The following is a 128,754-nucleotide window of genomic DNA, read 5'->3' as shown; positions in this document are numbered from 1 at the left end:
AATGCCATTGCTGTGGGAAGGGATTTGTATAGTCCTCATGATAATTGTCAAAAGCAATCACCTAGTTTCAAAGAAGTTCTTGTGGGCTCTAATGAGAATAAGGAAGTTGGTACTAAGAAAGTTACAACTTCTGTTGATAAACAACCAACTATTCTTGGAGCTATGTAGTCCTCTAAAGAGGTTTTTAATAAAGCTCACAATCAGATGTATATTCCTAAAGTTAATGGAGTTTGGTTGGATAAGAGTGCTGTTGGTTTCTTCATGAAGGTTTCTCTTTATGCAATGTAATGAATTTGTTGGAAGGGAAGGGGATAAAGGTTGAAATCAGAGGAGCTGGTTAGTTACGTGTCATTGTAACTTTTCATAGTAAGGAGGAGAGGGATGTGTTGTTGACGGATTATTTTGAATACTTTCAAGAGTGGTTTTCTAGTCTTATTCTGTATGAATCTACTATGAACAAAATAGAGATTATAAGTTAGGTAAAGGTTAAGGAGGTGCCAATGTTAGAATGAGCCCTGCAGCCAATTGGGATTAATTAAAGCTTGGCTTTAATTATGCAATCACATCATTCAAATTGAATGATAAAAGGCTTTCCTTCATCAATATGCCTTAGAAAAGAACTGTAATGAGTTGCAATTATAATATCTCTATACATCAAAGCATAATTTGAAAATGTTCTTAATTGATGTATCATTGAGACTAGACATCAATGAAGCTTAAAGACTGGTACATTTTATGTTCTTTATTTTAAAAGTAAGCAATTGATCTCATAGATTGAAATATAAAGATACTTGGAATTAGAATGTTGGTGTTTGCCTAGAAGAGCAAGTTCACTGAACTTGACCCATTATAAGAGTTCCATTTGGTATTTCACTCAAGTGTTTATGGAAATACTCTCATGTGTCAATAATGTAAATAATCCTTAGACTTGTGATCCCAGGTTATCTTGTATGTGAATTGTCATGCTTTGATTTCATCTCTATGAGTCTAGAGGTGACCAGATGTCTAAATAAGGTACATTTGGGTATGGCATGAAGCATGCGAAGATGAATGAGTAGTCCAACAAGGATTCATATCCCAAGTGATTTGAAAGGGACATATCTCATTTGCTTCTCACTTATATTGACTGAAACTCCTTAGCTAAGGCAATCTTGATAGGTATATATGAAAGTTGCAGGACTAGTATCGATAAGTTTGAAAGTAAACACCAAGCTAGGCTTTCTATTTATCTGGAATATATAATGAAAAGATTGAATTACATTGAGATACTATGCATTGAAAGGTTAGTTAAAGAACCTTTTGACTCTCCTAACAATTGGGTGACCATGATGCATTGCTAGATGTCAATCTTGGTCTATAGAATTGAATCATCAATAAATTCCATTGCCAACATGTTAGGAACGTAATGGGTCACACTCAAAGATTGCATCATGAATTAAATTAGAAGTGTGATGATTTAAGTTGGACTTAAATCACATACTAGGCATTTAACTTCTATAAACTTAATTAAAAGAGTTTAATTAAGTTTTAGGCATAATTATAAATAGTTTAAATTATAAGGTCTTGATTACAAAATATAAAGGAAATTAAATTTGATTTTAATTTCCAAGGACTTAATTAAAAGAGTTTAATTAAGTGATGGGCCCAATATTATAATGTGTTATAATATTGAGCTTCATTGCAAAATTGAAGTTATTTTGGCCTAATTATATAAGTTACATTTTAACTATTTTCTATAAGAGAGACTTTCACAATTGAAGCAAAACCTAATTTTTCAGAAAAAGAAAAAGGTATTTTCTTTTTTTGCCACCACTCCTTTTGTGTGAAAGAGGAAATTGCTTACAAAGCAATTTTCAAGAGAGGTTTGACCAAGCTTGTGAAAAAAAAGAAAACGACAATTGTTCTTTTGTAATACCCCGTACCCTCGTTGGACACAAATAAGACCTTATTGATCAAACAAATGATCGTTTGATGTGAATTGGTATGCTAAAGAGCGACAAAGGATGAAAGGAACGTTCAAGAATAAAATGCTTCGCGCGTGCATAAATAATAATTAAATAATAATATTTTCATTGGAGAGGAATTAGTAAGCTAAAGGATGATTTGGAAGTAAACCGAGATGTAATGATGTGTTTCAGGACCAAAGAAGGCAAGTGAAAATTTTTGAAATAAAATAATATTTTATTCAATAAAATAATATTAAAATATTAATATTTTATATGTTGTCGGAATTAGTCATGAAAAATGGAATATGAATAATTTAAGTGGGGGAGAAGAAGTAAAGAAGAATTTTGAAGGAAAACGACGATAATTGTGTCAATGTGATTTTATTAAATCGAGCTAACGCAGGTAAGTAAATATTTAAATATTATGATGACACCGTATTGAAATGCGATCTCGATATTTTGATTATACACGTATAAGAAAAGGAAGATAGAAGGAAATTGAAATTTTTACATGTGTTGGAAGAATTAATTTTAAAATATGAAAATTTGAGGGAGGTGTGTTAAATAAAATGAAGTTAAGGCATAATATGTAAATTTTATTGTTTTGAAGAAATAAAAATAAAATGGATAATAAAATAATGAAGAAAAGATGTTGAAAACTCAAACAATATTGTTATATGTACATGAGTGGCCACATGAGTCAAGAATGGAATGAGGACAAAAACATAAGAAAGGAATAAAGATGGAATGGGGGGCTGTCCACAAGAATAAAAGAAAGAAAGGAAGAAAGACAAAAAAAAAAGCAAAAAAAACAAAAGAGAAGAATGTAGAAATGATGGTGGGGCCGGCCATGTGAGATGAAAGAAATGAAAAAGAGATAAAAGAGAAAAAGGAGAGGAAGTCGGTTGAGAGTGGGAGAAGAAAAATAAAGGAAAGAACCAAAAGCCGAGCAAAAGAAATGAAAGAAGAACCGTGGGAGAGGAAGGAAATAGAGAGCTTTTGCAGTAATTTTTGGAGGAAGAAGAAAGCTGAAAATTTGTTAGGTAAGAAGCTGATTTTTGCTGCACTTTGAGAGAGAAAATTTGGTGCTTTTTGGAGGGATTTTGGTGCTGAAAATTCAAGGTTTTTGCTGCTGAATTTTGAGGTTATGTTGCTGAAAATTTTTGGAGATTTTTGCTGCCATTGAAGGATAACTTTGGCTGCTGAAAATTTGAGCTGTTTGCTGCCAATTTGTGTAGAAAAAAAATTTGAGCTGTTTGCTGGTAGTTTGTACAAGAAAATTGGATAGCTTTATGCTGCCAAAATTGAGAAGTTTTGTTGTTGGAAATTTGAGCTGAAAATCTGCTGATTTCAGAGTAGAAAATGGCAGCAAAAAGGGTGAGAAAACGAGGCTTTTGGTGACCGATTTTAAGAGGAAAGGAATAGAGGAAGCCACGGTGGTGAAGGGAGTGACGGGCTGGAGAGAAAAAAAAAAGAAACGTGGAAGAGAGAAAAAGAAAGAAAAAGACAAGAAAAAAAATAGAAAATAAGTGGGCATGGCCCAATAGGAAATAAAAATAAATGGGCTTAGCCCAAATAGGAAAAATGGAGAAGCCCATGAAGAGGGCCCAATGGTAAGTTAATGTTATATTTTAAGGTTTATGGGTAGTTTAATATTGTGCATATTTTGGATGAAAAATATGCAACTTGCTTAAGAAATTTTTAATTAAGTTGCTACCCATACAAATGTGTGATTAAGTATACTGAGTTTAAATTGTTGTTAGGAAAGTTTGTCGTGGAGGCGTGCCGAACAAAGTATGTGACCGATAAATAGGAATAATTATATACGCGTACGAATCAATAGTGAAGTAATATCCCACTATTATGAGGTGAGTAGGGGGTGTCAATTTTAAAAATTTCATATACATATACATGTACTTATATTTTAAGTGAAGTGTAAAATTTATGGAAAGCATACGTTGATAGAATTTTAAGGAGTCGTGGGTGTAAGTTTTTTAGAAATCATTTGGAATATATATATATATATATATATATATATATATATATATATATATATATATATATATTATATGTAAAGTGTTTTAAACCGGGAAACAAGCTTTTCGAAAAGATTTACATCAAAGGAAATTGTGCCTTATTGTTTGTGTGGTGTGCATTCATGAAATTTATTACATATTCACCATGCTATTTTGATACAAAATATCATGCAAATATTTACAATGAACATTTACGAAAAGAGAGTTTTAATGTGATGTGGGGATCGATATCTTGAGAAAGATTTAAAATATCTCCTTGAAGATCAAATTTGAATTCTTTTAAAAGGTGATTTCATTTTAACCAAGAAATTCAAGAGTAATTGGAGACTGCTACTTGTTGTGTTATAAATTGTATTTTGAATCGAATGGCTTATGATAATGTGGGCATAATTGGCTGGATTGGTAAATGTGTTGAAAATGTATGAATTGTTGATTTGCCTTGAGAGGCTGTAAAATAAAATAATTGTCATGTCATGCTATTGCAAATTTATTGTATAGTGGGTTTAGCTTGCTGCAGTGGGCGGGTTCATGGACTAGCCTTTTTGAGGGGCACAGAATCCAGGTATATTCTTACCTCGGTATGAGAGGCGTGTAGGGTAACTCATGAGGTACAACTTTAGAGTTCACTTCACGCCAAACCACCACGTGAGGGTGAACTCAGCTAACGCCAAGGAACAGTTGTATTTTTCAAACTAAAAATATGTTTACATGTATACGAAATTTTTAACAACCTTGGCGGACTCAGTTGGGATAGCCCCAGGCCAAGGTATCCTTGATAACCGAGTATGAGAATGATTTTGGCACAAGTCAAGTTTTTAAGAAAGTCATAAGCCATGTTGTTTATTTTTGACAAAAATGTAATAGTTTTATATGAGTTGAAATAAGTTTTAATATTATGAATTATATTTCTCTGCATGGTGAAAATGGAATTAAACGGTTTTTCGCAACTCTCCTATTTGTTTATCTGTGAAATGAATCTGTAATTCCTCGCATATGGGACGAGTTATGATTTGTGCATGATTTTAAATATTATTTGGTTTCGTGAAAGCTTGCTAAATTTTATTGATTTGATTCGAAAATGATTATTAATATATTTTGATGCGAAAAATTTTATTACCTCAATTATTTATACTTTATAAGAAATTCTCGATTTCTATATAAGGTACAAATCCTCGTTTGAAATGAATTGCTTTTACAATATTGCATTTTTATATTCAACTGATCTGTCATTTGCTTGTTTTCCCATCTACGCCCTACTCGCTAAGTCGATGATTATCACTAAGTCTATGAGACTCACACCCCTTTATTTCCCTTTTTGCAGATAGGGATCAGCCTCGCGTGTAGTCAGTGATGCGTTCGGTCCACCGTGAATAGGTAAAGGTATCTCCTAGCATTTTATTCCGAGTCGCTCCACTGTTAGAGGTCAAGTCGTAGCATTTTATTTATTAAGTTGTAAACGAATTCTAAATTTTTATATAAGCATTAATTTGGAGATTATAGATTTTAATGCATATACTTACGAATAAAAAGAAAAAGTTTGTATTGATTTTTATATTTATGGTTCAATTTAGTATATAAAAGTATCAATATTATATGGTGATTGAATGTAGTGGATTAACGAGCAAATTCGAGACAGGCTTGTTCGAGACTTGGCAGGCCTTTTTCGGAAGTCTTGGATGCCGACAGCGACCAGGGAGAGGTCGTTGCATCTTTTCTTTCCTAGTACAAAGTATAGTTAAACAAACTCCCTCATTTACTAAAAGATTGTGTGCAATTATGTGTACTACCGTTGAAAGCCAATCACTTAATTGGCTAGGGTTCTTGCTTCTTGTAATGTTCGTGGGATTGCTTTAAGAAGTGCCATTGTGATTATAAGATCACTTGGCACGGTAACCTTCCAAATTTTAATTAATTTTGTGCTTTTATGTGTTAAATATCACCAATGTTATCCATGGGTGAAAGCATGTTTTGGTTGTTTAATTTGAATTTTAATTCTTGTTTCATTGTGCGTATTTTGATCATGTCGTCCATACACAAAATCTATCAGCCAATTCAATAATGGCATGTGAATTTGTTTAAAGCCTTAGGTGATGCTTAGGATCAATTTATTGAAATTAATCAATCTACCATGAATTTGAGTTGTTTTGATCATGGCATGTTGTTGGTAAAAGTGGATAACTTGCACAAAATTTCTTTGCACACTTGGCTTATGATAGGGAAAGAAATTGTGTTTATTAGAGCTTGTGACAAAGGTGGTGCAACTCGTCCAAGTTGGTAACACAGCAACTCCGGCTACTGTGAGTGAGGGTGGTCCGGCAACTATGATGACCTTAGTTTCAAATGGGAATAGGGGTCAGGCAATGATTAAGGAAGGAATGTTTAGGTACAAGCTGGCTGATATGGTAGATTTGAAATTCAAATCAAACACATTTATGGAAGGCTCATAGGGCAATTCAAGAAAAAGAGAAATTGCCTCTAATTTTAATTATATATCTATTAATCATATTTTTTCAAAAATGAAAAAAGAATTGAATGGAGCTGATTTGAAATTCCAATATTTAGTTATTATAAAAGATGTGGTCAAGGGTGAATCAAGTAAATCATGTTGGTTGACGGGTTGCAATCTTGGAAATTCTTATTGTCATATTAAGGGTGAGGTTAGTAATAAAGGATAAGCTAAAATCCAGGCTTGTTCCATGCAGATGTGTAATCAGCATAGCTTTGCAACTATGGGTCAAGAACATATTTTTGGTATGTGTATCTCGCCAAGGTTTATAGCTGGGCAATTATTGGAGAGTGCTGGATTAAGTGGTGATGGGACATAGTAGCTAACTTGAATGTTGATATCATCAAGGGTGAATTAAACAATTCATGCTATTCAATAGGGTGGAGAGGTTGAAAATCCTGATGGTATAATAAAGGTGAGGATAAAATTAAGGCTTGTCCCACGCAGCAACGAAATGAGCTAATTTTCTTGGGAGATATTGGAAGGAGGGACACTGTGATGCCTTTCGATGCAACCACGGGTCAACAACATATTTTTGGCCCATGTTTACTTCTAAAGACTGCAGTTGGGAAAGTATTAACAAGTGTTGGGAAAATTAATGTTACGGACAACCTAAATGTCATGACCTGGAACTCCCATCGAGCCCGTGACAATCGCCGCGACGTCCCGATTGGCACTCATTACCTCGAATGCCGATCGAAACCCCGCAAGGCTTAGCATCAGTTTCTGCATCTCCCCAGTGAGCGACAGTTATTAAATCTCACATTTTAAAAAAAATCATAAGTCATTTCCAAATCAAAACAATAAAATATTACTTTCTGGCTCACAGGGGCATTTTTGTCATTTTTCTTCGAAAATACCGAAACTCGCCAAAAACATGGTGTAAAAGCTAAATATATTCATACATATTTTAAATTAAATAACTGAAGAATAAAATTACTTTTACAGTGACACGTGGGCCCCTAACTAACTAAGAAAATGTAGGGTTACGAACCCTTACTTTCTAAGATGCAACTTCGAGATTAATTCTCGTCTTAATCAACTATCAACAAATTGTCCTGAGCCTGAAAAATGGATAGGAAGAAGGGGTGAGATTATAAAATGCCAGTGAGTAGACAGACATCATCAAAATAATCTAAAGTCGAGTAATAAGAGATAATTAAAACAATTCATCCAAACCCATATAAATAATTGGATTTCATCCAATTACTCAACATGGCTTATGCACTTTTCAAAAACTTAGCCCATCCCAAAAATCCATTCTCGGGGATACTGTAAAACCCGACCCTATAAATACATGTCATGACATACATGCATTGAGTAGCATGTTATTACGCTAGAAAAGCACCTAAGAATAAACGAAACCTGATATTGTACCTAACGGTACACTTAAATTGATTTAACCTCGAACTAGTTCAAATAGGAATTGTAGGATGAAATTTAATATTTTATAGTCCAGGAATGACTAAAAATGATTGTTCGGAGTTCGAGGGTTCATTTGGGGTAAAATTAGAAATTTTGATATTCAAGGGCAAAATCGTCATTTTGCCACCTAAGATAATAATTTGATCATGGAGTGAAATTTTTTACCAAGATTAACTATTTGGAGTATAATTTAATGATAGGAAGTGAAAAAGTTTAATTCTGGTGATTTTTGGAGTGTAGGGGCAAAATCATAATGTTGCCATCCACGGACAAAATTTGAGATTTTGAGAGAATTTAGATCAAATTTGACAAATTGGAGAATGGTATGAGTATAAGGGGTGAAAAATATGTCTATGGGCAATTTTTCAATTTTTGGGGCAAAAATGTAATTTTTGACTTTTATGGGGGCAAAAGTGTAAATTGTAAAAATTACTCCACCGAGACTTTGGATGAGTCTGAGAATTTTATCTAAGTTATGAATATATGAGACAAGTGTATGGTGAAAATTTGGAAACAAATGGATGAAATTTTAAAAATAGACCAATGGGAAAGTGACACGTGGCATTTTTAAAATGAAATAATATTATTTTAATGAAAAGTCAGCCATTTAAACCCAAATTTTGAGTGCTGGCTGGCCATAAGGAAGAAAAAGAGAGGAAATAGAGAGGAAAGGAAGAAAAAAAGAAAAACCAAAGAGAAATAAGAAAATTCAAAGAGAAATTCGCGGTTTTCGACAGTTTACGCGTCTAACGGTAAGATTTTTCGATTTTAGCTTGATTACTACCTTTCCTATGCCTTTATTTCCATTTAGCATGCTTGAGGAGAGATATCAAAAAGTGATATCAAGGGCTGGACGAAATTCTAGGGGAGAGAAATTGAAATTTTTAGGTTTTGATTTTTAGTTAAATTGATAGTTTTAGTTAGTTAAATGTGTTTAGAAATTAAATTGGGCAAGAAATCAGTAAATTTTCACAATACCCACTCTTGGCTGGATGCTCAATGCTGTACAATGATGATGAATTGATTTTATTCTAAGGGAAATGAAGAGAAAATGATGAAAAACGATTAAACGTGATAGAAAAACAAAGTAGAAAATTTACCGAGTTAATGTCCCATTTTTGGCCGAATTTTCCAAGGAAGGGAGTGAGCTGATTTTGTTGTTTTTAGAAGGTTATTGGCTGATATTTAATGGTTAGAAATGTTGGAGAGAGAATGGGATGATTGAGAGCTAAAATGGAGCGCGTTAGCAATTTATCGGGCAAAGTGCCAAAAATAGGTTAATACCGCATTTAAGCCGTTTTAGGCTATTGCATTTCATACCATGCATTAGTATAGGATTTAAGTTAATTATATAGTGATTTAGCATCAATGTGATGAATTGTGTAAATTTTTGTAATGTGTCTAGAAGGAGAGCCTTCCGGAAAAGGCAAAGAAGTCGTACCCGACGAGTAGTGATCGGGGTGCTTAGAAAGATTGTAGTTTGTACAAACGGTGAGTAAACTTATTATTATTGTAAATTATCTAGAGTTTATTTTTAAATGCCCTTTATGTATTTTATGAAATGAAAACGAGATTTTTGATGTTTTAGGAATAAATGTGACAAATAAAAATATATTGTATTGATTATGAAATTGAGTAATTGGAGGCTGTAAATTGACTTGAAAAATATATATTTTCCTAGGAATGGCTTATGAGAAATGAGTATATGTGGCTATATTTTGTGAATACATTGGGAAATTTATGTAAGTTGTTTTACTATGCAGGCTGGATAAATAAATAAAAGCCACGTTATACTGTCAAAATTTTATTAAAATTGGTGGGTTAGTCACTGCAGTGACGGGTTTTCGTGGACTGCCTATTAGAGGGGCACGATAAACCCAGTTAAATAGTTACTCCAGTTGTAGAGGCGAGGAGGGTAACTCCCGGGGTAGTATTAGAGCTCACTTCACGTCGAACCCCCACGTGGATGTGTAGCTCGGCCAACGCCAAGGAACGGCTGGTTTTAAAAATAAAAATGTGTTTCACGTGTGAATATTTTAACACCCTTGGCGGACTCGGTTAGATGCCTCGGCCATGGTATCCCCGAGGATTAGTTTTGGCTTGAGCCTTGTTTTAATAAAAGACATAAGCCTTAACAATTGTTTTGGTAAATTACAAATATTTTATGGTTTAAGAAATAAATTGAAAACATTATGAAATGGGTTGAAATTTATTGTTTAAACTTGCCTCCATTTTACTCGCCTTTAGATATTTATGATAATGTCTGTTTACTCATTGGGATTTTATAATCTCACCACCCTCTTTTCCACCCATTTCAGGTTCAGTATAGACTGTAGATAGCTGATCTCATCGAGGACTACCATTGGATTTGCATTTTCCAAACTGTAGGTTCACAGTCCTCTTTACTTTTGTTTATTCGGGGGCCCTCTTGTTATTGTAAATTAAATTAAATATTTTGGCTTACTGTATTTCAGTATGTATAAATTTATTTAGCTTTTACGCTATAAAAATTATTTACGTATAACTCTATAAATATTGTTTTATAAGAAAATAGAATATTTTCCTTAATATTTCTTTTATTTTCTTATTATATTCAAATAACCGTAATTTCGTTTTAAATGAAGATTTTAGACTTTTAAACTCATTTTGAATATGAATTATGTGTTTTGTACTTGTATATTACGTTTTAGCCAGTTTCAAAATTTTTGAGAAAAAAATGACCAAAATACCCCTGTGTGGCGAAAATTTTATTTTGATTGTTTTTGATCTAAAATAGTATATATTCTCTAAAAACTCGATATTTAACAATGATTGCTCATAGGAAAGGAAAAAAACTGATATGTAAGCCTTGCGGGGTTCCTGTTGGCATTCCGGATAATGAGTGTCAATCGGGACGTCGCGGCGATTGTCATGGGCTCGAGGGGAGTACCGGGTCGTGACAATTCGATTGGTATCAGAGCTTTTGGTTTTAAAGATAAGAGTTTTTGGTTTTAAAGATAAGAGTTTTTGGTTTTAAAGTGGTTTTAAAAAATTACAATATCAGTGTGGCCCCGGATTAAGTTAAGTTAGGTTGAATAGAATGCATGCATTTTCATATAGAGCCTAAGGTTCCCTAAGCTTGCTCGTTTTCTCTTATAGATTATTATGCCTCCTCGACGTGGACGTCCACCTCTCACTAGATCGGTTGGGAGGGGAAGAGGTCGTTCCCAACGTCATCAGCCAAATACAGTAGAGGAGGAATCAGCTGCATCTACCCTTCGGGCAGCACCTGTTGCTGAGCAGGCCAATAGTCCTCCACATCCTCCATCTCCTCAGCCACCTACGGGTATTCCCGCCATGCCTACTGAGGTAGCACAAGCATTGACAGCTTTCTTTGCAGCAATGGCTGGTCAAGCTCAGACTGGTCAAGTTCCACCTGTAGTGCCTCCAACTACTCCTTTAGTTCCACCACCAGTACAGGATGTATCCATTTCCAAGAAGCTGAAGGAGGCTAGGCAATTGGGTTGTGGATCTTTCACGGGTGAGTTGGATGCCACGGTGGCAAAGGACTGGATTAATCAGGTTTCAGAGACTCTTTCTGATATGAGATTAGACGACGACATGAAGCTGATGGTGGCTACGAGATTATTAGAGAAGAAGGCTCGTATTTGGTGGAATTCGGTGAAGTCCCGTTCCGCTACTCCTCAGACATGGTCTGATTTTCTCAGGGAATTCGATGGTCAGTGTTTCACTTATTTCCATCAGAAAGAAAAGAAGAGAGAATTTCTGAGTTTGAAACGGGGAAATCTAACTGTAGAGGAGTACGAGACTCGTTTTAACGAGTTAATGTTATATGTGCCGGATCTGGTGAAATCTGAGCAGAATCAGGCCAGTTATTTCGAGGAAGGGCTCCGTAATGAGATTAGAGAGCGGATGACAGTGACTGGTAGGGAGCCGCATAAGGAGGTGGTACAGATGGCTTTACGAGCTGAGAAGCTCGCGACTGAGAATAGGAGGATTCGGACTGAGTTTGCAAAAAGGAAGAATCCTGGTATGTCTTCTAGTCAGTCAGTAAAAAGAGGCAAGGACTCAGCGATTTCAGGGAGTACTACTTCTGTTTCCGTGACATCTCTTCGACCTCCATTTCCACCATCACAACAGAGACCTTCGAGGTTTAGCAGATCTGCTGTGACTGGTTTTGGGAAGAGTTTCGGAGGTTCTGACAGATGCAGAAATTGTGGGAATTATCATAGTGGGCTATGTAGAGAGCCAACAAGATGTTTCCAATGTGGATAGACGGGTCATATTAAGAGTAATTGCCCACGGTTAGGACGAGCCACAGTAGTTGCATCATCTTCACCAGCTCGCACTGATATACAGAGGAGAGATTCTTTTGGGTTGCCACCGAGACAGGGAGTGGCCATACGGTTCGGTGTGGAGAGTAATACCCCGTCACATCCACCTTCGAGACCACAGACTCGTACCTCGACAAGAGTTTTCGCTGTGACGGAAGATGAGGCACAAGTTCGACTTGGAGCAGTGACAGGTACTATGTCTTTATTTGATAAAGATGCTTATGTTTTGATAGATTCTGGCTCAGATAGGTCTTATGTGAGCACCACATTTGCATCAATTGCTGATAGAAACTTGTCACAATTAGAGGAAGAAATTGTAATTCACACCCCTTTAGGAGAAAAGCTAGTTAGAAACAGTTGTTATAGAGACTGTGGGGTAAGGGTAGGCGAGGAAGAATTTAGGGGTGACTTAATTCCTCTAGAGATCCTGGATTTTGATCTAATATTGGGTATGGACTGGTTAATTGCACATCGAGCGAACGTGGATTGTTTCCGAAAGGAAGTTGTTCTTCGAAATTCGGAGGGAGCAGAGATTGTGTTTGTAGGGAAACGCCGAGTATTACCGTCCTGTGTAATCTCGGCCATCAAAGCTTCGAAATTAGTGCAGAAAGGGTATTCAACTTATTTGGCATACGTGATTGATACTTCAAAGGGGGAACCTAAGTTAGAGGATGTCCCGATAGTAAGTGAGTTTCCTGATGTATTTCCTGATGATTTACCGGGACTGCCTCCTGATCGAGAGCTTGAGTTCCCTATTGATTTACTTTCAGGTACCGCACCTATTTCTATCCCTCCATATAGAATGGCTCCGGCAGAGTTGAAGGAGTTGAAAGTACAATTGCAAGAGTTGGTGGACAAGGGTTTTATACGCCCTAGTATATCTCCATGGGGAGCACCGGTTTTATTTGTGAAAAAAAAAGACGGTACACTTCGGTTATGTATCGATTACCGACAGCTTAACAGAATGACCATTAAGAACAAGTATCCGTTACCGAGGATTGATGATCTTTTCGATCAATTACAGGGAGCTACAGTGTTTTCCAAGGTTGATATAAGGTTTGGGTATCATCAGTTGAGGATTAAAGAACAGGATGTACCCAAGACAGCATTCAGGACTCGGTACGGTCATTATGAGTTCTTGGTCATGCCTTTCGGGTTAACTAACGCACCGGCAGCTTTTATGGATCTCATGAATAGGGTGTTCCACCCTTACTTGGACAAGTTTGTTATTGTGTTCATTGATGACATACTGATTTACTCGAGAGATAATGATGAGCACGCTGCCCACTTGCGTATAGTATTACAAACTTTGCGGGAAAGACAGTTGTATGCAAAGTTTTCAAAGTGTGAGTTTTGGTTACAGGAAGTGGTATTCTTGGGACACGTAGTATCGAGAACTGGAATATATGTTGATCCCAAGAAGATAGAGGCAATTTTACAATGGGAGCAACCTAAGACAGTGACGGAGATTCGTAGTTTCCTCGGATTAACCGGTTATTATCGGAGGTTTGTTCAGGGGTTTTCCTTAATAGCAGCTCCTTTGACCCGTCTAACTCGTAAGGGAGTTAAGTTTGTGTGGGATGATGTTTGTGAGAATCGATTTCAGGAGCTAAAGAACCGGTTAACCTCCGCTCCCGTTTTAACACTTCCTGTTAATGGTAAGGGATTTGTAGTATATAGTGATGCCTCAAAGTTGGGGTTGGGGTGCGTATTGATGCAGGATGAAAAAGTTGTGGCTTATGCTTCTAGACAGCTAAAGAGGCATGAAGCAAATTACCCTACCCATGATTTAGAGTTAGCAGCAGTGGTGTTTGCTTTAAAAATCTGGAGGCATTACTTGTATGGTGAGCATTGTCGGATATTTACGGATCATAAGAGTTTAAAATATTTGCTCACCCAAAAGGAGCTTAATTTGAGGCAAAGGCGATGGTTGGAGTTGATAAAAGATTATGACTTGGTGATAGACTATCATCCGGGAAAGGCGAACGTTGTAGCTGATGCCTTAAGTCGTAAGTCTTCATCGTCTTTAGCAGCACTTCAGAGTTGTTATTTTCCAGCATTAATAGAGATGAAATCTCTTGGGGTCCAGTTGAGAAATGGTGAGGATGGATCCTTATTGGAAAACTTCATTGTGCGACCTTCGTTACTTAATCAGATCAAGGACATTCAGAGGTCTGATGATGAGTTAAGAAAAAAAATTCAAAAACTGACTGATGAGGGAGTCAGTGAGTTCAGATTTGGAGAGGATAACGTCTTGATGTTTAGAGATCGAGTTTGTGTTCCTGAGGGAAACCAGTTAAGACAGGCGATCATGGAAGAAGCCCATTCATCTGCCTATGCATTACATCCTGGAAGCACCAAGATGTATAGGACTATCAGGGAGAATTATTGGTGGCTGGGTATGAAGCGAGACGTAACAGAATTCGTAGCAAAGTGTCTCGTATGTCAGCAAGTTAAGGCGGAGCATCAGAGGCCAGCAGGTACACTTCAGTCTTTACCTGTTCCCGAGTGGAAATGGAAACATGTAACTATGGATTTTGTTTTGGGATTGCCGCGGACACAGAGGGGAAAGGTTGCGATTTGGGTGATCGTAGATCGGTTGACTAAGTCCGCTCACTTTTTAGCTGTCCATAGTACATACTCTATTGAGAAGCTGGCTCAGCTCTATATAGATGAGATTGTGAGGCTACATGGAGTTCCTGTTTCTATAGTGTCAGACCGAGATCCTCGATTCACTTCTCCATTCTGGCCGAAATTTCAAGAAGCTCTTGGAACCAAATTGAAATTTAGCACTGCTTTTCACCCACAGACGGATGGTCAGTTAGAAAGGACTATCCAGACCTTGGAGGATATGTTACGGGCTTGTGTCATTGACTTTATTAGGAGTTGGGACAGACATTTGCCATTGGTGGAGTTCGCGTATAATAACAATTTTCAGTCTAGTATTGGGATGGCACCATACGAGGCTTTGTATGGAAGGAAGTGCCGAACTCCGCTCTGTTGGGATGAAGTAGGTGAAAGGAAGTTAGTGAGTGTGGAATTGATCGAGCTAACTAATGACAAGATTAAGGTTATACGAGAGAGACTAAAGGTAGCCCAGGATAGGCAAAAGAGCTATGCAGATAAACGGAGAAAAGACTTGGAGTTTGAGATCGATGATAAAGTTTTTCTTAAGGTTTCTCCTTGGAAAGGTAATAATTTGAATACTTTGAAGTATTAAATCTTATTGATTATACTATCATGATAAATTATGGTGTTTTATTGGATAATGAAAGGTGTGATTCGATTTGCGAAGAGGGGAAAGCTCAACCCCGAGATATATTGGACCATTCCGAATCATTGAAAGGATTGGACCAGTGGCTTATCAGTTAGAATTACCTCCGGAGTTAGATCGGATCCACAACGTTTTCCATGTCTCCATGCTTAAGAAATATGTACCAGATCCCTCTCACGTCCTCAAAGCACCTCCGATCGAGTTGCATGACGATTTGAAGTTCGAGGTACAACCTGTGAGTATCTTGGATCGAAAGGATCGAGTACTGAGAAACAAGAGTATTTCAATGGTCAAAGTGTTGTGGAAAAGTGCTCGAATGGAGGAAATGACATGGGAAGTAGAGCATCAGATGAGGAACCAATACCCGTATCTATTTGTCGAATCTGGTAAGTGAAATTTTGAGGTCAAAATTTTATTTTAAGGGGGGTAGAATTGTAAAACCCGACCCTATAAATACATGTCATGACATACATGCATTGAGTAGCATGTTATTACGCTAGAAAAGCACCTAAGAATAAACGAAACCTGATATTGTACCTAACGGTACACTTAAATTGATTTAACCTCGAACTAGTTCAAATAGGAATTGTAGGATGAAATTTAATATTTTATAGTCCAGGAATGACTAAAAATGATTGTTCGGAGTTCGAGGGTTCATTTGGGGTAAAATTAGAAATTTTGATATTCAAGGGCAAAATCGTCATTTTGCCACCTAAGATAATAATTTGATCATGGAGTGAAATTTTTTACCAAGATTAACTATTTGGAGTATAATTTAATGATAAAAAGTGAAAAAGTTTAATTCTGGTGATTTTTGGAGTGTAGGGGCAAAATCGTAATGTTGCCACCCACGGACAAAATTTGAGATTTTGAGAGAATTTAGATCAAATTTGACAAATTGGAGAATGGTATGAGTATAAGGGGTGAAAAATATGTCTATGGGCAATTTTTCAATTTTTGGGGCAAAAATGTAATTTTTGACTTTTACGGGGGCAAAAGTGTAAATTGCAAAAATTACTCCACCGAGACTTTGGATGAGTCTGAGAATTTTATCTAAGCTATGAATATATGAGACAAGTGTATGGTGAAAATTTGGAAACAAATGGATGAAATTTTAAAAATGGGCCAATGGGAAAGTGACACGTGACATTTTTTTAATGAAATAATATTATTTTAATGAAAAGTCAGCCATTTAAACCCAAATTTTGAGTGCTGGCCGGCCATAAGGAAGAAAAAGAGAGGAAATAGAGAGGAAAGGAAGAAAAAAAGAAAAACCAAAGAGAAACAAGAAAATTCAAAGAGAAATTCACGGTTTTCGACCGTTTACACGTCTAACGGTAAGATTTTTCGATTTTAGCTTGATTTCTACCTTTCCTATGCCTTTATTTCCATTTAGCATGCTTGAGGAGAGAGATCAAAAAGTGATATCAAGGGCTGGACGAAATTCTAGGGGAGAGAAATTGAAATTTTTAGGTTTTGATTTTTAGTTAAATTGATAGTTTTAGTTAGTTAAATGTGTTTAGAAATTAAATTGGGCAAGAAATCAGTAAATTTTCACAATACCCACTCTTGGCTAGATGCTCAATGCTGTACAATGATGATGAATTGATTTTATTCTAAGGGAAATGAAGAGAAAATGATGAAAAACGATTAAACGTGATAGAAAAACAAAGTAGAAAATTTACCGAGTTAATGTCCCATTTTTGGCCGAATTTTCCAAGGAAGGGAGTGAGCTGATTTTGTTGTTTTTAGAAGGTTATTGGCTGATATTTAATGGTTAGAAATGTTGGAGAGAGAATGGGATGATTGAGAGCTAAAATGGAGCGCGTTAGCAATTTATCGGGCAAAGTGCCAAAAATAGGTTAATACCGCATTTAAGCCGTTTTAGGCTATTGCATTTCATACCATGCATTAGTATAGGATTTAAGTTAATTATATAGTGATTTAGCATCAATGTGATGAATTGTGTAAATTTTTGTAATGTGTCTAGAAGGAGAGCCTTCCGGAAAAGGCAAAGAAGTCGTACCCGACGAGTAGTGATCGGGGTGCTTAGAAAGATTTTAGTTTGTACAAACGGTGAGTAAACTTATTATTATTGTAAATTATCTAGAGTTTATTTTTAAATGCTCTTTATGTATTTTATGAAATGAAAACGGGATTTTTGATGTTTTAGGAATAAATGTGACAAATAAAAATATATTGTATTGATTATGAAATTGAGTAATTGGAGGCTGTAAATTGACTTGAAAAATATATATTTTCCTAGGAATGGCTTATGAGAAATGAGTATATGTGGCTATATTTTGTGAATGCATTGGGAAATTTATGTAAGTTGTTTTACTATACAGGCTGGATAAATAAATAAAAGCCACGTTATACTGTCGAAATTTTATTAAAATTGGTGGGTTAGTCACTACAGTGACGGGTTTTCGTGGACTGCCTATTAGAGGGGCACGGTAAACCCAGTTATATAGTTACTCCGGTTGTAGAGGTGAGGAGGGTAACTCCCGGGGTAGTATTAGAGCTCACTTCACGTCGAACCCCCACGTGAATGTGTAACTCGGCCAACGCCAAGGAACGGCTGGTTTTAAAAATAAAAATGTGTTTCACGGGTGAATATTTTAACACCCTTGACGGACTCGGTTAGATGCCTCGACCAAGGTATCCTCGAGGATTAGTTTTGGCTTGAGCCTTGTTTTAATAAAAGACATAAGCCTTAACAATTGTTTTGGTAAATTACAAATATTTTATGGTTTAAGAAATAAATTGAAAACATTATGAAATGGGTTGAAATTTATTGTTTAAACTTGCCTCCATTTTACTCGCCTTTAGATATTTATGATAATGTCTGTTTACTCATTGGGATTTTATAATCTCACCACCCTCATTTCCACCCATTTCAGGTTCAGTATAGACTGTAGATAGCTGATATCATCGAGGACTACCACTGGATCTGCATTTTCCAAACTGTAGGTTCACAGTCCTCTTTACTTTTGTTTATTCGGGGGCCCTCTTGTTATTGTAAATTAAATTAAATATTTTGGCTTACTGTATTTCAGTATGTATAAATTTATTTAGCTTTTACGCTATAAAAATTATTTACGTATAACTCTATAAATATTGTTTTATAAGAAAATAGAATATTTTCCTTAATATTTCTTTTATTTTCTTATTATATTCAAATAGCCGTAATTTCGTTTTAAATGAAGATTTTAGACTTTTAAACTCATTTTGAATATGAATTATGTGTTTTGTACTTGTATATTACGTTTTTGCCAGTTTCAAAATTTTTGAGAAAAAAATGACCAAAATACCCCTGTGTGGCGAAAATTTTATTTTGATTGTTTTTGATCTAAAATAGTATATATTCTCTAAAAACTCGATATTTAACAATGATTGCTCGCAGGAAAGGAAAGAAACTGATATGTAAGCCTTGCGGGATTCCGGTTGGCATTCCGGATAATGAGTGTCAATCGGGACGTCGCGGCGATTGTCATGGGCTCGAGGGGAGTACCGGGTCGTGACAGATACCTTGCGAAGGGATCTTACCGAGATCGCCAAGGCTGTTTATTGTCACACACACAAACACATTTCACCTCGACAACACAGCTATTCCTTGGCGTTAGCTGAGTTCCAATTTCACGTGGTGGCCAGCGTGAAGTGTACTCAAATCCTACCTCGGGAGTTATCCTACGCCCTCTCCAATCGAGGTAAGCTCAATAATTGAGAACCGTGCCCCTCTAATTAAGCTGACCCACGGAACCCCCGTCACTGCAGTGCCCACTTTATAATCCACCAACCAATAAAATCACAATAGTATGACATGGCTCACTTAATACATTCAAGGCAAATCAAAGCAGTTCATATATTCTTTAAATCATAAAAATAACCAGTCATACCCACATTTATCATAAGCCATTTAATGTAAAATCATGGATAAACAACACAATCATAGTATAGGTCTCCAATTACTCTATTTTTGAAATCATTATTAAATTTTCAAAAATTTTATAAAATTATTTTATAAAATCTCATTTTTTCATAAAACACAATCATTTTCCAATTAAACCATTTTTCCATAAAATCACACAATTAAATAAATCTACTCTAGATAATTAAGACGATAGTAAGTTTAGTCACTGTTTTAGGAGTCGATATACTCTTATTTTCAGTCCGCGGGTACAGTCCTTTACCCGTATCTAATGGGTCACCACCTAGCCATAATCCATGGCACATATTTCAATTAAATTGTGTCTAACAGTCATAAGCTATTTCAGGCTCGATATATATGCATGATATGAATTGTAAAATGCACAAGTAGCCATCTAGACCCGGTATTGACCTAAGTCGATTTTTCATCCAATAAATTGGCCAATGCGTCCAATTTCACTCCAACTTTCTCCATTTCTTTTCCAATCCCTCAATTCACCAAGCACAACTAATTAACACACAATTAGGTAAATTTATCTTCACTTTTCTTCTTGAAACTTTCGACCATTGAAGGTTCATGGGGAAAATGGATTCTTTTCTTGTTGTTTTGTTTCTAAACATGTTTAACTAACTCTAAACACCAACATAACTCAAAATCAAACAATTCCAACATCTTTCTCTCTCCATACCCATTTTGACCAGCCATAATTTCATCATGAAAACATGTAATTTAATCATGAAAATTAAGGAAAAATGCATGGGTAAGGTAAATCACTAGCAAAATCAAAGAAATTTTACCTTTGCTTGATCAAATCCTTGAATTCCAACACTTTCTCTTTGATTTTTCCCATCTAGGGTTTGTTCTTCCTTGGTTTCTCTTCTCTTCTGGTTTGGCTGATCACTATGGGAGAAATGGGCTGATTTTTTACCTTTTTATAAAGAAATAATAAAATAATAAAAACATGACACATGACATTTCCTTATTGGCTCAAATTTTAAATATTTGACTTTTAATTCTTTAATTCTCCATCACACATTTCTCATATTTATCCATTTCCATAATGAATAAAATCCCTTGGTCTTGACAAGTGTCGGGGTGAAAATTTACCGATTTACCCCTAGGATGACAAAATTACCATTTCACCCTTATACTCCAAATTATACCGAAATTAAAATTTTTCACTTCTAAACTTCAAATCATACTCCAATACTTAAATCATACTCCAATAAGTCAAATGGACCAAAAAAATCTTTTCCAAAAATTCCCATTTTATCCCCAAGTGGCAAATGGCCATTTTGCCCCTAGATAGTGAAAATTTTGGTTTGAATCCAAATTGATCCTCGAACTCCGAATTACCATTTTGAGTGATCCATGAACTGTGAAACTCTTAATTTCACCTTAAAATTCCTATTTGAACTAGTTCAAGGCTTAATCGACTTAATGATACCATTAGGGGCAATATCGTCTTTTAATGATTTCTCAAACTTCCTAAATATGTAACCATTCTATTGAGCATGTAAATGACGTCGTAATTATTTTATAGAACAGGGTTTGACACTAAATGTTGATAACATCAACCACTCATTAAATGAAGCTGGTATGAAAGGAACTAGTATAAATGAAATGGCCTTATCTTTTACCAAGCAATAGGTAGGTGGGGGTTTTAAATTGAATGAAACGCCATTTAACAATCATGTGGAAAGGCAAAGTAAGTGTGGATCAGATATTGGTAATGAAATAATGGTAGCGACACTGTTAGCTATTGAGATGCCATTCTCAATGTCATGACCAGAATCTAGGGCCATGACCGGTGCATGGACTAATGGACATAGCCCACTAAGCCCAAGTAAGCCTATCCATGTGACATGTTCATTATTCCATCAAAGTTACTAAAGTCACATTTCATCATTTCGAATCAAAATAATGCTAATCATTTGCCAACTCGTAGTGGCATTACCCATCAAAATATACATATATTGTCTACAACATGTATTTTAATAATTTACATCAGGTTTGTCTATACATCTAAAAAAGGAGACTCGATTTTCAGCAGAGAGACCCGAGTGATGTACGGCTACTGAATGCCGAGATACCTACTAATGAAATGAATCTACAAGGGCACCTCAACCTAGTTACCAGCTGCCTCTTGATCTGAAAACATGAAATTGAAAACGGTGAGTATAAACCCAGTGAGTGAACAAGGAAGGGAACAAGGAAACAATAAGGAAAACTTAAAGAAATCATGATGCATTTATCTTTAAAACAATGCAATTTATTTTAGTTATTATTAAAGCCCCTCATGTAAACCCCACATGAGTAAATCACTTTATGAAAAGGGTCTATGCTCAACAAAGGATTTAGAGAGTGAAAACTTTAATAGCATTCATGCAAATCAAGTCAAATAAACGACGGGTCCTCGCTGCAACGAGAATGAATTTTCGTTGCAGTGAAGCTTGGCTCATATTATTAACGAGATGAGGGTTTTCTCAACTGGCCGAAGGTTTCTCTTTAAACCCCTCATATCTGACTTAGCTAATTAATTCCTTGATATTAGAAGTCAATGATTCACTATGGTGTTAAAGGGGTCGAAAATATGGCAAAAATCAACAAGGTAGCCAAGTGGGACAGAAAGTTTCTGGCTATAGCGAAATTTGACTGGCCAAATAAAGAGTTTCTCATTGCAGCAAGAAGCTACAGTAACTTTTTAGCTGCAGCAAAATGCATCTTCGTTGCAGCGAGAACCAGGTCCGGTGAATGCCCTCACAACTTGAGAGTTTCTCATTGCAACGAGAATGAATCTCGCTGCAGCAAGAATCAGTGCACCAAGAAAAAGTTTCCATTCCCCTCAAGAAAAAGCTATCATGCTAAAATAACAAAAGCAACATGAAACACATATAAATTCTCAAAATTCAACATGTCAAATTCTCACATTTGCATTACAACCATATACCATAGATGTATATATATATATATATATATATATATATATATATATATATATATCAATCATCATGCACACCCTTCCATCATCATCAGCTCATATGCACTCCCACTAGCACATGGTTGGGTCAGCATTGGCTTATGCGCACTCCTACTCGCACATAGCAAGGTCAGCATCGGCTTATGCGCACTCCCATTCGCACATAGTCAGGTCAGCATCGGCTTATGTACACTCCTACTCGCACATAGCCGAGTCAACATCATTACACAACATTATTCGTATATATATATATATATATCAACATAATGTAGTAGTACAACAATCCATAATAGCCACATGTCACATATAGAGATAATTTATCAAAGTCTTGTTCCCAAGGCACCCGTTTTTAAGAAAGATTGAATAAATCATTCACATTCCTAAAGCTATTTTGAAATGCAAGTTCACTCACCAGTATTTTGTTGAACCTTTAGTTGATTCTAACTTCCTTAATGGTCCAAATGGGACAGTGTGGCTTCGTTGGAACCTATCATAACATTTACATCACAATTAACTCAATTATCATAATTACAAGTTTTACAAACTATCACCTACTAGTTTCCAAGTGCCATTAAGTGGCTATCCATTTTCACTATCCTAATCACTCCAAAGTGAATTTACAACCTCAACTACCAAAACACCCACAAGTCTAAACACTAATCATTTTCAATACTAAAAATCAATTCTAGTTCACTACTCACCTTGGTAGCTTTATATTTGAAATTCTTTTCAAAAACTTTCAAGCTATTATTGAAGCTTCCTCTTTCTCTCTCTAAAATGCCTAAGTAGTGAGAGAGAGTATGAAAATAAGATTTTTCGAGGGTTTTAAAGAGAGAGTGGAAGAGTACAAGGGTTTATGAAAGGGTGCACTAAAAGCATGAAAAGTGGAGTTATTTTGAGAGAGGTTATGGAGGTTCATATCAAGCTTCCATGGAGGTTGGAAGCAACGTGAAAGAGAAGAAGGAAGAAGAAGAAGAAGCTGCTGGAAGAAAGAGATATTTATAGCCCAAGCTTATCCACTATACTTAAATTACCAAAATGCCCTCACAAGTTAACTTGTTCTCCTCCAATCTTTTATGCAATCTTCTTACTCTTTTGACACTGGGATAAGGTCCATAATGGTCTAGAAATGCTCGAGTTCATGAAAACTTAAAAATTTGATTGGAGGTGAAAAATGACCATTTTGCCCCTACCATGGAAATCATCATCATTTTTATTTTCTTCGTCATTTTACCCATATTTTCATCATTCATTTATGCCTTAGGCCTATTTAGGCCTTAATATTGTTTAAAACTTACTTTTAAGGGCTTACTAAGGAAATGTCGAAATTATAGCCCATGTTATTACGTCTATGCCTAGTTACGAGCCTATAGAGGTCGAGGTCTCACACTCAACCCATGAAGAAGATGAAGAGATGTTGTTATCTCAGAATTTTTATAATAATTTTAATTGTGATTTGGATATTGGTGTTATGGACGTGTTATTAGTTGATAATAATGATTAGGGAAGAAAGAAAGACATTGGGACTTATGTAGCAATTAAATGTGATATAGTGATGAATCTAGGTTCGGGTGATGTTAATGATAGCTTTAATAAGTAGGGGAATGGTAGGCCTAAGGGTAGTAAAAACAAACCAAAAGTTTCGATTGATGGAAGAATGGTGTGGAGTAGTACCAAATTGAGTGAAGTGGTTAGTACTCGTTTTCCTAGAAAGAAAATGATTCCAAAAAGCAATTCTTGTGAGTTAGAGGCGAAGGCAACCTAAGACGTTAGTAAGAAATTGGGAGTGCAATTTAATGCTTCCAAGGAAGATGTTGTTAATATAGTGGTTGATTTAGTGAGGGAGGTATCGAATTTGTGAAGTGTAGTTGATTTGTAGCTCTAGTTATGGTTGTTTATTTTTTATGAATATATTAACTTGGAATGTTAGGGGTTATTGTAAGGGTGAGAAAAAAAGAGCTGTTAGACGATTAATTAGGAAAGTGAATCTAGACATAGTCTATTTCTAAGAAACTAAGTCAAGAAAAAAGAGCTGTTAGACAATTAATTGGGAAAGTGAATCTAGACATAGTCTATTTCTAAGAAACTAAGTTAAGAAATATTACGCGATTTGCCTATGAGTCAATTTGGAAGCAAGATCAGATTGAAAAGATTAGTGTTCCATTGGAGGGGTTGTCTAGTGGTCTTACAATGATGTGGCGTGAAAGTTTTTTTATTATGGAAGAACATGTGTTAAATAAATATTTTATTTTGGCAACTGGTAAAGTTCAAGATGTGTTTGAGAAATGTGGATTCTTGAATGTATATGCTTCTAATGATGAGGCAGAGAGGTTACTTTTCTAGGTGTTACTTTTACATGTGATACAATGTCAATACATGTGGTGGTGTGTGTGTGGTGATTTCAACACAGTTCGTTATGAGGAAAAGAAGATTGGTAGGAGTGATATCAGTAGATCTACGTCTGTTTTCTCTGATTTTATTAATGATGTGGCTTTAATAGATCTGCCTTTGATGGGTGGGGATTTTACTTCGAGTAATAAAAGGGAAAAGATAACTTTTTGTAGGCTTAATAGATTTTTTATAGATGCTGACTAGATGCTTACGTTGGAAAATACTATTCAGAAGTGTTTATCAAGCTCTCTTTCTAATCATAATCCAATATTGTTAACAAGTAAGTGTTCTAATTAAGGTCCCAAATTGTTTCGTGCGTTTAATTATTGGTTTGATGATAATTCCTTTCAATATCTAACTAAAGATAATTGGGATCAGCGAAGCTAGAGAACAATAGAAGGCTAAATATTTGGTGGAGATTAAAAAATATTCATCCAATAATTAAATAATGGGTTAAGGATCGGTTTGGGTTGATTCCTAAGTGGATTGAGAACTTGGAAGTATAAATACATGACTTGGAAGGGGTATGGCAATTAAATTCTACTAATTTCAATATGAGAGAAACCTTGATGAATATGAGGGAAAAATTGTGGAAGTTATATAGAACAGAGGAGAAACGATGGAAATAACAGTCCTAAGCAAGATTGATTTCAGAGGGCGACAAAAATACACAATTTTTTTCACGTTATTGCTTTAGAAAAAAGATGGCTAAATACTATTAGTTGCATTTTTTTTATGGTGAAATTGTTGAGGAGCCCTTGATAACTAAAAGGAAAGTGCTAAAACATTTTTGAAATATTTTCTCTGCACATAAGATAGTGACATTGGAAGACATTAACTATGGCTTTTGATGTCTAAGGTGGAATCAAATCTTGCTTTTAAGACCTTTTTTTTTTGGAATATGAGGTTTGGGAAATTGTAAAAGATAGTGAGGGTAATAAGGCTCCAAGATTGGATGGGTTTAATTTGCATTTTTTCAAGATTTAATGGCTAGTGATCAAAGAAGAGGTAATGGATTTTCTCTTTAAATTTTATAATATTAGGCGATTAGGCCATAAGGTGAATGAGAGTTTTATCACTTTGATTCTGAAGAAGAAAAATCCTAGTTTGATTGGGGATTACAAACCCATTAGCTTGGTGGGCAATATCTACAAGTTGGTGGCAAATCTTCTAGCCAATATATTGAAAACGTTCATTGGAGAGGTAAAAAGGGAATATCAGTTTGCTTTCATCTCTGGAAGGCAAATTCTGGATTCTACCATAATTGCTAATAAAGTGGTTGATTTAATGTGTAAAAACTGTGAGGGGGCATCCTGCTAAAGGTAGACTTTGAGAAGGCATATGATAGTGTGTGTTGGGGTTTTCATGAATTTACATTGAAAAAATTAGGATTTGGTTGGAAGTAGATTAGAAGGGTTACGAAATGTGTGGAAACAACATCAATCTTTGTACTTGTGAATGAATCACCAGTAAAACCCATTAAATTGAAACAATGGTTGTGGCAAGGTTGTCTTTTGTCCCCATTCTTATTCAACATGGTGGTAGAAGTCTTTAGTTGTTTGATAGGAAAGGCTAAAGATATTGGTATTTGTAATGGTATACCGATTGGGAATAGAGGTATGCATCTAACGCATTTACAATTTGCAGGCAATACACTCCTATTTCGCAAACCAGAGATTGAAGAATTACTTAAAATGAAGTTGAGATGCTTTTAATTGATGTTTGGGCTTAAAATTAATTTTATGAAGAAGTATCTATATTGTGTTGGTATTGAGAATAAGGTATTGGAGTCTTGGGTCGTACAAATCCACTGCAAGGTAGGGAATCTTCCAACCACTTATCTGGAATTACCATTAGGTACGAAGTTATCTTCCTTGAAAATTTGGAGACCTTTCGTGCATAGAGTGGAAAATAAGTTAGAAGGTTGGAAATCTAAATTTCCATCTCGTGGTGGTAAAGTGACTCTGTTGAAATCTATGATAAAAAGTATGCCTATCTACTATATATCTCTTTCTAAAATTTCATGTGAGATTCAAAAAGAGTTGGAAAAATTACGTCATTTTTTGGGAAAGGACTAGTCCTAATAGAGGTGTGCACTTCATTCAATGGGAAAATGTCTGTCGTGAGAAAAAAATGGGGGGTTTGGGTTTGGTTGACCTTGAAGTTAGAAACAAAAGTCTTGTAACAAAATGGCTATGGTGATATGGGAATGGGAAGGAGGAATTATTAAAGAAAGTAGTGGCAACAAAGAATAACTATGATCCGAATGCCCTGTTGACTAAATTTGCTATTACTTGTAATTGCTCCAAGGTATGGAAAAATATCGTTTCTCCTTTATTGCCTACTAACAAATTTTATTTATAGGTTTCTGTCAACGTGGGAATTATTGTAACAGATGAGAAATCTATAATGTTTTGGCATGATGTGTGGATGAGGGATCTTGTGGTAAAATTGGAATTCCTAAGGTTATTTGCTTTAGCACAAAATAAAGACGAAAAGCTTTGTGAATATGGTCAGTGGATGGAAATTGGTTGGCAATGGCAAATTGAGCTTCGACGACAATTATTTGGATGGGAATATGAACAATGGACACTGTCACGACCCAAACCCGAGGATCCATGACCGATGCATGAGCCCAACAAGTAAACCCACTAGACCCAAGCAAGCCTTAAAGTTCATAATCATATAACACATAACCAAGGGATTTCATAACCAAATATTCATAAATAAAATCTAAGTTTCAACATAACTCATTATCCCTGGCACATTAATCATACAAAATTTCATAAAGCCATACATTGGCCATTAAAGGCATGTTCATATCATACAACCCTTTGTACACAATATCACATGGCATTCAATGCCTATAATATCCCAAATACAACCTTTTCTAAACTTTAAAAATCTCAAATGTGGAAGCTAGTATAAATCGGACTCATCGGAGTAGACCATTAAGTGGAAAACTTATTAAATGCCAAAATATGTTCGTCACCAGATTACCTTTACCATGCAACTCAGTGGTCTATTTATCTACACAAGGCACACAAATGGATGAGTACTCTAATACTCAATGAATGGTGCACACAATTGAAACCATACATATATAAATCACATATTAAATACTTCACTATTGGAACATACACATAATTTATCAGACATCTCTAAATATACGGGCATATCATCATCCCTACAATCTCAAATATAGGGACATATCATCATTCCCAATGTCTCCAAATATCATCACATAAATCATTAGGCTTATCATGGAAGTTATTCAAAGTTACTCATATCATTCTCAATGACACACTCTAGTCGCCAGAATATCGCATCAATTTCAAATCAACATGTCTAAGCCTCCCAAGGTTATCTCATATCATACACAAATTGAGTCAAATCATCGAGTGGTCTTTCCTTGGACATAGTCAAATTACACTTAGTGGTCAACCAGTGGAGAATCGAATCACACTCCACTGGCGAAAAATAACACACACACATGCAGAAGTAACGGGGGAAAAACAAATCACGCATAGCATCGAAGCAATTGGCGAAAAATCAAATCACGCGTATGCTGAAGCAACGGGCGAAAAACAAATCACACACAATGCCAAAGCAGCTGGAGAATAATCAAATCATCGACTGGAGTAATACCATACAAGGTGACATCAAAGTACTATAGGTGAGAATAACTGGCAGGACTAATACCGTTGTCCCTGTTACCATTATCCCTGCAGGCACGCAAAGTCATAGGGAGACGGAACTCCACTCAACCAGAAGTCAGATCAACATCCGAAATTCATCCTTCAAATGGAATACAAATCCACAATGAGGCCATCATGCCTTTATCATTCCATATATCCACATTATATCTCAAATTATATTTATTGAGCTTCAATCATCCATAAGCTCATTAAGGTTCTAAGTGCCTCATTATCCACAAGGCATCATTTAATCAAATCCTCTTAACATATCACTCGCCTAAGGTAATCTATTCCTAAGGTTATTCATAGCTTCTAGACATCCTAGTCTAGGCTTACACAACATGGATCGTCTACGTGGCGTTTCACTAAAGCACACAATCTCAACACATATCATTCACTCACATAGTATACATACATATATATGTACATATATGTACATATATATATGTATGTATGTATGTATATATACAACATGGGCCGTTCTTTAGCCTAGGCATGTTCATCTAGGCCTACATACAAAATCTACTGCATCACATGCATTTAAATTAACCCATTCACAGTGACAAACTAGAGGTGTTTCATAGCCACGCTTCAATCCTTAGCTTCCAACCATCTTTCAGCTCACCAATGCCTCCAACTTGCTTAATCTTCCCTTAAACACATCAAAACATCACAAAATTTATTAAATCTTGCCTTTTGAAAAATGCTAGCTTTTTTAAAAATAGCCAAATCCTTAGCAATCCAATATATAAGCTTAAATCCTTCAATAATGAGCTAAACTCATACCTTAAAAGCTAGAATGCATAATTATTTACTCTAAATCCCCAGTCAACTCAAGGGGGTAAATCTCTTCAAAGTTGGACCAAATTGAATCTAAGTTATTAATTGATTAAATTAAAAAAACTATTGGTAAAAACACTTAATCTTACCTCTAGAAGCATTCCCTAGCTCCAATTTACTTCAAATAGCTTCAAAAATCATTTTAAGAGGTTAGGGTTTTGAGTTTTGGAGAAAGAAAGCAAAAATCATAAATCAAGCTTTTGGAAATGGAAACACTTTACCTCAAACACTTACAATCTAAGATTTGTTGATGGAGATTGATGGGTTTGAAGGGTGTGAAATTTGAGAGAAAATGGTGAGAGAATAAAGGAAAAGGAGATAAAATGAGGAATTCTTGATTTTGGGGATTTTAAGCTCGATTTTAGCTGTCTGGGCAACCTAAGGTCGACTATGGGAAGTCTGTAGTCAAACCTGGACTAGCAGATTTCACCCATTTACGTTCATAGGATCGACTATGAAGGCTCTATAGTCAATTCTGGACTAGTATACTTACATTTGTTCCCATTTTTTCCTTTCTAGGATCGACTACAAGGGGCCTATAGTCAATCCTAGACCAATATACTTGACTTTCCCTGCACTTTTACTCCTTTTTAAAGCTTAAACTCATTCTAAGTCTCTTCCACAAATTCAAATCATTCATAATCTTTAAATCCACTTATACATATCCTCAATTATCATATCCAATACAAATCGAAACCTTAAAACATAGAATTAATTCATTATTCCTCATATTTCCTCAAAAATTTTGCCTAAGTGTAAATGTACACACTCCCAACCATTGGCATACATAACATATTATCAATATCCTCAAGGCACAATATTCTTAATAGATCATTCTCAATTCACACATCGACAAATTGAGGGTTATAGACACATCTTTGGAGTTTTTTGAGAGACTATACTTTGGGGGAGGGATTCATTGATGGAGTTATTTCGAAAGCTACTTTAACTGGTATGTATTTGGCCAAATCCGTTTGCCATATTGTTGGCATGTTTAATTATGCTAATTATGATATAAGGAAAAAGATTTGGCTAGGGTATGCACCTTCTAAAGTTGAAATATTTGTTTGGCAATTGATGTGGGAAAAAATTGCTATGAAATATGAGCTAGTTCTAAGAAAACTAATTGGAGAGAACCAAATGATTTGTGTTTTATCTAATAGACATCTTGAGACTATCAATCATCTCTTTTTTACTTGTGAAGAGGCTTGGTCTGTTTGGGGTTTATGGCTATCTTATTGGAATTTTAGTTGGGTCTCTCCATTCAATGCCAAAATTTCTTTCTAGCTTGGGCTTCAGTGTGCCTTGATAAGGACAAAATGAAAATTTGGATGTTAGCTTTCTACGCTATATCTTGGTCAATTTGGTTATTTAGGAATGACATTGTATTTAATGGAAAGAGTTGGGATGGCAAGTAATTATATGATTTGATCAAATTAAGAGATGTTATTTGGAGCGAAGCTAAGTGGTCGGAGATGATTGAGTCTTATGAGGATATTTATAGAAGACAGAGTCTTATGTCCATAGCTCCGAAACAAAAACCAGCAAGGGAGAAACGTATGTGGGAAGCTCCAAGTTTAGGTTGGGTAAAATTTGATGTGGATGGTGCATCAACTGGGAATCCGAATCAAACGGGAATTGAAGGGATTTTACGAAATTATAAGGGCGATATTCTCTTACAGTTCTCAAAATCAATGGGTGTGTGTGATGCTAATTGTGCTGAAATCATGGCCGTTAGAGAAGCATTTATTCTGTTCACTAAAATTTTAAGACAAACTCATTTGAATTTATGGATTGAAAGTGATTCAACGAACGTGATGAGATGGTTAAAAGACCCTTCAAAGACGCCATGGAGACATAGACAATGCATGGGTCAAGTTGGTTGTTTTTAGAAGGCCATTAATCTTTGAAAGGTGGCACATACACTGCGTTAGGCAAATGGTGGTGTCGATTTACTGGCTAACGACGGAGTTGGTTGGTAGGCAGAAGGAATTGGTTCAATTTTTTGGACATGTTAAGAGAGCTGAGATATGTTTTAGGTACTTAACGCTATGAATTGACTTGGTTACAGTTTAAAGATGTTGGTGGAGCCTTGATTATGTCTGGACAAGTTACAGTGTAGATATCGTTCTTGATTGTATGTTGCACGGAATTTGGAAAGTTTGAAGTCGAATGTAAAAAGATGTTTGACTCATTTTTGGCCTTGTATCTACGCTTGGAAGGTGGTCTTTTATTTCAAAATCCTTGTGATGGAATCCATGATATGCGTTATTGCTTTGACTGTGGGATGTGAATTACGGTTTAGTGTTTGTTTGGTTTGATTGTTTTTAAAATTTATTTATTTTTTTAAAAGTAAAAATTAGATTAAATAAAATTTTTAAAAAATAATATTAAAAAAAAGTTTTAGAAAGGAGTTTTTTTCATTTATGATTTGAAAAATATGTCAACTTTTTGAAAGAATTCTTTTTTTTTTTTTAAATATCTTCATTTATTAAATATAATCCATACAATACCCTTTTATGATAATTTTAACTAAAATTAAAATTTATATAAATAATTTTATCAAGAACTTATAAAAATAAATTTACCAAACAATTTTAATTTAATTTTTAAAATTATTATTTTTTAAAAAAACATCGTAATAATTTTTAAACTAAAAAAAATCAGACCAACTATGTTTTATTTCCACACAGATTAATTGTCAGTTTTGGATAGGCTATTGTTTGTGCAAAGTACTTGCTAACTGGGAGGCGTTGTGGAGCTGAATTTCTAGTTTGATTTTGATCTGAATTACATTATTGGTTGGGCTCGGACAGAAATTGCAGTTAAAGGAAATGTTGCTGTTAGATGGCCATTGCCCCGGATAGTTAATGAGGGTTCAAATGAATTCTAAATTCATTAAAAATCTGTATTCTAGGCCTGGATATTTTCAATTTTGGGCCTAAACATTTCATAACTTCCTCCTTATAAAATTATTAATATTGTTTATTAAATAGTAAAGTGGTATTTTACCATGTAGTTAGTGGTAATTTGAAAATATTATTGCGTTCAGTATATTGTTCATTTAGTAATGTTGATCACCATTTTACTTTATAATGCCATAATGACATTATTACCATGGCAAGTGCCTAGTTGAGATTAGCCAGTTGCTTGAATCTCAACCCAAAATTTTGAACCATTTTGCCCTTTATCTTAAATTTTTCTTAGGCAATTTTACCTATCTTCTAATAATGTAAAGACAATTTTACCCTTATACATGATAGAGCTGTATTTGTTAATTTTTTTAAAAAAACTTTTAAAAATTAAAGTATTAAATTTAATTTTTAAATTTACTAATGTTTTAAAAATGAATTTAATAAAATGGAGCAAATTAAAATTTCTAAAATTTAGATAATTTAATTTAAATTAATTGAAAATAAAATTAAATTTAGGTTAATTAAAAAATTAGACCTAATTTAACTATACATTAAAAAATTAATTTAATATTTAGGATTTAGGGTTTAGAGTTTAGGGTTTAGGGTCTAATTAAAAAATTAGACCTAATTTAACTATACAGTAAAAATTAATTCAATTCATTGTGGGATCGACACGCTACTTGTCATTATATTATCTTTTCGATATGTATATTTACTTGGGTAAAGAAATCAACAACGATGTCGAAATATTAGTCATACTATAAGGGGGTTGTAATTATTTGAGTAAGATATTAGTATGCAAAGCTGGTTTATGAATTTTGCTTCCATTGTAGATCAAACTATATATCAGAATGCCAAGCCAACTGCTTGTATATATCAGAATGCAAAACCAGCAAAGTTGCTTTATGGATTTTGCTTAGACTTGACAATTCGTGTTTTTGTGTCTTGATAGTATTATATAAACATAGGTATTAACAATTATAGGGGTAAACATGAATACGACATAATTAATTAATTGTGTCAAGATCTGAAACACGTACATAGATACATTCAATAACCATATAACACGACCCAATATTGCTAACTCATTTATTAAATATGTGGAGTTAAATTTTATACGACACAATTAAAGGCTTAACATGATTAACGTGATTAATTAATACACTATTAAATTTAAATACTTACAATAAAAATATAATTTTATTAGTCAAATTTAAAATCAATAATCATAAAAACAATTATCACAAGATAATAATATCATCAATTATAATAAAATTCAACATAAATAACATCTATAAAATGCATTATCATAATAAAATACACTTTTACTATTAAACTTGAACAGGTTGATAAACGTGTCCATTTATACGAGTTAAACACGATACAACACGATTAATTAAATATATTTAAATGGGTTAACGGTGTTTGACATGTTTAAAAGACATAAAAATTTTTGTGTTTTAAATGTGTTGACAAGATTAAAATACAAAACATGATAAAATCAAACTCTATTTAACTTTGAGTCTTCTTATGTCGTGATTAGAAGTGGTGTCCAAAATTGTCAACTCTAATTTTGCTTTCCTTATAGAGCAACTATAGTTAGTGTTGTTGGTTTAAGATAGTATTTTAATTGTATTGTTGACATGCAAGGTAATTGAATTATTGAAATACAATTGCTGGTGATATGAAAGCAATACTAGTGATAATGAAAATTAGATATAAAAGCTTGGAAACAAGGTAGAGGACGAGCAAAATTTTTGCTGAAAAAACTTAACAATGAGTCCATTATAATTATTTTTTTATATATTGCTAATGGAGCTTTTAAATATCCTTTTCCCAAAATTTAGAATTGGATTTGGTTTGGATTAGTTTTTGATTTGGAAAAATTATTTTATACATCGATGATGAGGTTTTTAAATTATACAAGTAAGAATAGAGAGTGATACATGTTTCGTTAGAATATATTACTTGAAAGAAGTACGCCATTGCAGTCTCAGTCTCGATCCTTGTTGATGGCTCACCTACTAAACTTATTAAATTGCAGAAAGGTCTTTGTCAAAGGTGCCCACAATCTCTTTCTTGTTCAACATATAGTTGTTGAAGCTTTTAGTTGTCTCATGGTGAAAGCAGAGCTAGAAGAAGTTTGTAATCGTATTCCCTTTAGTGAAAGTGGTTTGAGTCTGTCACATTTACAATATGTTGATAACTCTTTTCTTTTTGTAAACTCAATTTGGAATGTTTACTGAATTTAAAAAAAAGTGTTAAGATGCTTTCAGAGTGTTTTGAGGTTGAAGATTAATTTTAAGAAGATCAATCTCTTTAGGATAGGCATCAACTCGGAGCTACTTGGGGTCTGGGTAGAATGAATTCAAGGTAAGGTAGGCCAATTCCCAACTATTTATTTGGGACTCCCTTTAGGGGCTGTCCAAACTTCTAGAAAATTATTGAAACTTGTGGTAGATTGGTTTGAGGCTAAATTGGATGGGTGGAAAACTAAAATGCTTTCAATTAGAGGCCGAATCACTTTAATAAAATCTGTGCTAAGTAGTTTGCCTATTTTTTTGTGTCATTATTCAAGATGCCTAAGGGGGTTAAAATTGAATTGGATAAAACTTAGTAGAGATTTCTTTGGGGTGGTAATGGTAAAAATTGGGAATTCATTATGCTAATTGAGATGTAGTTTGCCAACACAGAGATATGGGTGGTTCGACTGGTTGATCTAGTAATAAAGAATTGAGTTGTACTTAACAAATGGATGTGGAGATATGTGAACAAGAGAGATAGTTTATGGAGAGATATGTTGATAACAAAGAATGAGTATGAGCCAAATGCCTTTTTGCCCAATATTGCTATTACTCATAAAAGCTCTAATCTTTGAAAAATGTTGTTTCTCCACATTCACAAACTAACAAATTCTTTTTGTAGGTTTTAACTAATTTTGGAATTGTTGTAGGCAACGGGCATTCCATTAACAAAAATGGATTTCTCCACATTCTGACATGATTAATGGATGGATGAAATTTTTCTCAAAAATGGATTTCCACTTCTTTTTGCATTTCCATTAACAAAAATGGTAGGATATGGGATTTTGGAGAATGGCAAAATAATACTTGGTAGTGGAAAATTGAACTTTGCCGCCAATTATTTGGGTGGAAATTTGAACAGTGGACTCGACTATTGAGTCAACTAAAAAAGCATACTATTAGTTATGGAGATTTGTTAATTTCTGCAAAGGAAAATACAATGTTTGGACCATTACTTTCTTTGCAATTGACTGGTCGTTGTGGTTATTTTGTAATGATAAGGTGTTTAATGGTAATATTTGTGATATTCATCAATTATACGATCTAATCAAGTGAAAATTGCAGTTTTGGTGAAAGCAAGATAGCTTGACGTAATAGAGAGGACTGAAGATATTTTTAGAAGCACTCTAAATGTACAAATACTGTAAAAATTCGAAACAGTATGATCGAAGTTAATTTGGATGGCTCCACTAAGATGGTGGCTTAAGTTTAATGTGAATGGTGCTGCTTTTAGAAATACAAATGAGGCAAGAATTGGTGATAATTTGCGTGATGAAAATGGTTCAATAAAGATTATGTTTTCTAAATCAATTGTTAGAGGTTATTCTAATTTTGTTGAAATACTAGCTATTAGGGAAGCTTTTATTATCTTTGCAACCTTTGAATGGTTTCATGATTTTGATTTGTGGATTAAAACCAATTTGAGGAAAGCAATGGCTTAGACAATGAAACCTCTTGATGCCCCACGGAGAAGGGGAATTTTTTTTTTAGCCCTTAAAAATAACGTGTTTTTGTAAATAACTGTCGGGATAATTTTAACTATTTTTAGTCACTAGAATAGATTTTGGAACGAAAATGCCCTTAATGAGCCATCTTTGTTAGCGTGCACTCTCAAATAGGCGAAAAATGGGAAAAATAAAATAAATATGCAAAGAAATTTGTGAACATCTAATTTTGTGCAAAACATCCATTTTTTTTTTTTTTGCGAAGGTTGTGCAAAACAAAATAATGTTGCATGAGATGATTTTTCAAAGATTTAGGAGATGGCATTTAGATAATAGGAGAAAAGTGATATTAAACCGAACGAGGAACCGGTCGTGATGAATGGAAAGCTTGGGTAATGATGTGAAACCAGAAATCCTTGATACGGTGGTGAATTGAAAAGAGAAAGTTGTGAATCCAAAGCAGGAAATGGTCCTGCTATAACAGGCCATATGTGAGATGGTTGTGGTAGGGTAAGGTTTAGAGTTTGTGAAATGTCATGTTGGGAATGTGTGACACGATTGTGACATGCCAGCGTTCAGAGTTGGTGAGACGCCATGGAGGGAATCTATGACACGCCAGCGTTCAGAATTGGTGAGACGCCATGGAGGGAATCTGTGACATGCCAGAGTTCAGAGTTGGTGACACGGCATGGAGGGAATCTGTGACACGCCAGCGTTCAGAGTTTATGAGACGCCATGGAGGGAATTTGTGACACACTAGAGTTTAGAGTTGGTGACACGCCATGGAAGGAAGCTGTGACAAGCCAAAGTTCAAAGTTGGTGACACGCCATGTTTAGAGTGTGTGACACGGCGTTGCTTGAAAAGCTGACACTCCATGGTTTAGAGTGTGTGACACGACATTGCTTGAAAAGCTGACACACCATGGTTTAGAATGTGTGGCGCGGCATTGCTTGAACAACTGACACATCATGGTTTGAAATAGAGAGAGGAAAAAAATGGGCAGTTAACGTGGTAATCGTTTGGACTTCCACTGAATTAATTTCCCTTAGTGAAACGAATAAATAAGAATATTATAAGGCCATTTTCATTTTAAATAGTTATTTTTCAGAATTCCTAATATTTGTGTGATTCATTTCTCATTCCCACTAGTACCGGAGTGTTTGAAAATGCTCTTTGCAAGTGTAACGACACCACAACACCAACAACAATGTTGGCTATGAGTGAAAAGGTGAGTGAGTCTCAAATTAAAACATTCTTGTGTTCATTAATTTTTTACTTTTTTGTTGGGTTTGTTTGATATGTTCATGTTTTTTATTTTGTTTTGCAAATATTTAGACTATGTTTTCTTGCTGGTTTGATGGTTTTTGGGGTTAATCGTAATGGTTTAGGGGTTTTTGGTGTTTACTGTGTTACACCATTGTTATTATAGTCAGCGTTAGCGTGTGACAACATTTGACTCGATATGCATAGCGTGTCACAACATTTGACTTGATATGCATGACGTGTCACAACGTTTTACTTGATATGCATGGCGTGTCATAATGTTTTACTTGAGATGCATGGTGTGTCACAACGTTTTACTTGAGATGTATGGCGTGTCACAACATTTTACTTCTTACGAATGGCGTGTCACAACATTTTGCTTGCTATGCATGGCGTGTCACAACATTTTTCTTATTATGCATGGCGTTTCACAACATTTATTCCTTATTTATGACTTCAGTATACCTTGTTGCACATTACGGCTTAACTCACTGGTGCATATGTGCCATGTTTTGCAGATCCAGCGTAGACAGTATGAGGATCTTGACAGTTTACTAATCGTGCTGAGGGAGAAGTGGGAGTTCAACGTTGTAATTAACACCCACTATAAGTGGTTGCAGCTGCATTACATCACAAAGACTCTTAAACAGAAAGGGGAGTACGATGCAGTGAAGCGTACGTGCTTCGGAAGGATCCTAGACTTCTATCCACAAAGGTACTTTTGCGTCGGTCTCCTGCACAGCATCATGCTTCGCCAAATCACTGAGAGCCAGTCCATGGACCACGAGCTATGGTTTGCCTTTGGCAAGAGCAAGGTACAGCTATCAAAGCAGGAGTTCTGCCTCATCACTGGGCTGAAGTTTGGTCCAATACCCGATGTGTTCAGGCAACTGTACGAGGTTACTGAGGATGAAATTCATGCCAAATATTGGAACGGGTAGGAGAGCGTTAAGCTGCATGCTTTGCTTGATACGTTCCGCGGGGGCAACTTCCAACGACCAGGAGATGCGACCAAGATGGCACTTGTCTTGATTGTGAATAAAATTTTCTTTGGTCAAGACTACTGTAGATGGGTGACGCCTTGGTTGCTATCATTGGTGGAAGACATCGATGCTTGGAATGTCTTCCCATGGGGCATTATGTTTGGAAGCTGACCTTAGACTACCTTTTGAAGGGGTTCGAAGTGCCTAACTCAAGCTTGACAAAGGAAACTCGGTTACGCTACAACATTTATGGATTTGCATGAGTGATACAGGTACTATCACGTAACATTTTTCAATTTCCTTTTTGCTTTAATAATTTATGGCTGCACTCGTTTATGATTTATGGTCTGAAAATGATTGCATTTGACTTGCAATTCTGGGCAATGTAGGTAATTTCGGCCTTTCAAAAAATAGTTGCCCCCTCTGGTTTGAAAAACAACATTAACCCACGAATGTGCAAATGGGATTGCAATCAGAAGCCAAAAGACTTCTACACGGCATTTCAAAATTTAGAGTCATATGAGCATGTGAGTGAACAGCTACAAATTTTTGCTTTATACTTGTATAATAATTTTCCTTATTCGATAATGACAACATTTTATTTATTTATTTGTAGTTATGGACACTGAAGACATTGGAACTCATGGCGGATGAAGCTAGCCAGGAGTATTTTGTGGATCTTGATGTCCCGTTATCGGAGGGCCACAAGTACGTGCCAGTAGGGCACATGGAGGATCGGTCTGATTGGGGGTTAGGTGCGAGGTAAAAAAGAAGAAGCTTGAAGGAGAAAAGAGCCTTTGGTGGCACTAAACGGACGTGTACTGTTGCTGCTTTAGTTGATGAGCTGTCGGGCCCTAAGTTGATGGATGAAGGGGACGACCATGGTCAAGGCAGTGAACAGTCGGTAAGGATAGTTCTAACGATTTTGTGTTCTCCAATTCCATATGTGATTATCGAATAACATATCTGTGTTTGCAGTTGGACCATGCACTGGCAACTCTAGAACCACCCACCGATCCTCCTCAGATGCACTGTGGAAACGACCCGTCGGTAAGATGGATTCTAACAGTTTATGTTCTACATTTCCACATAAGTTTATTGAGTAACACAGTAATTTCTATTATTGCAGTTTACAGAAGCAACGATAGGTCCTCAAGCATCGATCGGTCTGGCTCCACCATAGATTGTTAACGAGCAGCCGGTAAGGATATTAAAGTTGTAACAGTTAATGTTGAGCAATTCCATATATGATTATTGAATAACACAGTTATATATGTTATTGCAGTTGACCCAATCGAGAAGAGTCAATGACGGAGCAGTCACTACCTGCCATTTTCGACTGATCATGCGCAAACATGAAAAAGAGATGTTGGAGCTGAAGGCTTCAATTCAGTCATTGACTCTAGCAATGCAGACGCTTGAGGACCGTATCATTGCTTAGATTCTTGACGGCCTTAAATCACAAGTACGTTATTCTATCTTCGCTTGTATTTTGGTGGTTTACATTTAGCAACTGTTTAGATTGTGTTTTCTTGCTGGTTTGATGGTTTTTGGGGTTAAGTGGTAGTGGTTTAAGTGGTTTTTTGTGATTAGAGGGTCAGAACATTTGTATTATAATTAGTTATTGGCGTGTCAACGTTAGCGTGTGACAACATTTTACTTGTTATGCATGACGTGTCAGAATAATTTACTTGTTATGCATGACGTGTCAGAACAATTTACTTGTTATGCATGGCGTGTCACAACGTTTAACTTGTTATGCATGGCATGTCAGAACATTTTGCTTGTTATCCATGGCGTGTCACAACGTTTTACTTGTTATGCATGGCGTGTTAGAACATTTTGCTTATTATCCATGGTGCGTCACAACATTTTGCTTGTTATGCATGGCATGTCACAATATTTTACTTGTTATGCATGGCGTCTCACAACATTTTACTTGTTATGGTTTATGGCATTTTATGAACTAACTAACGGTTTTTCCCATTTTGTAAGGTGGTCCTTCATTTCATGGTGCTGGTCTGGAGCACAATAATGCTAATGATGGGCAGCATCATGAACCTAGTGTTCACATTCATGATAATGTTCTTGCTACTAATGAAGAGCATGTAACTCATGTCAATGACGTCGTCGATGATGCTGTGGCAGGGGATGTCACCCTTAAAGTAGATGATGCTGAAAGAGAGCATGTTCCTCTACCTGAGTCCATTATCGATGCATCTGCTACAGGGGAGGGGGACCTTGACTTAGTCATGGTTGAAGGAGAGCATTTTCCTCCGATCGATGCATTCGTCGAGGCAACAACAGGAGCTATGGTACTTTATCATCAGAGCACTCCTGTTGCAGTTGAGACATGGTCATCGTCACCAGAGTCATCTGTTGTCTATCATGGTGCAGCAGAAATTTCAAACCCAACTGAGCTGGCATGGCTGAAAATGGCGAGCAAAAACATGGCAAGCCCGTACGTTGACCCCTTCGTGAGTCGTCTAGATGTGAAAGATATAATCGTAGAAGCTTACGAAGCTTTCAAAAAAGACGAGTCCACGAGGTAAGCTCATAAATAACATTGCAAATATTGTTTTTTAATGAAATATTAATCCACCAAGACTTATGAAATTCATTATGTTACATATGCAGGCGTAACATCGGCATCTTAGGGGCTGACTTTTTCATAACCTTAGAGGATCTCAATGAGAAAATGACAAGTGAACATATCAACGCATGCCTCAGCGTACTTTGCAAGAGGATGACAGGGCCGAAGTCGAAGCTGTACATTACCAGTGCATGCGTGGTTGACACGACATTCTTCGTAAGTTTATTTGAAAATTGTTCAATTCTATAAATACTAAGTTTTTGATTACATGAAGTGTAAGCTAATGTTTACATGTTTCACAGGACACCATCTGTATGCTACACATGGAATTTCCAACAGAAGATGCTCGAGCCACAATGCAAATTCCATATGAGTTGCAGGGGTACGTGGAGGGTGAAAGGCCGACATACGACAAAAAATGTGAAGATGTGGATTTCATCCTCGCACCTTGCAACATTGTTAGGCATTGGGTGGTTGCGAAGATCGACTTGGTGAGGTGGATGATCAAGGTGATGGACTTCGCAAGAACTTCTGATGCTAAGGATAACGGGGTTCGTGCGAGATGACACCCTTGATGACAATGATGCTGATCATTTGCCACCAAGCCGATTTTTTCAACAACACCCATTGAAAAGACGAGATTTGACGCCGATGCCATTGGATATTCATTTGCCAAAAGCTAAAGTGCATCGGCAGAATGATAGTGTCAGCTGCGGTATGTTCATGATAGGGTACATGGACGATATTTTGTAATCGGCACATATCAGAGTTAAGTAGAATATGATTGTAAAAATGCGTCGACAATATGCTCTAGAAATTTTTTCCAACAGTTGTGAGAGCGAACCCTGAACATATCGACCCTTGTCTGTACATTTTTTGTATACATAATTATTTTTATACAATTAATTTTATACACATTTTTTTTGTATACACAATTTATTTTATATAATTCATTGTATACAGAATTAATTTTTTATATACATAATATATTTTATACAATTAAATTTATACACAATTAATTTTTTTGCGTATACACAATTCATTTTATACTAAGAATTTTTTTTCTTTTGTATACACAATATATTTAATTTGATACACAGTCGCAAAAAGTCAGTGTGTGATGCCATAAATCTGCTACCAGTCAGCGTGTCCCCACATACATCTGCTTGCACTTAGCGTGTTACCCCATAAATCTGCAAGAAGTCAACATGTCACGCCGTAAATCCACCAACACTCAGCGTGTTAGAACAATTAGGCCGTGCCGTGTCACGCCATAAATTTGCAGATACTCAGTGTGTGACACCAAAAATCTGCTTCCACTCGGCGTGTCATAACAATTGGGCCATCGCGTGTGACCCCACGATCTGTATCAAGTCAACCGTGTCACGCCATAAATCTGCTTGCACTCAGCATGTCACGACTGTGAAACGACAGGGTTCAAAATTTAAGACACGCCACGATTAGAATACGTGGCATGATTGTGACACACCATTGCTTGAACAGCTGACAAGCCATGGTAACCGTTTGGACTTCCACTGAATTTAAAAAAAAAAAACGGTAGTTAACGTGGTAATCGTTTGGACTTCCACTAAATTAATTTATAAATGAAACGAATAAATGAGAATATTCTAAGGCCATTTTTCATTTTAAACACTTATTTGTTAGAATTTTTAACGTCTGTGTGATTCATTTCTCATTCCTGCCGATATCGGAGTGTTCGAGAAGGCTTTTTGCAAGCGTAACGACACCACAGCAACAGCTACAATGTCGACTATGAGTGAAGAGGTAAGTGAGTCTTAGGAGAAAACATTCTTGTGTTAATTTTTTACTTTTTTGCTGGGTTTGTTTGATATGTTTGTGTTTGTTGTATGTTTTGTTTTGCAAATGTTTAGACTTTAGACTGGGTTTTCTTGCTGGTTGGATGGATGGTTTTTGGGGTTAAGTCGTTGTAGTTGTACTGGTTTTAGGTGTCTACCATGTCACGACATTGTTATTATAGTTAGTTATTGGTGTCTCAGTGAGACATCATTTCTTTGGATGTGCATGGCGTGTGACAACATTTGACTTGTTATGGATGGCGTGTCAACATTTGACTTATTATGCATGACGTGTCAGAACGTTTTACTTGTTATGCATGGCGTGTCACAACGTTTGACTTGATATGCATGGCGTGTCACAGCGTTTTATTTGATATGCATGGCGTGTCACAACGTTTTACTTGATATGCATGGCGTGTTACAACATTTGACTTGTTATGCATGGTGTGTCACAACATTTTACTTGTTATGCATGGCGTGTCACAACATTTTACTTGTTATGCATGGCGTGTCACAACTGATTTACTTGTTATGCATGGCGTGTCCGAACATTTTGCTTGTTATGCATGGCTTGTCACAACATTTATTTCTTATTTATTTCTTCAGTATACCTTATTGCGCATTATGGCTTAACTCACTGGTGCATATGTGCCATGTTTTACAGATCCAATGCAGACAGTATGAGGATCTTGACATTTTGCCTTTCCAAGAGATGGGGGATTTCATGCAGTGAAGCGTACGTGTTCAAGATGCTCCTGGAGGTCTATCCACAAGCTTCGTCTATCAAACTTTGACTTTGCTTACACCGTTGAGTTGATTGTAGCCTGGTACAGTTTTTCTAGTACCCCAAGGGAAGCATACATGGGTTTGTCAACCCTCTGCATGAAGTCTGGAAACTCCCTTGGTTTCAGGGATTGAGGCATCTCAGCCGGTGCGCCTGTCTTTGCAAAATCAACAGCCATAAAGTGAAGAGTTGCCAATTCTAGGCTAGATTGAGACCTCGAATCATGGACCTAGAATTGGAAACTCTTCACTATATGGCTGTTGATTTTGCAAAGACAAGAGCACCAACTGAGATGCCTCGATCCCTGAAACCAAAAGAGTTTCCAGACTTCATGCAGAGGGTTGACAAACCCATGTATGCTTTCCTTGGGGTACTAGAAAAACTATATCGGGCTACAATCAACCCAACCATGTAAGCAAGGTCAAAGTTTGATAGACGAAGCTTGTGGATAGACATCCAGGAGCATCCCGAAGAACGTAGGCTTCACTGTATTGAACTCCCCCATCTCTTAAAGAGTCTTTGTGATGTAATGCAGCTGCGACCACTTACAGTGGGTTTTAATATTGAGTATGGATAAGCATCTGAGAGCCAGAATCCCCTAAATAACAATTAAAATATCAGGTTAGTTGATTTTTCTTATAACAGGTGTTACTTTGTTAAAACTTTCCTTAATTTTATTAATTTTGTGCTAAGTCACTAACAAGACTGCAACAATTTGGCATGTCACGCCAAGTCTGCATGCACTCAGTGTGTCACCACAATTGGGCCCCTGCCATGTCACACGCCAAGACTGTAAGAAGTCAATGTGTCACGCCATAAGTTTGCATTAAGTTAGTGTGTCATGCCATAAGTCTGAATTAACTCAACGTGTCACGCCATAAGTCTGCTTGTACTCAGCGTGTCACCACAATTGGCCACTGCCATGTCACCCGCCAAGATTGCAACAAGTCAGCGTGTCACGTCATAAGTCTGCATTCACTCAGCGTGTCACCACAAGACTTGCAGGCAGAATGCTCTTAGTTGACTAACCGATATTGGAGAAATTTAATTACTCATGAAATAGAAAGGAATTTCATTATAAGAACATAAACGGTTAAATCAAATGAAATAGAGAGGAATTAAATCAAATCATTAATTGTTTAATGCAAGTGGTAATAAAATGTGACAAATGGGGTAACAGTATAGGGACTTTATCTCTTAATATTGGTAGTCATTCCATGCTTGTTGTTCCTTCATAAGATTTGTGTAGCCACTTGTACTTAATGTTGTAATTGTAGTTGAACTGGTTTTGCTTTACGGATTTGTATGTTCGATCATTCTATGAGCCACTTTTAGTTACGAAATTTGTTGCCAAACATTTCAGGTAGATAAACCTGTCAAGGCTCTTGTTTGATGGAGATTGTAATCGGAAACATTTTTACAAGCAATGTAAGAATGTACTTTAACACGATCTTGATCAGACAGAGACCTTGACAGGCTTATCTACCTGAAATATTTGGCAACAAAGTTCGTAACTAAAAGTGGCTCATAGAATGATCGAGCAGACAAATACGTAAAGCAAAACCAATTCAACTACAATTACAACATTAAGTACAAGTGGCTACACAAATCTTATGAAGGAACAACAAGCATGGAATGGCTACCAATATTAAGAGATAAACCCATTTCAGTGGGCTGAAGACTATGATAATACCACAGGAAATTGTGAATGAATGTATGTGAGAAAGGTATTGCACATGGGTTACACATTTAGTTAGGCGGACAAGCTGTCTTCATCCACAACACACCCTACATTTTCAAACATTGTCTTTCGTATTAGACAGTTATTGCGTGTGTGACCGGTTTGTTTGCAACTTGAACATGCTTTGGGTTGGCACACTCGTGGAGGCGCCGATTGACTTAAAGATGGTGCCAAATTTATGGATGGAACTGTAAATGGGGATGGGCAGTTCTGTCTATTATGCTCGTACCTCTTGCATTGCAAACATCTTCGTGCTCGACTACTATCACTAGTTGATGGAATCTTTCTCCACCTAGCTCTTCCAGTTTGGCTTCGCCAAGGTGGGGGCAAGACGATAATTTGTTTCACATGAGGGGGGATGCCCCACTCACTAGGATGCCTTACCGGCCTAATGGATCCCGAATAAGCCTCCACCAAAATAGTTGTCTTGTAGTAATCAAGGCATAATTCAATGGCTTCATGATTGCATTTATTGAAAAATACAATAAACTCAATCTTCAAGCACAATGTAAATGCTATGTAAATTACGGTTCAAATAAGAAATAAAGATATTCTGACCTTATTGCTGCAATGGCATGGCTGCATGGCAGTAAATCTATTTGGAACTCACAACATGAACATGTCTTCTTGGACAGGTTTACAAGTCCGTCAATCTTCTCGTCTTTAACTTCAAACTCCACTCGATTCATAGGCTTAACTACAAAGCGATGTGCATCATTGAACCATTTGCTCAATTGCCTGGCAACCCAAGGGTTGAGGGGCGTGGTCACCTTGACGGCTTCCTCGTACCGGTCATGGAACCAACGCTGGAACATGTCTCTGATGAACTCGATCAAAACAGTGATTGGCATTTGTCTTGCATGCTTCAAGCATGAGTTAACACATTTCGCTATGTTGGATGTCATCATTTGATATCGCCTTGTCGGTGAACATGCATGTGCCCATCTCTCAAGCCCTATTCTCATAAGGTCAGCGTGGGCTCCCGCGTGAATATGCTTAAGCTGGTTTATATGTCTGTTGAAATTAGAAACCTTATAGCAATCTCGAGCAAGGGTGAAAATCATAGAAACGTCGTTGAGCTTGAACTTGTTTTAAAAGTTTTTTTCAAGTGGTAACCGCATAAACCATGGTGCACTTCTGGGTATGCATTTTGGATTGCTTTCTTAATGCCAAGATGCTTATCAGAAATGAACATAGTGTTTTCAGGATAACCAACCACATCACGCAGCTTGTTAAGAAACCACGTCCATGAGTCTTCGTCCTCAACATGGCCGATGCCAAACGCAATTGGATATACGCACTCATTCGCATCATTGCATACAGTGACAAACAAAACACCCTTGAACCTGCCTTCCAGATGTGTCACATCAATTGTAATCATAGGACGCATTAAATCCCTAAACCCCAGAATATAAGCCCCGTATGACCAAAAACAATATTTGAATCTTTCTGCCTCATCAGTAGCCACTGCAGTCATTGTGCCAGGATTTTCTTGTTTCGACATATAAAAATACGAGGGTAGTAGTTGAAATGACCCCTCCGATGGACCGAAAACAAGCCTTTCCGCATATTCCTTCGCTTGCGAAGCCTTACCATACAAGCATTCTAAACCCCACTGAACCCTCATATGACAAATTATGTCCTTAGGTCTCAATGCTACTCCATTAGCTCAAAGCTTGTGTGACATAAGTTCACCAATCATCTTCACACTCGTAGTTGGAAACCGCCCTTGCAAAACCATCAACGGTACAGATATGTACTTTATGGAATGTCTGAACTTCCCAATATTCTCCTCTATCAGGTAACTTCGTTGCACGTACATTGAACTTGCATGCCTTGTCCTTGCAACCAACCTCATAACGAGCTTTACATGACCTTTTTACACTTATCACAAACTTCTCTTTTATAACCAACATGTTCAAAGCTCGTTTCAACTTGGCCTTCGACGAAAACATTCTTCCTTTGTATAAGCGATCTTCGACACATGTCGACACCTCAATGATAATTGTTTGGAAGGAGAACCTTTTTGCACCTGCAATTACCCACGTACGATATATCTCTGCATTTCCTCTTTCTTTATCACTGTCATCGAGCAATGTATCAAGGGAACGAATCTCGTTCTCATCAGCGATGGGGTTATTGTATATGGGGTTATCACACTGAACATCTCCTACATCAAAACCTCCAACAAGTTCCGTTTCGCCTTCAACATTATTGCAAATTGGAATATCACTGTCATAAAAGCAGTCATCGTCTGAACTGTCATCTTGCCATTGTTCAAGCCCATCATCTGAAGTTTCATCAAATCTATCTTCACCGGCAGCAAACAAATCCTCATTTCCCTCATCAAATGCAGTATTATCCTCCAGCATCGTCGTGTCACCCTCCAACCTCACATTGTTGTCCTCAAGTGTCGTATTCTCATTTGACAATGACATTACACACTCTACAGTTTCACCCGATCGTTGCATTTGTTCGAGAAAAGCAAGAAATTGGTTTGATGCACATCCTGATTAGAATTGTGCAACCAACTGTTCTATGAATGTCATCTGTCTATCGGGTTGCACAAACTCTTGTGCATACCTCAATTGCCATTGTTGTGGGTTACGGACCAAATGTTGTGGTATATGTGAAGCATTGTTAATCTCATTTTGATTGAGCTAATTACCATGTTGTCCAACTTTTTCATGTGACATAACATTTGTTTGGTGTCTCTTAATGCTGACATACACAGCCGAAACATTTCTCTGTTCCAGCAGAATTAATGCAACATCCTCATCATCCTTGATAATTGGCCATGATAGCTCTCCGGGTGTACTGATAAATGCATGTAACTCAATCTTGTCAATTTCTGAGTTTACCCCAACAACATCTTCAACCAGCTTCATCAAGCCCGCAAATGACAAATTACTCCTAACCCCCCACATTCGTGACTCACCACCCTTGTAAATGCCATCCACCCACTGACCACCATGTCTTATCACAAGTCGCACAATTGGAACCCCACTGAAATTTTGAAAAAAAAAATTTTGTCAATCATTATACACAATACATGCCGTGATCAAAAATTTGTCAGTCATGTTGTTACACGCCATGCATATAACGTAAAATGTTGTAACACGCAATGCATATCAAGTCAAATGTCGTGACACGCCATGCATCACTGTCGTGACATGCCAATCACTGTAATTACTAACTCATTACACCAACAGCCGTGACACGCTAAAAACCCAAAAAACCAGTTTACCCACAAAACGTCAGGAACAACCGTGACATGCCCAAAACCTAAAAAACCAGTTAACCCATGACACCCCAAGAACAGTCGTGACACACCAAAAACGCATAAATCCAATTAACCCACTACACACTAGGAACAGCCGTGACATGCTAACAACTCAAAAAACTAGTTAACCCACAACACGTCAGGAACAGTCGTGACACGCTAAAATAACGCTAACACATGTTATAGGTGCATGGCGTGTAACAACTCTGGGCAATGTTTCTAATCCATCTTCTAATTTACACCAAATGTTTCAAAAATTTAAGTGTATTGCAGAAATAAACCCAATAACAGGTACCTTGATGTCATCTCTGCTATAGGGTCTGTTAATTTACGATAATGTGGCCAGATGCCGAAAGAGAGAGATAAACCACAACCCGATAACAATGGTGCCCAACAGAAAGTTGACAGAGCTCATACAGTTCAAAGATCTGAGAGAGCTAACGACAATGGTGCTCAACAGAGACTTGCCAGAGTTGAGACAGTTCAGAGAGTTGAGAGAGAAAGATGACCGAGCTCAAACAGTTGAGCGCATTTATTTATTTATTTTTCTATTTTCTTTCTAGCAGAAGGCAGATAACTCAAACAGCTGAGCATTTATTTGAAACGATGTTTTTAAAGGCATTTTGGTCTACTCATGCTTATTTTTGGCTAGAAACAAATAACTTTATATGGGTGATTATTTCTGAAATCACCTCCTCACGAGATCTTTTTCTCACAATTTTCTCCATGGAGAATGAGGAAGTGACTATTACACATGGATAGTCTAAAACAACATGTAAACAATTGGAGGATAACACGTGTTACATGAAGCTAATAAGGATGCTGATGTCTTGGATAAATTAGGAGTTTAAAGGCATGGAGACTTGCTACAGGTTTTCTCAAACAGAAGCAGAAATATTCAGCAACTTGTGAATTTATCCACTGTCGGTCTGTATTATGTATGCACACATAGGAGTTCTATTTGTAAGTCGAACATGCCACAATATAGGGATTAGATTAGGATACGTGACTAATATTTTGTGATCTGAACATGAGCCCATGAGTAAGATCACTTTTTTAAACGGGCTATGACATTTTGAGTGATGAAGTAACAAGCTAGAAGATAGTTAATGGGATGTAAGATTAAATTCAAAGTTGGATTGTGAACTCCATTGTGGAAATGGAAAGTTGAAATTTATGACCTGGATATATAGAGTGGAAGGAATTTGATTTCATTCATTTATTTGCTTGAGAGTTGGTCTCTTGGAGACTCTTACTAACAAAGGAGACAAGTAATGAATGAAATGTGAGTAGGAAAGCCAGACAGCTAGTATTGTCACCGAACACAAAAAGTGGACAACATTGTATGCTTCTTATTGGAGCTAGACATCCCCAAATCTAGCTTCTCCAAAATAGCATGGGGTTATCACTTTTTTTTCTATTTCTTATGTGCTTGAATAAGCCAATACATTATGGCTTATTCCTTTTAATATCAATAAAAGCATATTTTTCAAAAAAAAAATTGAATATATAACAATTGTTTAATTCTATTTGTGGAGTTTAAAAATTTTATTGTTCGAGTATAACTTCTAAAATTAATAATCAAGTCCAAAGAAATCCAATCTTTTCCAAGCACATAAAAAGTCAGCTCCATTCTTAATTTAAAAATAAAAGAGTTTTTTAGACATATACATACATACACATATATAAATTATATGTATATGTATAAATATACCTATCAAAATGGGCCTGGCCCATTGGGTCAGCCCATTTTTCATTAAATATGGGGTGGCCTGGGCCATGAAATTTTAAGCTCATATTAAACCGGGCTTAGATGGGCTAGCCCACCAAATCAGTGGGCTGGGGTGGGCTGGGGCAGGCCAGCCCTATGGGCTAAGAAATTCATAAATTTAATTAATTTAATAATTTAATATATTTAATTATATAAAATTAATAATTTAATTACCACTAATATTACTTATTTTATATATTTTAATGTGTTTAATCTTTATTTATCAAATTAATAGTTTTAATTTATGAATTAAATCATAAAATAATTTTATTAATAGAAAATTTATTAATTAAAATTATAAAAATAATTTTTTTTTTTAAAGAAATGGGCTGGCCCAACCCAACCCATGGGCTAGCAAGGGGTGGGCTAGGTTGAGGATTTCACAGCCCATATAAAAACTGGGCTGGCCCGACCCGACCCATATTTTTTCAGCCCACAAGGGCTAGGGTCGGGCTGGCCCATATTGACAGGTCTATGTATATATACACACACACACTAGTATCTTATTTTTTATGCTAGTAGTTGTAATTTTTTTAAAAAATAAAAATTAAATTTGTTAAAATTTTATATTCAATAATTTTTTTTTTCAAATTGTTGTAAATTATAAGTTGTTTAATATCTTAAAAAGGAAAAACTAAAGAATGGAAAAATGAATTGTCAGAAAAAGAAATAGAATAATAAAAGAAAATCAATTTCTCCATTTTTATTTGATTATAATTTTTTTTTTTCAAAAGGCACAAACTATTCTAAATTACAATATTTTAACTAAAAATTTAGGAGATAAAAGCAAAACGAAAGGTCTAAAATTGTCACAAATTTCAAAATTTCTTCACTCCGCCAAATCATGTACGACTTTTTATCTTTTACTTTTTTTATTTTTATTTATTTTCTTATAGAAATATTAATTTATAATATTATAATTTTGATTTAAATTTTAATATAAAAGAAATAACAATAAAGATTTTACAATTTTTTTTTTCTTTTTCTTTCTTCTTTTTCTTCTTCACTTGTCAGCCATGGTCTTTGATAATAAATGGAAGGTCGAATTTGGCCCCCAACAACACTAAATTGGTTACGACTTGACCTTCAGCAACCAAGCAAGCCAGTAGCTCAAATAGGCCAATAGCTTAGGTAGACTAACAGTTTAGACAAGCCAATAGTATAAGCAGGCCAACCAAGTAGCCCAATAGATGGGAGATCCAACCAATTTGTGCAATGAGGATAGTAATGTGTGCACACTCTTTTGAAAGTTTAGATAAGTGGATGTATTTCAAAATAAAATATAGATAAGATATACTTCAAATTTGAATGTAGATAGTGTGAATATTTCATTAAGAATGTCTCAACTATTTATTTTAAATTTGAATTGTAAATAAGTTAGATAAAGAGATTAGCCATGCCTATAAATACCCATTATGTTCATTACTAAACTACACCAAATTTGAGAATAAAAACTCATTTCTCTCAACTTATTATTCTCTTAATTTTGCTACTTTTGTGTTGCTTCAAAAACTTTTGTGTTCTTATTAGTTTTATTGGTTTTGAGGTTGACTTGAACCCAATGAGAGACGTATTTCAAAGTTAAAGGGCACACGGAGTTGAGTTAAAGTTTCAATATGCGGTTGGTGGTATAAGAGCAAGTCGATCGGCGAAAGAGAGAAATGACTTCAAAAGTTAACTAGTCCACACCCATTCAGAAGATAAGAGAGACTCAGGGCGTAGCCAACTGAAACAAGTCTAGTCTGCGATACATGCTATCTTCTTTAGACAATTTGATGTCCAATGTGGAGGTTTTTTGAGAGAAATGAGGGACAAGTTTGAAAAGGTCGAGGCCAACATTGAGAAGTTGGGATCTAAAGAGGACGAGCTTCGAGGTGAGGTGTAGTTGGCCTTTAATGAGTTGGTAGACATGTTGAACTAGTGGGAGGCCGTGTTGGAGGAACTAGTTGAAAGGTTGAGGAATGAGGCATGTGAGCTCAAGGATGAGCTTGTTGCCCTTAAGGAAACCAGAGGGGGTGGTGTGTCTCTTAACTAGATGAGGGCTCCATTGAAAGGGCCCAAATCTGAGTAATTTCGAAACCAAAGCGAGGCTAAGGAGATCGATAATTTCTTGAGGAGTTTAGAACATTATTTTCAAGCCATGGGGATCATGGAGAATGTTTTGTGCACCTACATTGTCGTAATGTACCTAGTGTATGCAATTTTGCTGTGATTGAGGTGAAAATGTAATGACAAGCTCGGGGGAGTGATCATTCACACTTGGGAAGCATTCTGGAGGGAGATTCGATAGAAATTCTACCTTGAATAAGCCAAGGACAAAGCAAGGGTAAAGTTATAAATGTTGGTCTAAAAGACCAATAAATGATTATCATGTCTTTACTACATAGAATATGTCAAGTTTTTCATATTAGAGTATGTCAAGAAGCCTCACTTTTTTATTGTGATTGTAAGGTTTTGATATTTTTTGACTCCACGGAGTATTTACCAATTCAATTATCTTATGAGGTTAAGGCCGATTGACATGTCCATTATCCATGGAAGTATGTCTTTGAAAGGTATTGTGCTTTAACATTTTAAAAGTTTTAAACATTTAATAAATTAAATTATTTATTTCCATTTGTAAATTATCATTTCTACTTTGATCTTTTCCTTTTTTGGTGTTTTTTTATATAGTGATACAAGGCTTAGGATAAAAAATATCTAACATAACTCAGCATTAGCAAGGATCCAAAAATATCCAACATAACCTAGCATTAGGTACAGAAATCTGCGTGAGACATGGGGCTGCATTATTTTAAGTCAACCAACGACCAACTACAGCTACATATGACAGAGTAAACAAAGGATGGAAATGAATTCTGCCCAAGAGTCTGCAATAAGTCACCTTATGTGTGCTGAGAAGAATCTCATTCTAAGAGTATTTGCCACACGATACTTATCGATCACCGTAGATCCTACAACCGGTCAGAAAAAAATTGAATGGTCCACACGGCACTTGTCAGTACATTGAATGGTCTTTAGGCTAAATTAAATTAAATTCAAAGTTCTTGTCAGCACTTGTCAGTACTGTCAAACAAGAACAAAAAACCCATATATAGAATTATTAGAATAGTGTTAATTTGTGTTTTTTCATATTGTGAGTGTAGCATTTTGTTCAAGATTTTATGTACAATGTAGATTTCAAAAAACTTTACAAAGTACCCACGAAGAACAGACGTCTTATGTCACATCAAAAATAAAACATTACAATCCAGAAATAGAAAAAAAATAAAAGAAAAATGAAAATTTGAACCATGACAGTAGAGTATTGGCTTTTGGATCCACCCAACAGTTTCCCTTCTTCCCCAAACCACCTCTTCTTTTTCCAATTTCGTCTGGACTCGGAGTCTCGTTTTCCCGTCTCCCATCCATATAAACTCTTACGCCACATGGTTTCGCTCTTTAAATATGGGAATATACGTGACCATTTTTGTATATAAAATTAGGGATAAATAAATTATCCAACTTTTTAAAAATAAAAAATTCTCTATTTCAAGATTAGACCCTTTTTAATATTTGAAGTCAAAATATCAATTATCGAAACGAACAAGTTTGTTGTAATTAAAATTTTTATATTTGATGTATTATTACTGTATAATATTTATAAATTATTATTAAATTAAAAAATATTATCTCAGAATCAATATATTTCAAAGTATAATAAATATTTTTTTTTTATAATAAAAAGAGGTGGAGGGGTTAAATGGTGGGGGCAGAGGCAGAGGCCCATACCTCTTAGTCTTTTCTATTGTCAGAAAGGGTCGGGCCTAAGGAGTTTGTTGGCTTGTGCATCGTCACCGATTTTTGACTCTCGGCGGCTCCGGGGCTTTCAAGATACACTAAAACACACACACAAACTGTTCTTTTTCTTCGCACAGATCCCTAGAAGCATCTGAGCTTTACCCCTAGATTTCTGTGCTCCTTGTTTGGGTTATGGGGTTCAAATCAACTTGCCTTTGCCCTTTGCCTTTACCAATTACCCCTCCCCCTTCCCCCATATTGGGCTTTGGCCAGATTTGGCTCCAGCCGACCCCGAGCCAGCCAACCTCCTTACTCGTTTTTGCTTTGTCTTCTCTTCCCGATTTTATGCTTTGCCTCTATGTCACACTTCTTTTTCATTTTCTATGCTATGGCTTATATTTTGTCTACTATTCTGATAAAGGAAACAAATTAAGGACATCCCAAATATTCAAAACCTATTAGTTTAATTACTTTTTTTTTTCTTTCGGCAAGTCATTTTCTTCTTCAAAAAAGACTTGGAGAATACTTTGTGGTTGAATTATGAGATATTAAGGGAGATCTTTTTAAGAACATATCATATGATCTCTTCAAAGAACTATCAACAAAAACTTAGTTTGGCAAGGTGTTGGTTTTCAGTAGATTATCAAGCACTAGTATAATTAAGCAATTGCAGCAAGGGCGGAATGTGTCACACCAGAAAGGAAAATGTTTGCTATGAAGCACGATTTGACTCTACAAGTTTAATCTTTGTTATATAACTAGTTAATAAGCTCATTTGTTGCGTGTGTCTGTGCTTTTGTTTTTTTTTTTTTTTAAGAATAAAGTTTAAGTCCCACATATTGCATTAATCTGTAACAGTTGTACACAAAATTGAAAGCACAGCCAGAACAAAAAACACAGGAAACTCCAGCATTTCATTGGAAAAAGAAACCGAAAGAAAGACAATATCAGGAATAGTGGACTGAAGGAGCCAGGAAATCAAATCTTCTGCTCTGGTAGCAGCTATCATCTTCCAAGGAGCTTGCGCGAAGAAATTCGCTTCTCAGGAAAGACATGCGAGAAACAAATCTGATAAAATCTTGGAGCAGAGACTCAATTTTATTCAAGCAGAATTGTGTAGCCAAGGACTTTCCATCTCTGTTCTTCATCCAAGAAACAGAAATAATAGTGAAGGAATAGCTATTAGGCACATAAAATTAAGTTTGAAAATATATAGTTTCTATTATATTTTATGAACTTACAGAAGCTGGCTAATGTTTCACCGGTGGTTGCGATGGTGGTTACAAGCGTGGCGGTGGAGGAGGTGGACTCTTGTTCCAGTACTTCTTTCGCCTAGGTGGTTTCTGGGGGGACCTAGGTGGTTTCTGGGGGTACCTAGGTGGTTTCCATGGGAACTTAGGTGGTTTCCATGGGAACTTAGGTGGTATCCAGGCGTGAACGTAATATTTAGGAAAAGACGGAGTTGGTAGAAATGGGTTAGATTTCAGCCTTTTGGACACAGCCTTAAACTTATACGGGAAATCGAAGGAAGGAACATTAGCGTCAGCAGAGGAAGGAGCAGAAACAGCCTCGTTAGCCTCAACTACATGAGTGGTATGTGAAAGTACGAGGCCGAGGCCGAGGCCGAGGACCAACATGAAAACTAGTAGGCAAGGATTGGCATCCATTTGTTGATGGCTAGAGTAGACAATATCGTGCTCAAATAATGATTCATGAAAGTGCAAATACGCTACTTCATTATATAGGCACCATCCCATCCGACCCTCGTGACGACTGAGTGCTAGCCCATTGGTTAGGCAAGAACCTTTAAGTCAAGGTTGGCCTACATTATGGTGTAGGAGGAAGTTTCCAGCTTTCTTTCTTTGGTTTATGAAAGAAAGAGAAACAAACAAATTGGAAACATAAGCGCGAACAAGCGGTGCAAAGCAGGGTAGAGTACTGTAATCTTGAGGGCACTTGTCAGTACATTGAATGGTCTTTAAGCTAAATTAAATATCTTTCAAACAAGAAAAAAGAACCCCATATATAGAATTATTAGAATAGTGTTGATTTGTGTTTTCCCATGTTCTGAGTATAGCATTTTGTTCAAGGTTTTATGTACAGCATAGATTTCAAGAACTTTACAAAGTGACTTTTTCTATTGGATTCTGGGAGATAACACTCATGACAATCACCCTGTTTAGATATGAGTATGCTTTATTCTTTTATTTTGGTAAATTAAAAATAATTACATGATAATTATATGCTTGGAGTTCTAAATTAATTTAGGAAATTACCTGATAAAAAAAATTATTAAAAAAAAAGGTCCTAAGATCTTTGACAAAAATTACACTTTTAGTTCAAAACAATTAAGGTGAAAACCAAGCTCTCCCCTCTCTAGAAAATCATCACTCTTGGTCCATTGCTAAGTTTATTTTTCTATACTGCCCAAAGTGTGGTTATTGTTCATTTTTGTAATAATTTCTCATAACAAGTTTTTGGAGATCAATAGGCTCATAAAACGTCTATAATCAAATCCTGGAATCACTTTGCTCGGAGTATTATTTCACAATTTTTTAACATGTACTCATGGGTGAATTTTAATATCTTTTTGGTTTGGTTGGGTATAATTAACACTAGTTCGGCTATGTGTTTTTGAAATAATTAATCGAAAAATTAGTTATTTTCTAATTAATAATATAATTAGTTTAAATGGTGGCGATACATAATTTGTTCTTAAGAAATTCTTTAATTTACTAATTTCGAAGGACATGTGATATCTTTTAATTTGATACAATTTTTCTCCTGCAGTTCTAAATTCAAAGTTTTTGAAATATTATCCTTTTAAAATATAAACTCACATAACATTTTAAAATATAATGGCCAAAGTTGAATTAGTGAATTTGATCATTAGAGTTAAATAAAGTCAAACAAATTAATAGTAAAAGAGTTCTTTATTAAAAATAAAATTACATGTTCAAATGGAAATCATAACAACAATAGATAACTCTTTAAGTCCATGATATAACTATTACATTCAATATAAAAGATTGATAAAATATTTAACGAACAAATCAACCAACAAACCAATATATAACTAAGCAAAATCTAATTAACTTATAGTTGAATCACATCCACATGTTTTGGGACTTAATTTTGGAACCTAAACATTTCATGACTTCCTCCTTGTAAAATTATTAATATTGTCTATTAAATAGTTAAATGGTATTTTACCATGTATCTAGTTGTAATTTAAAAATATTATTGCGTTCAATATGTTGTTCATTTAGTAATTTTGTAATTTTACTTTATTATACGATAATGACACTATTACCATGGCAAGTGCTTAGTTGAGAGTAATCAGTCACGGTAATCTCAGCTCAAATTTTTGAACCATTTTGCCCTTATCTTAAATTTTCTTAGACAATTTTGCCCCTTTCCCAACAATGTAACGACAATTTTGCCCTTAAACGTGGTAGAGTTCTATTTGTTAAATTTTTCTTAAAATTTTTAAATATTAAAATATTAAATTTAATGTTTTAAATTTTCTAATGTTTTAAAAATGAATTCAATAAAATAGAGAAAATTAAAATTTCTAAAATTTAGATAATTTAATTTAATTGAAAATTAAATTAAATTTTGGTTAATTAAAAATTAGATTTAATTTAACTAAAAAATAAAATTTTAATTTACTTTTTAAAACATAAAAAAGGCTTTTTAATTAAAAAATAAAAATTTGAAATATTTTTAAATTTTTTTTACGATCCAAAATTTAAAAGAAAATTAAAATGTACAAAACTTAAGTTCAAGGGTCTTAGAAAGTTTTAGATATTTTCAAAAATATTACCTTCGAAACAAACACTATAATAAAATATACTCAATAACATATTGTAACATATTGATTGTACCAAATGATAGAATAATTTAGGTATAATTGAAATACCCCATACTTTGATATGGTGATAAATAAAGTTGATCGAATGCAAATTGAGGTCAATTAAAATGTTTAGAAGTGATAAAAGACGAAAGGAGTAGTTTAAGATAAAATATTTCGTAAGTGAGAAAATAATAATAAAATAATAATAATTTTATCGGAGGAGAATTTGTGAGATAAAAGGCGATTTGGAAGTCAAGTGAGACATAATAAGGTATTTTGGGTACCAAGGAGACAAGATAAAATTTTTAAAATAAAATAATATTTTATTAATAAAATAATATTAAAATATTAATATTTAGCCCGATGTCGAAGTCAATCAAGAAGAAGGATCATATGGTTGATTCAAGTGGGGAAGAAGATGACAAGTCCGACTCTATACAAATATTTATCATGACATACATGTGATGGATAGCATGTTTGCATGCTATGAGAGTCCCAAAAAATTTACAAAAGTCGGTATTGTACCTAGAGGTACAATAAAGTTGATTTAAGCCTCGAACTAGATCAAATAGAGAATTTATGATGAAATTAAGAATTTTAAAGTCTCAGAATGGTTTAATATGGTGATTCGGAGTTCGAGGATCAATTTGGAGTCAAACCGAAATTTTCACTATCTAGGGGCAAAATGGTCATTTGCAACCTGAGGACAAAATGAGAATTTTAGAAAAGATGTTTTTGGCCCCATTTGACTTATTGGAGTAAGATTTGAGGTTTAGAAGTGAAAAAGTTTAATTTCGGTATAATTTAGAGTAAAAGGGTAAAATGATAATTTTACCACCCCAGGGGCAAAATTGTAATTTTCCACCACCATGACATTTTTCCAGCACATGGTCTTCCTTTATCCTCTTTTTGACCATTGACTAATTGTGTGGTGGAGATAAAAAGGATTAAAATTTTAAAATTTTAAAAATGGACTAATAAGAAAATGACATGTGTCATACCTTTATTATTTTATTGTTTCTTATTAAAAAGGAATAAAATCAGCCCATTTTCTTCATATGGCCGGCCAAGCAAGGAAGAGAGAGAAAGAGAGGAAGAACAAAGGGAAAAACAAGAAAACCTAGGTGGAAAATTTAAAGAAAAAGTGAAGAAATCAAGGAAACAAGCTAGGTAAGTTAGAATTTCTTTAGTTCTCCTTGATACCTAGCTGACCCATGCTTTTGTTCTTGATTTCCATGGTTGAATATTGAGTTATTATGATGAATTCAATTCTGAAAAAATGGGTTAGGAGAGAGAAACTTGTTAGATTAATTTGATTTTAAGTTATGTTAGTGTTTTAAGTTAGTTTAGCATATTTAGAAACAAAACAACAAGAAAAGAATTTATTTTCTCCCATAATCATTAATGGCCGAATTTATCATGTGTTGAGTGAGGATAAATTTGATTTTCATTTTAGGAGAATTGGTTAAGAAATGATGAATTATGAGCCTAGAAAAATAATGGAAATTTTCGGAGCAAAAATACGATTTTTACCCACTAAGGGTATTTTCAGAATTTGCTACCGAGACTGATAAATTGAATCTCATTCACAGTCATGGAGGTAATTTAGTTATAATTGGAGTGTAGAAAGTGAGAAGAATTGATTTGGAGTTAAATTGGAGATAATAGGCCGAATTAGGTCAACACCGCATTTAAGCGGTAGTCGGATAAGTTGTATATCATATCATGCGTATATACCAAGCCTGAATTGATTTTATAATGGTCAAGTATTGATGTGGTGAATTATGTATTGTACATTGTGGATAGGTGGTGAGCAAAGTACACTGGTAAAAGTACAGAGATTGTGCTTGGAGACTGGGATTAGGAGTACATCGACTCCTAGAACAGTGAGTGAACTTATTATCGTCTTAATTATCTAGAGTAGTTTTATACAACTGTGTGATTTTATGGAAAATGAGTTTAAATGGTAAATTGCTATGTTTTAAGAGAAATTGTAATTTTATAAAATGATTTTATAAATTTTCTAGAAAATCGAATATTGATTTTGAAAATAGAGTAATTGGAGACTGCTAGTTTGTGTTGCAAATTTATGGTTTTGAATTGAATGGCTTATGACAATAAATGAGCATGAATGGCTAAACTGATTTTGGTGTTAGAATTATTTATATTGTATATTCAGCCTTGAGAGGCTAGGTTGCGATAAATTGCCATGTCATGCTAGAATGAATTTTATTGATTAGTGGATTCTATATTAATTATTTACTACAGAGGGGGTTTCGTGGACCAGCCTATTAGAGGGGCACGGTAAACTCCATTATATTATTACCTTGAACGGAGAGGCGCGTAGGGTATCTTCTAGGGTAAAGCTTAGGGTTCACTTCACGCCAAATCACCACGTGAAGGGGAACTCAGCTAATGCCAAGGAACGACTGTATTTTTCTTAAACTAAAATATATTTTTGTGTATACAAAATTTTAACAGCCTTGGTGGACTCGGTTAGATGCCTTGCGCAAGGTATCACCGAGTATGAGTTTTGGCATGAGCTAGAGTTTTAAGAAATTTATAAGCCAAGTTGATTACTTGATTTTTATGGATTGATTTTATTTGGTTGAAATGAGTTGAAAGGTAATGAAATTACAGTATGATGATTTATTTTAATTGTCTCCATTTACTCGACTTTAGATAGTTTAGATGGTATCTGTTTACTCACTGGGATTTTATAATCTCACCACCCTCATTTTCTCACATTTCAGGCTCGGGGAATTCCATAGTTAGCTGACTTTGACAAGGACTTTCATTTGGACTCGAATCGGTAAAAGCTGTAAGTTTCCAGCTTCTGATGCATTTTGGATAGATGTGAGCCCACGTGTCACTGTAAAAGAAATTTTATGCTTTGGTTATTTGCTTTATAGTATATATGAATATAATTATCTTTTACGCTATAAGAATTATGTACCGATAGTTTTATGAAAATTATTTTACAAGAAAATAGTTTATTTTATTGAATATTTTTATTATATTCAAATGGTCAAATTTTCACTTCAAATGAACGTTTTAGATACTTAATTTTTTTTAAATCATTAAATATATATTTTCGGCTTACCTACTACATTTTTAGCAAGTTTCGAGGTTTTCGACAAAAATGACGAAAATGCCCCTATGAGCAAAAAAAATGTTGTGTTATGATTTGGAAATGATTTGTAATCTTTCGTATTTTGATTATTTGATAACTATTGCTCACCGGGGAAGTGCGAAAGTTGATACTAGAGCCTTGTGAGGTTTCGATCGACATTCGGGGTGAAGAATGTTTGTCGAGGCTTCGCGGCGGTTGTCACGGGCTCGATGGGGAGTTCCGGGTCGTGACAATTTAGATTGGTATCAGAGCATGGTTTAAAGATCAAATATTTTGATTTTAAAGCTTTGGATTTTAAGGTTTTTTATTTTAAGGTTGTTTTAAGAAATCCACACTGACACTGTGTGGCCTTAAGTCCAGTTAAGTTAAGATAAGTTAAGTTAAGTTAAGTTAGGTTAGATAGAATAGAATATATGCATCTACATATAGAAATCTACCTACTTTTGAGATGCATAAATAATTAAACAATTACTATTTGATTGCATATAGGTTTTGAGGTGCACTGGTGACATACACACCATGTTTAGAAGAGGTGGTAGTCTCGATACCTCTCATAGTGATAGCGAGGGATCTCTAGATTCTACGACTAGAAGCAAATGGCACCCTGATACAGGTGATTCGGAAGGTGGTCCATCCCGAATTCCTAATAATAGAATTCATCGAAACTTAGCTGAATGGGTTCATAATAAGGAAAGCTTTGAGAGTAGCCAGAATTTTGAAAGTAAGAGTAGCTCTACTATTTTGAAAACTGAAATAGATTTCCTTTTGAAACAATCCGAAGAGTACCATAGAGAACATACGAGGAAGGCAATTGCAAGGGGAGATATTTGTCTCAAGAAGGGGGTGAACGTTGTACGCCATTTTCCTCCTAGATGTGGAAGAAATGCTGCACCGGTGAGTGCCGAGGAAATTAGGAGAAAACAACAAGCCTGGATTGAAGAACAAAAGAGAAAATCTCAGGAGGAAGAGGATCCATTAATGTGCCTGGATCAGGACAATGAGGAACCTAAAGATGTTTAATACTTTAGTTGAAGTTGTATTGTCATAAATCTAGGCAAGTGTCGTTTAAAGGAAAATGTAGTAGTTACCTGTGTAAAGGAGTTAGGAGTGGCTTTTATTTTGTATGACTCGAACGGAATGTAAAATAGCAGTTTAAATAATTGGATATGTATGTGAATCTTTTAGTATAGCAGAGATAAATTGGTGATATAATTATTGAGGAAAATTATAAAAGGAAGCAATAAGGTTATAAATGACATTCGGAATGGATAATGTGATTACGTTAATGATTATAATTTAAGCATGAAAGGGATTATTCAGTGATGTTATGACACTATGAGGCAACAGTTGGGCCAAATATAACCCAATGAAGTTAAATTATGGAATATGGGGAATATAAAATTTTGATTCAGTAAGGATTGCGAGAATAAAGTGAGGAGAAAGCTGGGCTGTTTTCGTAGTTAATTATATCGAAAGTCAATAAAATTATTGGAGTATAAGACAAAGAAGATAATTGGATAGGGATGACAATAAATTTGAGAAAAGTTGTAGATAGTAGGCAACTTATGTGTGGAGTGGTATATGTATTTTGAATTTATTACACTGTATGGAAATGATGTTTTGAGGTGGAATTTTATGAATGTTGATAAACGTCAAAAGATTACATGAGATGAAAGTATTAATTTGGCTTAGTGTGTATGACAAGAAAATAGAAGGTACCTATACTTATGGAACTCATGATATATGTCACAACCCGAACTCCCCATCGAGCCCGTGACAATCGCCGCGAAGCCTTGACAAACATTCTTCACCCCGAATGTCGATCGAAACCTCGCAAGGCTCTCGTATCAGCTTTCGCATCTCCCCGGTGAGCGACAATTATTAAATCTCGTATTTCAAGAAATCATAAGTTGTTTCCAACTTAAAATAATAAAATATTATTTTCTAGCTCACAGGGGCATTTTCGTCATTTTTTTAAAATTTCGAAATCCATAAAAATGTAATATGTAAGTGGAAACACATATTTCATTATTTAAATTAAATTTTGAAGTCTAAAACATTCGTTTAAAGTAAATTTATAGCTATTTGAATATAATAAAAATATTAAATACAATATTCTATTTTCTTAAAACACAATATTTTCAAAGTATTCTTAAAATAACTTTTGTAGCGTAAGAGTAAAATAAATTTATTCATATAGTAATAAAGATAATTAAAGTATGAAATTTCGTTTACAGTGACACGTGGGCCCACATCTATCTAAAATGCATCGGAAGCTGGAAACCTACAGCTTTTACCGATTCGAGTCCAAATGAAGGTCCTTCTCAAAGTCAGCTAACTATGGAATTCCCTGAGCCTGAAATGTGAGGAAATGAGGGTGGTGAGATTATAAAATCTCAGTGAGTAAACAATTACCATCAAAAGCATCTAAAGTCGAGTAGATGGAGACAATATAAAAACGTTATATCTCAATAATGTTCATAACACAAAATTCGTTTCAATCTATACCAAATAATTTCCTTTCATCAAAATTTCCTGGCTTATGAATTTCTTAAACTTGGCCCCTACCAGAATCATTCTCGCAGGTACCTTCGTCAAGGTATCCCACTGAGACCGCCAAGGCTGTTCAATGACCCATACCCATAAACATGTTTTCACATCTAAAACACAGCCGTTCCTTGGCGTTGGTTGAGTCTCACTCTCACGTGGTGGCCAGAACGTGAGGTGCACTCAAATCATACCTTAGGAGATACTTCACCCAACATCTCTCCCTGGAGGTAAATATATAATTGAGTTACCGTGCTCCTCTCATAGGCAGTCCACGAAAACTCCCACCACTGCAGTGACTGTTTAATATACCACCAGACCTATAAAAATTCCAGTAGCATAATATGGCGAATAAAATGTAATTCAGTCTACCGAGATCAATCCAAAACTATTCATATATTTCATGTCAATCCCAAAAATTTAGCCATCATGCTACCATAGTGTCATAAGCCCCAATTTCAATAACATATAAAATCATAAATTTCAACACAGTCTCCATATACTCAATTTTCCCAAAATAATATTTGATTTTAAAATCAGTATAAATCTCATTTTTATTAAAAACATTTTAATTGGAAAACATAATATTTTATAATTTAACTCACCATTCAATAAAAGCATCAAACAAGTATAATAACTCTAGATATTTAAGATGATAAGTTGTCTACTCACAGTTCTAGGAGTCGATGTATACCTAATCCCAGTCTTCAAGCACAATTTCTGTACTTTTACTAGTGTACTTTGCTCACCACCTATCCACAATGTACAATACATAATTCACCACATCAATACTTGACCATTATAAAATCAATTCAGGCTCAGTATATATGCATGATATGATATACAACTTATTCGACTACCGCTTAAATGCGGTGCTAAGATAATTCAGCCTATTACCCAATTAAATCGATATACGCGTCCGTTTAAACTCCAAATTAATTTTTTTCAGTTTCTATACCTCAATTGCACCCAAATTGACTTAATGTCCCTCAGTGTGGTGCAAATTATCAGTCCCGATAGCAAATTACGAAAATACCCCTAATGGGTAAAAATTCGTATTTTTGCTCCGAAAATTTCCATTATTTTTCTAGAGTCATAATTCATCATTATTCATCATAATTCCTCAAATAAACATCAAGATCATCAGCCAATATTCCCCTAAAAAATTTGGCCAATAATGGTAATGGAGGAAAATAAATTCTTTTCTTGTTGTTTTGTTCCTAAATATGCTAAACTAACTTAAAACACTAACATAATTTAAAATCAAATTAATCTAACAACTTTCGCTCTCCTAACCCATTTTTCAGAATTGAATTCATCATAATAACTCAATATTCAACCATGGAAATCAAGAACAAAAGCATGGGTAAGCTAGGTATCAAGGAGAACTAAAGAAATTCTAACTTACCTAGCTTGTTTCCTTGATTTCTTCACTTTTTCTTTGAATTTTTCACCTAGGTTTTCTTGTTTTTCCCTTTGTTCTTCCTCTCTTTCTCTCTCTTCCTTTCTTGGCCAGCCATATGAAGAAAATGGGCTGATTTTACGCCTTTTTAATAAGAAACAATAAAATAATAAAGGTATGACATATGTCATTTTCTTATTGGTCTATTTTTAAAATTTTAAAATTTTAATCCTTTTTATCTCCACCACACAATTAGTCAATGGTGAAAATGAGGATAAAGGAAGACCATGTGCTGGAAAAATGTCTTGGTGGTGGAAAATTACAATTTTGCCCTTGAGGTGGCAAAATTACCATTTTACCCTTTCACTCCAAATTATACCGAAATTAAAATTTTTCACTTCTTAACCTCAAATCTTACTCCAATAAGTCAAATTATACTCGAATAAGTCAAATGGGGCCAAAAAAAATCTTTTCTAAAATTTCCATTTTGTCCCCAGGTGACAAATGACCATTTTACCCCTAGATAGCGAAAATTCTAGTTTGACTCCAAATTGATCCTCGAACTCCGAATCACCATATTAAACCATTCTGGGACTTTAAAATTCTTAATTTCATCATAAATTCTCTATTTGATCTAGTTCGAGGCTTAAATCAGCTTTATTGTACCTCTAGGTACAATACCGACTTTTGTAAATTTTTCAGGACTCTCCTAGCATGCAAACATGCTATCTATCACATGTATGTCATGATAAATATTTTTATAGAGTCGGACTTGTCATCTTCTCCCCCACTTGGATCAACCATATGATCCTTCTTCTTGATTGACTTCGACATCCGGCTAAATATTAATATTTTAATATTATTTTATTAATAAAATATTATTTTATTCTAAAAATTTTATCTTGTCTCCTTGGTACCCAAAATACCTTATTATGCCTCACTTGACTTCCAAATCGCCTTTTATCTCACAAATTCTCCTCCGATAAAATTATTATTATTTTCTCACTTGCGAAATATTTTATCCTAAACTACTCCTTTCGTCTTTTATCACTTCTAAACATTTTAATTGACCTCAATTTGCATTCGATCAACTTTATTTATCACCATATCAAAGTATGGGGTATTTCAATCTCCCCCACTTAAATAGAATTCGTCCCTGAATTCCCGTTGATGTTGCGTTATCAATCTCCCTCTATGATCCTACTCCTTGTTCCTTCTATAGGGACATTCAACTTATTCACCTCGTTCACCTTCAGTTCAATTAAATGCTTTATTTATGGCAATTATTATCCTTTGGAACTGAATCAGTAATAGTTTTCACAATTATGATCTCTTATATCGAGACACTAAGCATGCCTTTATCACCATTATTAAATTTGAACCATAAGTTCACCTCAATTATACTAATTTGGATCACATATCATACTTACTTATGTATACCTAATCATCATTTTATTAATTCGCTCCGTACCAAATTTCTCAACCTTGATTCATCCATCTTATACTGGTCCATACCCTTCCTTTAATAGAGTTCCATTAAGAACTTAAACAATTCAAGGTTTACTTTCAAAATCATTCATAACTTTAATCGTTCATTACATGTCCGTTAACACTTTAGCTCACTAACCTCTCTGGACACTATTTCAAAATCTCTCAATTACCGAGAACCATTCTTCACTTCAGTTAGTAAAATTATCAATTTCATGTATACATATATATACATGCATTTTCAAATGTCAACATCTCTCTTTATATATAGAAATCCATGTGTTCACATGCCTTGGACTACATTCTCCCTTTATTCATCCGTATCCCAATCCTAGTTTCAATATAATAATTCTTATAGTGCATGTCAACCTTCTTATTATACTTGTGTATAACTTCATATCATTCATATCATTTCCAACCATATGTTTGAGTTTCCTTATACTATATATCATTCATCACAATGTCATCTCCATTGAATTATAATCTATTATGTGTGTATGCTTTATAATCCTATTGATGCCTCAAAGATTTATCTCAACTTGATCATTGCATCTCATGCAATACCACAATTCCTAAGAGTCATCCTTTTGTCCTTAATCGTCTTTCATGCCTCTATATTACCTTGTATCTTTCTTGCATTATGATATTGATTTGTCACTTAAGACTCGAACCCATTTGAATCATGTACGCCTTAAGCATTTTCGAATTCCAATTTTCATAATATATTAGGAAAGTTTCATTATCTGACTTCATTTTCAAGGTCAACTTCTATCATCCTTTGTTCCACTCCTTCATATGAACATAACATCATTCTTCCTTAACTAATTTATAAATTGTACTTGAAATTGTAAAACTTAAAACTAGATTCTCCTCAAGTATTTTTCAATACTCATACTAATATCACTCTCAGCTTACAGCTTCCTTTTATAATCACATAACTTAGTGCTTGCTTTAATGAGATCCAGAGCAAAACTTTTCTTGAGTATTTCCTTGGGAATATCTATCTCAGTTTTCAGAATATTGGAGCTACTCTCACTTTCAAAATTCTGGCTACTCTCAAAGCTTTCCTTATTATGAACCCATTCTGCTAAGTTTCGATGAATTCTGTTATTAGGAATTCGAGATGGACCATCTTCCGAATCACTTGTATCAGGGTGCCATTTGCTTCTAGCCGTAGAATCTAGAGATCCCTCGCTATCACTATGAGAGGTATCGAGATTACCACCTCTTCTAAACATGGTGTGTATGTCACCAGTGCACCTCAAAACCTATATGCAATCAAATAGTAATTGCTTAATTATTTATGCATCTCAAAAGTAGGTAGATTTCTATATGTAGATGCATATATTCTATTCTATCTAACCTAACTTAACTTAACTTAACTGGACTTGGGGCCATGCAATGTCAGTGTGGATTTCTTAAAACAACCTTAAAATCAAAAACTTTAAAATCCAAAGCTTTAAAATCAAAATATCTAATCTTTAAACCATGCTCTGATATCAATCTAAATTGTCACGACCCGAAACTCCCCATCGAGCCCGTGACAACCGTCGCGAAGCCTCGACAAACATTCTTCACCCCGAATGTCAATCGAAACCTCGCAAGGCTCTCGTATCAGCTTTCGCGTCTCCCCGGTGAGTGAAAGTTATTAAATCTCGCATTTCAAGAAATCATAAGTTGTTTCCAACCCAAAACAATAAAATATTATTTTCTAGCTCACAGTTGCATTTTCGTCATTTTTTTTTGAAATTTCGAAATCCATAAAAATGTAATATGTAAGTGGAAACACATATTTCATGATTTAAATTAAATTTTGAAGTCTAAAACATTCGTTTAAAGTAAAATTATAGCTATTTGAATATAATAAAAATATTAAATAAAATATTCTATTTTCTTAAAACACAATATTTTCAAAGTCTTCTTAAAATAACTTTTGTAGCGTAAGAGTAAAATAAATTTATTCATATAGTAATAAAGATAATTAAAGTATGAAATTTCGTTTACAGTGACACGTGGGCCCACATCTATCCAAAATGCATCGAAAGCTAGAAACCTACAGCTTTTACCGATTCGAGTCCAAATGAAGGTCCTTGTCAAAGTCAGCTAACTATGAAATTCCATGAGCCTGAAATGTGAGGAAAGGAGGGTGGTGAGATTATAAAATCCCAGTGAGTAAACAATTACCATCAAAAGCATCTAAAGCCGAGTAGATGGAGACAATATAAAAACGTTATATCTCAATAATGTTCATAACACAAAATTCATTTCAATCTATACCAAATAATTTCTTTTCATCAAAATTTCCCGGCTTATGAATTTCTTAAATTTGGCCCCTACCAGAATCATTCTTGTGGGTACCTTTGTCAAGGTATCCCATTGAGACCGCCAAGGCTGTTCAATGACTCATACCCATAAACATGTTTTCACATTTAACACACAGCCGTTCCTTGGCGTTGGCTGAGTCTCACTCTCACGTGGTGGCTCGAACGTGAGGTGCACTCAAATCATACCTTAGGAGATACTTCACCCAACATCTCCCCCCGGAGGTAAATATATAATTGAGTTACCGTGCTCCTCTCATAGGTAGTCCATGAAAACCCCCACCACTGCAGTGACCGTTTAATATACCACCAGACCCATAAAAATTCCAATACCATAATATGGCGAATAAAATGTAATTCAGTCTACCGAGATCAATCCAAAACTATTCATATATTTCATGCCAATCCCAAAAATTTAGCCATCATGCTACCATAGTGTCATAAGCCTCAATTTCAATAACATATAAAATCATAAATTTCAACACAGTCTCCATATACTCAATTTTCCCAAAACAATATTTGATTTTAAAATCAGTATAAATCTCATTTTTATTAAAAACATTTTAATTGGAAAACATAATATTTTATAATTTAACTCACCATTCAATAAAAGCATCAAACAAGTATAATAACTCTAGATATTTAAAATGATAAGTTGTCCACTCATAGTTTTAGGAGTCGATGTACTCCTAATCCCAGTCTTCAAGCACAATTTTTGTACTTTTACCAGTGTACTTTGCTCACCACCTATCCACAATGTACAATACATAATTCACCACATCAATACTTGACCATTATAAAATCAATTCAGGCTCAGTATATATGCATGATATGATATACAACTTATCCGACTACCGCTTAAATGCGGTGCTAACCTAATTCGGCCTATTACCCGATTAAATCGATATACGCATCCGTTTAAACTCCAAATTAATTTTTTTCAATTTCTATACCTCAATTGCACCCAAATTGACTTAATGTCCCTCAGTGTGGTGCAAATTATCAGTCTCGATAGCAAATTACGAAAATACCCTTAATAGGTAAAAATTCGTATTTTTGCTCCGAAAATTCCCATTATTTTTCTAGACTCATAATTCATCATTATTCATCATAATTCCTCAAATAAACATCAAGATCATCAGCCAATATTCCCCTAGAAAATTCGGGCAATAATGGTAATGGAGGAAAATAAATTCTTTTCTTGTTGTTTTGTTTCTAAATATGCTAAACTAACTGAAAACACTAACATAACTTAAAATCAAATTAATCTAACAAGTTTATCTCTCCTAACCCATTTTTTCAGAATTGAATTCATCATAATAACTCAATATGCAACCATGGAAATCAAGAACAAAAGCATGAGTAAGCTAGGTATCAAGGAGAACTAAAGAAATTTTAACTTACCTAGCTTGTTTTTTTGATTTCTTCACTTTTTCTTTGAATTTTCCACCTAGGTTTTCTTGTTTTTCCCTTTGTTCTTCCTCTCTTTCTCTCTCTTCCTTGCTTGGCCGGCCATATGAAGAAAATGGGCTGATTTTAAGCCTTTTTAATTAGAAACAATAAAATAATAAAGGTATGACACATGTCATTTTCTTATTGGTCCATTTTTAAAATTTTAAAATTTTAATCCTTTTTATCTCCACCACACAATTAGTCAATGGTGAAAATGAGGATAAAGGAAGACCATGTGCTGGAAAAATGTCTTGGTGGTGAAAAATTACAATTTTGCCCTTGGAGTGGCAAAATTACCATTTTACCCTTTTACTCCAAATTATACCGAAATTAAAATTTTTCACTTCTTAACCTCAAATCTTACTCCAATAAGTCAAATGGGGCCAAAAAGATTTTTTGCTAAAATTTCCATTTTGTCCCCAGGTGACAAATGACCATTTTACCCCTAGATAGCGAAAATTCTAGTTTGACTCCAAATTGATCCTCGAACTGCGAATCACCATATTAAACCATTCTGGGACTTTAAAATTCTTAATTTCATTGTAAATTCTCTATTTGATCTAGTTCGAGACTTAAATAAGCTTTATTGTACCTTTAGGTACAATACCGACTTTTGTAAATTTTTCAGGACTCTCCTAGCATGCAAACATGCTATCCATCAGATGTATGTCATGATAAATATTTTTATAGAGTTGAGCTTGTCATCTTCTCCCCCACTTGGATCAACCATATGATCCTTCTTCTTGATTGACTTCGACATCCGGCTAAATATTAATATTTTAATATTATTTTATTAATAAAATATTATTTTATTCTAAAAATTTTATCTTGTCTCCTTGGTACCCAAAATACCTTATTATGCCTCACTTGACTTCCAAATCGCCTTTTATCTCACAAATTCTCTTCCGATAAAATTATTATTATTTTATTATTATTTTCTCACTTGCGAAATATTTTATCTTAAACTACTCCTTTCATCTTTTATCACTTCTAAACATTTTAATTGATCTCAATTTGCATTCAATCAATTTTATTTATCACCATATCAAAGTATGGGGTATTTCAATACATATCTAAAAGAGAAATCACTGGTTGAGAATTATTGATGTGGTGACTTTGAATACGGACAAATAGCTTTAATGAGAAAATTTCCAATAGCTATAGTACTTTAGCATTGACTGTTCAACGCTGTAATGCTTCGAATACCTCACGCTTATGATGCATGAGTAAGATGGGAGTGACACGATAATGAGCTTACAAATTGAATTTTGGTTGTTGGTCATTGTGTTTTGTTATCTGGGAGTCTTAAATATTCTGGAGAATGTTTACCCAAATGAATTGAAAAACTTCTTTATTGCCTTGTATATAGGCATATAATTAAAAGAAAAAAATTGAAAGATTCTTGAAATGACTATATTGAGATGAGATACCAAGTAATGAAAGTGTGAAGGAAGAATTACGAGACTGGTATAGAAAATCAGTTTATATAGAATATCATTACGAGAATTTGTAATATCTGTATTGATACAGTAAAATGACAAGGGTTAGTAACAACATGAGGCTAATTGTGTGACACCCTAGAAACCTATGAAGATGAGTTAGGGATTGAATGGATGAGTACGTATTTATATATATTTAAGAGTAAGTGTTTTAGGAATACATAAACATCTTTGAGAAGAGATTCTAATCATACACAGCAAGTATGAAACGTAAAATTTTTAAAACTTGTTAAGAAGCCTAACGGCTAAATCACAAGTTAAGGGATCACATGCTGTGAGACATAAGTTTAAGATAGATATTCTCAAGGAAATACTCAAGAGAAGTTTTGCTCTGGATCCCGTTAAAGCAAGCACTAAGTTATGTGATTATAAAAGGAAGCTGTAAGCTGAGAGTGATATTAGTATTAGTATTGAAAAATACTTGAGGAGAATCTAGTTTTAAGTTTTACAATTTCAAGTACAATTTATAAATTGGTTAAGGAAGAATGATGTTATGTTCATATGAAAGAGTGGAACAAATGATGATAGAAGTTGACCTTGAAAATGAAGTCAGATAATGAAACTTTCCTAATATATTATGGAAATTGGAATTCAAAAATGCTTAAGGCATACATGATTCAAATGGGTTCGAGTCTTAAGTGACAAATCAATATCGTAATGCAAGAAAGATACAAGGTAATATAGAGGCATGAAAGATGATTAAGGACAAAAGGATGACTTTTAGGAATTGTGGTATTGGATGAGATGCAATGATCAAGTTGAGATAAATCTTTAAGGCATCAATAGGATTATAAAGCATACACGCATAATAGATTATAATTCAATGGAGATGACATTGTGATGAATGATATATAGTATAAGGAAACTCAAACATATGGTTGGAAATGATATGAATGATATGAAGTTGTACACAAGTATAATAAGAAGGTTGGCATGCACTATAAGAATTATTATATTGAAACTAGGATTGGGATACGGATGAATAAAGGGGGAATGTAGTCCAAGGCATGTGAACACATGGATTCCTATATATAAAGAGAGATGTTGACATTTGAAAATGCATGTATATATGTATATATGAAATTGATAATTTTACTAACTGAAGTGAAGAATGGTTCTCGATAATTGAGAGATTTTGAAATAGTGTCCAGAGAGGTTAGTGAGCTAAAGTGTTAACGGACATGTATTGAACGATTAAAGTTATGAATGACTTTGAAGGTAAACCTTGAATTGTTTAAGTTCTTAGTGGAACACTATTAAAGGAAGGGTATGGACCAGTATAAGATGGATGAATCAAGGTTGAGAAATTTGGTATGAAGCGAATTAATAAAATGATGATTAGGTCTACATAAGTAAGTATGATATGTGATCGAAATCAGTATAATTGAGGTGAAGTTATGGTTCAAATTTAATAATGGTGATAAAGGCATGCTTAATGTCTTGATATAAGAGATCATGGTTGTGAAAAGTATTACTGATTCAGTTCCAAAGGATAATAATTGCCATAAATAAAGCATTTAATTGAACTGAAGGTGAACGAGGTGAATAAATTGAATGTCCCTATAGAAGGAACAAGGTGTAGGATCATAGAAGGAGATTGATAACACAACATCGACAGGAATTCGAGGACGAATTCTATTTAAGTGGGGGAGATTGAAATACCCCATACTTTGATATAGTGATAAATAAAGTTGATCGAATGCAAATTGAGGTCAATTAAAATGTTTAGAAGTGATAAAAGACGAAAAGAGTAGTTTAGGATAAAATATTTCGCAAGTGAGAAAATAATAAAAAAATAATAATAATTTTATCGGAGGAGAATTTGTGAGATAAAAGTCGATTTGGAAGTCAAGTGAGACATAATAAGGTATTTTGGGTACCAAGGAGACAAGATAAAATTTTTAGAATAAAATAATATTTTATTAATAAAATAATATTAAAATATTAATATTTAGCCTGATGTCGAAGTCAATCAAGAAGAAGGATCATATGGTTGATCCAAGTGGGGGAGAAGATGACAAGCCCGACTCTATAAAAATATTTATCATGACATACATGTGATGGATAGCATGTTTGCATGCTATGAGAGTCCCGAAAAATTTACAAAAGTCAATATTGTACCTAGAGGTACAATAAAGTTGATTTAAGCCTCGAACTAGATCAAATAGAGAATTTACGATGAAATTAAGAATTTTAAAGTCCCAGAATGGTTTAATATGGTGATTCGGAGTTCGAGGATCAATTTGGAGTCAAGCTGAAATTTTTGCTATCTACGGGCAAAATGGTCATTTGCCACCTGAGGACAAAATAGGAATTTTAGAAAAGATTTTTTTGGCCCCATTTGACTTATTGGAGTAAGATTTGAGGTTTAGAAGTGAAAAAGTTTAATTTTGGTATAATTTGGAGTAAAAGGGTAAAATGGTAATTTTGCCACCCCATGGGCAAAATTGTAATTTTCCAGCACATGGTCTTCCTTTATCCTCATTTTCACCATTGACTAATTATGTGGTGGAGATAAAAAGGATTAAAATTTTAAAATTTTAAAAATGGACCAATAAGAAAATGACATGTGTCATACCTTTATTATTTTATTGTTTCTTATTAAAAAGGCATAAAATCAGCCCATTTTCTTCATATGGCCGGCCAAGCAAGGAAGAGAGAGAAAGAGAGGAAGAACAAAGGGAAAAACGAGAAAACCTAGGTGGAAAATTCAAAGAAAAAGTGAAGAAATCAAGGAAACAAGCTAGGTAAGTTAGAATTTCTTTAGTTCTCTTTGATACCTAGCTTACCCATGCTTTTGTTCTTGATTTCCATGGTTGAATAGTGAGTTATTATGATGAATTCAATTCTGAAAAAATGGGTTAGGAGAGAGAAACTTGTTAAATTAATTTGATTTTAAGTTATGTTAGTGTTTTAAGTTAGTTTAGCATATTTGGAAACAAAACAACAAGAAAAGAATTTATTTTCTCCCACAATCATTAATGGCCGAATTCATCATGTGTTGAGTGAGGATAAATTTGATTTTCATTTTAGGAGAATTGGTTAAGAAATGATGAATTATGAGCCTAGAAAAATAATGAAAATTTTCGGAGCAAAAATACGATTTTTACCCACTAGGGGTATTTTCGTAATTTGCTATCGAGACTGATAAATTGAATCTCATTCACAGTCATGGAGGTAATTTAGTTATAATTGGAGTGTAGAAAGTGAGAAGAATTGATTTGGAGTTAAATTGGAGATAATAGGCCAAATTAGGTCAACATCGCATTTAAGCGGTAGTCGGATAAGTTGTATATCATATCATGCATATATACCGTGTCACGACCCGGAACTCCCCATCGAGCCCGTGATAATCGTCGCGAGGCCTCGACAGACATTCTTCACCCCGAATGCCGATCGAAACCCCGCAAGGCTTAGCATCAACTTCTGCATCTCCCCGGTGAGCAACAATTATTAAATCTCGCATTTAAAAAAATCATAAGTCATTTTCAAATAAGAACAATAAAATATTATTTTCTGGCTCATAGGGGCATTTTCGTAATTTTTCATCAAAAATCTCAAAACTTGCTAAAAATGTAGTAGGTAAGCAGAAAATGTATATTTAATGATTTAAAAACAATTAAGTATCTAAAATGTTCATTTGAAAGCAAATTGTTGACAACTAGTACTATTCAAAAATAATAAATAAAATATTCTATTTTCTCATAAAATAAATTTTTATAGAAATATTCGTAAATAATTTTTCGCACATGAAAGTAAAGTAAAAATTGTATGAATAGAAATACAGATAACCAAAATATAAGTTTTGATATGCAATGACACGTGGGCTCCAATTGACCAAGAGGATGTAAGACTGTGAACTCTTACTTTCTATAATGCAGTTCTGACCTTAGTTCTCGTCCTACTCGACTATCTACAAACTGTCCTGAGCCTGAAAAATGTATAGGAAGAAGGGGTGAGATTTTATAATCTCAGTGAGTAAACAGATACCATCTAAAGTATCTAAAGCCGAGTAAATGGAGACAATTAAAATAAGTCATCATACTGTAATTTCATTACCTTTTAGTTCATTTCAACCAAATAAAATCAATCCATATAAATCGAGTAATCAACTTGGCTTATGAATTTCTTAAAACTTTGGCTCGTGCCAAAACTCATACTCGGTGATACCTTGCGCAGGGCATCCAACCGAGTCCGCCAAGGCTGTTAAAATTTCGTATACACTTAAAATATATTTTTAGTTTGAGAAAATACAGCCGTTCCTTGGCGTTGGCTGAGTTCCCCTTCACGTGGTGGTTTGGCGTGAAGTGAACCCTAAGTTATACCCCAGGAGATACCCTACGCGCCTCTCCGTTCAAGGTAATAATATAATGGAGTTTACTGTGCCCCTCTAATAGGCTGGTCCACGGAACCCCCTCTGCAGTAAATAATTAATATATAATCCACCAATCAATAAAATTCATTCTAGCATGACATGGCAATTTATCGCAACCTAGCCTCTCAAGGCTGAATACACAGTATAAATAATTCTAACACCAAAATCAATTTAGCCATTCATGCTCATTTATTGTCATAAGCCATTCAATTCAAAACCATAAATTTACAACACAAACTAGCAGTCTCCAATTACTCTATTTTCAAAACCAATATTCGATTTTCTAGTAAATTTATAAAATCATTTTATAAAATTACAATTTCTCTTAAAACATAGCAATTTACCATTTAAACCCATTTTCCATAAAATCACATAGTTGTATAAAACTACTCTAGATAATTAAAACGATAATAAGTTTACTCACAGTATTAGGAGTAGAAATACTCCTATCTTTCGCCCTCGGGTGCAGTCTCTTACCCGAAACAATTAACTCACCACCTATCCATAATCCATGATACAAAATTCAATAAATTGTGTCAATTTATCATAAGTTATTTCAGGCTCTTATCCATGCATATGCACTAGATAGGATTTGAAATGTCTAGACAATCGCTTAATTGCGGTGTCCGACCTAACTCGCCTATACACGGTGTAAATTCCTAAAATCCCCAATTCGACTCCAATTCCATCCATTTCAATTTCAATTATCCAATTACATCCACAATACCTCAATGACTGTGAATTTAGTCCAATTTATCAGTTCGGACTATAAATTACGCTTTTACCCTTAGTGGGTAAAAATTTCAATTTATTGCACAGAAAATTCCCATTTAATTTCCAACCTCATAATTCATCATTTTTCCACCCAATTCTCTTAAAATAAAGTCAACCTCATCCTCATATACCATTGGCTAGATTCGGCCTAGAGAAATTCATGGAGAAGATAAATATTTTTCTTGTTGTTTTACTCATAAACATGTTAAACTAACACTAAACACTAACATAGCTCAAAATCAAATTTATCTAACAACTTTCTCTCTCTAAACCCATATGACCAGAATTGAAATCATCCTCAAATCACATGATTCAACCATGAAAAATGATGGGAAATGCATGGGAAAGGTAAAGCACAAGACAAATTTAAGAAATGTTACCTTTTTTTCACTTGATTTTTGAATTTCCACCTATTTTCCCTTTAAATTTCTTAGCTAGGGTTTTATTTTCTCCTTTCTCTCTCTTGTTTCTTGCTTGGCCGAATGTTGAAGAAGAAGAATGGGTGGGCTGATTTTTTTTTATGCCTTTTTATTGTTTAATGAATAATATTATTTTATTCATATTTTGAATATTTTATTAATTCCTTTTTTTTTTCTAGCCATCCACTTGTCCTATTTTTTTCCACCATGCATTCCCTTTGACTTATCCAAGTCTTAAGTGAAATTTTCAGATTTTTCCAAAGTTTTGGTGGAGCAAATTTTTCAAAATTACACTTTTGCCCCCAAACTTTTTAAAAATTACATTTTTACCCCAAAAATTGAAAATTTTCCATAATGCATAATTTTCACTCCTCATACTCATTTCACACTCCAAATAATTAAATTTGATCAAAATCCTTTCAAAAATTAAATTTTCGATTTCGAATGGCAAAATTACCATTTTACCCTTTTACTCCAAATTATACCGAAATTAAAATTTTTCACTTCTAAACTTCAAATCTTACTCCAATAAGTCAAATGGGGCCAAAACTCTTTTCTAAGAATTCTCATTTTGTCCCCAAGTGGCAAATGACCATTTTGCCCCTAACCAGTCAATTTTTCGAATTGACTCCAAATCGGACCTCAAACTCCGAATTACCATATTAAACCATTCTGGGACTTTAAAATTCTTAATTTCATCATGAATTCTCTATTTGATCTAGTTCGAGGTTTAACTCAACTTCATTGTACCTCTAAGTACAATACCGACTTTTGTAAATTTTTCGAGACTCTCTTAGCATGCAAACATGCTATCCATCACACGTATGTCATGAAAATTATTTTTATAGAGTCGGGCTTGTCATCTTCTCCCCCACTTGAATCAACCATATGATCTTTCTTCTTGATTGACTTCGACATCCCGCTAAATATTAATATTTTAATATTATTTTATTAATAAAATATTATTTATTCTAAAATTTTTATCTTGTCTCCTTGGTACCCAAAATACCTTATTATGCCTCACTTGACTTCCAAATCGCCTTTTATCTCACAAATTCTCCTCCGATAAAATTATTATTATTTTCTCACTTGCGAAATATTTTATCCTAAACTACTCCTTTCGTCTTTTATCACTTCTAAACATTTTAATTGACCTCAATTTGCATTCGATCAACTTTATTTATCACCATATCAAAGTATGGGGTATTTCATACCGAGCCTGAATTGATTTTATAATGGTCAAGTATTGGTGTGGTGAATTATGTATTGTACATTGTGGATAGGTGGTGAGCAAAGTACACTGGTAAAAGTATAGAGATTGTGCTTGGAGACTGGGATTAGAAGTACATCGACTCCTAGAACAATGAGTGAACTTATTATCGTCTTAATTATCTAGAGTAGTTTTATACAACTATGTGATTTTATGGAAAATGTGTTTAAATGGTAAATTGCTATGTTTTAAGAGAAATTGTAATTTTATAAAATGATTTTATAAATTTTTTGGAAAATCGAATATTGGTTTAGAAAATAGAGTAATTGGAGATTGCTAGTTTGTGTTGCAAATTTATGGTTTTGAATTGAATGGCTTATGACAATAAATGAGCATGAATGGCTAAACTGATTTTGGTGTTAGAATTATTTATATTGTATATTCAGCCTTGAGAGGCTAGGTTGCGATAAATTATCATGTCATGCTAGAATGAATTTTATTGATTTGTGGATTATATATTAATAATTTACTACAGAGGGGGTTCCGTGGACCAGCTTATTAGAGGGGCACGGTAAACTCCATTATATTATTACCTCGAATGGAGAGGCGCGTTGGGTATCTCCTAGGGTAAAGCTTAGGGTTCACTTCATGCCAAACCACCACGTGAAGGAGAACTCAGCCAATGCTAAGGAACGACTGTATTTTTCTCAAACTAAAATATATTTTAAGTGTATATAAAATTTTAACAGCCTTGGCAGACTCGGTTGATGCCCTGCGCAAGGTATCATCGAGTATGAGTTTTGGCACAAGCCAAAGTTTTAAGAAATTCATAAGCCAAGTTGATTACTCGATTTTTATGGATTGATTTTATTTGGTTGAAATGAGTTGAAAGGTAATGAAATTACGATATGATGATTTATTTTAATTGTCTCAATTTACTCAACTTTAGATAGTTTAGATGGTATCTGTTTACTCACTGGGATTTTATAATCTCACCACCCTCATTTCCTCACATTTCAGGCTCGGGTAATTCCATAGTTAGCTAACTTTGACAAGGACCTTCATTTGGACTCGAATCGGTAAAAGTTGTAGGTTTCCAGCTTCCGATGCATTTTGGATAGATGTGGGCCCACGTGTCACTGTAAAAGAAATTTTATGCTTTGGTTATTTGCTTTATAGTATATATGAATATAATTATCTTTTACGCTGTAAGAATTATGTACCGATAGTTTTATGAAAATTATTTTACAAGAAAATAGTTTGTTTTATTGAATATTTTTATTATATTCAAATGGTCAAATTTTCACTTCAAATGAATGTTTTAGATACTTAATTTTTTTTAAATCATTAAATATATATTTTCGGCTTACTTACTATATTTTTAGCAAGTTTCGAGGTTTTTGATAAAAATGACGAAAATGCCCTTGTGAGCCAAAAAAAATATTATGTTATGATTTGGAAATGATTTGTAGTCCTTCGTATATTGATTATTTGATAACTATTGCTCACCGGGGAAGTGTGAAAGCTGATATGAGAGCCTTGTGAGGTTTCGATCGACATTCGGGGTGAAGAATGTTTGTCCAGGCTTCGTGGCGGTTGTCTCGGGCTCAATAGGGAGTTTCGAGTAGTGACAATAATGTTCAAATAAGTCCCTAAACTATTAAAAAAAAGTTAAATAAGCCATTATTCTTTTATTGTGTTCAATGAAGCTCATTTATTTTTATTTTTGATCAAATAAGCCCTTACGATAAATGATTGACTAATTTTCATTACTCAAAATGTTACTTATTCTTTTATATCCACATGACAATTACATGGCTCTTGATGTAGAAGGTGAAAAATATCACAAGATAACGTTATCATTTCAAATTAGCATATCAAGTCATCATCAATTATATTATGTTAATATGTTACGTCAGCATCACGCAACATATAATGACAAATAATATTTTAACTAAGTACCCAAAATAAACCCATTGAAGAACAAGTGGTATTAATTGTAAATGGGAGGAACTACGAACTTTTTGCAAGGGAATTCCACTTCATTAAGAAAAGCTCTCCGAGAAAGGAGCATGAAGATGAGGAAGAAGGAAACACCATTTGTGTGTATCATCTAATTTATGAGCAAGCTTAGGAAACAAAACAATGAAGATCAATCTATTTGTATACCTATTCTCAACGCACAATGCTTTACAAGATTTTCCTTTGAAAATGGATACCATGATCTTGTATATATAATCTAACAACAAAGCCCATAGCTGCTCTAAATTCTACTACATATAATTTGCACTTGAAAAAATTGGTATGCATTACATTTTTGGTACGTTTGGTTGGCGAAATAGACAGGAATGTAATAGAATAGTTATTATGTGGGAATAGAATGAAGTGGGAATAGAATACAATAGTTATTACTTAGTTTGGTATGACAAAGGGAATATGATAGAAATAATTATTATGACTTATTGTAGTGTTTGGTTGGTAACAATAATTTTGGAATAAGAAAGGAATAGAAAATAAAAGGACAAAAACACCCTTTATTATTTATATGACATTTTATTTTTATTAGATTTTTTAAATATTAATAATCTAGAATTTAATTAAAATATTAATAATTAATAATTTAAATATTAATATTTATTTAATTTAAATATTATTATGATTAATTTTTATTTTATTTTATTTTATTTTTAAAATATTAATAATTGATAATTTATTTAAAATATTAATAATTTATAATTTCAATATTAATATTTATTTATAATTTAATAATTTATATTTTAAAATATTAATATTTTATTTAATTTAAATATTATGATGATTAATTATTTTATTTTATTTTATTTTTGAAAATTAATAATTGATTATTTGTTTAAAATATTAATAATAGATAATTTAAATATTAATATTCTATTTAATTTAAATATTATTATGATTAATTTTTTATTTTATTTTTTAAATATTAATAATTGGTAATTTATTTAAAATATTAATAATTGATGATTTAATTATTAATATTGTTTATCTAATTTAAATGATATTATGTTTATTTATTTTTAATTTATTTTGTTTTTAAATAGGAATAATTTATAATTTATTTTATTAATAATTGATAATTTAAATATTAATATTTTATATATAATTTAATATTAATATTTTAAAATATTAATGTTTTAAAATATTAATATTTTATTAAAAGTTGGAATCAAGTGAGAGAAAGAAGAGAGAGAGAAAAATAATATTTTATACAAATAAAATTGTAATTTTTCGAATTTGTAAGGGATATTTTTGTGTTTAGAAATTTTTAAATTTATTCCTCAATCATGGAATAACTAATACCATGGGGGAGGTGGTATTAACTATTCCTTGATTTTGAAGGATTTTGAAGAATAACCATTCCTATGAAATGGTTTTTCCTTGGATCATTTTTTAACCAAACAAAGGAACCAAAATTTCTTGGGAATAAAAGGGGGAATGGCTACCAACCAAGCATGCTATTTGTTCTGTTGATCAAGATTATGAATGATGAAAGAAGCACTGTAAAATGAAAGGGGACGTGAGGGAAAGAGAGGTAGTGTCTTGTCATAGTGAGAGTTTGGTGTCAATGGTCGGTGAAGAAAAACGAAGGAAACCTAAAAATTATGTCATTTAAAGGAGGAATCTAAATCTAACAGTAAACATATGTAGTAATAAAACTAGCTTAAAATGTAAGGAAATGGAATCATCAGTTCTTGTCTGACCCGTATTTTAAGGCATACAAGTCGGGGTTTTTTTTATGACAATTTACTATTTTTTTTATGACAATTTACAATTTACTATTTTTTATCCAGGCGTGAACGTAATATTTAGGAAAAGACGGAGTTGGTCGAAATTGGTTAGATTTCAGCCTTTTGGACACAGCCTTAAACTTATACGGGAAATCAAAGGAAGGAACATTAGCGTCAGCAGAGGAAGGAGCAGAAACAGCCTCGTTAGCCTCAACTACATGAGTGGTATGTGAAAGTAGGAAGCCGAGGCCGAGGACCAACATGAAAACTAGTAGGCAAGGATTGGCATCCATTTGTTCATGGCTAGAGTAGACAATAAGGTGCCCAAATACTTGATTGTATATATAGAGGCACCATCCCATCCAACCATCGTCACGACTGAGTGCTAGCCCATTGGTTGCTCAACGACCTTTAAGTCAAAGTTGGCGTACATTATGGTGTAGGAGGAAGTTTCCAGCTTTCTTCCTTTGGTTTATGAAAGAAAGAGAAACAAACAAATTGGAACCATAAGCATGAACAAGGGGTGCAAAGCAGGGTAGAGTAGTGTCTTCTTGAGGGCACTTGTCAGTACATTGAATGGTCTTGAAGCTAAATTAAATATCTTTTAAACAAGAAAAAAGAACCCCATATATAGAATTATTAGAATAGTGTTGATTTGTGTTTTTTCATGTTCTTAGTATAGCATTTTGTTCAAGGTTTTATGTACAACGTAGATTTCAAAGAACTTTACAAAGTGACTTTTTCTATTGGATTCTGGGCCGGAGATAACACTCTTGACAATCATCCTGTTTAGATATGAGTATGCTTTATTCTTTTATTATGGTAAATTAAAAATAATTACATGATAATTATATGCTTGGAGTGCTAAATTAATTTACAAAATTTCCTGATAAAAAATTTATTAAAAAAAAAGGGTCCTAAGATCTTTCACATAAATTACACTTTTAGTTCAAAAAAATTAAGGTGAAAACCAAACTCTCCCCTCTCTAGAAAATCATCACGCTTTGTCCTTTGCTAAGTTTATTTTTCTATGCTTCCCAAAGTGTGGTTATTGTTCATTTTTATTTGTAATAATTTCTCATAACAAGTTTTTGGAGATCAATAGGCTCACAAAACGTCTATAATCAAAATCCTGGAATCACTTTGCATTAGCCTTCGAAAAGATAGAAGACATGTAAAAATTTGCTCAGAGTATTATTTCATAATTTTTTAATATGTACTCATGGGTGAATTTTAATATTTTTTGGCTTTGGTTGGGTATAATTAAAGCTAGTTCAACTATGTGTCTTTGAATTAATTAATCAAAAAATTAATTATTTTCTATTTAATAATATAATTAGTTTAAATGGTGGCGATACATAATTTGTTTTTAAGAAATTCTTCAATTTACTAATTTCGAAGGACATGTGATATCTTTTAATTTGATACAATTTTTCTCTTGCAGTTCTAAATTCATAGTTTTTGAAATATTATCCTTTTAAAATATAAACTCAGATATAATTTTAAAATATAATGGCCAAAGTTGAATTAGTGAATTTGATTATTAGAGTTAAATAAAGACAAACAAATTAATAGTAAAAGAGTTCTTTATTAAAAATAAAATTACATGTTCAAGTGGAAATCACAACAACAATAGATAACTCTTTAAGTCCATGATATAACTATTACATTCAATATAAAAGATTGATAAAATATTTAGAAGAAATTGTAAGAAATAACCTTCCTCATAAGTCCAATTCAAAAATTATTTTTTATAATTTTAACTATTTTTGATCAAATTTTGGTATGACTTGACAATAATACCCTTTAAACAATTTCAGACAAATTAAAATGGTTTCAGTTTTCTCTCTCCCGCCATCCAGATAAAAATTTTAAAATTAAATCACGATTTCTCTCTTTGCTCAAATATGTCTATCTCACCATCCAATTCGTAAATATGACATCAAACTATTTCTTATTTTGTTTTATTTTTTGGATGGTAGATCTTGGGGTTCTTAAGGGCGATGAACATCGATTTTACTCAGGGAGAAAGAACAGCTAAAGCATGTTTGATGAGTTTTATGGTAGTTCACGATTTTGTTGTGTTTGAGATTGGGATGATTGTTAAGCTTGTTTACTAGAGATTTTGATTTTTTTTATGGGATTTTGAGTTGAAATTGTTCAGGAAATATTTTGTAAAGATGGTATATTTTGTTTTTGTATAAGGGAAGTGAGCAAGACCTCCCGATAGGATATATTTTCTCTTGCTTTGGAGGGTTATGGAGTTTTGTAACCTATCTTTTATGAAATGCACAATTTCATGGCTTAGCAAAAAACAAATATGTGTTTTAGGTTCTTGAGTTTATTAGTTTATTCATATAACTCCAAAATTGAGTTTACTAGTTTTTAGGTATTGCGTGACTTAATCATCGTGTGACTAGTTTTTAGTCATTACGTGATTGGTTTTAGGCATTACGTGACTAGCTTTTATACATTGCATGACTGATTTTTAAGCAATGCCTAAGTTACACAATGCTTTACTAACAAGTCATGCAATGCCTTACTAACAAGTCACGCAATGCCTATCAACTAGTCATGCAATGCCTTATCAGAAACTAGTCATACAATGTCTTATCAAAAACTAATAACGCAATGCCTATCAACTAATCATGCAATGCCTTATCAGAAATTAGTCACGCAATGCCTTATCAAAAACTAGTCACGCAATACCCAAATTCAGTCTCATAATGCCCATTAACTAGTCACGCAATGCCTTATCAAAAACTAATCATGCAATGCCTTACCAAAAATCTGTCACGTAATGACCAAATTTAGTCACGCAATATCTAAAGTCAGTCACGCAATGCCTAAAAACTAGTCACATAATTCCCAAAAATCACCAAAACTATTGAATTCCATTTAACAAGATCAACAACTTCAAACGATACACCATATTCCATTTATCAATATAATTAACAAATATGAATGCTCAAAATGTTCGAAAGTTTTTCTTGATATATAAAAAATCACTCTAAAATATTTAAATATGCTCAAAACGCTTATAGGTTTTCTTCATATATCAAAAACTACTCAAAAATGCTCAAAATGCTTTAACGTTTTTTTTTTCTGGTAAGGAATACTCTAGAGATGAATAGTCTGGTGAGGAAAGCTAAAAAAATATGAGTCAGTTTAAGGTGCAAACCTAAGCATACTTAACCCGTTAATAGGTTTCGGGTTGAGGTGCGGAGCCTAGCGAATTGGTCGGTTTCATTAAGGATAATTTTGTCCAATTTTTTTTTCTCTTGGCTAAAAACAGATAAAATTATAGGGAGAACCATTCTTAAAAATGCCTTATGCCTCAAGCCCATTTATGAAAAGTACTCAAATATTTAATGAATAAATCAACCAACAAACCATTATATAACTAAGCAAAATCTAATTAACTCATGGTTGAATCACATCCACATGTTTTGGGACTTAATTTTGGAACCTAAACATTTCATGACTTCCTCCTTGTAAAATTATTAATATTGTTTATTAAATAGTAAAAATGGTATTTTACCATGTATCTAGTGGTAATTTAAAAATATTATTGCATTCAATGTACTGTTCATTTAAAAATTTTGTAATTTTACTTTGTTATACGATAACGACACTATTACCATGGCAAGTGCTTAGTTGAGATTAATGTCAGTAAAAATTTCACTACGCAAGTATACGTATCGAGTAGATAGTATAATAGTAAGCAGAGTATCGATCTCACATAGAATTGATCTAAAATTTTACCAAGTACTAAAATTATAACAATTTAATCTTATCCAAACAATCAAAATTAATTAATTAACCAAATTTTAGACTAAAAAGAAAAATCAAAATAATAATAACTTAAGAAAATATTAAATCAAACAAGCCTAGGATTACAATATCCCTCATACTTCATTTAAATCTTACATCTCTTCCTTAACTTATTTCAATGGGTTGAATTGCTAACCTAGAGTCCTAAATTATTTATAAGGGTTTCCCGACTCATCTTATAAAAATATCTATTTTAACCAAACCACTATATCCCTATGTGAATTGAAATTCAAACAGACTCATTAAGCTCAGGCTTTAATCTAGATACATATGACCTATAAGTATATCCTTATCCTATACGCAAATCAATTAATATGATCATATGCTATCCCAATGTTAGTCTACACTAAACTCCCTTTCCCAAGTTTGTTTAGGTTCCTAAATCAATTTAACTGATGGCCAAGCAATTAAAAGCATTAAGAACAAATTAGAATAAACAATTCAATTCCATTGGAAGTAAGCAAGAAAGAGATTAAAAATTTAGATTACATGTGAGTTCAATTGCAATCCTAGAAAAATAGTTTAGTTCATAATATCTTATAAAAACTTCATCCAAAGAAAATTAGCCATTAATCCAAGTCAAAGAAAATAAGAAAAACAAAAAAGTAGAGAGATAAAACTAATAGTTGAAGCTTTGTGATCTTGATTCTCCCTCCTATCCTCTTGCTTTCTTGCTTTGTTTTTGACTTTTTTTCTCTAGAGAAATTGGTTGTTGCCTCATCCCAAAAACCTATGAAAAAGACCCCTTAAATAGCCTTCAAAAGCCCTAGCTTTCAAAATGTTGTAAGCTTGTGATTTTTGGAAAATACGATGAGGGCCACGACTCTCAATTTTCAGAGCCGTGGCTCTCAAAGGTTCTGCCCAATTTTGTTCTTCTAGTGTAGTACTTTCATTTCGATAAATATTTTGACCACCTTTTGTTCAGAACTGACCAAAGTGGTAAACATCAGAGTTGTAGCCCTGCCTCTTAGCTTTCTAATGGTTTAAAAATCATGTCATTTGGACTCCTATAGTGGGAGGTATGCTTAAAAAACCAAAATATATGTAAACAGAGCTCTAGTCCATTATGCACTTTTTTTCATCAATTGAAATTATTTTGATCCTACTAATACAAAAACATAAAAATAAATATAAATAACATAAAACTAACATTATTAACTTAAAATAAACATTTAACCATAAATTAAACTAAACTAATAAAATAAATAAAAACACCTAAATCCGATCCTAAAACTAGTCAAACTTAGACTAATTATGTAGTTAATCTCCCGTTAAATATATATATTTGATGCACTCATCAAATACCCCCAAACTTGAATCTTTGCTTGTCCTTAAGCAAAAGGGAAGAACTAAAAACAAAACAACTAGCTAGAGATGCAAATCACCAAAGCATGAATTCCCCAATTTTTTTTCTCAAAAATTATCCCACAATTTTAACTCAAGGTAAAACATAGATAATCATTAAATTCATGCTCAATTCAATTGCAAATTCATTCTCAAATGGATTTCACAATATTTATGTGTGTTTGAATGATCTTTTTACAAAAAATATCATACAATCTAGATAAGATTATGCCAATGCAAAATTTAGCTAAGTGCTAGAATTCCATATGTTTGCTTTTCATCTCTCTCCACTAATGTAGATTGACACTTATTCAAAGATCAATAGGTCTTTATTAAGCTCATAATGTAAGGTTAGGGTCTAGGTATGATCAAAGATATAATGTGACTCAATATCACCCTAAGCACATAATTATTTTAGGACCTATAGAGCTTTATTTTCCTTCACCAAGTACACCATTTTCATCAATTTTTTCTTTTTGTTCAACACTTCTTCTTTTTCTCTTTTTTTTTTATCACAATTCCAAACCCCCAAACTTATTTCTTTTTTCATTGTAGGTAGTGGGGTGAGTTCTAACAATTTTTGAATTTTTTTTAGCAACTCCACCTTTTCACCTTTTTCAACATTTAGCTCAATCTATATTTCCTAAAACAATATACATGCTTAGGAATGAGGGTTGCAAAATTAGAATTTTGTTTTAAGGCCAAGGTTATTATCATGTGGTTAAACAAAGGAAAGGGAAGAGGTATATTAGGAATAAAAGTTGAACAAGGTTACCTTGAAAGGATTACACGGTCCAAAGATGGCCTAAATCATGTCCCATCCTAAGTGTTATCTAGAATTTCGCCTCAAGAGAGAATCAAACAAAATTCTAGAATCCTTGACTTCACTATACTTTTTATCAACATAAACTTTCTCTAAATCACATGATAATTCTAAGTAAAAGATTTAATGCACAAATTATTGGAAATCGTATTCTATAATGATACTAACAAAAGAATATCACAATCACTTAATTCATGTCTATATCAAATCAAGAATTAAAATAGCAAGATAATCAAAATATCATCCTAGGATTGGTAATATCATGGCATAGGCAATTTTCATCTCAAGCATTCTTAAAATAAATCCTAAAAACAAAAAAAAATTACAAAAATAAACTAACCTAAAAACATCACAAAAACTAATAACAATAAAACCCTCCTCCAAACTTAAATTGCACATTGTTCTCAATGTGAAAAGCTAAAAAAAAATTAAGGAAATTAAACTCCCTTATCAATGGCGGCAGTGCCTTAAAAGCTCTAATTTTCTTTCTCCTCATCTTCATGCTTTCCAAATTTGCATACACAACAAAACAAGCTAGGGAGAGGTTATAACTACTTATTTACATTAAAAAAAAAAACAAAAAGTAACTAAAATAACAACTAAATCTAAAAAGATATAGATTGGGTTGCCTCCCAAGTAGCGTGTCACGACCCGGAACTCCCATCGGGCCCGTGACAACCGCCGCGACGTTCCGATAAGCACTCATTACCCCGAATGCCGATTGAAACCCCGCAAGGCTTAGCATCAACTTCCGCATCTCCCCGGTGAGCGACAGTTATTAAGTCTCGCATTTCAAGAAATCATAAGTTGTTTCCAACTCAAAACAATAAAAATATTATTTTCTAGCTCACTGGGGCATTTTCGTCATTTTTTTTTTTGAAATTTTGAAATCCGAAAAAATGTAATATGTAAGTGGAAACACATATTTCATGATTTAAATTAAATTTTGAAGTCTAAAACATTCGTTTAAAGTAAAATTATAGCTATTTGAATATAATAAAAACATTAAATAAAATATTCTATTTTCTTAAAACACAATATTTTCAAAGTCTTCCTAAAATAACTTTTGTAGCATAAGAGTAAAATAAATTTATTCATATAGTAATAAAGATAATTAAAGTATGAAATTTCGTTTACAGTGACACGTGGGCCCCTAATTAACCAAGAAGGTGTAGAGCTACGAACCCTTACTTCCTATGATGCAACTCCGAGATTAATTCTCGTCTTAATCAACTATCAACAAACTGTCCTGAGCCTGAAAAATGGATAGGAAGAGGGGTGAGATTAAATAATCCCAGTGAGTAAACAATTACCATCAAAAGCATCTAAAGCCGAGTAGATGGAGACAATATAAAAACGTTATATCTCATTAATGTTCATAACACAAAATTCGTTTCAATCTATACCAAATAATTTCTTTTCATCAAAATTTCCCCGACTTATGAATTTTTTTAAACTTGGCCCCTGCCAATATCATTCTCGCGGGTACCTTCGTCAAGGTATCCCACTGAGACCGCCAAGGCTATTCAATGACCCATACCCATAAACATGTTTTCACATCTGACACACAGCCGTTCCTTGGCGTTGGCTGAGTCTCACTCTCACGTGGTGGCCCGAACGTGAGGTGCACTCAAATCATACCTCAGGAGATACTTCACCCAACATCTCCCCCCGGAGGTAAGTATATAATTGAGTTACCGTGCCCCTCTCATAGGCAGTCCACGAAAACCCCCACCACTGCAGTGACCGTTTAATATACCACCAGACTCATAAAAATTCCAGTAGCATAATATGGCGAATAAAATGTAATCCAGTCTACCGAGACCAATCCAAAATTGTTCATATATTTCATGCCAACCCCAAAAATTTAGCCATCATGCTACCATAGTGTCATAAGCCCCAATTTCAATAACATATAAAATCATAAATTTCAACACAGTCTCCATATACTCAATTTTCCCAAAACAATATTTGATTTCAAAACCAGTATAAATCTCATTTTTATAAAAAAAACATTTTAATTGGAAAACATAATAGTTTATAATTTAAATTCACCATTCAATAAAAGCATCAAACAAGTATAATTACTCTAGATATTTAAGACGATAAATTGTCCACTCACAGTTCTAGGAGTCGATGTACTCCTAATCCCAGTCTTCAAGCACAATTTTGGTACTTTTACCAGTGTAATTTGCTCACCACCTATCCACAATGTACAATACATAATTCACCACATCAATGCTTGACCATTATAAAATCAATTCAGGCTCGATATATATGCATGATATGACATGCAACTTATCCGACTACCGCTTAAATGCGGTGCTAACCTAATTCGGCCTATTACCCGATTAAATTACTAACGCGTCCAATTTAATCTCAAATTAATTTTTTTCAGTTTCTATACCTCAATTGCACCCAAATTGACTTAAAGTCCCTCGGTGTGGTGCAAATTATCAGTCTTGATAGCAAATTACGAAAATACCCCTAATGGGTAAAAATTCATATTTTTGCTCCAAAAATTTCCATTATTTTTCTAGACTCATAATTCATCATTATTCATCATAATTCCTCAAATAAACATCAAGATCATCAGCCAATATTCCCCTAGAAAATTCAGCCAATAATGGTAATGGAGGAAAATAAATTCTTTTCTTGTTGTTTTGTTCCTAAATATGCTAAACTAACACTAAACACTAACATAGCTCAAAATCAAATTTATCTAACAACTTTCTCTCTCTAAACCCATATGACCAGAATTCAAATCATCCTCAAATCACATGATTCAACCATGAAAAATGATGAAAAATGCATGGGAAAGGTAAAGCACAAGACAAATTTAAGAAATGTTACCTTTTTTCACTTGATTTTTGAATTTCCACCTATTTTCCCTTTAAATTTCTTAGCTAGGGTTTTATTTTCTCCTTTCTCTCTCTTGTTTCTTGCTTGGCCGAATGTTGAAGAAGAAGAATGGGTGGGCTGATTTTTTTATGCTTTTTTTATTGTTTAATGAAATAATATTATTTTATTCATATTTTAAATATTTTATTAATTCATTTTTTTTTCTAGCCATCCATTTGTCCTACTTTTTCCACCATGCATTCCCTTTGACTTATCCAAGTCTTAAGTGAAATTTCCAGATTTTTCCAAAGTGTTGGTGAAGTAATTTTTGATATTTACACTTTTGCCCCCGTAAAAATCAAAAATTACATTTTTGCCCCAAAAACTGAAAAATTGTCCATAGACATATTTTTTATCCCTTATACTCATATCATTCCCCAATTTGTCAAATGTGATCTAAATTCTCTCAAAATCTCAAATTTTATCCGCAGATGGAAAAATTACAATTTTACCCTTATATAGTGAAAATTTCAATTTGACTCCGAATTGATCCTCGAACTCCTAATTACCATTTTGAGTCATCCTTGAACTGTGAAACTCTTAATTTCACCTCAAAATTCCTATTTGAACTAGTTCGAGGCTTAATCGACTTAATGATACCATTAGAGGCAATATCGTCTTTTAACGATTTCTCGAACTTCCTAAATATACAAACATTCTATCGAGCATGTGAATGATATTATAATTATTTTACAAAGCAGGGTTTGACAACACTACCCCCCTTAAAATAAAATTTTGTCCTCAAAATTTCACTTATTAACTCAAAGAAAAGGCGGGGTATTATCTTTTATTCGATGCTCAACTTCTCCTGTTATCTCCTTTATAGGGAATCTTAATTCACTAAAAATCATTCTTTATTTTAGTTAATCACAATATCAACCCCACATATGTGTATATGCTTTATAATCCCATTTATGCATCCAAGATCTTTCTTGATTTAATCATCGCATACGATGCAGTATCATAATTCCTCAGAGTCATCCCTTTGTCCTTAATCATCTTTCGTGCCTCTATATTGCTTTGTATCCTTCTTGTATTTCGACATCAATTTATTGCTTAAGATTTAAGTTCATTTGAACTTTGTATACCTCAAGTATTTTTGAGTTCTAATTTCCACAATATAGTAAGAAATTCTTACAACCATATTCCATATGAACTCATTTACTATATTATTCTTGAAACCTTTATTTACACGTCCATCACTTGGTATTTACATCCCCTATCACTATTTTACACCTTCGTCTAACTTTTCACTCACTTTCTCCAGATCGGACTCGTGCTTCATCTTCCGTTACAGCGAAAACTCTTGTTGAAGAACGAGTCAATGGCTTCAAAGATGGTTGTGCTGGGGTGTTGCTACCCATTTCAGATCGTACAGTTACCCCCTGCCTCGGGTGTACTCTAGAGGAATCTCTCCTCTGCATATCCGTATGAGTTAGTGGGGATGGAGCAGCTACTGTAGCCCGTCCTAACTGTGGGCAATCACTCCTAATGTGGCCCGGCTGGTCACAATGAAAGCATCTTATGCCCCAACACTCCCCAACATGATATCTCCCACATTTTTCGCATTTATTTAAACCTCCAAAACTCTTCTCGGAAGTACTACTCATCCCAGACCTGTTAAATCTCGGAGGTCTCTGCTGTAACTGTGAAAGTGGGGGTCGAGGAGATATCACCGGAACAGAAACAGTATTCTCAGAAGCAAATGTGTCCTTACCTCTTTTGGGCAGTTGACTAGAGGATACATTCGGGTTTCTCCTCTTTGCAAACTCAGCTCGCATTCTCCGATTTTCATTCGTGAGTTTTTCGGCCCTTAAAGCCATCTGTACAACTTCTTTATGAGGCTCCCGGCCTGTCACAGTCATCCTCTCTCTGATCTCGTTACGGAGCCCTTCTTCAAAATAACTAGCTTGATCTTGCTCAGACTTCACCAGGTCTGGCACATATGACATCAGCTCATTGAAACGAGCCTCGTACTCTTCTATGGTTAAATTCCCTTGTTGTAAACTTAGGAATTCTCTCTTCTTCTCTTTTTGATGAAAGTAGGTGTAGTATTGACCGTCGAATTCTTGTAGGAAGTCTATCCAAGTCAACGAAGTAATGGAACGTGATTTTACCGAGCTCCACCATGTACGAGCCCTCTTCTCTAGTAATCTTGTGGCCACCATTAACTTCATATCATCATCCAATTTCATATCCACAAATGTCTCCGTTACCTGAGTAATCCAATCTTTAGCTGCAGTTGCATCCAAATCACCAATAAAAGAAGTGCAACCCAGCTGCCTAGCTTCCTTAAGCTTTTTGGAAATGGAGACATCTGGCACTGGTGGTGGAACAAGAGGTGGTGGTGGTGGCACTGGAGATACTGCTGGGGGAACAGTATGAGGGACTCGACCAGCTTGAGCTTGGCCCATAATGACATTAAGAAAAGCTGCTAATGCCTGGACTGCCTCAAGAGACATGGCATGAACACCAGGAGTAGCAGTAGGTGGTGGAGGAGGTGGAGGAATCTCAGTAGGCTCAACAGCAGGTGCTGCTCGAAAAGTAGGTGCAGCAGACTCCCTTTCCACGGGATCTGGCTGACTAAGTCTAGCACGGCCTCTTCCCCTCCCTACTGACCTATAGAGAGGTGGACGTCCACGTCGAGGAGGCATGGTACTCTACAATAAGAAATGGAATAGACTTAGATGACTTTAAATTCTATATGCAACTAACTCGATATAACCTAACTTAACTTGACTTACTTAACTTAACTTAACTTGGGCCACGCAGTGTCAGTGTGGATTTCTTAAAACAACTTTAAAATAAAAAACTTAGAAATCCAAAGCTTTAAAATCAAAATCTTTGATCTTTAAACCATGCTCTGATACCAATCTAATTCTTCCACCACTCTGGACACAGATGGCATTAGGTGGTACCTATCAGAGCACTCGGCAAGAGGTGCACTTCACTCCGGGACGCACCGGGAGCAGTCCCTTCCCTCCTCTTCCAAGCTCCTGGGCGGAGAGTCATACTTCGCCATAGATCATATGCGAGAGTTCCCAGGAATAGGGTTATTTTCCCTTTGCTCTGATACCAATCTAATTGTCACGACCCGGAACTCCCATCGGGCCCGTGACAACCGCCGCGACGTTCCGATAAGCACTCATTACCCCGAATGCCGATTGAAACCCCGCAAGGCTTAGCATCAACTTCCGCATCTTCCCGGTGAGCGACAGTTATTAAGTCTCGCATTTCAAGAAATCATAAGTTGTTTCCAACTCAAAACAATAAAAATATTATTTTCTAGCTCACTGGGGCATTTTCGTCATTTTTTTTTTTGAAATTTTGAAATCCGAAAAAATGTAATATGTAAGTGGAAACACATATTTCATGATTTAAATTAAATTTTGAAGTCTAAAACATTCGTTTAAAGTAAAATTATAGCTATTTGAATATAATAAAAACATTAAATAAAATATTCTATTTTCTTAAAACACAATATTTTCAAAGTCTTCCTAAAATAACTTTTGTAGCATAAGAGTAAAATAAATTTATTCATATAGTAATAAAGATAATTAAAGTATGAAATTTCGTTTACAGTGACACGTGGGCCCCTAATTAACCAAGAAGGTGTAGAGCTACGAACCCTTACTTCCTATGATGCAACTCCGAGATTAATTCTCGTCTTAATCAACTATCAACAAACTGTCCTGAGCCTGAAAAATGGATAGGAAGAGGGGTGAGATTAAATAATCCCAGTGAGTAAACAATTACCATCAAAAGCATCTAAAGCCGAGTAGATGGAGACAATATAAAAACGTTATATCTCATTAATGTTCATAACACAAAATTCGTTTCAATCTATACCAAATAATTTCTTTTCATCAAAATTTCCCCGACTTATGAATTTTTTTAAACTTGGCCCCTGCCAATATCATTCTCGCGGGTACCTTCGTCAAGGTATCCCACTGAGACCGCCAAGGCTATTCAATGACCCATACCCATAAACATGTTTTCACATCTGACACACAGCCGTTCCTTGGCGTTGGCTGAGTCTCACTCTCACGTGGTGGCCCGAACGTGAGGTGCACTCAAATCATACCTCAGGAGATACTTCACCCAACATCTCCCCCCGGAGGTAAGTATATAATTGAGTTACCGTGCCCCTCTCATAGGCAGTCCACGAAAACCCCCACCACTGCAGTGACCGTTTAATATACCACCAGACTCATAAAAATTCTAGTAGCATAATATGGCGAATAAAATGTAATCCAGTCTACCGAGACCAATCCAAAATTGTTCATATATTTCATGCCAACCCCAAAAATTTAGCCATCATGCTACCATAGTGTCATAAGCCCCAATTTCAATAACATATAAAATCATAAATTTCAACACAGTCTCCATATACTCAATTTTCCCAAAACAATATTTGATTTCAAAACCAGTATAAATCTCATTTTTATAAAAAAAACATTTTAATTGGAAAACATAATAGTTTATAATTTAAATTCACCATTCAATAAAAGCATCAAACAAGTATAATTACTCTAGATATTTAAGACGATAAATTGTCCACTCACAGTTCTAGGAGTCGATGTACTCCTAATCCCAGTCTTCAAGCACAATTTTGGTACTTTTACCAGTGTAATTTGCTCACCACCTATCCACAATGTACAATACATAATTCACCACATCAATGCTTGACCATTATAAAATCAATTCAGGCTCGATATATATGCATGATATGACATGCAACTTATCCGACTACCGCTTAAATGCGGTGCTAACCTAATTCGGCCTATTACCCGATTAAATTACTAACGCGTCCAATTTAATCTCAAATTAATTTTTTTTAGTTTCTATACCTCAATTGCACCCAAATTGACTTAAAGTCCCTCGGTGTGGTGCAAATTATCAGTCTTGATAGCAAATTACGAAAATACCCCTAATGGGTAAAAATTCATATTTTTGCTCCAAAAATTTCCATTATTTTTCTAGACTCATAATTCATCATTATTCATCATAATTCCTCAAATAAACATCAAGATCATCAGCCAATATTCCCCTAGAAAATTCAGCCAATAATGGTAATGGAGGAAAATAAATTCTTTTCTTGTTGTTTTGTTCCTAAATATGCTAAACTAACACTAAACACTAACATAGCTCAAAATCAAATTTATCTAACAACTTTCTCTCTCTAAACCCATATGACCAGAATTCAAATCATCCTCAAATCACATGATTCAACCATGAAAAATGATGAAAAATGCATGGGAAAGGTAAAGCACAAGACAAATTTAAGAAATGTTACCTTTTTTCACTTGATTTTTGAATTTCCACCTATTTTCCCTTTAAATTTCTTAGCTAGGGTTTTATTTTCTCCTTTCTCTCTCTTGTTTCTTGCTTGGCCGAATGTTGAAGAAGAAGAATGGGTGGGCTGATTTTTTTATGCTTTTTTTATTGTTTAATGAAATAATATTATTTTATTCATATTTTAAATATTTTATTAATTCATTTTTTTTTCTAGCCATCCATTTGTCCTACTTTTTCCACCATGCATTCCCTTTGACTTATCCAAGTCTTAAGTGAAATTTCCAGATTTTTCCAAAGTGTTGGTGAAGTAATTTTTGATATTTACACTTTTGCCCCCGTAAAAATCAAAAATTACATTTTTGCCCCAAAAACTGAAAAATTGTCCATAGACATATTTTTTATCCCTTATACTCATATCATTCCCCAATTTGTCAAATGTGATCTAAATTCTCTCAAAATCTCAAATTTTATCCGCAGATGGAAAAATTACAATTTTACCCTTATATAGTGAAAATTTCAATTTGACTCCGAATTGATCCTCGAACTCCTAATTACCATTTTGAGTCATCCTTGAACTGTGAAACTCTTAATTTCACCTCAAAATTCCTATTTGAACTAGTTCGAGGCTTAATCGACTTAATGATACCATTAGAGGCAATATCGTCTTTTAACGATTTCTCGAACTTCCTAAATATACAAACATTCTATCGAGCATGTGAATGATATTATAATTATTTTACAAAGCAGGGTTTGACATAGCGCTTCTTTATAGTCATTAGCTTGACTTTGGTTGAGGTCTTCATTCACCCTTTAAGGAGGTTGGAGTTTGCATGGAAAAAGCTTGAGATGTGAAAGTAGTCTCCTTCTAAGATAAGGTTATAATGGTTTTAACTCAAGATTTGGTGCTTGCTCAACCCAAGATGGTGGAGTAGGCTGACTTTTACCCAACTTCTTCATTTTGGTCCTTGGTTGTTGCATCTTGAACCAAACAAGCTTCAAGGAGTTTCTTTGGATTTTCCATATCAATAACCTCCTTAGGTAACTCATCAACTATATCTAGAAAAGGACTAGGAGGCACATATGGCTTGACTTGTGGTGGTGTAGATACTTCCTCCTGTTGCTTAATTTTTTCATCTTGAACTTGACTGTTGGAAGTATTTCCTTGATTTACTTTATCTACATCATTTACCACATTCTTGCCATTTGGCTCATCAAGATGCTTACCATATTCTTTGCTTCTAGGATTAGGCTCAGTGTCATTTGATAAAATTTCTTGAGGCCTATTGTTAATGTAATTAGTAAGTTGGCCCACTTAAGTCTCAAGATTTCAGATTGATTCTGTTTGACTTTGAAGGATGGCATCATTCTTCATCATGAATTGCATTAACATATCCTCCAAAGTTAGCTTCTTCTCAAGAATAGGGACTCTAAGTTGTGATTGGAGATCATGCTGAAAAACAAGTTGTGATGAATATGTAGGACCCTGATTAGTACTCCATGAAAAATTTGGGTGATTCCACCATGAGTTGTAATTGTTGGAGTACGCATTGTTTTGTTGCCCATTGAAGTTTCCATCAAATTGCATTGATTAATAATAGGTTGGACAACAATCACTTGAATGCCTATCTCCATAAAGCTCGCATGCCACAAAAAGACTTTGGAAAACATTAACACCCCAAGTGTCCATTTTCTAAGACAAAGCATCTACTTTGGCGGCCAAAGCTCTGATAGCCAATTCATAATCATTAACAACCCTCCTAGGCACAAATTGTTTAGATGGCCATTGATAGTTATAATAATTCATCACCTCAATCAAAAAGCACTTGAAAATAAAATAAAAAAATTTTGAATTAAGACTAAATTTTCTTGGTATTAGTATTAGTAAAAATTCTAGAAACAATTCCTCGGCAACGACATAAAAAACTTGACAGTTAAAATTTCACTACGCAAGTATACATATCAAGTAGATAGTATAATAGCAAGCAGAGTATCGATCCCACAGAGAATTGATCTAAAATTTTACTAAGTACTAAAATTATAACAATTTAATCTTATCCAAACAATCAAAATTAATTAATTAACCAAATTTTAGACTAAAAAGAAAAATCAAAATAATAATAACTTAAGAAAATATCAAATCAAACAAGCCTAGGATTACAATATCCCTCACACTTCATCTAAATCTTACCTCTCTTCCTTAACTTATTTCAATGGGTTGAATTGCTAACCTAGATTCCTAAATTATTTATAAGGGTTTCCCGACTCATCTTATAAAAATATCTATTTTAACTAAATCATTATATCCCTATGTGAATTAAAATTAAAACAGACTCATTAAGCTCAGACTCTAATTTGGCTACATATGGCCTATAGGTATATCCCTATCCTATACGCAAATCAATTAATATGATCATATGTTATCCTAATTTTAATTTACACTAAACTCTCTTTCCCAAGTTTGTTTAGGTTCCTAAATCAATTTAACTGGTGGCCAAGCAATTAAAAGCATTAAGAACAAATTGGAATAAACAATTCAATTCCATTGAAAATAAGAAAGAAAGAGATTAAAAATTTAGATTACATGTGAGTTCAATTGCAATCATAGAAAAATAGTTTAGTTCATAATATCTTATAAAAACTTCATCCAAAGAAAATTAGCCATTAATCCAAGTCAAAGAAAATTAAAAAAACACAAAAGTAGAGAGAGAAAACTAATAGTTGAAGCTTTGTGATCTTGATTCTCCCTCCAATCCTCTTGCTTTCTTGCTTTGTTTTTGGCTTTTTTCTTCAGAGAAATTGCTTGTTGCATCCTCCCAAAAACCTCTAAGAAAGGCCCCTTAAATAGCCTTCAAAAGCCCTAGCTTTCAAAATCTCGTAAGCTTGTGATTTTTGGAAAATACGGCGAGGGTCGCGGCTCTCAAAGGTTCTGCCCAATTTTGTTCATCTAGTGCAGTATTTTTACTATAATAAACTTTTTGACCACCTTTCATTCAGAACTGACCAAAGTGGTAAACACCAAAGTTGTAGCACTGCCTCTGAGCTTTCTAATGGTTCAAAAATCATGTCATTTGAACTCTTTTAATGGGAGATATGCTTAAAAAACCGAAACATATGCAAACAAAGCTTCAGTCCATTATGCACCTTTTTTTACCAATTAAAACTATTTTTGATCCTACTTTTACAAAAATATAAAAATAAATATAAATGACATAAAACTAACATTATTAACTTAAAATAAATATTTAAACATAAATTAAACTAAGCTAATAAAATAAATAAAAACACCTAAATCTGATCCTAAAACTAGTCTAACTTAGACTAATTATGTATTTAATCTCCCGTTAAATATATGTATTTGATGTACTCATCAATTAATGAGTCACGGTAATCTCAGCTCAAATTTTTGAATGATTTTGCCCTTATCTTAAATTTTCTTAGACAATTTTACCCTTTTCCCAACAATGTAACGACAATTTTACCCTTATACGTGGCAGAGTTCTATTTGTTAAATTTTTCTTAAAATTTTTAAATATTAAAATATTAAATTTAATTTTTAAATTTTCTAATGTTTTAAAAATTAATTTAATAAAATAGAGAAAATTAAAATTTCTAAAATTTGGATAATTTAATTTAATTCAATTAAAAATTAAATTAAAGTTTGGTTAATTAAAAAATTAGATTTAATTTCACTAAAAAATAAAATTTTAATTTACTTTTTAAAAAATAAAAAAGGCTTTTTAACTAAAAAATAAAAATTTGAAATATTTTAAAAAATTTTTTACTATCCAAAATGTCAAAGAAAATTAAAATATACAAAACTTAAGTCCAAGGGTCTTAGAAGGTTTTAGATATTTTCAAAAATATTACCTTCGAAACAAACACTATAATAAAAAACATTATAATAAAATATACTCAATAACATATTGTAACATATTGATTGAACCAAATGATAGAATAATTTAGGTATAATGTTCAAATAAGTCTCTAAACTATTAAAAAAAAGTTAAATAAACCCTTATTCTTTTATTGTGTTCAATGAAGTCCATTTATTTTTATTTTTGATCAAATAAGCCTTTACAACAAATGATTGACTAAGTTTTATTACTCAAAATGTCAATTGTTATTTTATATCCATATGGTAATTACATAGCTCTTGACGTAGAAGGTGAAAAATATCACAAGATAACATTATCATTTCAAATTAGTATATCAAGCCATCATCAATTATATTATGTTAATATGTTATGTCAGCATCACGCAATATATAATGACAAATGATATTTTGACTATGTACTCAAAATAAACCCATTGAAGAACAAGTGGTATTAATTGTAAATGGGAGGAACTACGAACTTTTAGCAAGGGAATTCCACTTCATTGAGAAAAGCTCTCCGAGAAAGGAACATGAAGATGAGGAAGAAGGAAACACCATTAGAGAGACTTCATCTTCAGGTGAATCGGTGGCGAGCGAAGAGAAACAGGTTGAAGATGATGACGTGGATGATGGAAAAGAGAAAGGGGAAGGTGATGTGGCAGTTGGAAAGGAACGATCTGATGACATGGCATTAAAAGATGATAAGGAAATGAGGGTGGGTGATTTGAGCTACCGAATGAAGAGAAGCAAAAATAAGGGAGATGAACATGATTCAAATTCAAATAGGAGCATGAAAGGCATTAGGGAAGGAGAAAAAGCTAGTAAGTCATGAAAGGACAAATGACTAAGCATAACGTAACAAAGGATGGCTCAATGGCAGACAGAAAAGAAGCAACATAGGTTCCAAAGACAAATATGGAAAGTTCAAAAGAGAGAGAGAGAGAAAGAAAGAAGACAAAAGAGAGGAGAGTAGAAGCCCAAGAATGTAAACTTTGAATTGAAATGAATTAGAGGAAACCCAAGCCTAGAGAAAAGGTTAAGAAGTGAACCCAAGCAAAGAAAGGGTCGAATGGTTGAAAAGGAATGGGCATGAGGTGGACAAGGCCTAAAACAAAGAAGAGGGAAGCCCAGAAGAATTTGGAAAACAAAGAGAAAGTGGAGACAGTGACGAAAGAAAAGAAAAAAAATAGAGGAATCGGCAGAAGAAGGGAGGGATACAGACATGCTGAAACATCTACCTTGCTCTAAAAAACACTAAAAACAGGAAAACAGGTGAAGGAACAAAATGAGATTATGAGGAAAAAAATAAGCAAAAGCAAAACAAATGGGAGAAAATAGAAGGTGAAGGCAGTGGTGGAAGACAAAGGGAATGAGGAGAAGATTGTCAGTGATTCACTCACAGACAGTGATATGCGGCATAAGAACGGGTAAATTAGAGCTGAAGCAGAGGAATGTTGGCAGATTGGAAGATTATTCGGATTGGCAAGGGAAGATGGTGAGGATCAAACTGCCATAATGCAAAAGCATAACTTTCCTACAAAATAAAAAAATGAAACAATTAACTCATTAATTTTTAAAATAAGATAATTATGGATACGAAACAATAATTGTATTTGAATAAAATATGTATACTTAAAATAAATAGAAACTCATTAATTTACTTATGCAGATAATTTTCGACTTATTGTACATAAAATTATTATGACATGTTAATCGCCTATGGATGCGATTGAAAAGCTCGAAGAATGTCACGGGTCGATCCATCGTCTTTAACTACAATAATTTCAATAACATCATCATCAAATGGAATACACACTAACACTCACCAATATTATAAGGAAAGAATAACACTTACCATTCGCTTCGCTTGTATAAGAAAAGGCACATAACCTCTTGTATGTTTTGTAATGCTTCCTTCCTTCTCTGTCAAGCGGTTCACCTTCATCTTCTACGATCAAATCTACCACGTATTGGTGACCCACACGTTATCGATAAGGACATTCTAGATTTTGATCGTGATCCACAACCTAGACATTCCTTTGCATTTGAGGATATTATTTACATCGGGTTGGTCCATAGCCTTTTTAAGCTCATCCCGTAACATATCTTTCAAGCGATGCAATAAATACCTCAAGTTTCTTTCACATAAGTTCATTCAAATCTTTTGAAACTTGCCTCCAAGTAAGCCCCACACCATTGAAGTGACTTTTAAATTATTCTTATTATTGTTGTGGCCACTCCAGTGTCACGACCCGGTACTCCCCTCGAGCCCGTGACAACCGCCGCGGTGTCCCGGTAGACACTTATTGCCCAGAATGTCAACCCGAAACCCCGCAAGGCTTTATTATCAGTTTCTCTGTTCCCTTACGAGCAACCATTGTCAAATATCGTGTTCTAAAAGATTTTAAGCTGTTTCCAACTTTAAATAAATAAAATATTAATTTTTCGTCTCACAGGGGTACTTTGGTCATTTTTCTCAAAAATTTTAAAAACTGGCTAAAACGTAATATACAAGTACAAAACACACAATTCATATTCAAAATGAGTTTAAAAGTCTAAAATCTTCATTTAAAACGAAATTATGGTTATTTGAATATAATAAGAAAATAAAAGAAATATTAAGTAAAATATTCTATTTTCTTATAAAACAATATTTATAGAGTTATACGTGAATAATTTTTATAGCGTAAAAGCTAAATAAATTTATACATACTTAAATACAGTAAGCCAAAATATTTAATTTAATTTACAATAACAAGAGTGCCCCCGAATAAATAAAAGTAAAGAGCACTGTGAACCTACGGTTTGGAAAAATGCAGATCCCACTGTAGTCCTCGATGAGATCAGCTATCTACAGTCTATACTGAACCTGAAATGGGTGGAAATGAGGGTGGTGAGATTATAAAATCCCAATGAGTAAACAGACATCATCATAAACATCTAGAGTTGAGTACATGGAGACAATAAAGTAAATCATCATAAACTGGGTTATACAATTAGAACACATCTCGTTCAAAATACGTAAAAAGGCTTATGAATCTCATAAAAATCTAGGCTTGTGCCATAAATCCATTCTCGGGGACACCTTGGCCGAGGCATCCTACCGAGACCGCCAAGGCTATTAAAATTCACATTTCACATAAATCATGTTTTTGTTTTGAAAACATAGTCGTTTCTTGGCGTTGGCTGAGTTCCCCCTCACGTGGTGGTTTAACGTGAAGTGAACCCTAAACTTTACCCCAGGAGATACCCTACGCGCCTCTCCGTTCGAGGTAAGAATATAATGGGGTTTACCGTGCCCCTCTAAAAGGATGGTCCACAGAAACCCCCTACTGCAATGATTAATTAATATATAATCCACCAAATAATAAAACTCAATAACATTATATGGCAATTTTGTAATTCCTAGTTTTTCAAGGTAACCAAACAATTCGCATTTCAATACAATTGCCAACTAGCCAATAATGCTCGATTTATCATAAGCCAGTTAATTTAAACAATCAAATTGCCACAATTAACAGTCTCCGTGTACTCTATTTTTCAAAATCACTATTAATTTTAAAACAATTTATAATTTAATTTCATTGAAACTCATTTATTTATAAAACATGAAAATTTATCTTTTTAAATTCCTTTTTCCATAGAATTCATGAAAGCATCTAAAAACCACCCTAGATAATTAAAATGATAGTAAGTTTACTCACTATGTCTAGAATGCAGACTTTCGAAGCACTCTGTCTACTGGTCCTCGGATGCTATTTTCTTGCCTTTATCGGAGGACTCACCACCTTGACACAGTACAAAATCGAGAGTTTCACCAAGTTGGTACTAAATCAAAATTAAACTAATTTAGACTACCAATGCATGATATGGAATGCAAAAATGCACTGGTAACTATCTAAATCCGGTATTGGCCTAATTCGTCTTATCACCCGATTAAATTCCTAACGGGTTCGTTTAAACTCCAATTTAATTCTTTTCAGTTTCTATACCTCAATTGCACCCAAATTAACTTAATGTCCCTCAGTGTGGTGCAAATTATCAGTCCCAATAGTAAATTATGAAAATACCCCTAGTGGGTAAAAATTCATATTTTTGCTTCGAAAATTCCCATTATTTTTCTAGGCTCATAATTCATTATTCCTTAACCAATTCTCCTAGAATAAAATCAAACTCATCCTCACTCACTACATGGTAAATTCAGCCATTAATGGTTGGGGGAGAAAATAAATTCTTTTCTTGTTGTTTTGTTTCTAAATATGCTAAACTAACTAAAAACACTAACATAAATTAAAATCAAATAAATCCAACAACTTTCTCTCTCCTAACTCATTTTTCCAGAATTGAATTCATCATGAAAACATGTAATTTAATCATAGAAAATAAAGAGAAATGCTTGGGAATAAGAAAACTCAAGCTTAATAGAAAAAAATCTCACCCTTTTCACTTAATTTCCTTGAAAATTCACACTTTTTCTTTAATTTTCTCTCTCTAGGGTTTTGTTTTTGTTTTCTCTCTCTTCTTGCTGGTTTGGCCGGCCATGGGGTGGAAGATGGGCTGATTTTGTGCCTTTTAAAAAGGAAAATAATAAATTAATAAAGGCATGACACATGGCATCATGTCATTGGCCCGTTTTTAAAATTTTAAAAATTTAAACATTTTATCTCCACCACATGTTTAGTCAAGGGTCAAAGATGAAGACAAAGGAAGACCATGTGCTGGAAAAATATCCTGGTGGTGGAAAATTACAATTTTGCCCCTGAGGTGGGAAAATTACCATTTTACCCCTATACTCCAAATTATACTGAAATTAAAATTTTTCACTTCTAAACCTCAAATCATACTCCAATAAGTCAAATGGGGCCAAAAAATTCTTTTCTAAAATTCCCATTTTGTCCCCAAGTGGCAAATGACCATTTTACCCCTAGTTAGTGAAAATTCTGATTTGACTCCAAATTGATCCTCAAACTCCAAATTACCATTTTAAGTCATCCATGAACTGTGAAACTCTTAATCTCACCTTAAAATTCCTATTTGATCTAGTTCGAGGACTAAATAAACTTTGTTGTACCTCTAGGTACAATACCGACTTTTGTAAATTTTTCGGGACTCTCCTAGCATGCAATCATGCTATCATCACATGTAAGTCATGAATAGTATTTTATAAGGTCGGGCTTTACATCCAGTCTCCACAAAAGTATTATAACATAATAAAAATAAATTATTAGAAAATATAAAGCATAAATAATTTATATTTATAATTGTTTGAAAGTTATGGAATCACCTCTATTCAAGAAGAGTTAAACATAATTGTTGCTGCAAATCAGTTGATGTTGATACTCCAATACCAAGCCTTCTAGCCTTTTGGCCTTGCTGCCAAACACGATGCATCATCACCTCGATTGACATTTGAAGATTCACCAATTATGGGAGTCGAAACAATTGCAATTAATAAACTGGTGGATCGACAGAAGATGGCACTTTGTATTCGACTGATGTATTGGAGCCACCAACACCTGAGTGGATCTCAACATCGAAAACACTGGAATTGGATATTGATTGAAAGAGCCGGATGCAGTATTAGATTGGCCTCTGACCTTGGAATGCTTGCCTTTAACCATATCTACTAAATTGTACTAAAAAAAACTATCTCTATATATATGTATATATTGTGTGTGTGTGTCAAAAGCAATAACAATATGAGATACATATTTTTAAAGTATACAAAAAAAAATAATGCACCATCATCAAAACAATATATAATACCAAAATCATAATAAGCCTCATCACTTTAACATTTAACTTGTGTGTGCATAATTTTCATATATTTTATAGGGTTTAATTATAAAGGCGGCTCAATAACTTCAAAGGCCTAAAATGAAATATTCAAATGAGGCTTTTGTTATTGAAATTGAGAAAAAAATTTACTAAAATTTTAATCTTCTAGCTTTTTTATATGCAAAATTTCTAATTAAACCTTTATAATCAAGTTCTTTTAGTATTTCTTTTTCAATTGAAAATATAGCCAATCCATCTAATTTTTCTTAAGACATTATTGATCTTAAATAAGATTTTATTAATTTTAATTTTGAAAAACTTATTTCTCCTGAAACAACACTTACTGGAATTATTAACATTATTTTAAAAGTAATATATGAATTTGAAAAAGAATCGAGTCTTTTTATATGATTAAGTATGCTGATTGGACATTTATCTTTCATTGGTATAATTTCTTTTAAAATTTTTAACTCCAAAAATAAATCTAAACCATTAATATCAAAATAGTTCTTATGTTTTAAGGAACATTCAAGATTAAAATAATATTTTTTCAAACTATTATCGTTGATGGCTTTAACTTTTTACAACTAAATAAAAAATCAAAAATACTTTCATATATCTTAAATTGTTCAAATCTACTTTAAAATGAAAAAATTGCTTGATCTAATATATATAAGAAGTAATCAATTTTAAATGATTCTTCAAGATATCTTGTGTCACGACCCGGTACTCCTCTCGAGCCAGTGACAACCGTCGCTGTCAAACCCTGCTTTGTAAAATAATTATAATGTCATTCACATGCTCGATATAATGTTTGTATATTTAGAAAGTTCGAGAAATTGTTAAAAGACGATATTGCCCCTAATGGTACTATTGAGTCGATTAAGCCTCGAACTAGTTCAAATAGGAATTTTAAGGTGAAATTAAGAGTTTCACAGATCAGGGATGACTCAAAATGGTAATTAGGAGTTCGAGGATTAATTCGGAGTCAAACCGAAATTTTCACTATCTAAGGGCAAAATTGTAATTTTTCCACTCACGGATAAAATTTGAGATTTTGAGAGAATTTAGATCACATTTGACAAATTGGAGAATGGTATGAGTATAAGGGATGAAAAATATGTCTATGGGCAATTTTTTAGATTTTGGGGCAAAAATATAATTTTTCACTTTACGGGGGCAAAAGTGTAATTTTAAAAATTTGCTCCACCAAAACTTTGAAAAAGTCTAGAAATTTCATGGAAGACATGGATAAGTGAAGAGGATTGAGTGGTAGAAAAAGAAAGTCAAAAAGATTGCTAGAAAAAAATAAAATAATAAAATATTCAAAAGGTAAATAAAATAATAATATTTTATTAAGCCTATTAAAAGGCTTGAAAATTCCAGAATTCTTCATTGGGAGGGTCAGCCAAAACCAGCAGGAGAGAGAGAGAAATAAGAACAAACCCTAGAGTGAGAAAATTCAAAGAAAAAGTGTGATTTTTCAAGGAATCAAGTGTTTAAAGGTATGATTTTTCAAGCTTAGCTTAAGATTTATCATTTCCATGCATTTCTCCTTATTTTTCATGGTTAAATTATGTGTTTTGATGATGGATTCAAATCTGATCATATGGGTCTAGAGAGAGAAAATTGTTAGATTAATTTGATTTTAAACTATGTTAGTATTTAGTGTTAGTTTAGCATGTTTAAGAGTAAAACAACAAGAAAAATATTCATTTTCTCCATGAATTTCTCTAGGCCGAATCTAGCCAATGGTGTGTGAGGATGAGGTTGACTTTATTTTAAGAGAATTAGATGAAAAAATGATGAATTATAAGGTTGGAAATTAAATGGGAATTTTTGGTGCAAAAAAATTGAAATTTTTACCCACTAGGGGTAAAAGCGTAATTTGTGGTCCGAACTGATAAATTGGACCACATTCACAGTCATTGAGGTATTGTGGATATAATTGGATAATTGAAATTGAAATGGATGGAAATGGATGGAATTGGAGTTGAATTGGAGATTTTAGAAATTTACATCATGTATAGGCGAGTTAGGTCGGACATTGTGATTAAGCAATTGTCCAAACATTTCACACCATATCTAGTGCATACGCATGGATAAGAGCCTGAAACAATATATATTGATTTGACACAAATTATTGAATTTTTTGTGTCATGTATTGTGGATAGGTGATGAGCTATCTGATGCGGGTAAAAAACTACACCCGAGGATTGAAAATAGGAGTATATCTACTCCTAGTACAGTGAGTAAACTTACTATCATCTTAATTATCTAGAGTAGATTTATTTAATTGTGTGATTTTATGAAAAAATGATTTAATTAGAAAATTATTGTGTTTTATGGGAAAATGGGATTTTATAAAATAATTTTATAAAATTTTTAAAAATTTAATAATGATTTCAAAAATAGAGTAATTGGAGACCTATACTATGATTGTGTTATTTATCCATGATTTTACATTAAATGGCTTATGATAAATGTGGGTATGACTGGTTATTTTTATGATTTAAAGAATATGTGAACTGCTTTGATTTGCCTTGAATGTGTTAAGTGAGCCGTGTCATACTATTGTGATTTTATTGGTTGGTGGATTATAAAGTGGGCACTGCAGTGACGGGGGTTTCGTGGGTCAGCTTAATTAGAGGGGCACGGTTCCCAATTATTGAGCTTATCTCGATTGAAGAGGCACATAGGATAACTCCCGAGGTAGGATTTAAGTACACTTCACGCTGGCCACCACGTGAAATTGGGACTCAGCCAACGCCAAGGAACAGCTGTGTTGTCAGAGGTGAAATGTGTTTGTGTGTGTGACAATAAACAGCCTTGGTGGTCTCAGTAAGATGCCTTCGCGGGGTATCCCCGAGAATGGATTTTTGGCAAGGGCCAAGTTTTTGAAAAGTGCATAAGCCATGTTGAGTAATTGGATGAAATCCAATTATTTATATGGGTTGGGATGAATTATTTTAATTGTCTCATATTACTCGGCTTTAGATTATTTTGATGATGTCTGTCTACTCACTGGGATTTTATAATCTCACCCCTTCTTCCTATATATTTTTCAGGCTCAGAATAGGCAGTAGACTGTCAATTGCATCGAGAAGTAAATTTCGGAGTTGCATCCTAGAAAGCAAGGTTATAGACTTAAACCTTCTCAATTATTTGGGGGCCCACGTGTCATTGTAATTTAAATTGCATACTCCAGTTTTATATATTACAGTATGTATAAATTTATTTTGTTTTTATGTGCAGAAAATTAATTTTTGATGTTTCAAAAAATATATATATATATATTGTTTTACATTAAAATAGATTATTTTAATTAATATTTTTAGTTTATTTTATTATTCAAAGTAAAAAAAAAAGAAAAGAAAAAAAGAGAGAGAAATGGAAAAATTGGTATGAAAGCCTTGCGAGGTCTCGAAGGGCATTCGGGGGAAGAGTGTCTGTCGAGGCTTTGCGGCGGTTGTCACAGGCTCGATGGGAGTTCCAGGTCGTGACAGCCGCGGTGTCTCGATAGACACTCATTGCCCGGAATGTCAACTTGAAACCCCGCAAGGCTTTACTATCAGTTTCTCTGTTCCCTTGTGAGCAACCATTGTCAAATATCGTGTTCTAAAAGATTTTAAGCCGTTTCCAACTTAAAACAAATAAAATATTAATTTTCATCTCACAGGAATATTTTGGTCATTTTTCTCAAAAATTTTGAAACTAGCTAAAATATAATATACAAGTACAAAAGACATAATTCATAATCAAAATGAGTTTAAAAGTCTAAAATCTTCATTTAAAACGAAATTATGGTTATTTCAATATAATAAGAAAATAAAAGAAATATTAAGTAAAATATTTTATTTTCTTATAAAACAATATTTATATAGTTATACATAAATAATTTTTGTAGCGTAAAAGCTAAATAAATTTATACATACTGTAATACAGTAAGCCAAAATATTTAATTTAATTTACAATAACAAGAGGGCCCCCAAATAAACAAAAGTAAAAAAGACTGTGAACTTACAATTTGGAAAATGCAGATCCAACAGTAGTCCTCGATGAGATCAATTATCTATAGTCTATACTGAACCTAAAACGGGTGGAAAGGAGGGTGGTGAGATTATAATATCCCAATGAATAAACAGACATCATCATAAATATCTAAAGTTGAGTACATGGAGATAATAAAGTAAATCATTGTAAACTGGGTCACAGCATTAGAATACATTTCATTTAAAATACGTAAAGAGGCTTATGAATTTCATAAAAACTAGGCTTGTGCCATAAATCCATTCTCAGTGACACCTTGGCCGAGGCATCCTACCGAAACCGCCAAGGCTATTAAAATTCACATTTCACATAAATCATGTTTTTGTTTTGAAAACATAGCCATTCCTTGACGTTGGCTGAGTTCCCCCTCACGTGGTGGTTTGGCGTGAAGTGAACCCTAAGCTTTACCCCAGGAGATAACCTACGCGCCTCTCCGTTCGAGGTAAGAATATAATGGGGTTTACCGTGCCCCTCTAAAAGGCTGGTCCACAGAAACCCCCTACTACAGTGATTAATTAATATATAATCCACCATACAATAAAACTCAATAACATGATATGACAATTTTGTAATTCACAGTCTTTCAAGGCAACCAAACAATTCGCATTTCAATACAATTGCCAACTAGCCAATCGATTTAAATAATCAAATTGCCATAATTAATAGTCTCCGTGTACTCTATTTTTCAAAATCATTATTAATTTCAAAGCAATTTATAATTTAATTTCATTGAAACACATTTGTTCATAAAATATGAAAATTTACCTTTTTAAATTCTTTTTTCCATAGAATTCATGAAATCATCTAAAGACCACCCTAGATAATTAAAATGATAGTAAGTTTACTCACTATGTCTAGAATGCAGACTTTCGAAGCACTCTGTCTACTGGTCCTCGGATGCAATTTCCTTGCCTTTATCGGAGGACTCACCACCTTGACACAGTACAAAATTGAGAAACTCACTACATTGGTACTAAATTGAAATTAAACAAATTTAGACTATTAATGCATAATATAGAATGCAAAAATGCACTGGTAACTATCTAAACTCGGTATTGGCCTAATTCGTCTTATCACCCGATTAAATTACTAACGCGTCCAATTTAATCCCAAATTAATTTTTTTCAGTTTTTATACCTCAATTGCACCCAAATTGACTTAATGTCCCTCAATGTGGTGCAAATTATCAATCCCGATAGCAAATTACGAAAATACCCATAGTGGGTAAAAATTCATATTTTTGCTCTGAAAATTCTCATTATTTTTTTAGTCTCATAATTCATCATTTCTTAACCAATTCTCCTAGAATAAAAATCAAACTCATCCTCACTCATACATGGTAAATTCGGCCATTAATGGTTGTGGGAGAAAATAAGTTCTTTTCTTGTTGTTTTGTTTCTAAATATACTAAACTAACTAAAAACACTAACATAACTTAAAATCAAATTAATCTAACAGCTTTCTCTCTCCTAACCCATTTTGATCAGCCAACAATTCATCATAAAAACATGTAATATAAGCATGCAAAATAAGAAGAAATGCTTAAGGAAAATAGATTTCAAGCTTAAGTTGAAAAATCCTACCTTTTTCACTTGTTTTCCTTGATTTTCCACACTTTTTCTCTTGAAATTCCTCACTTAGGGTTTGTTCTTCCTTTCTTTCCCTCTCTTCCTTGCTTGGCCGAATATTTGGAGAATAATGGGCTGATTTATGCTGATTTTTAAGTTAAATATTAAATTATCCTAAGCTTGACATAGCATTTTTTTATTGGTCCATTTTTAAAATTTTAAAAATTTAAACATTTTATCTCCACCACATGATTAGTCAAAGGTCAAAAATCAGAATAAAGGAAGACCATGTGCTGGAAAAAATATCCTGGTGGTGGAAAATTAAAATTTTGCCCCTAGAGTGGAAAAATTACCATTTTACCCATATACTCCAAATTATATTGAAATTAAAATTTTTCACTTCTAAATCTCAAATCATACTCCAATAAGTCAAATTATACTCCAATAAGTCAAATGAGGCCAAAAAAATCTTTTCTAAAATTTCCATTTTGTCCTCAAGTGGCAAATGACCATTTTGCCCCTAGATAGTGAAAATTTCAGTTTGACTCCAAATTAATCCTCAAACTCTGAATTACCATGTCGAGTCATCCTTGGACTGTGGCACTCTTAATTTCACCTTAAAATTCCTATTTGATCTAGTTCGAGGATTAAATTGACTTTATTGTACCTCTAGGTACAATACCGACTTTTGTAAATTTTTCGGGACTCTTCTGGCATGCAATCATGCTATCATCACATGTATGTCATGATAAGTATTTTATAAGGTCGGGCTTTACAGCACTAGCCCCCTTAAAATAAAATTTTGACCTCAAAATTTCACTTACCGGATTCGAAGAAAAGATGTGGATATTGGTTTCTCATTTGGCCCTAAGTTTCCCACGTCATCTCCTCCATTCGAGCATTCTTCCACAATACTTTCACCATTGGAATGCTCTTGTTCCTTAGCACTTGATCCTTTCGATCTAGAATACGTACAGGCTGCACCTCGAACTTCAAATCCTCATGCAACTCAATCGGAGGTGTCTCTAAAATGTGAGAGGGATCGGGAACATACTTTTTCAACATCGAGACGTGGAAGACATTATGAATCCGATCTAACTCTGGGGGTAATTCAAGTATGTAAGCCACTGGCCTAATCCTTTCAATGATACTAAAGGGTCTAATGTATCTTGGATTGAGCTTTCCCCTCTTCGCGAATCGAATCACACCTTTCATTATCCAACAAATACCACAAATTATCATAATAGTATAATCAAATAAGATTTAATACTTGGAATTTTCAAATTATTACCTTTCCAAGGAGAAACCTTAAGAAAAACTTTATCGTCGACTTCAAACTCCAAATCTTTCCTTCGTTTATCCGAATAACTTCTGCCTATCTTGAGTTGTCTTTAACCGCTCTCGGATAACCTTGACCTTATCATTTGTCAAATCAATCAATTCCACATTCACCAATTTCCTCTCACCTACTTCATCCCAACAGAGCGGAGTTCGGCACTTCCTTCCATACAAAGCCTCGTATGGTGCCATCCCAATACTAGACTGAAAACAGTTATTATAAGTAAACTCCACCAATGGGAAGTGTCTGTCCCAACTCCCAATAAAGTCAATGACACAAGCCCGTAACATATCCTCCAAGGTCTGAATAATTCTCTCAGATTGACCATCTGTCTGCGGATGAAAGGCAGTACTAAATCTCAATGTAGTTCTAAGAGCTTGTTGAAATTTTGGCCAAAATCGAGAAGTAAATCGAGGGTCTCGATCTGACACAATAGAAACTGGAACTCCATGCAATCTCACAACTTCATCTATATAAAGTCTTGCCAACCTCTCAATAGAATACGTGCTATGGATAGCCAAGAAATGGGTAGACTTAAGTCAATCTATCCACAATCACCCAAATAGCATCCTTCCCACTCTGTGTCCGCGGCAAACCCAATACAAAGTCCATAGTCACGTGTTCCCACTTCCATTCAGGAATCGGTAAAGGTTGAAGAGTACCTGACGGTTTTTGATGCTCCGCCTTGATCTGTTGGCATGTGAGACATTTCGCTACAAACTCTGCTATGTCTCGTTTCATACCCGGCCACCAATAACTTTCTTTAATAGTCCGATACATCTTAGTGCTTCCGGGATGTAAAGCATAGGCGGAAGAATGAGCTTCCTCCAAAATAGCTCGTCTCAACTAATCATCCTTAGGGACACCAATTCGGTTTCTAAGCATCAAAATACCATCATCACTAAGTCTAAACTCACTAGTTTCTCCATCTTGTAGCTTTTGAACTTCCCGTTTCAACCAATCATCAGATTTCTGTAATTCTCTAATCTGATTCAACAATAAAGGTCTCACGACGAAACTAGCAAGTAGGGTTCCATCCTCACCATTATTCAACTGGATCCCTAAAGATTTCATCTCAAGTAATATCAAAAAATAAGAACTCTGAAGCACTGCTAATGAAGATGGAGATTTATGACTTAAAGCATCCGCTACAACATTTGCCTTTCCCCGATGATAATCAATCACCAAGTCGTAATCCTTAATCAACTCCAACCATTCTCTCTATCTCAAATTAAGCTCTTTCTGGGTGAGCAAATATTTCAAGCTCTTATGATCAGTAAAAATCCAACAACGCTCACCATATAAATAATGTCTCCAAATCTTCAATGCGAAGACTACTGCTGCTAACTCCAAGTCATGAGTAGGGTAATTTGTCTCGTGCTTCTTCAACTACCGAGAAGCATAAGCTATCACTTTCTCGTCCTGCATCAACACACACCCTAATCCCAATTTAGATGCATCACTGTATACCACAAATTCTTTTCCATTAATAAGAAGTGTTAAGACGGGAGCGGAGGTTAACCGATTCTTTAGCTCCTGAAATCGATTCTCACAAACATCATCCCACTCAAACTTAACTCCTTTACGAGTCAAACGAGTCAGAGGAGCTGCTATCAAAGAAAATCCCTGAACAAATCTCTGTTAATAACCGGCTAAACCAAGGAAACTACGAATCTCAATTACCGTTCTCGGTTGCTCCCATTGTAAGATTGCCTCAATCTTTTTGGGATTGACATAAATTCCAGCTCCGGACACCACATGTCCCAAGAAAACCACTTCCTTCAACCAGGATTCACATTTAGAGAACTTGGCATAGAGTTGCCTCTCACCCAAAGTTTGCAACACAATGCGCAAATGGACAGCATGTTCATCATCATTCCTCGAACAAACCAGGATGTCATCTATGAATACTATCACAAACTTATCTAGATATGGATGGAACACCCTATTCATAAGATCCATAAAAACTGTCGGGGCATTAGTCAAACCAAACGGCATCACCAGAAACTCATAAGGCCCATAACGCGTCTTGAAGGCAGTTTTGGGTACATCCTACTCCTTAATCCTCAACTGATAGTACCCAGATCTCAAATCAATCTTAGAGAATACCATAACACCTCATAATTGATCAAAAAGATCATCTATCCGGGGTAAAGGGTATTTATTCTTGATGGTCACTCACTTCAGCTGATAGTAATCGATACACAATCGAAGAGTGCCATCCTTCTTCTTTACAAATAGGACTGGTGCTCCTCAAGGAGAAATGCTAGGGCGAATGAAACCTTTATCCACCAAATCTTGCAACTGGACTTTCAAGTCCTTCAACTCTGCCGGAGCCATTCTATATGGAGGGATAGAAATAGGTGCGGTACCCGAAAGTAAATCAATAGGGAACTCAAGCTTTCGATCAGGAGGTAGTCTTGGTAAATCATCAGGAAATACAATAGAAAACTCACTTACTATTAGGACATCCTCTAACTTAGGTTCTCCCTTTGAAGTATCAATCACATATGCCAAATAAGCCAAATACCCTTTTTGCACTAATTTCGAAGCTTTGATGGCCGAGATTACACAAGATGGTAATACTCGACGTTCCCTTGCAAATACAATCTCTGCTCCCTCCAAATTTCGAAGAACAACTTCTTATCGAAAACAATCCACGTTCGCTCGATGTGCAGTTAACCAGTCCATACCCAATATTAAATCAAAATCCAAGATCTCTAGAGGAATTAAGTCACCCCTAAATTCTTCCTCACTTACCCTTACCCCACAGTCTCTATAGCAAGTATTTCTAATCAGCTGTTCTCCTAGAGGGGTATGCACTACAATTTCTCCCTCTAATGGTGACAGGTTTCTATCAGCAATTGATGTAAATGTCGTACTCACATAAGATCTATCTGAGCCAGAATCTATCAAAACATAAGGATCTTTATCAAATAAAGACATAATACTTGTCACTGCTCCAAGTTGGACCCGTGCCTCATCTTCTGTCACTGTAAAAACTCTTGTCGACGTACGAGTCTGTGGTCTTGAAGGTGGATGTGCCGGGGTATTACTCTCCACACCGGACCGTATCGCTACTCCTTGTCTCGGTGGTAACCGAGAAGAATCTCTCCTCTGCATATCAGTGCGAGCTAGTGGAGATGATGCAGCTACAGTGGCTTGTCCTAACCGTGGGCAATTACTCCTAATATGACCCATCTGTCCACATTGGAAACATCGTGCAGGCCCCCTACACAGCCCAACATGATAATTCCCATAATTTTTGCATCTGTCAAAACCTCCGAAACTCTTCCCAAAACCAATCATAGCAGATCTGCTAAACCTCGAAGGTCTCTGTTGTGATGGTGGAAATGGAGGTCGAGGATATGTCACGAAGACAGAAGTAGTGCTCCCTGAAGTCGTTGAGTCCTTGCCTCTTTTTATTGGCTGACTAGAAGACATACCAGGATTCCTCTTTTTTGCAAACTCAATCCGAATCCTCTTATTCTCAGTCGCGAGCTTCTCAGCTCGTAAAGCCATCTGTACCACCTCCTTATGTGGCTCTCTACCAGTCACTGTCATTCGCTCTCTAATCTCATTACGGAGCCCTTCCTCGAAATAACTGGCCTAATCCTGCTCAAATTTCACTAGATCTAGCACATATAACATCAACTCGTTAAAACGAGTCTCGTACTCCTCTATAGTTAGATTCCCCTATCTCAAACTCAAAAATTCTCTCTTCTTTTCTTTTTGATAAAAATAAGTGAAATACTGACCATCGAATTCCCTGAGAAAATCAGACCATGTCTGAGGAGTAGTGGAACGGGACTTCATCGAATTCCACCAGGTACGAGCCCTCTTCTTTAATAATCTCGTAGCCACCATAAGCTTCATGTCATAATCTAATCCCATATCAGAGAGAGTCTCTGAAACCTTATTAATCCAGTCCTTTGCCACAGTGGCATCCAACTTACCCACGAAAGACACACAACCGAGCTGTCTAGCCTCCTTTAGCTTCTTGGAAATGGATACATTCGGTACTGGTGGTGGAACTAAAGGAGTAGCTGGTGGCACTATGGGTGGGACTTGACCAGTCTGAGCTTGACCAGCCATTGTAGTAAAGAAAGTTGCCAATGTCTGTGCTGCCTCAGTAGGCATGGCGGGAATACCAGTAGGTGGCTGAAGAGGTGGAGGATGTGAAAGACTATCGGCCTGCTCAGTAGTAGGTGCTGCCCGAATGGTAGACGCAGCCGATTCTTCCCCTACTGCATCTAGCTGATGACGTTAGGATCGACCTCTTTCCCTCCCAACTGATCTAGTGAGAGGTGGGCGTCCGCTTCGAGGACGCATAATAATCTATAAGAGAAAACGAGCAAGCTTAGGAACCTTAGGCTCTATATGAAAATGCATGCATTTTATTCGACCTAACTTAACTTAATCCGGGGCAACACTGATACTGTAAATTTTTAAAACAACGTTAAAACTAAAAACTCTTATCTTTAAAACCAAAAGCTCTGATACCAATCGAATTGTCACGACCCGATACTCCCCTCAAGCTAGTGACAATCGCCGCGATGTCTCGGCAGACACTCATTATCCGAAATGTCAACCCGAAACCTCGCAAGGCTTTACTGTCAGTTTCTCTGTTCCCTTGTGAGCAACCATTGTCAAATATCGTGTTTTAAAATATTTTAAGCCGTTTCCAACTTAAAACAAATAAAATATTAATTTTCATCTCACAGGGATATTTTGATCATTTTTCTCAAAAATTTTGAAACTGGCTAAAATGTAATATACAAGTACAAAAGACATAATTCATAATCAAAATGAGTTTAAAAGTCTAAAATCTTCATTTAAAATGAAATTATGGTTATTTGAGTATAATAAGAAAATAAAAGAAATATTAAGTAAAATATTCTATTTTCTTATAAAACAATATTTATAGAGTTATACGTAAATAATTTTTGCAACGTAAAAACTAAATAAATTTATACATACTGTAATATAGTAAGCCAAAATATTTAATTTAATTTACAATAACAATAGGGCCCTCGAATAAATAAAAGTAAAGAGGACTGTGAACCTACGATTTGGAAAATGCAGATCCAACAGTAGTCCTCGATGAGATCAGCTATCTACAGTCTATACTGAACCTGAAATGAGTGGAAAGGAGGGTGGTGAGATTATAAAATCCCAATGAGTAAACAGACATCATCATAAATATCTAAAGTTGAGTACATGGAGACAATAAAGTAAATCATTGTAAACTGGGTCACAGCATTAGAATACATTTCATTTAAAATACGTAAAGAGGCTTATGAATTTCATAAAAACTAGGCTTGTGCCATAAATCCATTCTTAGGGACACCTTAGCCGAGGCATCCTACCTAGGCCGCCAAGGCTATTAAAATTCACATTTCACATAAATCATGTTTTTGTTTTGAAAACATAGCCATTCCTTGGCATTGGCTGAGTTCCCCCTCACGTGGTCGTTTGGCGTGAAGTGAACCCTAAGCTTTACCCCAGGAGATACCTTACGCGCCTCTCCATTCGAGGTAAGAATATAATGGGGTTTATCGTGCCCCTCTAAAAGGCTGGTCCACAAAAACCCGTTACTGCAGTGATTAATTAATATATAATCCACCATACAATAAAACTCAATAACATGATATGGCAATTTTGTAATTCGCAGTCTTTCAAGGCAACCAAACAATTCGCATTTCAATACAATTGCTAACAAGCCAATCATGCCTGATTTATCATAAGCCAATCAATTTAAATAATCAAATTGCCACAATTAACAGTCTCCGTGTACTCTATTTTTCAAAATCATTATTAATTTCAAAACAATTTATAATTTAATTTCATTGAAACACATTTGTTCATAAAACATGAAAATTTACCTTTTTAAATTTTTTTTTTCATAGAATTCATGAAATCATCTAAAGACCACCCTAGATAATTAAAGTGACAATAAGTTTACTCACTATGTCTAGAATGCAAATTTTCGAAGCACTCTGTCTACTGGTTCTCGGATGCAATTTCCTTGCCTTTATCGGAGGACTCACTACCTTGACATAGTACAAAATTGAGAAACTCACTACATTGGTACTAAATTGAAATTAAACAAATTTAGACTATTAATGCATAATATGGAATGCAAAAATGCACTGGTAACTATCTAAACTCGAAATTGGCCTAATTCGTCTTATCACCCGATTAAATTACTAACGCGTCCAATTTAATCTCAAATTAATTTTTTTCAGTTTCTATACCTCAATTGCACCCAAATTGACTTAATGTCCCTCAGTGTGGTGCAAATTATCAATCTCGATAGTAAATTACGAAAATACCCCTAGTGGGTAAAAATTCATATTTTTGCTCCGAAAATTCTCATCATTTTTCTAGGCTCATAATTCATCATTTCATAACCAATTCTCCTAGAATAAAAATCAAACTCATCCTCACTCATACATGGTAAATTCAGCCATTAATGGTTGTGGGAGAAAATAAATTATTTTCTTGTTATTTTGTTTCTAAATATGCTAAACTAACTAAAAACACTAACATAACTTAAAATCAAATTAATTTAACAACTTTCACTCTGAAATACCCCATACTTTGATATGGTGATAAATAAAGTTGATCGAATGCAAATTGAGGTCAATTAAAACGTTTAAAAGTGATAAGAGACGAAAGGAGTAGTTTAGGATAAAATATTTCGCAAATGAGAAAATAACAATAAAATAATAATAATTTTATCGGAGGAGAATTTGTGAGATAAAAGGAGATTCAGAAGTCTAGTGAGGCATAATAAGGTATTTCGGGTACCAAGGAGACAAGATAAAATTTTTAGAATAAAATAATATTTTATTAATAAAATAATATTAAAATATTAATATTTAGTCGGATATCGAAGTCAATCAAGAAGAAGGATCATATGGTTGATCCAAGTGAGGGAGAAGATGACAAGCCCGACTCTATAAAAATATTTGTCATGACATACATGTGATGGATAGCTTGTTTGCATGCTAAGAGAGTTCGAAAAAATTTACAAAAGTCGGTATTGTACGTAGACGTACAACAAAGTTGATTTAAGCCTCGAACTAGATCAAATAGAGAATTTACAATGAAATTAAGAATTTTAAAGTCCCAGAATGGTTTAATATGGTGATTCGGAGTTCGAGGATCAATTTGAAGATAAACCAAAATTTTCGCTATCCAGGGGCAAAATGGTCATTTGCCACCTAGAGACGAAATGGGAATTTTAGAAAAGATTTTTTTTGGCCCCATTTGACTTATTGGAGTATAATTTGACTTATTGGAGTAAGATTTGAGGTTTAGAAGTGAAAATTTTAATTTCGATATAATTTAGAGAAAAAGGGTAAAATGGTAATTTTGCCACCACAGGGGTAAAATTGTAATTTTCCACCACCAGGACATTTTTCCAGCACATGGTCTTCCTTTATCCTCATTTTGACCATTGACTAATTGTGTGGTGGAGATAAAAAGGATTAAAATTTTAAAATTCTAAAAATGGACCAATAAGAAAATGCCATGTGTCATACCTTTATTATTTTATTTTTTCTTTAGAAAAAGGCATAAAATCAGCCCATTTTCTTCATATGGCCAGCCAAGCAAGGAAGAGAGAGAAAGAGAGGAAGAACAAAGGGAAAACAAGAAAACCTAGGTGGAAAATTCAAAGAAAAAGTGAAGAAATCAAGGAAACCAGCTAGGTAAGTTAGGATTTCTTTAGTTCTCCTTGATACCTAGCTTACCCATGCCTTTGTTCTTGATTTCCATGGTTGAATATTGAGTTATTATGATGAATTCAATTCTGAAAAATGGGTTAGGAGAGAGAAAGTTGTTAGATTAATTTGATTTTAAGTTATGTTAGTGTTTTAAGTTAGTTTATCATATTTAGAAACAAAACAACAAGAAAAGAATTTATTTTCTCCCACAACCATTAATGGCCCAATTTATCATGTTTTGAGTGAGGATAAATTTGATTTTCATTTTAGGAGAATTGGTTAAGAAATGATGAATTATGAGCCTAGAAAAATAATGGAAATTTTCGGAGCAAAAATACGATTTTTACCCACTAAGGGTATTTTCGTAATTTGCTATCGAGACTGATAAATTGAATCTCATTCACAGTCATTAAGGTAATTTAGGTATAATTGGAGTGTAGAAAGTGAGAAGAATTGATTTGGAGTTAAATTGGAGATAATAGGCCGAATTAGGTCAGCACCGCATTTAAGCGGTAGTCGGATAAGTTGTATATCATATCATACATATATACCGAGCTTGAATTGATTTTATAATGATCAAGCATTGATGTGATGAATTATGTATTGTACATTGTGGATAGGTGGTGAGCAAAGTACACTGGTAAAAGTATAGAGATTGTGCTTAGAGATTGGGATTAGGAGTACATCGACTCCTAGAACTATGAGTGAACTTATTATCATCTTAATTATCTAGAATAGTTTTATACAATTGTGTGATTTTATGGAAAATGGGTTTAAATGGTAAATTGCTATGTTTTAGGAGAAATTACGATTTTATATAATGATTTTATAAATTTTCTCAAAAAATCGAAAACTGGTTTTGAAAATAGAGTAATTGGAGACTGCCTGCTTGTGTTGTAAATTTATGTTTTAAATTGAATGGCTTATGACAATATATGAGCATGAATGGCTAAACTGATTTTGGTGTTAGAATTATTTATATTGTGTATTCAGCCTTGAGAGGCTAGGTTGAGATAAATTGTCATGTCATGCTAGAATGAATTTTATTGATTGTTGGATTATATATTAATTATTTACTGCAGAGGGGGTTCGGTGGACCAACCTATTAGAGGGGCACTGTATACTCCATTATATTATTAACTCGAACGGAGAGGCGCGTAGGGTATCTCCTGGGGTAAAGCTTAGGGTTCACTTCACGCCAAACCACCACGTGAAGGGGAACTCAGCTAACGCCAAGGAACGGCTGTATTTTCTCAAACTAAAAATATATTTTAAGTGTATACGAAATTTTAACAGCCTTTGTTGACTCGGTTGGATGCCCTGCGCAAGGTATCACCGAGTATGAGTTTTGGCACGAGCCAAAGTTTTAAGAAATTCATAAGCCAAGTTGATTACTCGATTTTTATGGATTGATTTTATTTGGTTGAAATGAGTTGAAAGGTAATGAAATTACAGTATGATGATTTATTTTAATTGTCTCCATTTACTCGACTTTAGATAGTTTAGATGGTATCTGTTTACTCACTAAGATTTTATAATCTCACCACCCTCATTTCCTCACATTTCAGGCTCGGGGAATTCCATAGTTAGCTGACTTTGACAAGGACCTTCATTTGGACTCGAATCGGTAAAAGCTGTAGGTTTCCAGCTTCCGATGCATTTTGGATAGATGTGGGCCCACGTATCATTGTAAAAGAAATTTTATGCTTTGGTTATTTGCTTTATAGTATATATGAATATAATTATCTTTTACGCTATAAGAATTATGTACCGATAGTTTTATGAAAATTATTTTACAAGAAAATAGTTTATTTTATTGAATATTTTTATTATATTCAAATGGTCAAATTTTCACTTCAAATGAACGTTTTAGATACTTAATTTTTTTTAAATTATTAAATATATATTTTCGGCTTACCTACTACATTTTTAGCAAGTTTCGAGATTTTCAATAAAAATGACGAAAATGCCCCTGTAAGCAAAAAAAAAAACAATATGTTATGTTATGATTTGGAAATAATTTGTAATCTTTCGTATTTTGATTATTTGATAACTATTGCTCACTAGAGAAATGCGAAAGCTGATACGAGAGCCTTGCGAGGTTTCGATCGACATTTGGGGTGAAGAATGTTTGTCGAGGCTTCGCGGTGGTTGTCACGGGCTCGATGGGGAGTTTCGGGTCGTGGCAATTTAGATTGGTATCAAAGCATGGTTTAAAGATCAGATATTTTGATTTTAAAGTATTGGATTTTAAAGTCTTTGGTTTTAAAGTTGTTTTAAGGAATCTACACTAACACTGCGTAGCCCCAAGTCCAGTTAAGTTAAGATAAGTTAAGTTAAGTTAAGTTAAGTTAGGTTAGATTTAATAGAATGTATGCAACTACATATAGAAATCTACCTACTTTTGAGATGCATAAATAATTAAGCAATTACTATTTGATTGCATATAGGTTTTAAGGTGCACTGGTGATATACACACCATGTCTAGAAGAGGTGGTAGTCCCGATACCTCTCATAGTGCTAGCGAGGGATCTCTAGATTCTACGGCTAGAAGCAAATGGCAACCTGATCTAGGTGATTCGGAAGGTGGTCCATCCCGAATTCCTAATAACAGAATTCCTCTGAACTTATCAGAATGGGTTCATAATAAAGGGAGCTTCGAGAGTAGCGAGAATTTTAAAAGTGAGAGTAGCTCCAATACACCGAAAATTGAACAAGATTTCCTTTCGGAACAACCTGGAAAGCACCCTAGAGAATGGACGAGGGAAGAAATTGCAAGGGGATATATTCGTTCTAGGAAGAGCGTGACAGTAGTCTGACACTTTCTACCAGAATGTGGGAGAAATGTAAGGGGACAACCAGAAAAGGATAAGGAGAAAGTAACAGTGGCAAGTAAACCCCTTAGAAAAGTGTCAGGTGTACGACATTTTCCTCCCGGTTGTGGAAGAAATGCTACACCAGTGAGTGATGAAGAATGTAGGAGAATACAACAAGCCTGGATTGAGGAGCAAAGGAGAAAATCTCAAGAGGAAGAGGATCCATTGATGTGCTCGGATCAGGACAATGAGGAACCTAAAGATGTTTAATACTTTAGTTGAAGTTGTATTGTCATAAATCTAGACAAGTGTCATTTAAGGGAAAATGTAGTAGTTACCTGTGTAAAGGAGTTAGGAGTGGCTTTTATTTTGTATGACTCGAACGGAATGTAAAATAGCAGTTTAAATAATTGGATATGTATGGGAATCTTTTAGTATAACAGAGATAAATTGGTGATATAATTATTGAGGAAAGTTATAGAAGGAAGCAATAAGGTTATAAATGACATTCGTAATGGATAATGTGATTACGTTAATGATTGTAATTTAAGCATGAAAGGGATTATTCAGTGATGTTATGACACTGTAAAACCCAACCCTATAAATACATGTCATGACATACATGCACTGAGTAGCATGTTATTATGCTAGGAAAGCACATAAGAAAAGACGAAACCCGATATCGTACCTAACGGTACACTTGAGTTGATTTAACCTCGAACTAGTTCAAATAGGAATTGTAGGATGAAATTTAATATTTTATAGTCCAGGAATGACTAAAAATGATTGTTCGGAGTTCGAGGGTTCATTTGGGGTAAAATTAGAAATTTTGATATTCAAGGGCAAAATCGTCATTTTGCCACCTAAGATAATAATTTGATCATGGAGTGAAATTTTTGACCAAGATTAACTATTTGGAGTATAATTTAATGATAGGAAGTGAAAAAGTTTAATTCTGGTGATTTTTGGAGTGTAGGGGCAAAAATCGTAATTTTTCCACCCACGGACAAAATTTGAGATTTTGAGAGAATTTAGATCAAATTTGACAAATTGGAGAATGGTATGAGTATAAGGGGTGAAAAATATGTCTATGGACAATTTTTCAATTTTTGGGACAAAAATGTAATTTTTGACTTTTACGGGGGCAAAAGTGTAAATTGCAAAAATTACTCCACCGAGACTTTGGATGAGTCTGAGAATTTTATCTAAGCTATGAATATATGAGACAAGTGTATGGTGAAAATTTGGAAACAAATGGATGAAATTTTAAAAATGGGCCAATGGGAAAGTGACACATGGCATTTTTTAATGAAATAATATTATTTTAATGAAAAGTCAGCCATTTAAACCCAAATTTTGAGTGCTGGCCGGCCATAAGGAAGAAAAACAGAGGAAATAGTGAGGAAAGGAAGAAGAAAAGAAAAACCAAAGAGAAACAAGAAAATTCAAAGAGAAATTCGCGGTTTTCGACCGTTTACGCGTCTAACGGTAAGATTTTTCGATTTTAGCTTGATTTCTACCTTTCCTATGCCTTTATTTCCATTTAGCATGCTTGAGGAGAGAGATCAAAAAGTGATATCAAGGGCTGGACGAAATTCTAGGAGAGAGAAATTGAAATTTTTAGGTTTTGATTTTTAGTTAAATTGATAGTTTTAGTTAGTTAAATGTGTTTAGAAATTAAATTGGGCAAGAAATCAGTAAATTTTCACAATACCCACTCTTGGCTGGATGCTCAATGCTGTACAATGATGATGAATTGATTTTATTCTAAGGGAAATGAAGAGAAAATGATGAAAAACGATTAAATGTGATAGAAAAACAAAGTAGAAAATTTACCGAGTTAATGTCCCATTTTTGGCCGAATTTTCCAAGGAAGAGAGTGAGCTGATTTTGTTGTTTTTAGAAGGTTATTGGCTGATATTTAATGGTTAGAAATGTTGGAGAGAGAATGGGATGATTTAGAGCTAAAATGGAGCGCGTTAGCAATTTATCGGGCAAAGTGCCAAAAATAGGTTAATACCGCATTTAAGTCGTTTTAGGCTATTGCATTTCATACCATGCATTAGTATAGGATTTAAGTTAATTATATAATGATTTAGCATCAATGTGATGAATTGTGTAAATTTTTGTAATGTGTCTAGGAGGAGAGCCTTCCGGAAAAGGCAAAGAAGTCGTACCCGACAAGTAGTGATCGGGGCGCTTAGAAAGCTTTTAGTTTGTACAAACGGTGAGTAAACTTATTATTATTGTAAATTATCTAGAGTTTATTTTAAATGCCCTTTATGTATTTTATGAAATGAGAACGAGATTAAAACGGGATTTTTGATGTTTTAGGAATAAATGTGACAAATAAAAATATATTGTATTGATTATGAAATTGAGTAATTGGAGGCTACAAATTGACTTGAAAAATATATATTTTCCTAGGAATGGCTTATGCGAAATGAGTATATGTGGCTATATTTTGTGAATGCATTGGGAAATTTATGTAAGTTGTTTTACTATGCAGGCTGGATAAATAAATAAAAGCCACGTTATACTGTCGAAAATTTATTAAAATTGGTGGGTTAGTCACTGCAGTGACGGGTTTCCGTGGACTGCCTATTAGAGGGGCACGGTAAACCCAGTTATATAGTTACTCCGGTTGTAGAGGCGAGGAGGGTAACTCCTGGGGTAGTATTAGAGTTCACTTCACGTCGAACCCCCACGTGAATGTGTAACTCGGCCAACGCCAAGGAACGGCTGGTTTTAAAAATAAAAATGTGTTTCACGTGTGAATATTTTAACACCCTTGGCGGACTCGGTTAGATGCCTCGGCCAAGGTATCCCCGAGGATTAGTTTTGGCTTGAGCCTTGTTTTAATAAAAGACATAAGCCTTAACAATTGTTTTGGTAAATTACAAATATTTTATGGTTTAAGAAATAAATTGAAAACATTATGAAATGGGTTGAAATTTATTGTTTAAACTTGCCTCCATTTTACTCGCCTTTAGATATTTATGATAATGTCTGTTTACTCATTGGGATTGCAAAATCTCACCCAACTCCTTTCCACCCATTTCAGGTTCAGTATAGACTGTAGATAGCTGATCTCATCGAGGACTACTATTGGATCTGCATTTTCCAAACCGTAGGTTCACAGTCCTCTTTACTTTTGTTTATTCGGGGGCCCTCTTGTTATTGTAAATTAAATTAAATATTTTGGCTTACTGTATTTCAGTATGTATAAATTTATTTAGCTTTTACGCTATAAAAATTATTCACGTATAACTCTATAAATATTGTTTTATAAGAAAATAGAATATTTCCCTTAATATTTCTTTTATTTTCTTATTATATTCAAATAACCGTAATTTCGTTTTAAATGAAGATTTTTGACTCTTAAACTCATTTTGAATATGAATTATGTATTTTGTACTTGTATATTACGTTTTAGCCAGTTTTGAAATTTTTGAGAAAAAAATGACCAAAATACCCTTGTGTGGCGAAAATTTTATTTTGATTGTTTTTGATCTAAAATAGTAAATATTCTCTAAAAACTCGATATTTAACAATGATTGCTCACAGGAAAGGAAAGAAACTGATATGTAAGCCTTGCGGGGTTCCGGTTGGCATTCCGGATAATGAGTGTCAATTGGGACGTCGCGGCGATTGTCATGGGCCTGAGGGAGGTTCCGGGTCGTGACAATTCGATTGGTATCAGAGCTTTTGATTTTAAAGATCAAAGTTTTTAGTTTTAAAGTTGTTTTAAAAATTTACAATATCAGTGTGGCCCCGAATTAAGTTAAGTTAGGTTAGGTTGAATAGAATGCATGCATCTGCATATAGAGCTTAAGGTTACCTAAACTCGTATTTTTTTTATAGATTACAATGCCTCCTCGACGCGGACGTCCACCTCTCACTAGATCGGTTGGGAGGGGAAAAGGTCGTTCCCAACGTCATCAACCAAATATAGTAGAGGAGGAATCAGCTGCATCTACCATTCGGGCAGCACCTGCTGCTGAGCAGGCCGATAGTCCTCCACATCCTCCATCTCCTCAACCACCTACGGGTATTCCCGCCATGCCTACTGAGGCAGCACAAGCATTGGCAGCTTTCTTTGCAGCAATGGCTGGTCAAGCTCAGACTGGTCAAGTTCCACCTGTAGTGCCTCCAACTACTCCTTTAGTTCCACCACCAGTACAGGATGTATCCATTTCCAAGAAGCTGAAGGAGGCTAGGCAATTGGGTTGTGTATCTTTCACGGGTGAGTTGGATGCCACGGTGGCAAAGGACTGGATTAATCAGGTTTCAGAGACTCTCTCTGATATGAGATTAGACGACGACATGAAGCTGATGGTGGCTACGAGATTATTAGAGAAGAGGGCTCGTACTTGGTGGAATTCGGTGAAGTCCCGTTCCGCTACTCCTCAGACATGGTCTGATTTTCTCAGGGAATTCGATGGTCAGTATTTCACTTATTTCCATCAGAAAGAAAAGAAGAGAGAATTTCTGAGTTTGAAACAAGGAAATCTAACTGTAGAGGAGTACGAGACTCGTTTTAACGAGTTAATGTTATATGTGCCAGATCTGGTGAAATCTGAGCAGGATCAGGCCAGCTATTTCGAGGAAGGGCTCCGTAATGAGATTAGAGAGCGAATGACAGTGACTGGTAGGGAGCCACATAAGGAGGTGGTACAGATGGCTTTACGGGCTGAGAAGCTCGCGATTGAGAATAGGAGGATTCGGACTGAGTTTGCAAAAAGGAGGAATCCTGGTATGTCTTCTAGTCAGCCAGTAAAAAGAGGCAAGGACTCAGCGATTTCAGGGAGTACTACTTCTGTTTCCGTGACATCTCCTCGACCTCCATTTCCACCATCACAACAGAGACCTTCGAGGTTTAGCAGATCTGCTATGACTGGTTCTGGGAAGAGTTTTGGAGGTTCTGACAGATGCAGAAATTGTGGGAATTATCATAGTGGGTTATGTAGAGAGCCAACAAGATGTTTCCAATGTGGACAGACGGGTCATATTAGGAGTAATTGCCCACGGTTAGGACGAGCCACGGTAGTTGCATCATCTTCACCAGCTCGCACTGATATACAGAGGAGAGATTCTTCTGGGTTGCCACCGAGAC

The 128,754-nt window shown here is 34.3% G+C and overlaps 6 long non-coding RNA genes across 7 annotated transcripts; 2 read left to right on the top strand and 4 right to left on the bottom strand.

Annotated features, from left to right (window-relative positions):
• Window positions 1-2,784: 2,784 nt before the first annotated feature.
• On the top strand, window positions 2,785-5,489 carry LOC148760423 (uncharacterized). Its single transcript, XR_016023134.1, has 2 exons — window positions 2,785-3,814; window positions 5,304-5,489. It is a non-coding gene; the product is annotated as an uncharacterized LOC148760423 (long non-coding RNA).
• A 22,432-nt stretch (window positions 5,490-27,921) lies between these two features.
• On the bottom strand, window positions 27,922-29,851 carry LOC148760422 (uncharacterized). The gene is made up of 3 exons (XR_016023167.1): window positions 29,583-29,851; window positions 29,451-29,489; window positions 27,922-29,173 (listed from the first exon to the last, which is right to left on the bottom strand). It is a non-coding gene; the product is annotated as an uncharacterized LOC148760422 (long non-coding RNA).
• Window positions 29,852-54,925: 25,074 nt separating this feature from the next.
• On the bottom strand, window positions 54,926-55,754 carry LOC148760421 (uncharacterized). Its single transcript, XR_016028774.1, has 2 exons — window positions 55,282-55,754; window positions 54,926-55,177 (listed from the first exon to the last, which is right to left on the bottom strand). It is a non-coding gene; the product is annotated as an uncharacterized LOC148760421 (long non-coding RNA).
• A 3,185-nt stretch (window positions 55,755-58,939) lies between these two features.
• Window positions 58,940-122,441, top strand: LOC148760418 (uncharacterized). Of its 2 annotated transcripts, none has more exons than XR_016028800.1 (3): window positions 58,940-59,066; window positions 59,703-59,782; window positions 122,391-122,441. It is a non-coding gene; the product is annotated as an uncharacterized LOC148760418 (long non-coding RNA). The 2 variants fall into 2 exon arrangements; XR_016028801.1 differs by lacking the exon at window positions 122,391-122,441 and adding an exon at window positions 60,165-60,236.
• LOC148760420 (uncharacterized) lies at window positions 89,200-91,233 on the bottom strand. Its single transcript, XR_016023160.1, has 3 exons — window positions 91,135-91,233; window positions 90,404-90,483; window positions 89,200-89,536 (listed from the first exon to the last, which is right to left on the bottom strand). It is a non-coding gene; the product is annotated as an uncharacterized LOC148760420 (long non-coding RNA).
• On the bottom strand, window positions 94,544-96,603 carry LOC148760419 (uncharacterized). The gene is made up of 3 exons (XR_016023170.1): window positions 96,479-96,603; window positions 95,748-95,827; window positions 94,544-94,880 (listed from the first exon to the last, which is right to left on the bottom strand). It is a non-coding gene; the product is annotated as an uncharacterized LOC148760419 (long non-coding RNA).
• Window positions 122,442-128,754: the final 6,313 nt, after the last annotated feature.

Source organism: Theobroma cacao, chromosome 10, assembly GCF_053813885.1.
Source record: "Theobroma cacao isolate CCN51 chromosome 10, ASM5381388v1, whole genome shotgun sequence".
In the NCBI taxonomy this organism is placed as follows: domain Eukaryota; kingdom Viridiplantae; phylum Streptophyta; class Magnoliopsida; order Malvales; family Malvaceae; genus Theobroma; species Theobroma cacao.
Note: the sequence above shows the minus strand (reverse complement) of the source record. Positions and strands in the feature narration are given on the sequence as shown.